Source organism: Vitis riparia, chromosome 9 (assembly GCF_004353265.1).
Source record: "Vitis riparia cultivar Riparia Gloire de Montpellier isolate 1030 chromosome 9, EGFV_Vit.rip_1.0, whole genome shotgun sequence".
NCBI classification, from domain to species: Eukaryota; Viridiplantae; Streptophyta; class Magnoliopsida; order Vitales; family Vitaceae; genus Vitis; species Vitis riparia.
The window spans coordinates 5,492,217-5,619,428 of NC_048439.1; the positions used below are offsets into that span (position 1 = coordinate 5,492,217).

Genomic DNA, 127,212 nt, shown 5'->3' on the forward strand with positions numbered 1-127,212 from the left:
TTATTTTTTACTTTAGTTGAAAGATGAAACTAAAATCCCTTTTTTTTTCTAAGGGTACTATCAATAGTAAAAGTTTTACTAAATCCATAATACGCTTTTTTTTTTTTCATAAATCATAAGTACTTTTAAATAAAATAAGTCAAAAACAAGGTGTAAAAATTAATATAAAAAAAAAAAACTTTTAGAGCCCATTTGAAACTATTTTTGAAAATAGTTTTTTATTCTCTAAAATAAAAAACACACAAAACACGTTAGACAATCAAAAGTTGGTTTATGTATTTTGTTCTTAATAACAAAAAATAAAATATTTTCAAATAATATCTTTTAATTGTTTTTTGTTGTTTTCATTTGTTTTATGAAGGTTGTTTTAATAAATAATTATGCAAATATGTAAAATGATTAAAAATGAAATATTAGATATAAAAATTATTTTTAAACATATTTAAAAATAAATTAAAAATATTTTAAATTTTCAACTATACTTTTATTATATGAAAATTAAAAAATAATTTTTAAAAATTGTTTTTAAAAATTATTTTTCGTAATTGTTTTCAAAAATAGTTACCCAACCGGTCCTTACTTTCTCATAATTATCCAAAGAAGACTTTAGAGTGTACAAAGTTTTGATTCTATAAACAATTTTCTCATCATAGTGTATAAATAAAAACAATTTATATAACAAGGAGCTTTTATCACATTTTAAAATATTCATTCTTTCTTCTTATATTTCTATAAAATTACAATTATTTTCAAAAACATAATTATTTTATATTTGAATGGTGGCCAACACCATTTTTGCCATCTTTTACTTGTAGGGGAAGATCCCTATTGGACCATTTGAAGAACACAAATGGGATAGAGGGAATATTTTCAAATACACTTCCTCTTTTTCTTCTTCTTCATTATTTATTATTTATTATTAATTATTAATTATTTTTTTAGGAAAGTGAGGTCTTTCCACTAATATATGGTCTTTTCAACCACATTATAATTATGCTTTATAAAATAAAAAAATAAAAATTGATCACTAAATGACAAATGGTCTCTTATTAAATAAGCCACTGAAAATTAAAAAGGACAAGTTGGTCAATGTTGAGAAAAACACCAAATAAAACAAAATACACGTATATTTTTCAAACTCTTGGTTTAGTTTATCAGCGTGTATGAGACTTATGGTACCTCATCTTGACCGCCTCACACCTCAAATACCTCCAATGTCAAACATAGACATATTCCATGTGATATTGGTCAGTTGGATTCTCTTTGGTCCTCCTAATTTTCTTATTTGCATGCCTAACTTACAAATTTCGCCCCTTTAATATGGGGTTTTTATGAAAAATGATATTTTTCTGCCATGGGTTCTTCAATATAATATTATATAAATAAAGAATAGGTGTGTATTTTAAAATTTATTTAAAGAACAAATTTGGAGATGTAACATTATATTTGTGTGTGTATATATTTTTGGGTTGTAATATTAATGTTGTTAAATTTACAAATGGATCATCAAAACGATATCATCATTGGATGCTAACAAATTTTTAGACGAGATAATTGAAACTCGATTCACATCGTTTTTAAGTTTGTAATAAATCACCTAAACGATAGTGATCAAATGACATAAAAGATTTAATCTATTTGTATCGGATACTGAAATGGATATGATAAATGATATTTATTTTAAGAGCATAAATGTTTATGTGGAGTATTCACACAAACCACCCGTATTGAAGGCAGCTCATGGTGGTTGTGTTAGCATTAACATGACTCATCCAAATCTTGAAGAATAATTTCAATTGTGCACAATTGCAAACTAAGCTAATAAATGAGTGACATGTGGAAACATAATGAATCTCAATGTACTTGTAGATACTAATAGGTTTTTGTATGAGATGGTTAAAATTTCATTCATACCATTCTTTAATCTGTGATGGGTCACCCGAATGATAAGAAAGTTGAATCCATAAAAGACATAAATCTGTTTTTATCAGGCACTAATAAGTTTTCAGATGAAATGGTCAAAGCCTTATTCAAAATTTGACGGATATTATTTAATTACACTTGCTAATTAATTTTAACAATAATCAGCAACAAAATTTAGTCCCAAATTTCAATATTTTTTGTTAAAGATATTCAAAGGTAATCTCAAATTTCTAGTAACATTTGAAAATAAACTAAAAACAAGTGAACAAATAAAAAGAAAAAAGAGATTGATGTAATCTCAAAAGCATGTGAAAGTTTCAAAAATGGGAATTCCAATAGACTAAAAAATGAATTATTAAATTAAGTACAAGCCAAATACAAAAACATTAAAATACTCAAAATTAAATTTTATATATATATATATATATATATATATATATATATATTTATTTATTTATTTATTTATTTATTTATTTATTGTATGGAATCAAAGGTTAGTAGATAGGGATTACTTTAATTGTGATAAGGTGACCCAAAAACTTGCATGCGAGCTTCACCACTTTTTCCTTTTTGCCCACAAATTTAATACAACATTGGGATGAGATACATATAAGACAAGCCCAAATATTTGAATATCAAAAAGTAACCCCAACATTATATTAACGTTATCCAATAAAATTCAAATTAAGGATATGTTTATGCTTATAATTTACTTTATATGTTTGTATATAATTTATTTTTAGTTAAAAATAAAAAATAAAAAGGCTTTATTTAAAGCTGCATCGGTTGGTATATTTAGACCGAAATATCGGGAGGCGAAGCCGAAATTAGGGAAACGAAAAGCTGCAGGAATCGAACAGAATCTTTTAAAAAGAAAAATCTGACCGTTACAGCCAGCACCACCACGACACAGAAACACCAGTATCTTATTATTATTTTATTATTTATTATCTATTATTAATTAAGTTTATGATTTCTTTTTCAGGGCAGGGGACAGGCTGTACTGTTCAGCCACGTGGCAACCACTGCGATAAAGGTGGGACCGCACGCCTGGTACCTCGGGTGCTGCGGCGGTGGTGGTCACTGGCCAGACGTGACCGGTCGGTGGTTTTAGATTTCTGGTCCCGACCGCGATCTCCTTCCCCTATAACGGTCACGTTCTCGGGCGCCGTTTCCTCTGTTGTCATTCATTTCCTCGCCGCCCTTTATTTTCCTTTAATTACACTTGGAGTTAGTTTTTTTGTTCCTTGATCCTCTTTTTTATTTATTCATTTAAATATAAGAATTAAAATTTAAAAATCTTTCATTAAAGCTATAAAAAAAATTATGGGTTTAGTTTTCTCCTTTACCCTATCCGGAAGAAGTATGTTTCCAAAATCATAAAATAAACAAATTTATAAAATACAAATTTTAAACACTTACTTAAAAATAATAATTAATATTTTGATTAAAAATACGATTTTTGTCATATACTACATTTTAATGATATAATTACAATTTTTGACCATTTTAAGTACTATTTTTAACAGATGAAGATATAAAACTTAAATTATTTTAAAAGGTCTTCTCCTATAATTATTTTTATATGACTGTATATAAATACAAATACATTTTTTTCTTCGTTTTTTTGCAAACTCTCGTACTTATATGATCTTGTTTTTAGTTAAAACTCCTCAAAATTAAAATTTTTATTTTTAAAATATGAAAAATTTTCTTATGTAAAATAAAATCGATCTTTTAAAAGAGGTAATATTTTCTATTTTTTTTAAAAATAACTGTTCAAATAAAATTAATCAAAAGCTCTTATTAAGCTTAAAAAAAAAAAAAAAAAGGTTTTTAACTTTTTAAAAGTTGGGACCGAAAAAATAATTATTAAATTTTAAATTTTAAATTTAAAAAAAGAAACTTCGCAATTAAGTATCCAAATTTAAAAATGATGTACAAATGGCTTTAAATGATTTAAAATAGTGGGTAAGATGTCACATCTTTTAAAGACAATATTCTAATGTAATGAAGCTATTTTTACCTCATTTGATCATTACTTACAATCAGCAAAAGGGCAAAAAAATTATTTATTTATTTTTTTAATTTTCATCAAATTATTACTATTTTTATTTGCAAATGATTAATTACCTTGACCCAAAAATTCAAGTATTGAATGGTAGGTGAAGGAAAGTACTTAATTTTCAAATTTTGGTACTCATCCCAATCGGAAATCATGGGTATTCAACTTAAACGACGTCGTTTCAAACAACGTATCGAAATTCAAATTAGGCAAATTCAAAAACCTGAGGGAATGATGAAAACCCAACGTTATGACAATTTGGTCCAACCAAAGCCCCACAAATTCGTAGGGATACCCAAATAATTCTAAACTATTGGTAGGGTCAATTTCGTCATTATGAAAAGCTGCCAGGTATGCACCAGGTAGGAATAGAGTGTGGTGCGACCATGTCAGATTAATTGTTCTAATTAATCAGGATTTTTCTCAGCAATTAACGATCAAGTAAATAAATAATATTTATTTTATTTTATTTTATTTATATATAAAAAAAAATAGGGGAGAGAGAGAGGGAGAGAAAAAGGGAAGGGAGAAAAACTCTAGAGCCTCTGCTTTCAAAAACAACTTGAATTGCAGCTCAAGAGAATCTCCGATTGGAGCTCTGGGACCTCCGAAACCCTAGCCATGGCGTGTTCTCAGAATGCCCCCATTCAGGTATGGTAATTACGCTTTCGCCATTGGCACGCCGGGGAATGGCCAGGGAGAGGAAGAGGGAGAGAAACGAAGCTGTTTCGTCCACCGGGCCAATAAGGGGTAGGGTTTCGCCAATCCGGTCTCGATCTCGATCTCACCGGAGTCCGACATAGATTGCGCAAAAAAGCGGCGACGAGCTTAAACGTCTGATCAATTTGGGCGAGATTTGAAGGCGTTTTGGCCATGGCGGCTTACAAAGGAAGCCTCGAGAAGCTTCGGAGGTGCGTTCGGATGGTGTTTGTGATGGTGGTGATGGTGACTTCGCTTCTGGTGATGTCTCTGCCGCTCCTGGTGGCTCTGGGAGACGTGGTGGTGCCATGCTTATTGATTTCTAGCTTCACGTGCGTCAGGTGCTATGGCTTCAAAGAACACCTGAATCGATACGCTTTCAAGAGCTCCTTGATTGATATTCCTCTCGTTTCCATCACCAGATCTCTCATAATTACATGTACGTTCCGTGATTTTCATTTCCTCTGATGCCTCTGTTTTTTTTCCTTTTTCGTATGTTTATTTTATTTTATTTTTTACTTTTAATTTTTTTAAAGCCAGAGTTGGTAATTTTTCTAATTTTAATTTTTGGTTGTTTTCGAGGAATTCAAACTAAAATTGTGCCTTCTAATTTTATTTTTGATTTGGCTTTCCTTTGCTCTTTTCTTCTCCCAGTCTTTTTCCAACAATTTTTGGTTGCCTTTTGAAACTGTTCTTTTAAGTTTTTTTTTTCCCCGAATAATCAAATCTACATTTATACAATCTTTCCTTTCGGTCTGTTTGGTTTCTGAAAAAATGTAGGAAAATGAAGAAAATTGACATTTGAATCCTACATTTAAATTTTATTTTTTCTTTAAAGTTTGTAATTATTGTTCTAGCTTCCGAAAACGGAAACAATGCCAAATGGATGGATTCGGCTCAGCCAGGCGGAGGCCTTTGTTTTGTTTTGTTTTACATTTTTTTTTTCAGGTTATAGGTAATAAAAAAAATTTATGATTCAAAATTTTAATTGTTTATCTTCTTAAAGTTTTTTCGGACAAACACAGATTTATATGTTGTTTTACTTTTTAATGAAGAACTAAGTGCTGATAAGATTGCTTTTCATTTTAGTTTTCTTAAACAGAAAACATTTGTGCTCTGCTTGGTTGCTGTGAAAATTCGGGATAAAAAAACCAGAGAATAATATAATTATTTGGCTTTTGCTGTGGGTTTTTTTTATTCCTCTATTTTTTAGCCTACGAAACATGAGGATAATTTTCTATAATGTCTAGTTTTATTAATTTATTTATTTTAAAAAAAAAAAATTGCCCAAAACCACATGTGGCATCAGATTCAAATGTCGTTAGTTTTAGTTTCTCAGCTACCAAAGGAGGGTTTTCCTAATTTTCGTCTATCATATCTGGGCAGTACTATATTTTGCATAAGATCAATCATTAATGAACTTTTTCTAAAAGGTTTTACCTGACAACTCTTTTTTTATAACTATCCAGCTTTACCCTTTGTTTGACATACTGATAACTGCTTCATTTGTTTCCTGAGGAAAAAATAAATGCATATTAGTGTGCTTATAATATCCAATTTGGTGCTCAACAAGAAATTTTTTTTGACTGAATTAAGTCTTTATTTAAGTTGAGATTTCATAGTCTTATGAATTAAACCAGAGAAAAGGTACAAGTTCGAAATCGCTTTCTTCAATTCCTTGAGCAATTCAACTTCTAACAGTGAAGAATTGATGGATCTTCACTTAATAGGTCCATAAAAAGAAAGAGTAAGCATTTCAATTTTCTGCTCATTGATTCGTTTCATGATCACAGGTGTTTATTCAATGTGCGACGGCCCTGCACTCTCTCACGGACCATATCTTGGAACTGTGACATTGTGTTCTATTTCTTCAATTCTACTTCTTTCAGTCAAGGCTTGTGTTTTCACCATGAATTCTGAGATGGAGGCTGAAGCTTCATCTTCCCTTGCCAAACAGAAGCTTCATTTGAAGAAGTCATGGGGAATGCCTGTTTTGTTTCTATCCTCAGTGGTCTTTGCTCTTGGCCATATTGTGGTTGCCTATAGAACAAGCTGCAGAGCACGGAGGAAGCTCCTGTTTCACCGAGTTGACCCTGAAGCAGTAAGTTTGCAACACTTTTGTTATTAATTTTTCTGATTTCACTGGCATTTGCATCATGCAAGAGTGGAATCTACCTGTTTTCACAGGCATTTAATGAAAGGAAACAGAAATTGTTGATGGATATGTAAAAGTTTGTTTTTTCTACACGTAACATGCTCTTGCCCATTGCATGAGTATGTCTCTTTCTTCGATTTTAGCTGTCAAAAGAAGGAAAGACCTTTAAATTGGTGAATGGGTCTGCTTCCATGGCATTAATTTTTCAAATTCAATTTCTTAATTATTTTTAGATTTTTCAATAGCTTTTGCAACATATAGAACCGCAAATATGTAAGTCTGTAATTTCTTCTCACTACTCTTTATCACATAACCAGGTACTTTCATGCAAAAATGTTTTCTCTGCCTACCAGAAGGTCCCACGATCTCCAACTCCTTCTGCAGGGAAAACCCCCAAAAGTGACAGTGAAATGAGGCGGAAGCCTCTAGGGACAGCTCGTGATGATGGGGAACTTCCAGTCAGATTGCTTGCTGACATTGACAGCTTATTCATTGCCTGCCAGGGGCTTACACTCCATTATAAGCTCGGCATGTCTGGTTCACCTCCTCGGTCCTTATCCTCTGCCACCTTTCTTGAACCCAACTCTGGCTGCAGTTCAAGTCAAATGACCCTTGGAAAGCTAAAACTTGAAAGGCTGCCATCAAGTGTTTTATCTAAAACCCAGTATCATCTTCATAGAAGTTACAGTAATCAGTTTCCAAGCTCTTCCCTATATACTCCACTGCTGGATGGTTCTGCATCTCCACATGTTCTTTTATCTGAAGAAATTCCTGTTCTGAGACTAGATGATGCTGTTGATGAGAATGAACCGAGTGACATAAACTCTGTAACTTTAGATCGAGGTCTGGAAGGAACTGGGAAGTTTGGTATTGTTTTGGTCCATGGTTTTGGAGGAGGAGTTTTCTCATGGAGGCATGTGATGGGGGTGCTGGCTCGGCAGGTTGGTTGCACTGTTGTTGCTTTTGATCGGCCTGGTTGGGGGTTAACTTCTAGGCCACGCCGAAAGGATTGGGAGGAAAAACAATTGCCTAATCCTTACAAGCTTGAGACTCAGGTAATTTTTTACTCTCGGATGAGTGTTATTTGGTTGTTGTATTTAGTTGTAGGCGGAATATAAAACAAAGTTAAATCTCTGGTGGAGTTTCTACTTGGAGAATCCAGTTGAAGTGTTGCCTTTACTTCTGGATAAACCCAAAGAAAGAAAAGGGAAATCATAAAGATAAAAGAACACACACATAGATATATAGCTGAAGTGTATAGCCTCTTTTTCTTGTCAGATGTGCCTGTCACCCTATCCTACATAACTGCCATTATATTTTCAGTGCTTCCTGAAAAGTAATATAGGTTACTAAAATCCTCTAGGGAACCCAACAAAGTTGTCTGTATGCATTAAATATTGGGAGAGGCATCTCATCAGAAGAAAAATTGCATGTGGTCATGGTTAATGGTGAAGTTAATCATAATGAGACTGTTGGTATTGGACTTACAACTTCCTTCATGCAATCCTGTTCCAAGATCATTAACCTGGGAAGGATTGTCAATTATTTCTCTCAATCAACATTTGTGAATCAAAACAGTTGAAAGGTCTTAAAGTTTCAGTGAGTTTAAAAGTGGAACCTGAATTCACTGAGGTTAAAGACTGTGAAGCATCTGTTTTTTAATACAATAATTTATATGGTCTCCACTTTATTATCCTTCTGTGATATTCTTTCATATCCTTTATGCTCCAATGTTTTGATTTTTGTTCCTTTCAATATTTTCAGGTAGACCTGCTTCTTTCTTTCTGTTCGGAGATGGGATTTTCTTCTGTCATACTCATTGGTCATGATGATGGAGGCCTGCTTGCCTTGAAAGCTGCACAAAGAGTCCAAGAGTCTATGAATTCAGTCAACGTGAGTAACCACTTCATTTTATACTCCAAGAAGACCCCTTTTAGTAGATAAAAAATGTTCGCAGCTAAGCATTTTGGCTTTCTTTTTTCAAATGTACACTTCAAGTCCAAATTATTTGCCTAAATAGCCATATTGTGTCAAATATGATGTGGGAAATGCATTAGTTTCAGTTTTACACTAGCATTGTGGGTTCCTGGTAGTTTGACTGTCTTCTAATGATGCTTGATTTAATTCTCTGTTTGGTAATAAACTCACTCCCATTACTTGATTAGATCTTATGGTATCTTGAACTCTGGTTAACATAGGAGAAAACGAATTGATGTCTTTTTTTATTTTTATTTTTCTTTTTGGTTCAAAGTAGGATTGAAGAGCTTGTAACAAATCAAAGGTCCTTGAACGTCTCTAACAAAATCATGACTTCATGGAATTTCATTGTTGAAGTAAATTTTTTGAATTTGTACAAAACCATTCAGGTTATTTATTTATTTTTAGAATTTTTAGAATTTGTAATAAATGGAGTTTTGGTTCAAAATGCAGCTACAAAGCTGTAATTATTTTTCCTTTTTTATTTATTTATTTTTAACTTCTAACATTCTATACAAATGGAGGTCTCCAAGGTTCTCCTCACTTCTCATTTGTACATCTTTGATAAATCATTCAGGTTACAATTAAGGGGGTGGTATTGCTAAGTGTAAGCTTGACAAGAGAATTAGTTCCTGCTTTTGCAAGGATACTGATGCGCACTTCTCTTGGAAAGAAGCACTTGGTTCGTCCTCTACTGCGGACAGAAATTACTCAGGTGGTGAATCGACGTGCATGGTATGATGCTACCAAGCTAACAACAGATGTTTTAAGCCTCTATAAGGTATGTTTTCTCTTCCTAAAAATCAAAGCAAAGTTCTAGCATATTACTGGTTGCAACTTTGCAAAAGTATAGCATTTATTATTTTTCCAATTTATACCACATAAATTCTTTGTGGAGTTGAGTTGCTAATTATCATGCCATCAAATTATGTCATTCATGCATATTAATTATTTGAAGAGCCAACTAGTCATATGACAGTGCAAAAAAATGTCATTCTTCAGAATCCTGGCTCCTTCTAGATTAAAATTCCAAAACAATAAGACATCACTATCAGCATCAGTTTTCATGGTGCCTTAACCCACTCATATATCTAGTCATCGCTCGCTCTGAAAAGTGATGCTGATAGTTATGTCTTCTTTCGCCAAATCTCAAATTTCATAAGGTTTTTGGTCTTTTGAGTTTTTTCAGGGAGCGTGGAGGAAAGTTGCGTTGGTGTCAACTTTTCCTTCCATTTGCCTGCTTACCTTTCCCTTGTATTAGGGAAAGTTGGCCCAATATTCCCTTTAATTTGCAATGTCCACCCAGCTCATGCTTCCCCAAAAGGCAATGAATTGCAGGAATGTGATCTCTCTATCAAATCCTGCTGCTTCCCTAACAAGTCAATATAAATTTTCTATAAATGTTGAATAAACATGGTCAACTTTTTTTGTTGAACTATAGTGAAGTCCTCCTTGGCATCACTCAACCTATTCTTGGTCATCTGCACATTAGTTTCAGCATATTTCCCAAGCTTATGAGTTTAATGCAGTGCACAGCTGTGATACTTAGCTTTTTAAAATTTTTAAAATGTAAATTCCATTTTTTTACCATTCATTTGCTTAACTGCTCTGTGGTATGCGATCAGGCCCCACTATGTGTGGAAGGTTGGGATGAAGCACTACATGAGATAGGTAAATTATCATATGAGACAGTTCTTTCACCACAAAATGCAACATCATTGCTGCAAGCAGTTGAAGACCTGCCAGTTTTGGTTATTGTGGGCGCTGAAGATGCTCTTGTCTCTATAAAATCTGCTCAAGCTATGGCTTCAAAACTTGTAAATTCTGTAAGTATTTCTCTGCTGAGCTTGGTGATGTTACTTGTAATATGTTTGGAGTCTTGGAACCAAATCAAACTCAATGATCCACTGGGTCTGACCTTGCTGTAAGAGTAAAGTTAGGTCTTTGAACTGAGTTCTCCAACTCAAATCTTTCTAAGCAACCTGGCAAAACAGTGTCCATTTTGCTTCAAGATAACGTCCCCACCATTCCGTTTGTTCATACAGTAATAACCAACTGCCACTGCCATGTCAGTTGGATGGTTTTATAAGACATCAATCCAAGGATATATTAATCTCCTTGAGATCATTTAGTTAACTGAAGATGGGGTGTGCGTTTTTAGCCCTTTTAATACTTGAAAAATTTTATTTTTCAAGTGTTAGAAATGCTAAAAACACTTCTCGAAATCACTGTCAAAGGCACTCTTAGCGGTGAAAATTTGTTTAGCAAAATAGTGAGGGTGAAGAAACTGGTGTTTCCAGGTGTTTCCTTCTTGAGAACGAAAATCGAATATAATAAAATTAGTCAGAAATGAAGTATTTTCAAATTATTAATCTTTATATTTACTCTCCATTTTCTTTTTCTTACATTTTCTCTCTGTTTTTTCAAGAACCAAAGATAGGGTAAACATACAAACAACTTCTTGATTAATTTTTCTAATCCTTGTATGATTTATTGTCCTTGCAGAGACTGGTTGCGATATCTGGATGCGGCCACCTTCCACATGAGGAATGCCCCAAGGCGTTACTTGCTGCTATATCACCCTTCATAAGCAGACTCTTACTCAAACCCGACTTGTCAGACCAACAGCATACTTCCTTTTTAGCTTATGAATAGAGTTTTAATCTCTTGTGGAAGGGGTCTTTTCCCTCTGGTTTTTTCTTTTTCTCCCTTTCATTTTCCCTCTTTATTTTCTTCTCAATTGCTCCTAGAGAGAGAGATTAATGCCATCTCTTCTTTAGGGTATTTTTGATGTGTTAGTCCGGAGCCTCACCCTGACCCTAATTCTCCAGGGTTTCAGAGCTTCTCTCTCACCTGTAATTTTTTCTTTTTTTTGGTTAAGGTTTAATTTTTATCAGGGCTTGTTTGGACAGTAGATGTTATTTACCACTTAAGGAGTGGAAATAACATATATTTGTACATTTTTCTGATTGTCAATGCATTTATATTTGAGCATGGTTTGCTTCATAGAAGTCCCTTCAATTATCCATCCTTCCCAAGTTCAATATAAATAAAAGGCTGTGAACAACTTCAATCCTTTGATGTTCCGTAAAACTTGGGCTGAGGCCCACTTTAAGTGCGCAGCAAGTTTGGGCCTGACTCTAAAAGGCTTGAATCGTTCAAAATAAGCAAAAAATGCGCAGGCCCAAACGCTTGTTCTTTGTAATCCCTTAAAATTCTCTTCTTCATTGAAAAGAAGAAATAAAAGGAAAATGAGAGAGACATCCAAGGATCACCGATCACACCCAAAAACAGTTTTCTATTTTCAAAAACAGAAAACTGTTTTTAAATTGTTTGGTAGTTATTCTCCGAAAATAATATTTTAAAAATAAATTAATTTTTTATTCCTCAACTTATTTTTTAGCTCCGCCATTCGCGTTGGACACCCTTTAATGTCAAACCAAAGGCATTTTAGATATTCAGTGAAAGGATATTTTTGTATTAAAAAAATTCTTGGTTCAAGACGGATGTGTAGGCTTTTTTGCTACATACACTTGAAAAAGAAAATATTTTTCTCGGGAATCGTACGAGAAAATCTTCTGCAATGAGTGAGAAAATGAGAACGGTCCAAAAAGTAAAAGATCATATCTTGACCCATTTCCGTTTATAGCGGCACGAGAAATTCCCATTTCTTGGAATTGGCATCCTGCAATGATGTCAGTTATCGTATATAAGAAGATAGCCAACACAAGAGTCATGGGATTAGGACTAGTAGGAAAGGGTTGAAGGGAGACGGAGTACAGGGCAGGCGCCTCTGTAAAGAGGGGGTTTTTTCTGCCAGGGGTTTAGAGCTTAGTTTGGACAGTTAGGGGCTGTAGGGATTTTCAAAGAAGGTTTTGAAGCCTTCTCGGAAAAGGAAAGAAAAGATTCGTGAAAGGTATATTTGGCAAACTTTGGACATTAAGGGATTTTTTTTTATAATTGTACGGTGAATTTAAAATTAATTTTAAAAAATATAGTACATTGAAAAATATTTTCAAATTTATGACACTTTTTACCACTTTGAAAATATATTTTTCATCATTTTTATATCAAAGAAACACGTTTAAATGTCGACATTTTTTACAATTCTATAAAATTGAATTTATATTAAAAGTGTCTTTTAAAAAGATATTTTTCATAATTTTTATATCAGTTGCATAATAAAAAAAATTGAATTTATACTAAAAATGTCTTCTTAAGAGACATTTTCTATCATTTTATAAAATTAAATTTATATTAAAATGTTTTATTTCGAGATACACTTTTAGTATAAATTTAATTTTTTTGATATATAACTAATATAAAAATTGTAGAAAGTATTTATTTAAAAGACACATTTAGTATAAATTCAATTTTGTGGAATTATAGAGACGTGTTCAATGTAAATTATTATTATTATTTTTTCACTGTGTGACAATATGAAAATCATTGAAGATGTCTATTTAATAAACATCTTTAGTATAAATTTGATTTTATGGTATTATGGAAATGATATTTCTTTAATATAAATTTAATTTTTTTAAATGTGTATGACTAATAAAAAAATTATAAAAAAAATGTCTTTTAAAAATATACTTTTAGTATAAATTTAATTTTATGAAATTATGGAAGATGTCTCTTAAAAATACATATTTAATGTAAATTCAATTTTTTTTTAACATATATAGTTGATATAAAAAAAATATTTAAGGTGTCTTTTCAATAAACACATTTCAAAGTGTCAAAAGGTGTTGTAAATTTCTCAATAGTTTTATAAAGGTCGTATTTTAAGATTTTTTTAAAGTATCACTTTTTAATAATTATTTTTTATAATATTCATACAAATTAAAAAAGCCCATCAAATAAGGGCTTTTGGGTGTTACTAAACAACTCATATAAAGATAAAAATAAGTCGATAATAATTTTATGCATGCACAATGACTACAAAAATTAAATGAAATTTATTATTCGATGCTCATAAAATTGAATGAATTTATATGTAATATGAGTTTTTTGAACTTGTTTACAACCAATATATTTACCCTACCTCTTATTAGAATGGGAGGGTTGAATAAGAAGGGTAATCGACGATTATCGAGTAAGATATTTACCCCACCTTTCTGCTATCTGTCGAAAAGTGATGGGCTCGCTTTTGATAAACGAGTTAAAGAGAGTGAAAGACTTGTCGTCTATGAAAATGATCATCATACCAACCCATCATAGCACACAAAAATGGGAGAAAAAGGCCAAGTCACCATTTCAAGTCGTACCATATTCAATTTTATGCCCAAGCTTTGTACATATTTGGTGTGTTGATAAAGTTTTGCGGGCCATGCATTAAGTTAAGAATATAAATTACATGACCAAAATGGATCATTTTGAACATTCATTTCAAAAAATTTCAAGAACCTGTTTCATTTGGAAGGAAAAATTTAAATTTTGCATGCACAATTCGCAAGTCAAGTTCTAGAGTAGCAAGCTTTCAGAGCTACCCTATAATGGATCATTAATAGCGATTGGACATAGAGCCTTAAGCCTATGGTCTCGGGCCTTTCCCATTTATGGAACATGAAATTGATTGGATGGGCTGTTGAAGAAAGGATGATATTGCAGTAAATGGAAATGGTTTCATAAACCAAAGAGGAGAAAATTGGGGGTCACCCGGGAAAGCAGCTTTGGAATGACATTGACACACACACACGGATTGGAATCAAAATTATGACCAATACTAATACGATACATATAATAACGGGATTGAAATTGGTATGAAGTAATAAGATTTAAATGTACATATAATACGACTTGTGTCGAGATAGAAGAAACGTCGGCACAAAGCAAAAGCCGTTCGGCCATTTATGTTCATCTTGGAGCCTCCTCCCTCCATAATGGCCAAGGTGGCAGAAAACTGCTACCTAGTCAATGTCTACACTTCGGCGCATTGGGTTTCGCCGGCGAATCACGCATTGGAAAGCGCGTGGAATCGTCCCTGTCATACACCCTCTGCCACCCTCACTTCCTTTTCAAACCATCTTCGCGAGTGCCCATCACCTCTTAACTTTACCTCATGAATACGTGCCTACTTTCCGCTGCATTCCTCCTATTCATGAAAACAAAAATAAAATCACACTTTGAAATATAAATTTATGATATCATTTCCGAAATTCATTAACTTTCTAAAAATAAATCAAAATTTTATTTTAATTTATAAAAAGCAATTTTTGTTGATTACGAGCCAACTAGAGTAGGTCCGTATAGCTTGATGGAAGTTAGACAACATTCTCCCTTTTTTTGTGTCTCTTGGAAAGTCTGCGTAGCAATAATGAAACTGGGTGGACTCATTTCCTACACAAAATGATGTCCGGATAGGTGGTCCGGACATGTCCCTCCAAAGTTTAAGTCAAGCAATAATAACTCAAATTGCTTAGTGGGAGAGAGTCATACTAGACACTTTGATTTTTCTCCTGTAATAATGATTGTCCTCATCAGCTAACCTGTTATATCTTTGATTATGTAGTCGCATGTTCTCTTAGCCTATTGACGGTATGGGTTTATGTGCAACAATTAATTGACATGGACTTATGGGTTAAATGGAGTTCCATCGGCCATTCACATGTTAGGCGTGAATACGCATGCCAGTAGGTCTTGAAGACTTGACAGGACAGTTCTTCCTGTTTGAGGGGTTTGGACTCCTCTCGCCATTTTGGCTCTATAAGGGAAAGGACCTTTCTCACGCTTGGTGCTAGATGAAACTAGTCTTGGTCCGAACAAAACAACGTAGATGAGTTGCATACTTGTGCTAGATAGTCAAGGTGTCCGAATTGAAAAAAGAACACATGGAGGGAAACTCCCCTATAATTCCTATTTATTTTCTCTAACAAAAGTATTTAAGAAAAATAATATCATTGTAATTATTTTTTTATAATTATTAATTAGTATTGACTCATAGCTCTAACTGCCTATTATATCTTCAATTTTATCATTTATTAAAAAAAAGATCTTAAATGATATTTATTTATTCATATTATTGGAAATATATTATGTTAAAATGCAAAAATAATTTTCACTTAAAAAAATAAAATCCACATATTTAAAATTATAAATATAAATTCAAATGAATCAAACTATTTTTTCGTATTATTACATAAATTTCCAACACTTTATAAGTATAAGTACCTTTTAATCATGTAAACATGTTTTAAAGTCGTGAAAGTCCCTTTGAATCGATAGCGGATTATATCTACGTGATTAGATACGAATCGTTAAAGCGTGATAAAGGAATAAGTATGAGACCCATTTTAAAGCCATTAGGGTTTGTTTGGTTCAAAATGCATGATATATCTAAAATTAGACGTGGGTTCTTACTATGCAATAAAAGAATAATATGATATTTATATTTTAAAAACAATTTTTATTTATTAAAAATTATAAATATACGTGGCTTTTTGGTCAAAAGTGGTTTGAATTTAAATAAGTATAAAAATTTGATGTTGGTTATTTTTATAAAAAAATATTTTAGGAAAATAAGATATTTTTGTAAAATAGGTTGATTTTTGGAACCTGTCACGCAGATATCCTTTATTATAAAGCCTGGCAACAAAGAAACGAACTCGCAACGCGCGTGAGTTGGGAATAGGCATTCGGAATAGATGTCTCTTAGTCCTCCCTTCTAACAGCTTGAACTGCAGCCTGAACACAGAGGTGGTCACAATCACTCTACGGACATAATTCAGGTATCACCACCGGCGCATGTTAGCCCATTTCTTCCGCTGCCTTTCCCACTGACACAGGCTTTGTTCTTCTTCATCTCGTTCCATTTTTTTATCTTTGTCTCACCCAAAAGCAGCACCCTCAACCCTCCAAAGGCCTTTCTCTCTGTGAGCCTGTTTTCCCTCTATAAAACCCTTTCTCAGTTTCTCTCTCTGAGTCTCATGATTTTGTGGGTGATATGTTGTTTCTATGGTTCTCCTTTCTTTAGAAGTGAACACCCATTTGTTATTGTAACCACCCAGACCCCATTGAACTTCTCTCGCTACAGCTCTCTCTAGAACAGTCTCTCCGTAACAGTGGCATTGTCATTTTTCATGAGTTTCAACTGTTGTACAACTTTAAAATGTTGTTCAATCTTGACGAACATCAAGGTATTTTTCTTCTCTCTCGTTTTTTCTTTCTCTTTAAATTTTTATGTAACGCTCACGCTCTGGTTTTGTTCAAATGGGTTTCGTTTTGTCTGTGAATGGAAAAAAAAATTGGTCCATTGCTTTGGTTGTTTTCTTCCTTGTACAAGGGGTATAGAAAATGACTGATCCTTTGTTTGGCTGTGGAGAAAACCGAGGGAAAGAATAGGACGGCGAAGGTCAATGGACGGGGGTCTATGATTTTGGATTTTCGTTTGTTTTCTTTTCCTCCAGTTTCTCAACGATCAAACAGAGCACGAATGTAGAAGACTGCCCCACCACTGATGGAGATGGTATGCTTAAAGAAGGATTTTGTACTGTTTTTGTGTGTCAAATGAAGTGCAAAGGCAGACGCGCACTTTAGGTGGTTTGGGAAAATTTGCTGCGTGGAAAACAAAAACCATGTTAGGGATAAAGGATACAACAAAACCCTCTTAAAATTGGACTCTGAAATAAAAAAAAACAAAAACTAGAAAGAAATCACTCCAGGAAGCTCGAGTGTAAAAATATGATCCAAAAATGTTTTGCATGGAATTGCTATCCTACCCCGTTTTTGGTATGTTGTCATAGGACTCACTTGCAGGTTCTGGAAGTCGAGTAGCAGAAATGCATGGTACTTCCAAGCTTGCTGCAGTAGATGATGTGTAACACTAACATCATCTGCATGACAAAGAATAATAACACTTATATCGGAGATGTTCATACTTTTGCATAATCCAGTTGGCCATGTGAACCAATCCGGTAGGTGTTAGGAAAATTAGTATGTCTCTGCTAATTGTTTCAGTTAGGCTGCGTAAATATCATTGAACCAATCCTATGCCATGCTAGGTGTTAGGTTGTTCCCGTGGCAACATGAGAAGTTGGCTCTAATTTTGACAAACCACTTGCATTGAGTTAGACGCAATTTCTTCACTTGATTTCTTTTTTTAATAGGCAAAGATCACTTATATTAACAAAGCCTAACAAAAGGGTGCACAAAAGCATACACAATGTATGCAAGGATGCCAAGAGGCCAAACAAGGCAATGGAGTACACGAAAAAACACCAACCATGTCTTACTCTTTACTTGATGTTACTTATGGCAATAAGCATTTACTCATTTTCATCTTTTGGATACTTATGGCTACAAACAATTTTGGCAATAAGCGATCATAGATAAGTTTCATTATCGGTAATTGGAGTTTTGCATTGGGCTTAGGATAGTAAATTCCTTTATGGTGAAGTTTTGATGGAAAGTATCTTAAATTCCTATTTGGAACATGGTTTTTTTTTTTTTTTTTATATATTATTATTGCATAAAATTTTTGTCTATTTATATTTTTGAATATTGGTATTTCCTAGTAAAAAAAAAAAGTTTTTCTTATAGAGTTAGTAAAGATTTTAGTTATGAGGGGAGAAAGATATGTGATTGAAATAAACTTGTAAGACTACACTAGGAAAAAGTGAGGCGCACTTAATATAGAAGGGCTCGAGTTTTACAGTGTAGATATTAGGAATGGGGAAATATGAGAAGGTTCAGGACTCTAGACATATGTTTGATTTCTCTCATCTTTGGATGTGCACATGGTTGATTGAACTACATTAAAATCTTATGAACTTTTATGGTGAATTTCCTTTATCATTATGTTGGTGTATTAACTTCTGGCATTGAAGCTTCCACTAGCACAACGAAGCTCATCAGTTGTTTTCACCCACACTTGTGGTCATATATATATATAAACTATGTTAATTTTTTATTTGTTTCTCCATCATTTTTATTCTTATTTTCTAACTTTATGTGAAAACAAGTAGCAATAAACAAGAGAACAAAAATAAACGAGAAAACAATCACATGAGAACACAAAATTTAATATGGTTCAACAATGTGCCTACTACATCCATGGGAAGAGAGGTAATCAATTCATTGTACTCAAAGGAGTAAATGCAATCTTAGAACTCCCAATTCCCAAAAGTTTTAAATATCTTCCTATATTTTTTCTTAATTTGGAAGGGGAGAAATGGGAAAGTGTTTGACAATATTGAAAAATAGGTCAAACAATTAAACAAACCTTTGTGTATAATTTTTTGAAGCAGGTTAGAGTGCTTAATGAACTTTGTAGAGTGGTTGAGCTCTAAGTGTGGTGTGGGTGGTGTTTATTATCTCCTTATTTTGTTTTTGTCTTTTGGCGTGCTTGTATACCTTGTGTGTGCTTTTGTGCATCCTTTTGTTAGATGCTATTACTACAATTGATCTTTGCCTATAAATTTTTTTTATTGATTTCATTGGTATATTCTATATAGGGATAAACCTATTTCTATAACAAAATCTCACCATAAGACATTCTGTTTTATAATAATAAGAAAGTTTCTTACAAAATATTATCCAAATAGAACATATCAAAGACTTAGAAATAGACTCAAAAGGCAATTTGAAACACTTTTCAACAATCTCCATCTTTACTTAAATTCCCAAACTTGTAAACATCCTAACATGTGCCTTCTTTGAGGTACTAATTGAAACACTTGACCTTCTATCTTTAACAACATGATAAATGAGTAATCTCCAAGACACATGTGCTATAACTTTGTATCATTTGAATTTGACTATGATGTTGTGGAGAGTGCAACTCCGCTTGTAATAGTGTTGCCTATTAAATTATATAAATTTCAAATCTTCTCACCTTCATGATTAATGATGCTCCTTTAGCTATTTTCAACTTTCCATATCCTACTATATTACTATATCCCGAGGCATCTAATGCTCCATGGGAAGTCAAACTCTTCTTCAATTTAAGAATGTGTCTTAACACCTATGAGAGTTCTAACTACTCCATTAAACATTCTGAATTCAATTGTTCCTATCCTTGTAGTCTTACATACTGCGTCATTGCCCACTGAAACGTTCTCACAATCACATGATTCATGTATGTCAAACTAGTCTTAAGGGAACTTATGGTAAGAGTAGACAAAATCTATAATGCAGACATTTTGAAGAAGACTTTCACTAGTTGAAAATACTAAGAAAACTTATTTTGATTCATTACTTTCATCTTTAATTTCAATGAAACTAGTTGCATCTATGGGCTTAATTTGATTCTTTCTTTTTTTTAGGTCTTTTTTCAAAATCTATAATATTTTATGATGTTTTATTCCCTGGTGGTAATATCGATATTCTATGTCTTGATGTGATTGTAGTTCTATCATGAAATTGTTTGTATTCAATGATGTTGAACAATCAATTTTCTTAAAAGCTTAAACTTGTAGGATTTGGGGTCACAATGTATATTATGCACTCTAACATCTTCCTTCACATGTAGCTTCTTTTAGACCTAATATATTGAGGAAATAAAGTAGCCTCTCTTTAGGCTTAATAAATTGAGGAAATAAACATGCGATATGGTTCGAACACATGACCTCCTAGCAAACAAGACTTTGATACCACGTTAGGCAATCAATTTTCCTAAAAGCTTAAGCTTGTAAGATTTGGGTTCACAATGCATGTCATGCACTCTAATAGATGACCTTTCTCTTTGATGATTGAGGGAAAAATATGATTTTCTATCTTTTGAATAATTTGTATGGGGAATATATGTACAAAGCAACTATAGCTTATTTAAGAAGAGTTTGGAAATCCTATCAATACCCACAAATCAGTGGACAACCTAACCAATTACATAAAAATCAGGGAATCATTACAACTAGGAAACTATTCTAATTTTTTCCAAAATTTCTACAATCATACATTGATTTTTGAAAGTTTCAACATTCTCTCTCAAGTTGGTGAATAGATATTATCCATTCACAACTTGTTTGTAATCTTTTGGAATGAAGAGTTGCCCAATCCGCTGGTTAAAATATTTGCCAATTGTCCATGTGTTGGGACATACGGTGTACATATCAACTTGCTCTTAAGCTTCTCTTTGATGAACTACTTATCTATTTCAACATGTTTGGTTCTATCATGGTGAACTAGATTACAATCAATGTTGATGGTTGACTTGTTGTAGTACAACTTCTTTGGTCTTTGCCACTTAATTTTAAGATCATCATGAATGATTTTTAACCTTTGAAATTCATAGATACCATAAGCCATGGCTCTAAAATCTACCTTAACACTTGACCTTGTTGCCATAATCTACTTCTTACTTCTCCAAGTTACTAAATTTCCTTCAAGTTGTGTGCAACACCTTGAGGTTAGCTTTTTGTCTACAACAGACCTAGCCTATGAGCATTTGTGTATGCTTTAAGGCTTAGCTCTGCACCTTTCTTAAACAAAATTCCTTTCCCTGTGTTACTCTTGAGATATTGTAGAACTCTTTAGGTTGCTTGAAAAAGAACATCCTTTTGTGCATGAATTGGTTTATTACTCTTACGACATATGCTATATTCGACTTTGGGTGTGTAAGGTAGACTAATTTGCCAACCTACCTATAATACCTTCCTCGGTCCATTAGCGTACCATCATTGACCTAATTTAGTTTGTGATTTGGTTCAATTAGTGTGTCAATTGGGTTGCATCTCAACATTCCAACTTATTTGAGGAGATCAAGTACTTTTGTTTTGACAAAGATATTCCTTCTTTCGATCAAGCTACTTCAATTCCTAGGAAATACTTTGAGCTTTCCAAGTTCTTTTATTTCAAATTCCTTGGCTAATTGGTTTCTAAGTTGTTGCATTTCTCCATTGGATCATTACCCATCTCATTTATATCATCAACGTGCACAATTAATGTTGTAACTCCCCCTAAAGTTAAGTGCTTAATCAACAATGTGTGATCTCCTTCACTTTGTTTATATTTCATCTTTAAGATTATCTTAGTAAATTTTCCAAACCATGCTCTCAGAGACTACTTCAGCTCATACAAAAGCTTTCTTTAGTTTGCAAGCTTTATTCTTGTTAAAAGCCTTGTAAAAACCTTGTGGTGCCTAAACATACACTTCTACTTCCAACCCTTGAGGCTTGGCTCAAGTGGTAAAGATATGAGGAGGGTTTATGGGAGGTTATAGGTTCAAGTCCTAATGGGGACAAAAATTTACCTATATTAAAAAAAGCATATTCTTTTACTTCCAAATTACCTTTTAGAAATGTTACATCAAATTACTATAATCACTAGTCAAGGTTAGCTGCCAAAAAGTGGCAGCTAGTGGGCCTCCTGCTTTAGTGACCCATGAGGCTACTAGGTTTAAAGTGGGGGTGGAGGGTGGCTTTGGTGGGGATGAGTTAGGGATTCAAAATGTGGGCAGTCAATGGTTGAGTGGAGCCCATAAACCAAAAGGCTTGTGTCCTCTTAGAATCAACGCCTTGTTGGGCTTTTTTCAGCCACCCATAAGGCCACATGTTTGGCAAGGGTGGGGGCCTTGAGGGTGGGTTGTGTTTTTTTGGACTTGGATAAGGGAATGAAGGGCTTACTGAGGATGTTCAAAGATGGGTGGTTCTTCTATAAAGACTTAAGAGAATGAGCAAAGGAGTTGCAGCGGAGATGTGGTCGAAAGGAAAGATCCATTGCCAACGCCGAGACCGACGTGTTCCCATGTGGCGATCATCGATGAGCCCTAGTGGTAGAGGTGAATAGGTATCCTAGCCCTTATCCTCTCTCTACCTTGGGGATTATGGACTTTGGGAGCCAATCGCTTAAGATGTTGCTTCAGGATGGTAGTCTATTGTAGATTTTGGGAAGTGCTGCGAAGGATTCTTTGGGTAAGGAGTTGGTGGTTAGGGTTGAAGAGCTGGAACCCACTTAAGATGTTCCCATGTGGCGATCATCGATGAGCCTTAGTGGTAGAAGTGAACATGTATCCTAGCCCTTATTCTCTCTCTACCTTGGGGATTATGGACTCTGGGAGCCAACCACTTAAGATGTTGCTTCAGGATGGTAGTTTGTTGTAGATTTTGGGAAGTGCTGTGAAGGATTCTTTGGGTAAGGAGTTGGTGGTTAGGGTTGAAGAGCTGGAACCCACTAAGGCTATGGAACTTACTTGCTTTTTGGAGGAAGAGGATCTTGTTAGCCCTCCCACCAAGTTTGTAAATTTTAGTAGCTATATGAGGATGCCGGTTGTAGGGTTTGAGAAGGAGATCCGTTCCCTTTTAAAGAAATTGGAGGCTCGAAAACGGTGTGGGGTTAAGGTCTAGGTGGAAAGAAGAATCATTCCTCGACTACCCACTTTGAGAGGAAATTACGTAAATTAGAGTGCTTGGTAAAAGGGAGAAGCACCAAGGATTCAACATCCGTCTTCTGAGGTTGTTGTTTTGTTTTTATGCTGGTAGTTGGTTTTGGGATAGGGTTGGGTTCAGGGGGTTGGTAGTTTTGTTAAGAGTGGTGGGTTTTTGCCTCTCTTTTTTCTCCTCTTGCATGCTTTGTGGCCTTTTCTGTATACTTCGTGTACTCTGTGAACATCCTAAAAAGTTATCCTCGTAATTTTTGAACTGACAAGAAACTAAAAAAGCTCCTACTTACATCTTAGTAAGCTCAAGCACTTGGTTATCCCAAAAAAACTAAAATTCTCCTTTCTTAGCCCTAGCTTCCATTGCCTACCCATTTTAGGGATCTATCCACGCCAAAACTCCTCACAAGAAGGGTTGACATTTGTTGAACCTTCGTAACTTGAAGACAAATAAGGTGGGCCAAATGTGAATGAATCGGAGACTTGATGACTCTACACTTATGCCTCTCATTAATCCTTCTAACATTCATTGACACACTTTGGTTAATTCCCAAATATTTTTCTCCATCTCTTCCCAATAATTGAGTCAAACTTATAATTAATAGAGCATTTCAACTCATGGAGTTCCCTCTCAAACTTGGATCTAGCAGAATTACTCTTTTTTAACCCTTGCCTCAAAATCTTCCATTTCTTTCGAAGCTCTAATATTCAAAGTTCCAAAATATCCTCTTCAAAACCATCTATTGGAAGTCCCACAAAATTACTAAAAGAGGTTAGCTTGTTGAAGCAACCCTCAAACAAGGTGAAATCCCTCAATGGACACTTTGAAGCACACCCCTTGACCAGAATAAACCTTTCTTCCTTCTCCCCTATCTTAGCTTCATTTTCAAAATTCACATAGTTTGCCTAAAGATCCACCAATGAGTTGTCTTTCAAAATCATTCTAAGGGGAGCACCCTTTACAACCAAGGATGAAAATATCGATAATTACAGATATATCGGTACTTTGATTTTATGGATATATTAGAGATATATCAACGGATATTTTGGAAAAAAATTCGGAAAGCCTAAAATTCATCAAAACTCATGGAAATGTAAGAAAAACCTCATATAAATGTAATTAGAAGTACACTAAACATTTTAAAGTTTTTTTGTTAAATAATTTGATATATGTATGATATAATTTATCATATTTGATAATAATATTGTATGCATCGATAAAAAATATTAATTTTATAAGTGTATATTCATTATTAAATTACATCAAATATTATTTGATAATAATATTATGATATTTGATTATAATATGTTTAATTTTAAAATATCTTTAATATTAAAATTATGATAGATTTAATTCAAATGTATTAAATGATATAAAATAAATAATTTTATGTGTATAATTTTTTAATATTTACTTAATGTATTAATAATATTAAAAACACTATGAAGAAAATTATCATGATAATTTTTATATTTTTGGTAATTAATTAAATGAAAAATTTTCATTTAATTATAAAATAATTATAATTAATTTTTTCTTTAAAATATTATTTTAATATTTTGCTTATATGATAACTTTTAATATATATACATGTCATGGTGCAATATATTTATCAATGGGCGAGCTTGCCCTAATGGTGGGTAAGGTTTATTTCAAACCTTTTGTTTGGGGTTCAAGTCTCCTCATATGCAGGCACAAAATTAAGATATGTTGAGCTTTGATCGTGCCTGACTTGCGTTACAGCTTGTTTGATCATGTCCCTCGACCTGGGTTGTAGTCCACAACAGGCAGCCTTTTTTTGCCGAAAAGATGCTAGCAACTGGAGATATTTTTCCTGTTTCGCTGATTAATTGGCAAATTTTGAAATTTTGGCGAAACTTGTCAATTTTTAACAAAAAATCACCTCATCAATTTTTCGCCTACTTATTTGTTTCATTGGTTGCTAATACACAAAATTTCACCAAAATTATCTAAAATTTTCATCCTTGCTTACAACCCCTTCCTCTAACAAAAGCACATTGACACTCTTCTCCATGTCCCCCAACAAGTTAACCCCTCGTTTCGTCTTTTGCTATATTCCGAACCCATTGGTGGAGAAGAAAGAGAAGGGGACTCACATCCCAAGAAAGAAGAAGGGTTGGGGGGGGGGGTTTGGTTTGTCATACCTTGGAGACAATATTTTGCCAATAAAGCTTTGTCAATTGGAGAGAAGATGATCTTGTTACTCTGTAGCATTGAGGACACTAAGCACCCAATAGACCTATTGCTAGAGTCAACCCCCTCTTAGGGTAGAAGTCTCCCCTATAAGAAGAGAAAGGGCCTAATTAGGCCTTATGACCTTCCAACTCCTTCAAGCCCAGGGAAGCAAGGTTCACACATTCCTCATGTGCCACTAAAGGGATTAAACTTTGGGCCTTTTAACCATCCATGGTCTAAACACCATTTAATACGCCTGAGGCCCCTTATTTGACAACCTTCACTCTATAATTGAGGCCCAACTCCCTTGATAGTCTAAAACCATCCACCTTGCCCTCCTTTAAAGTTGCCCCTGCAGTAAAGAAAAAGGTTGCTCTCTTCCATCACCACCCCATTTGGCTCCCGCTCTTATAGCTGTAACTTTTCCATAAAAAAGCTTGATGTAGCCTTACCTCTAATAGCTTTTAACTCACCGAAGCTCGACACTTCACCAACTTTTGCCCTATCTTGCAAGCCCTAAGACCCCATGCTCCCAAGTGCTTGTGAAGCCTTCATCACCTCCTCCTTTGCCCCCAACCTTTCCTCACAGGGAGTCACCTAAGAAACCGAAGGTGGGAGCTCCCACCATAAATAAACAAAGAAAAATAATTGCCTTACAACTACCTATAGCCTTCGTGACACCTTTCTCCCGTTTGTCTTGGTCAAAACCCTTGCCCACTACATATTCTTTCCCTTGTAGTCTCCTTACCCACCCCCTAAAAGCCCTCACAAGCATCACCCACCTATTTGAAGAAACCTTTGTACCAAAGGAAAAGCAGGAGACTCACTAACCTCACCTAAACATTTTTAGCTTGAACACTTTCCTTGAAATAGCTAGCCTTTGGGCCCCATTTATCAAGCATCGGATTTTTTTGCTTGAATACACACACCTTTTCTTGCAGAACCCTTTCCATTTCCTATGCAAGCTCAAATTCAAACAAAATCAAACAGACTCCCATCAAAGATAGGTTTAGGTTCCCCTTTAATCTCCAAGGGTACCTAGCCCATTCCTTTAAGGGATGTAAAAACAAGGCCTTATATGAGAAGTCTCCCTCACACCCTACTAGATATTGATTGAGGTAATATAATTTGTTGAAAGAGTTAACCCCTCAACCCCAATGGCGCATCCACCACCTTAACATTGAGGCTCTAAAGACTCATTCCTCTAAAAAGGAGGAACCATAGCATTATGCACTTTAGCATCTCTGAATGGAAGCACCACTCCACAACTTCTTAGTTTTTGAGCTAGTACTGACATCCCTTGACAACTCTTTACCTTCAGGGAAGATGAAAATAAATCTTTTTGCTTTTGTTGAAAAAATTTAGCACAAGAGAAACCTTCCCTCATTGCTACAAAGTTGAAGCTTATAGCTTCTCCATTCCTCAAGCCAAGATTTGTTGAAAAACTTTAAGTTTTCCTTCTAATAGCAAGCCTCCACCCTTTCTAGTAGAAAAGGAAGACCTCTTTCTCCAAATCTAAGCCACGTCAAGAAGCCTCAACCCCTTTAATGATTACACCAGAAATCTTTCCTTTGAAAGACTTAACCAAAATTTGACCTACTGCTTGAGGTTTCCCATGGATTTTCCAACATATCTCTTTGGTGTGACGAGGCTTTTTATAGTAGGTGCACCCTACTCCATAGCAGTTGAATGACCTCATTGATTCATTTATAACGGTTTTAGTTGTGCTTCCTTCTCCCTCAACATTCCTCCTGATTCCTCTCACCTTTCTTTTTTTTTTTGGTGGATGCCATGGCTAACCCTTTTGTGGATTGCGAGTGAAGCATGAAGCCTCTTTGGCTTTCTTCATCTCAAATTATTGAGGAGACCCCTTACAATGATGGTAGAGTTTCCTTCGTTAAACCTTGCACTTAGACTTAGTCAAACTCAACTTTGTTTGGTTACTGTTATTTTCGTCTTAATTTCATAAATCAAGGTTGTATCTTGCATCTTGGAGTAGGTTTGGCAGACTATTTCCTAGATCTCCCTCATTGTTGTTAGAAACATATTAATCCCACTTGCTTTATGCAACATTGAATTCCATAACCAAGACATTATCATTGAAGCCTCTTTGTCCCATTTGACAAATGCAAGATCATTTTGAGTAGGTCTGATTCCCATCAAATGGCTTAATTTCCCTTTACAAAGTCTTTTACCATTTGTGACCATTGCAGGTAGTTTCTAGCATTCAATTGATATGATAGTTGAAAATTTTGTAGCTCCTCTTTTGCCTAGTTTTGTTGCACCTCTTTAGATTGGCTTTTAGTTATCATAATAGTGGGATTGACTTTGGATGTTTTGAACATGACTAAGTGTAATATAGAACAAAGGGGTAGGGTTGTATTGTGCATAGGCATAAGAGATTTTTCAAAGTGTTAGAAAATTTTTTTTGGCAGGACAGGCTATTGGGCTTTTATAGAAATTTTTCCCAAAGAGCGACTGCTCCGATATTGTGGGGGGAAATATGATTTTTTTTTTGTCTTTTGGATATATATATATATATATTTGATGCATAAAATGGGGAATATGAAGTATAAATAGAATGCTTAAAAGTGTCACTAAAAAAATAAAGTGAAAAAAAATAGCACCTTCTCAACTAGAGTTTGACTAGTTCACAAAATCTTTAGTGTAAGAAGGACTTGAAGCTATAAAGAACTTAGATCATGCCCCAACATTATAAAGGAAAGAAAATTTTAGCCATTGAACAAAATGCCTCTCATTTTCAAACGACCTATTGATTCTTTCCTTCCAAATTGTCTAGAAAAGGCATAAGGGAACAAATTTTCATACCTTTCTTTTATTTTTACCCATGAAAGAACCGTGTCATCCTAAAAGTGTCTATCTTACTAATGTGGGGAGCACCCATGACACACTAGACAGAGAAAGCAATAAATGCCATAAGATCCTTGCCTTATCATAGTGGTAGAGGATGTGATGAATGGATTTTTTCTTTGTAAGACAATTGAAGCATCTATTCACCTAAAGACCACCCTTTCCTTTAAATGTGATCCAAGGTTAAAACCTTATTCCAAGTAGTGTCCCATGCAAAGAAGCCCACCTTTGGTGACACTTAAGAGACAAAGGGAATAACTATACAAAATAACAACCCATTTAAGTAGAGTTTGACAATCATATCAATCCCAACAAATTTGAGGAGAACCTAACTGTTACATAAAAATTACAATTAGGAAACTACTCTAATATCTTCATAATTTCTACATCTGTACACTGAAGTCGAATCACATGTATTCGCCAACAATGACCTATTCACTTATTCTCTTTTAACTTTGCCACCAAGCATTTGCTTACTATTTTGTTTCAAAAGTTCTATTCTTTTTTTTTATATGATAGTAAATGGTCTAGTAATGTGATCAAACTCCAAAGTCTCTTTACTGTATGTAGGATTATTACTAGATTGTCATATGATAGAGGAAGCAATGCTAACAACAACAAAGTCTCTGTCCTTTTTTCAAACATTGCCCTGAATTGCAACAATTGTGAAGTCAATCAGTTGAAATTATTCAAGTGTTCTAGTATATCTGTTTTTTTTTTTTGTCATTTTAGGCCATACATCTCCCTTTACACATATAACTTGTTTCTTCATATGTTAAATTCACATTATGTATTACCTCATTAGAGAGATTTAGATGGATAGCACTATTGGCTTTCTCATATATCTTTCAAACAACTCATTTGTCATATTTAGACTTGTTCAACTTGCCTTGTAGTGCCTTGTGAATTCCTTGTTGAATGAGTAGATCCTTCATTCATCATTGCCATAGGGAAAGTTATTCCTAGAAAACTATTCTGTACCTAGACTTAGACACTATGTTAGCTTTGAAATTATCTATTATGCAGAAGCAAGCGAGCAACAGTCAAATGAGAACACATGATTTAACATGGTTTGATAATGTACCTACATCCACAAGAAGAGAGAAAACCAATTTACTATACTCAAAAGAATAATTACAATCCTAAAGCTCTCAAATCCTAAAATTCCAAGTTGCACGCAGAAGAACTTATCATTTTATCAAAGTCTCTTTCTATATTCTTTTTCCATTAATAGGAGTTTTTATATAGTGATAAACTTGTTTCTATACAAAATCTCATCATGATACACTTCTTTTATGCTAATAGTATAATTCCTTACAAGTACAATAGGTTCAAAAGGAAGTTTGAGACACTTTTCAATACTAACTTTGATTATTTGTTTCTTTACGTTCCTTAGGACCAATAATCATTAAAGTTTCGCACACTGCAATGTTATGTAGTTTAGGTCAAGATTGTTTTGTAATGGTGTTGAAGAGTTTGAACATGAGGTTCAGTATGAAGAAGTATGACCTTAATAGCTTATATAAGTTCATGCTCTAGGATCTGATCAGGCAATGTCTATACAAAGAATTAAAATTAAGAACACTTTTTAATACCAAATCTGAGTTAAAACAATGATTTCAAAGTGATGCCTGCTGTACTATTGTGTAGAAGGAGGGACTGGTTACTAGGAACTTGAGATTTTTTCAAGTTTTAATGTTTGGAAGCTAGATTTTAGAAGAAAGAAAAATGAACTAAATTAGGAACTATTAACAATAACAAATAATTAAGACTTTCACCTTGTTCTCTACCTTGAGGCTTATGTCTCACCTCATTTGGGCAAAATGCCTCAAGACTGCATTTGGCCATTTAAAACATTGATTGAATCTAGGTAGGCTAAAGAAGCTGTCTCTCCCAATCCATTATCTCTTTTAAGGAGGAATGGCAGAATTTGTGATTATCTCTTGGATTTCTCAGTGCCCCTATGGCAAAAATTGTTCTCTGCTGCTGGTTTAGTTTTTGTTCCCTGAGGAAGATTTCTGTGATAACAGAGATTAGGATCTCTAATGCTACTATGTTGTTTTGTATGACTGAGGTTGTGTGAGATTGGTTGGATAAGTCTCATGCATCTTCTGATTACTTATATGTAAACTTCACCTTGATGTCTTAATTTGCAGTATTCTGTATTTTTCTTGCATTAGTCCTTTATGGCTTTTCTCAAACATTGCCTAGCTTAACTGTTACCAATTTTTGTGTCTGACTAGAATTTTCAATGTACTATTTCTTCTGATGTTTTTATCCTGTATCATAAATTAATTTGTTATTGTTTTTCAGTTCTAGGTTTTTGACAATTACCAGGCTGAGAGTCTCAATTTGGTGACATATACACTATGTCGCATCCCAGCAGAGCTAATGAACATAGTTATGACTTTAAGTGGGGCATTAAGAGTGGAATGGGTGGAAAGAATAGAGATCTGCAGTTTTACGAGTCATTTACTTACGATGGTGTGGAGTACTTTCTTTATGATTGTGTATATTTGTATCAAACTGGTCAACTTGAAACCTATATTGGTAAGCTTGTAAGAATATGGGAGACACCGACCCGAGAAAAGAAAGTGAACATTGTGTGGTTCTTTCGTCCTGTTGATATACGCAGACACTTGGGAGATGATGTACCACACTGGAATGAGATATTTTTAGCTTCTGGGGAGGGTAAAGGCATTTCCAATATCAATGCTCTGGTAAATTTGACTCAGTATTCACGTCCTTTTTAAAATTATGTTTTCCATTGATTCAAACCTGTTACCTATTTTGATGCTGATGTATTTGTATTTTGCCAATATTGCTGAAAATTTGTCATCTTGAAAGAATTCAATTGGAACCTGGTGGATTTTTTTTTTTTTTCAAAAGATAAATATAATATGAAGATTTCCTTCAAGGATTTATTAGGTGAGATAGAAAGTGGTAGGGTTATATACAATATTTATTGAGAAGCTTTCTTCAGATGATATTTATCATTGAGTATTTGATCTTACAACACCACTAACCCCCACCTAAAAAAATAAAAAATAAATGCATCAAGGTGCTAAAGAATATGAAGTTGCAAGTCTACTCTTCTAAATTTGTTAAATGAGTTTACAAAATTTGAATATGATAATATTGTTATTAACAAAAAAGTAACTGACTCAGACTTGTTCTTCATAAGATTATTTCTTTTTTGCTCTCTTAATTTGAGAACCAAGTCCCTTTCTTTCTAGTTGACTTCATTTGGAAATCTAAAGCTGTATGGAAGGTAAAGACCTTTGTATGATTTGTGGTTGATAAGAAGGTCAATGCTAATAATTTGTTGCAGATGAGATCTTATAAAGCTCTCAGCTCAAATCATTGTGTTATATGTTGATCACCTCTTCCTTCATTACCTAGTATCTTTGGGGTTTTGGTATGGACTGTTCCCCTAAATGAGTGACATTTATGAAGTCATCTTCTTAGGCAGCTTTGGGAGGCTTACTAGAGACAAGGTTATGTGGCATTTAACTACTCTCACTTTAATTTGAGTTATTTGGGAGGAGAGGAATGCTAGAATTTTTAGGATGGATGAATTAATGTGGAGGGCATCCCTGACTTGGTTAATGTCCTTTCTTCTCTTTTGACTTCTATAACTGAAGCCTCTTTTGGAACTCCTTTGTGCTTGATGCTGCTAAACTAGAACCTGTTTTGTAGGTCTAAGAGGACTATCGAGGAGTTCCTTTTAGAGTAAAAGCTACTTCTATTAGATTTATTAAAGTTAACTTTAATGGATGTTTTGTAGGTGACCCAAGATGGTTAGGGATGGGAAGTGTGCTTAGAGAACATTATGGTACATTTTTCCAGGATATGCATGAAAAGGTTTGTCCATTGAAATAGAGATTTTAGCATTTTTAGATGGTTTGCAGCAGGTGAGGATGATGATGCTCTCCAATCTCTAGATGAAGGTGATTTTGCACTTATTATTTTGTGAGTATAAGAAGAAAATAATCCATGTGAGTTTGATAGGTGTTTTCACTAACTTGTAGATATTGTTGGTGACTCAAGATCTCTTTAGCTTGGGCAGCATTTAGGGAATCAAGTTATAGATTTGTTAATTGACATCTTTTGTAGGGGACTTTTTAACCCCCTCGAGTTGTATAGTGTGACATCCTTCTTTCTACCTTTGAGTTTATGTCAATAAATTTATTATTTTTGATGCAAAGCTAAATAATTCCCTCTTAAATACATATATTAAGGAAAATTTGGAAGAGATTGGAGGATAAATTTATAGACAACTTCTTATTTTTATTTTCTTCCTTTTCTCTTTCCTTTCCTTTCATCTTTACCTTTTCCCTGTCTTCTTCCAAGAACTGAATAAAACCTTGGATTTGTTCTAAGATGATCCAATCCTCAATAATAGGTTGGAAATTCATTTTAATTTATCATTGGTGGGGTTGTAGGAGGTTTCAAGTTGGAATCCTAGCAAAGACCTCCTACCTTAACAAATAAAAAATAAAAAATAAAAATCTTACGTATAAAAAAAAATTTATCGCTAGGTATAAGGTTGACAATATGGAAAGTTGAATGTGTACAATTAATAGGGGAAGTCTACATGTGTGCCAATTGAATGTTAGATGACTATGCGTAGATCTTGTTCTAACAGAATATTCGTTAGAGAATTTGATGGAGAAACAATAATCGTACTATTAGTCGGGATTTGATTTTGCATATATCTATCTAAGTTTTCTTTGCTAGTAATTGGGACCTAGGTAGGGTTTTTTTCCTTTCATGTAGGTTGCAACTCCTTTATACTTGTAGAATACTTGACAAAAGTCTCTTCAGGGTTATGTCAAAATGTATTTTCTTTTATGTTTTATTCATTTCAGGAAGCTCTGGGTGGAAAATGCAAAGTTGTCTGCACATCTAATGACAAGAGAAATCCTCGAGTGTCTCAAGTAGAACTAAGAGAGGCCGATTACATGTTTTATCGTACCTTTGACATTGGGAGCCTCAAAATTTCAGATAATTTTGCAGATCTAATAGATGGAATTAAAGGTCTGTTTTAAGTTTTATTTTATTTTCTCATTTACCAGGTACCATCATGAATGTGTTTTTTTTTTCCTCGAAAAATAAAGGATTACTGCTTAGATTCACATTTTGACTGTACTGCCCCTTAAGGCATCTACACCTTTTCTCATAAATATTTCAGATCAATTGTTGGTCCCTTGCAATGGTGTCCTGCTTACTGTTGAATATATCTATATATATTTATGTGTGATAGCGTGTGTAAAAGAATAAATAGAATTACATTAACATCTCACAAATATTCTGCTACAGTTAGCGCAGTCAAACAAACTCTAATGGACTAACCTTTCAACTATTTATATGGAAGTTCTATCTTTTTTGTGCTTTTCAACCATTTATATGCATTGCAGTGGAATACTTTTTCAACAGGAAAAAGGACCAAAAGCTACTTAATCCTCGCAATATCAAAGCAAATTTGGAGGTCAGGACTCAAACAATTGATTCAACTTCCAAATCAGATATGAGTACATTAGACATGTGGCCTCTTAAGAAGAGAAAGCTTCTACTCAGTACTGAAAAAGAGTTGCCAGGACTTGGGCCCAATACCTCTCCTCCATCAGAACTAGGGGAGAGAAGTAACATGAGAACTTTGCTGCCATTGCGAATTGCTTCTAAAAGGGACCCTGAGAAGTTAACTGTGTCTCTTCCAGGATTACCTAAACATGAAGAAAAAAATCTGAATCCCAAAGATTCAACTAGCCAGAATAGGGCACGCCCTAAAAAGGTGAAATTTGATGAGAAAGCTATCACAATTCCTGATAAGGCAGCTCCACAACCTGCACAGAATGAGGGCATCAAAGCTCGCACTGGATCCATGGATGATACTAGGAGGCTGGATGCTGTAAGTTTTGATGATTTAAGATCATTTCTCTTCTTCCACAATCAGTTTGTCACAAGTTCGATTCCTGACTACTTGAAAGTATTAAACAGTCAAATGTTGTATGTCTTCAAGTGGCAAAGTTTTTATATTTGCTTTTATAATTTAAGAAAATCTAATATCACATACACAGATGTGTTATTAGGGAATGGGATTCCCCTGTCTTTACCTTGAAACATTATATATCTCCTTTTCTCCTGAAACAAATTATTAGACCAAGAGGACTATTGCACAAGCAGATTTGTGGTTGTGCACAAATTGTTACTTCAAATTGCTAGTTGCATTTTTATGACTGACCTTTATTTTGAAATCTTGTCTTTTAATTCTTGCAGGACAGGAGGAGTTGGTTCAAAGAACTAGTGAGTAGCCATTCTTTAATCTTACAGTGGAATTCCCCTTCATCGCCTGATTGTGCTCAAAACCAACAATGAGACTACCTTTCCCCAGGAGGCTTGCAAAATAAATCAAAAGGCTTCTGGTGCTGGAGAAAAAATAAAGTCGGAGAAAGAAGAATAATAAGGCAAAGTTTGAAGTAACAAAATGCAAGATAAAATGGAATATTTTTTAATGCATAAAATTTTTTCTAGTCTTTTATATAAGAGTTTGCAGTCAGCAAGGAGCATCTGCATGTGTTGCAAAACTGAAAAGAAAAATTCCTTTGGATATAAAAATGATTAAGGAAAGGTTTTAACTGTTAAGGAAATGAATTTTGAAGTTTCCTTTTTAATGAGATAATTGACCATTTTATTTATTCTTACTGTCAACTAGATCTCAGTGAGATATGTGGTACAATGAGGTACTGGATAGTTTCCTCAAGTAAGGACAATACTATTCGAAGTGAAAAATTTTCACAAGTATCTGCAGAAATTTATTCTAGAATTTCTCCACTCTTTTATTAAGTCAACTAAGGATTTGATTGCATGATTTCTGTCTGGAATATTCTTTGACATGCTTTGCTTTATCCATTAGTATTAACTCCTAACTATCTCTTTTCCTTTTTGATTAAAGCCCTGGGATAAAAGAATACAAAGGGCTCATGAACAAGGCACCCTGGTTTTACTAGAAAATCTAGATCGATTCTATACTTCATCAGAGGTCGAGGTATGTAAGATACCCCTTAAATTTGATACACCTGTTTTGCTATGGAATTTTCATTCTCAGTTTGGAAATCTTCATTCTGTACCTTTGCTTTATGTGGCCATTATTTTTCAAACATTTTTTTTTTGTCAATTTGAGATGAGTAAGCATCATAGAAAACAAAGTTTCCAAATATGTCGACAATGCAATCTCAGTTCCGAATAGAACTAAAATAGACTATTTATTTCTCTATTACCAATTAGGTTGGAAAAATCTCTTGCACATTATCTTAATACACTTACTGATTTTTGCTGTTTAACTCCATGGTCACTGTGTTGAACTTGATTATGCACCTATATTTTAGATTTGTTGAAGTTCTTGCTACACCTCATAATGCAAGTTGAAGCTTCAAACATGCCTTCTTGTTGAATTCTTGCAAACTTGATTTATTTTTTGTGAATTGATTAATATTTATGACACTGAAATTTGTAAGTTCTCCTGCTTTAAGCTACCAATTAACCTTTGTGGGCAAGTCATAGTAGGCAGATTAGAAGTTATGGATAAATAGATAGATAGATGGAGAATAAGCAGGTTGAAAGACTTGAACTCAAGGCATCTTAACTGTAGCTCTAGTACGGCATTAAACTACCTATTGACTAAAAACTTAAACTGGTAGGTTGTAGACCAACAATGTATACCAGACTAATACCCTGTACATTCTAAGCAATGCTGCATATGGTCTTGTTATTGTTGCTTTATGTGGGAAAATCATATATATTTTGATTTTTTCTATTCAGTCAAAAAACAAACACTATCTAAGAAAACAAGAAACCAACATATTTTTTATCACTCAAATAGATAGATAAACGCAGAATAAGCAGATTGAAAGACTTGAACTCAAGGCATCTTAACTGGAGCTCTAGTACTGCATTAAACTGCCTATTGACTAAAAACTTAAACCGGTAGGTTGTAGACCAATAATGTATACCAGACTAACACACTGTACATTCTAAGCAATACTGCATATGGTCTTGTTATTGCTGCTTTATGTGGGAAAATCATAGTAGGCATATAAGAAATTGTGGACGAATATATAAATAGAGGGGAAAATAAACAAATTAAAAGACTTGAACTCGAGGCCTCTAATTGGCCAGAGCTCCAATACCATGTTAAGCTATTAATTGACCTAAAAGCTTAACTTCCTAGGTTATAGACCAACAAGGCATGCTTGACTAGCACCTGTACATTTTAAGTAATACCATATATGTTCTTGTTATTATTGCGTTATGTTGATGGCATGTGTTAGAAAAGATTCCAACTTCAAAAGTTTTACAACAGAAATTTATTTTGGAGCCTTGATCCATTAGAGCATTAGATTCTGTGTAGCCTCATCAGATTGGAACTTCCAGCTACCATATTTTGATATTGTGCTTTTTAGGTTTAATCTTTCATTCCTTTCTTACAATTTCCCTTTTCTCAACCACACACACACACACACACACAAATTCCCATCTATAGCATGAAAAGTATGTCGTCATGGATTTGTCCAAAGCTTGAAACTTAAATTTAGTTTGGAAGCTATCTGGTGCAATGTGGGATTTTCTTTTTCTATATATATAACAATCATACCTTTACCTCATATTGACCACTATTGCTAGTTGTGGCCTAGATCGAGCAGCATATATTAGACTAGGGAACATTGTCATATGGTGTAGTCCCAATGATCTCATTGCTTCTGTTCATTTTTCTCCTTAGGATCTGGTATGGCATGCTTTTAAAGTAAGGGCCACTGCGAAGATGATACAGTGCGGTACTTTTTCTAGCCCACACAATGGTATGGTATTTTGTTGTGGCTCTGTTGTTCTCTGTATGCTAATCAAACAATTATATTCCTTAATTGGTAATCGATCTTTGTCTTTTGATTCATTTGCTTTAGAAGGTCAAAGCAGGCATCCAAATTGATTCTCTTATGTGCTAACAGGCAAAGCTTTTGTTATATTCAAGTTGAAAGCTACAGCTGATATGGTAATATCTCAGTTAAATGCAAGATGTTTAATGCTGGCAGATGGAAGGTATTTGGTTGCATTTTTTGTTGTTTAATTAAAGCTTTCTCTTTTTTCCTCCATTAATGCATATTCAGTATGAATGAAATTTAGTTTCTCCTATTGGAGGGATCAGTGTTTATAATACCTAGCATTTAAATAAGAAGATGAAGTTTATGAGAAAACCAGCATTAACCTTCACTGCCCTCTAGGGACATCCATAGCAATGCCCTTTGTTGTTAGTTGCCACCTAAGCACTGCCATGGTCATAAAAATCCAGAACCTCCAAGGTCAGATGTAATGACTCATTACAGCCCTGTATTAAAGGGAACATGGTTACTGTTCATGGCATCCTGTTGCTCTCCTAAATGATGCTATGAGATGAGTAGGTCTGGGATTGAGTGCCCTATGCCTTGTTTGGTTGTTTCATTAGGTGTGTTTTGGGTGTAGTTTCTTCCAACCCTATTTCCTCAAAAGTGTCACCCTTCTCTCATCAATCTTTCAGGCTTCAATTATAACTTGGCAATTAGTAGTGATGTGGGCTTTCTCCATATATTCATCATTCTCTTCATTAGACATCCCTGATGTTGGAGTATCCCTACCATTCAATGCTTTAGATAAACCTCTATTGAACCATTACTTCCATATATTGAAACTGTTACTTCCATCAAATTTCTTGCCTCTATTTTATTGTTATTTTAAGTCGAACAATCTTACCTTTGATAGCAGTTTCTTGCAAGAAACCACACAAAAATAAATAAATAAATAATAGCAATAAGAAAATGAAAATGGAAAACACAATCATACAATTATGTGGTTCAACTTGAAGCTGAAAAATAGAAAAAAGAAAAAAAAAACCATCTTCCAATCAAAATCTCTCCCTATAATTTTTGTGTTTAGTTATAAAAATAAAACATATTTCTATAAGAATTGTCATAATGGGATCATTCCTCTATAAAAATAGGAAATCATCTTTACAAAAATTTTTATTAAGAAAATATCAAGGACATTGAAATTGACTCTAAGGGGAATTTGAAACAATTGGCAACAATTTATCCAAAAAGGAATATCTCATTTGGTATTTCTTTATGCAAAATTTAAATTTTTAGTAGATATTGATAAGATACTTTTTCCCTTAGAATTAGGAATTGCTACAAATATCCCTATAAATATTCTAGGTCATGGATAGAGAAATTCATAAGATTGAAATGGATATGTTAAATCTACAGTGGGTAGGTAGAGATGTGAAGAAGAGTGAGATACACCTAGTGAAGCAAGGCTTGGGTTCATGGTATAGATACTAGGAGCTGGGAATCATAATATGTTTTAGAGCTTGGGGTTTGTTTCTGTTTTTTTTTCTTTTATCTGTAATATTATTTATGGTACTGTGAAATGATTTAGAATTAATTGAACCATGTGAAAACCTCGTGTACTTGTGTGGATGACTTCAACCATATTGTTATTGCACTATACATGACATAAAAGCTTTCACTGTCACAGTAGCAATATCTAAGATTGAAGCAATCAACTACAGTGATGACTGGTACTTGATTTTGGATGTTCCAATCACATGACAAGTGATAAGGAAAAGTTTAGTGTCTTTGAGTATAACTGCTTCTAATTGTTCACGTTAACAAGTTAGTGAGTATTCCTGAGTTTAGAGTTTATCAACTGCCTTTTTAGATTGTTTACCATGTGTTTAAGATAGAGAAAGAATTTTTATTAGTATTACAACTGATTGCCTCAAGCAGTTATGTGTGTTTATGGCATATGGAAGCCAATTAAAGTTCATTGATGTCAGCAAAATTGGCATACATAGACAAGACATGAAAAACACAGTACAAATTTGTGATATGCATAAATTTTGAAGGATTTTTCCTCAACTGTATCCATGAAATATTGTTTCGGTGTCAGTATCTTAAATTGCGTCAACTTCCATATGAAGAATTAAGTTTCAAAGCTAAAGGACCCTAGAATCTATCTATATTGATGTATTTAGTTTAGTAAAACATCTCTTAATCAGATGCACTTGTTGACCTTCATTGTTGATTTGCTTGAGGTATGTATTTTGTGTAGGTTTTAAAACAAAAGTAAAAAAAAAAAAGGAAGATTAGATGCTCACTTATAGATAAAGGGGTATAATATACGTCAGATGAATACTCGAGATATTTGGGAGACTATAAAATGATATGACTATAGATTGGCTGAAGCACCCCAGAGTGGGATGGCATGACTAAGGAAGAATGAACATCCTTGTAAAAATATGTCAGAGTACGCTACCAACCATGAGTGTGTCAAGTAGCTTTTGGTTTGAATATACGAGGAATACAACTCATGTAATTAGTAAGCTACCACAAACAAAGTCAAGGTTTGTTTCATTTGTTAAAAAGTTGTAGAGTGTCAAGCCTACACAAAGTCGCTTTAAATTTTTTGGATATATTGGCTACTTCTTGGTGCTTAATTTCTTAATTGAGCAAGTTTGATTAGGAGGGAATATGTTACATAGTTTTAGGTTATCATAATGAAAAAAGGGGTAGAGATGTGATCCCCAACAATTGTTGAGTTTGATAAGAAGGGAATTTATGATTTTGTATATTGTGATGGTAAAAGGAAGGTGGAGATGTTTTGACTCTTATAGCCTGCAGCTTGTCTCTTTCATATATCAAAAAATGTCATATTGATGAAGTCTTGTCTTATGGACATCACAAAAGGGGTACACTACTAGACACAAAAGACTCGGAGAATAAAGATTAGGGAGGAAAGTGACAAAAGTGAATGATCCTAAAGATGAATGAGAATAGGTATGCATATGCAAAGCTTGTGGAATGAAGGCAGGAGCTTGATGTCATGGGCTTAGCCCTTTCCTAAGCTAACGTTGCTAAGTTAGCCTTTCCCCGATCCTTAGTTATTATGCTAAGCAAGCAATGCTACTCGACTTGAAAGATAGGATGCGCAACAAAGGCAATACTTGAAGAAATGAATTTTTTATTGCACTGGAACACCTTACAATGCTTGACTGCTCTCAAGTGCTTGGTGCCTTAGCCAAATGAGGTCATCCCTTATTTATTTATTTATTTTGATAAGTAAAAAAGATTTCATATATAAAAGAGATGCTAAAAAAGCGACTCAAAGTGTACAATACCTATATGGGTCCTTCAACAAGGTCAAAAAAACAAAGATAGCCCAACACCACAAACCTACTTAGAACCCAATCAATCAATAAAATTAGCTATAGTTAGAGGACAATCATTTATGAACAACTTAGTCTCAGACCAAAAAGTAAGGATAAAAGACTGTTTCAGTCTCTGAATTGACAACGAATCATCCTTGAAAGCCAATCTATTCCTTGCCTTCCAAACCGTCCAGAAAATGTGAAGAGGAGCAGCTCTCCACGTCTTCTTGCGTTTTTTGCCCAAGAAAAAACCATTCCAACTTAGAAGGGTCTCTCTAACTGAAGAAGGCAAGACCCAAGACACCCCAAATAAAGTAAAAAGTAGATCCCATAACACCCTTGTTCTTGAACAATGAAGGAGAAGATGGTTTATGTTCTCCTCTTTCTCAAGACACATAAAGCATCTATTTGTCAATGTCCACCCTCTTTTTTGGACCATATCCAAGGTTAAGGCTTTGCCCCATGTAGCCTCCCATGCAAAGAAACTAATCTTAGACTGCACATTCACATTCCAAATATAGCTTGAAGGAAACAAAGATGAACCACCCGCTTCAAGGGCTACATAGAGAGACTTGACCGAGAATTTACCACTCTTAGTTTCAGTCCAGGACACCATATCCTCACATCCTCAATAACTCTCTTACCCTGTAGCCTCTCCAAAAATCTTTCCGCCTCCTCTACCTCCTAATCATTGAACGCTCTTAAAAAACAGGGGTTCCAACCCCCTCAACCCCCCTCAGCCAAAGGGTCCCAAATATCTGTCACCCACGCTTCCTTCTCAACAGTCAAAGCAAAAAGAGAAGGAAAGGACATACACAGAGGAGAATCCCCACACCATCTATCCCTCCAAAATCTCACCCTTCTCCCATTACCAACTGTGAAAACCATCCTATCGCTCACCAACTTCCAATCCATCCTTATTCCTTCCACAACCCCATACCATGAGCCTCTCTCACTTCCCGAGGGCACCAACCCCCTCTATCTTCTCCATACTTCCTTCTAATCACTTGATTCCACAAAGCCTCTCTCTCATTTGCGAAACGCCAATTCCATTTAGCAAGAAGTGCCTTGTTGAGAAGGGAAAAGCATTTGACCCCCAAACCTCATTTCGACTTACTTAAACACACCAACTCCCATCTTACTAAATGAGGCTTTCGCTCCAAATTGCCCCCATCCCAAAGGAAGTCCCTTTGGATTTTCTTTAATCTTCGTCTAACTGAGCTTGGTAAGCACAACAATGACATTAGATAGATGGGTAAATTCGATAACGTGCTTCGAATAAAAGTCGCCCTTCCTCCTTTGGATAAATATTGTCTCTTCCACATGGCTAACCTTCGTCTGAAGCGCTCTTCCACACCATCCCAAACTGTAACTGACTTAAAAGGAGCACCCAAGGGCATCCCCAAATAGGTGGTTGGAAGACTTCCCAGACTACAACCAAATTCCCAAGCAAGATCATCCATATTCTCTACCCTCCCTACTAGAATGAGTTCACTTTCTTCCAAATTTATTCTCAAACTTGAAACGGCCTCAAACCACATAAGTAGCCAACTGAGATAAGTCAACTGATCTTGTGAAGGTTTACAGAACACCAGAGTATCATCAGCTAACAACAAGTGGGAAATTAGGACCCCTTCTTCACTCCTACCCTTCACCCTACAACCTAATAAGAAATCTCCCTCTACGACCCTTTTGAGGAAAGCACTAAAGACCTCCATAGCTATCACAAAGAGGTAGGGGGAAAGGGGATCGCCTTGTCTCAAACCCCTGGAACTTTGGAAGAAGCCCATGGGGGTTCCATTGATCAACATAGAGAAACTTGCAATGGATATACACCACTTAATCCACCTGATCCATTTTTCCCCAAAACCCATTTTCTGCATAACTGTGAGAATAAAAGTTCAGTCCACTTTATCATACGCCTTCTCTATATCCAGTTTGCACAAAATACCACTCTCATTGTTCTTGAGGACCGAATCAATGGCTTCATTAGCTATCAACACTGCATCTAGGATTTGTCTACCTTCCACAAACGCCCTTGAGACTTGGAGACCACCTTTCCAACCACCTTTTTTAGCCTATTGGCTAAGACCTTGGCCAGCCACTTGTACAAGCTTCCCACCAAGCTTATAGGCTTAAAATCCCCTAAAGCTTCAGCCCCTGCTTTTTTTGGAATTAGGACCATAAAAGTTGCGTTTAGGCTTTTAACAAATTTACCAATTTCGTAGAATTCCTTGAAGAAACACATCACATCAGCCTTCACGAAATCCCAAGCAAATTGCCAAAAGGCCATAGAGAATCCATCTGGCCCCAGGGCTTTATCCCCATTACAACCTAATAGACCGTCGAAGACCTCCTCTTCAGTAAAAGGAGTCTCCAATGCACTAGTGTCCAAAGGCTCCAACGTCTCAAACTGCAGCCCGAAAATAGAAGGGCGCCATTCCCCCGGATTAGACGACAACAACCTAAAAGCAATGGCAATCCCTTCCCTAATTCCATTCTCCTCCTTAAGCCATGCTCCATTAATCTTAATTCTGTCCACATTATTCCTCCTCTTGTGAGCATTGGCCATCTTGTGGAAAAAACAGGTATTTCTATCCCCCTCTTTTAGCCACACTTCCCTAGATTTTTGTCTCCACGTGATTTCTTCAAGTAAGACCCATTTTTTATAGTCTTCCCTCGCTTAATTTCTAGCTTCCAGCTCTTCCAACGACAGTCTGCTGATTTTCTCCTTTGCATCCCAAAACTCCATCTGCTCCATCTATGTTTCTGTTCCACTCCTTTAGCTTAGCCTTCAGAAATTTTAGGTTTTCGGTCAAGATAAAACTTGGGGATCCACTGAAGCTACCTTCCTCCCACCAATACTTCAATAGGTCCTTAACACCTTCCACTTTCAGCCACATTCTCAAATCTAAACGGGCAAGGGCCTCTTCTCAGGTCCCCTCCGTCCATAAGAAGCGGAAAGTGATTGGACACGGGTCTTGGTAGAACAAATTGCCTCGCATCTCCAAAATGACTGTCCCACCCCTCATTAACCAAAAAATGATCCAGCCTTGAAAAAGACTGGTTATTCACCTCTCCAGTCCAAGTAAAAGGCCTCCAACCATAAGCAGATCCTTTAACTCTAGATCTTCTATAACTTCTGAGAACCTTCTCATGTTTGAATTCAAGCTCCCTCCTCTGCTGCGCTCTTCCGGACTTAGAATGGCATTAAAATCCCTTGCAACACACCACGACCCATTCCAAAGCCCCTTAATGGCCCCCAACTCCTCCCAAAAATTCTCCCTCTTCCTCCTCAGTGTTGGGCCATAAACCCCTATAAACGTCCATGTAAAACCATCCTCGCAGCTCTTAAAAGTGCACGAAATAGAGAACAAACCTTTTTGAAGATCAACCAACTCCAACACCCTGTTATCCCAAAACACCACTATACCTCCAGCTGCGCCCCTTGAATCTACAACTCCCCATTCAAGGAATCTACCCACTCCTAAACTACGAACAATGCCCATTGACATTTCCTGAATCTTGGTTTCCTGTAGGCAAACTAGATCCACCCTATTTTTCTTTATCAAAGCTTTGATCACCTTCCTCTTGTCGCAATTATTGACCCCTCTTACATTCCAAGTAAGCAAATGGTGCTTCATTTAGTCCTGCTTGTACTCCCCCCCTTCTCCTCCTCCTCTGAGATAGTTCACTGTCCATTCCAACTTTCTCAATTCTCTTTCGAATTTTGACGACTCCAATTTCCTCATTTTTCTACCATTCAACTTTCCTTTTTGAAGTTTCATCTCTTTCATTCTTTTAAGCAAAAACAAGATTTCCCCTTCAAAGCCCTCCGTCGACATTGCTAGATAGCAGCTAAACTTAGCCAAGCTATTAGAATGTCAACACAGTTCCCCCTCCTCGACCCTCTCCTCCTCATCCTCTTGGGAGACCCTTTCCGAAACCCCCTCTGACGCCTCCTGGACAGTCCCAGACTCCTTACCCGCCAAATCCGAGACCTTGGCCTCCCTCCCATCCCCTAATATCATCCTTAACGGGCCCATAACAACTCCCTCTATAGCTTTTGAACCTTTTCCTTGATTGGAAACCCTGGCAATGGCAACACCTTCCCCGTCCCACCCAGAAGGAGTAGAAGAAAGAGAGAGATTTCCCGCTTCCCCAAAGAAAACAAAGAATGAGGTATTTGATCAGAGTACCTGGAAGCCTCCTCCAACAACGCTTCGTCAGTGATTTCTAAGAGATTAACGGTCGGAGGGAGCGACCTTGATGAGGATGAATCTTCAAGATATATATCAAGAAAGGGAATTAGTATTAACTGTAATTAAAGTAGGATTATTATTACTTGAAATTAAATTAGGATTGGTATTTGTTGGAGTCTAATTAGGATTAGCTAGTTGAGTTATAATATAATTAGAATTTGAGTCATGATAGGTTATTAGAGTCCTAGTAGACTTTGGATTTCTTAGAGAAGCCTATAAATAGGCTAATCAATGTAAATCAAAGGAATGAATTTTGATGAATAATATTATACTTTCTTTCATTGCAAGGTTGCAATCCTCAATGGTGAGACTCCATTGATTTTCTTCTAGGTGAGACTCCTAGAAGGCCTTAGTGAGACTCTAAGGTTTTCCATCTTTTCTTCATTGTTTCTTCTTTCTCTCTATTTCTTATCTTATAATTTTCTCTACCATAAAGTTTATTCCTTGTTCCTCTCCTTACACCCTAAAAATAAAACCCTAGCCCACCTACCCTTGAGTGTAGGCAACCATCCTAGGGTTGTCCTACATCAGACCTCAGCTGGGAACCAAACAAATCCCCCTCTTGCTCTCCATCGACGCAGAGACTCCCATCGGAAGCCCTAACCCCTTTTAAGTTCTCCAAATTGGGTCATCCCACCACCATCGGGCCTTTAGAAGGCTCCATCATGGGTCGGCCCATCTCCTCTAGATCTTTAAAGACTTTAAGCACTTGGCCCTCTCGCCCACCCCGATTCTCTTTACCGACCCAACAAAAGATTTTTCCCAGGCCTGAAGCAAGAGCTTCTCCCCCAAACTGAATGCTGGCCTCCTTCTGTCCCATCAGCCTCTATTACTGTTTCCGACACAGTACCAGAGGACTGAGCTTTCTTTCTGTAACCTCCTTCACCAACTTTGTACGGCTCAGCCACTTTTGCAGGTTTCCCATGCGTTTGTTCCTTCACCATTTTGAATCCAGCGTGTGAATCTCCTTCTCCGTCATCCCTAACCTCTCGCTCCTTACCCTTCTCATTCTTGATCACCAGAACCACTTCCAGTAGCCCTGGTTTCACCTCCCACCATAGCTGGAAAGTATAACAAACAGACCCTACTGCTACTTGTAAGGAGCTCGACCACTCTAAACCTTCAGATCTCACTAATAATTTAGCCCATTGTAGTTCCTTAAAGTTAGTAGTGTCTTCATCCACTGTGACAAACCCCCCGCAACAGTCCCTGATTTTTCTAAAAGCTTCCTGACTCCTAAAATGCAATGACAAGCCCACAACTCTCACCCAAACACTCTTGGCTCTCTCGCCATTTTGAGAACATCCCACCTATCTAAGTGTAGGATCAATTCCTTGAACCATCTATGTCCTCTTAAAAGCACCTTATCTGCCTCTTCTTTATTCTCCAGTTCAATCAGCAAGAGAGGGCCCCCTAGCCTCGCAAACTTCACCCCTCTTTTAATATTCCACAGGGATCTCCCCCAACTTTCAAGAGCGGACATATCTGGATCCCACATTGGAGACTGTCCCCATCTTCCAACCAAGCACCGGTCCATTAACTTCCTTTTGCTTGGGATATCTTTCTCCCCCAACTATAACCACATTGCTTCCCTTAACTTTTTCACTCTTGTTTTCGCCACATCAACATAGGATTTTTTTGGCTTTCTCCTCGGTTTCCCCATCTGTACTCCCTGTCCCATAGAAAGCAGTAGTTCCCCTAAGCTCATCCTGAGACAAAACTCCCAAGGAAGCAAAGCTTTTCAGCCAACAAGACCCATCCTCCCAAAACACTTTTTCCTTCTGGAAACACTAAACAATATCTCTTTGATTCCGGGTCAACCACAGAGCACAATAAGAACCTACCTGCCTCATTTGCACGACTTTCCAACTTAAACCTTCTTCCTCCATCCTCCCACCTTTTAACAAGACCCTGCACAATATCACCCCTGGCAGCATGCCTCCACCCCTTCCAACAAGCAGCACAAACTGAGATTTCCAAACCTGACCCACGAAGTAAAGCCTCTGCTCCTTTCCACAATGATTCCCTTGCGTCTCTCCCCATACACCTCCACAGAAATTTCGAAGGACTTGAGTCCACTGCAAACCAGCATCTGCCTCCTCTTTTAGCAGGTATCTCCATTTTTGATCTTCATCAATACAGTATTCTTAGCATAGACATTTGAAGAATCAAAGCATCCTCAGAAGTTTCCTTACAACATCCTCATATTATCCGTGGGTCAAAAATACATCAAAAACTGGTTTGGAACAAGGAGTTAAGCAAGGTTGGTCATAGATCACTAGATGAACCTTATAGGCACCCAAGGAACTCTCTAGGACCCACAAAGGTTCCCCACTATAGAATTCTCTAGAAATGTCTATACAAATGCTATGTACAAGATATGTATAAGATGTCTCTTGAATTTTCTAGATTTCTCTACACACTTTCCTTATCTTCCATACTAGTGTAGAGATGTGTGGATGTCTTTGGGCCTTTCTAGTATTCTATCACCTCTTCACTAGTGTAGGTGACTTTAAATGGTTCCAAAAGCTTCTTGCTCCTCTATATAAGCTCAAGGGAGGGTCATTTTGAGCAAGTTGTGACATTGAGCTGACCAGCAGGACTAAATTAAAAGGAAGGTTCTATGTTAAAGATGAGAACTGAGAAAAACAACATTGACCTCCCATTCCACTGTGGAAACTTCCATAGCTACCACCCTGCACTCTCAGTTGCCACCTTAACATAATGTAGAAACTAACCTTAGTTTCCATTTGTGGCATCCACTTTCTCTTGGATGAAGTGATGAGCTGTGTGAGAAGAGCAAGTTCAGTTTGTAGTGCCCCGATATCCGTTTGGTTGTTTTATTGGATATGCTTTTAGTGTATGTACTTGGTTTGTGTTTGGTTATAGGTCTTTTAAGTTATGGAGCATATGGTTATGCTTGTTAGGTTGTGAATCCAAGTGCATTCTAGTGGAGAAATGTTTTGTTTGGTTGCACCTATAACTCTATACCAGTGAAAATATTTCATTTTGTGCATAACTTTTAGCTTTAATTTACAATTTGGTATTAGGGTGCTGCTTCTTTTCTGCAATCTAGTATGGTATTACTGTTTTTGACACATGAATGATAATTTTTAGCGGCTGTGCTTAATATGCAGACCAGTTGTTGGTCACAGAAAAGCGCCAACTGACCCAAGTAAACCAGCCAGCTTTGTTGGGCATCTGTTCATAGACAAAATCAGATTTCAAAGGCAGCCTGAATATATGGTGACTCACCTCCCTATAATTTGTTCTTTCTTCCTCTAAATTATGGTTCATTCAAGTAATCTGTCTTGAAAATGTAGCCTGTATTTATATCTTTTTTAAATATGTTGTTTGAAGAGAAATGCAGTTTCGACGTCGCATTATTCTCAGCCCAATACAATTGAATTTGATTTGGCTACAGAATGGCGTATGCTGCAAGAAAAATCTGTTCTATGGTGGAAGGCATTGTATGAGGTATTTCCCAAATCTATTGTTTTTCATTGCCTCCGCTTCCTTTTCTTTCTATGCAAGAAGTCCTTTCTCCTATGTATTGAAGGTTTAGTTTTTTTGTTGGCTCCATCTTTCTAGCGACATTCGAAGGAGATACAAGACCTCAAGTGCCAGCTGAAGCACATCTTCTGAGCATTTACAGTTTTCTGGGTTTTCTGGTAAGATTGCAACTAAACTATCAAAAAGCCTTTCTTGGTTTTCTTTAGAGCCCATTTCTGAGTGTGATTCAGGACAGGGGCTAGAAGTGCTTTTCTTATAAAAATTAGGTATTTTTCCAAATTTTAAAATCACTTTTAAAAGTGTAGAGCAGAATTTGAGGTGATTCTTGGACTCACACATGGATTAATTTCCAAAAATCACTTATTTTTTCATGTAGAACTTTACAAAAATCAATATCAAACGTACTTTTCTTTTAATTTATATCCAAAATACAGATTCTTCATAAAATTGCTCCTGATTAAAACGTTATCAAAGTTAAAAACCCCTTCACCCATTATTACTCCCAGTGGTGTCCTTATTATGATATTGATTCTCCATTGCTTTGCTTGTACCCAAAATCTGCCCCATAAAGATGACATATCCTTCATATGTTGCAGGAAAATTGTGTTTTTGTTGATATATAGGAAGGGTATATGAAGTGTACCCATTTTGGATGCTATACAGGGTTCAATCTATGCTGAGACTAGTGTGTATAGATGGTATAAACTCAGAGAAGGAAATTCAATTTTGGTGTAAATTCTTGCCTTTTGGGGCTTAGGCAGATAGAATTATTAGTACGAGGAGCTGGTTTGTATGAATCGTACAAATTGTCAGAGTGAAATCCAATGACATCAGATGGCAATAGTGGCTGAAGGGGAGTAAGATTGAAGTACATGTTAGAAGTTAGTGGTGTCCTACAATTTGCTCTATTTGATCCCTCAGAAGTGCTTTTGTGTATGGAAAATGGATAGTGTGTTCTTTTTAATATGATGCTATTCATCTAATGACATCTTTCTGCTCTAACGGAGCTTTTAAAAGAGGACGAAAAAAGGACGAGTCTTATACAAATTGCATCTAAGAAGTCCTATGGTTTGTGACGGTGATACTTTTAATCTTCTTTACAACATTTGAATGCAATAAATTCAATAAATGATTCTTAATATTTTATAAGTCTAGGCAGAACGAACGTGAAAGTGTTATTCATTAGCTTACCTGTGCTTTTGCTTCACTCGTTGGGGATTCTTAGGGCATGTTTGGGAATTGTTTTTGAAATCGTAATTGTAGAACAATTTGTCTTCTATCTTCAAAGCTTTTTTGAAATAATCTTCCTGCTTCAAAATGTCTTGGAATCATCACAATCTTCAAAGTTTTAAGATTCAAATCAACAAAAAATGCAATCAAAGGTCTGATCACTGAGGCCTCTAATCAATGTTAATTAGGCCAAATATCAAGTCCAAGTTAAGCAACTCCCAAAAAAAAATCCCCTGCAAATCATTCTCATTCCTACAAATTATAAAATTGCGAAATTGCCCATGTTTTTCCACAAAAATGAAGTTTGTGTAGACAGTATAGGGGTAATAACCATGCAATAAACCTGTATATAACTCATAAGATCATGATTTTATGTTCATCCATCTAGCCGGAGTTAGGGTTAGATCAACATCTTCATGGGCCTTTTCGCAATAGTTTCCGCATAATTCAATAATGTATTAATATTGATGAGCAGATGTTTTGCTTACCTACATCACACTAGTCAAATTTGCTGTGCAATAACATTAAAAGAAGGTAAGATAACCGTAAACAGCAGAAGAGGGAGAAAGCAGCCTTAGATGGGACTTTGGTCATTGTTTCTCACACAATCTTCAAGGGTTTCAGAGTACAGAAATGAGAAGCTTGAAAGGAACTTGTTACAAACTAGACCTACTCCTTGGAGGATTTATTGATGAGCGACTTGTGGATGTGTGGGATCACTCCTCCACCAGCTATGGTTCCTTTGATGAGGGTATCAAGTTCCTCATCTCCCCGAATAGCAAGCTGCAAATGCCTGGGTGTTATACGTTTTACCTTCAGATCCTTGCTAGCATTCCCAGCCAGTTCCAATACTTCTGCTGTCAGGTACTCCAATATGGCTGCTGTATAAACAGCAGCTGTTGCTCCAACCCTTCCATTTGCAGAAACCCTTGTCTTCAGTAGACGGTGGACCCGACCAACTGGGAACTGTATAGAATTCTTATTATCAGAAAGATACAAGATGCAGTTCATTGGAAAGAAAAACCAAGGTTCTTTTGTTAAAGTGCACAATAGAATCAGAAGAACAGATGTCCGCCGATGTTATTTGGATGAGGTATTGCTCTAACAATCCTCTACCTATTATTGGAGAAACGATTATTTCTTTAGGAAGCAACTCCCACAGGGAAAAGAAGGAAAAATAATCCAAAATAGAATAAATTTCCCCTCTTGCTTCATACATTATTAATACCAGAGCAGACAAACTATACCCTGTTTATGTAGCTTGCTGCCAGAATAAAGATCTATTAATTGCCTCCACTGAAAAATACAGAACCTACATGGGTTATGGCTAGTGCCCATAAGGAATTCCTTAATCACATCAAGTTTTCAAATATGATCTGCTTGGAAGTCCATTACCCAGTTCTGGAGTAGAATTCGATTCCACTACTTTTCAATCATATATTAGTGGGAACTACTGTTCTATTCCAATAACAAGGCTTTAATTTTAGTCTTAATAAGCTTGCAATGGAGGTGGTGAAAACAATACGAGGAAAAGGTGAAAAAAGAAGGTTAAGAAAATCTGGGTGGTTTCAGGAAAAAACATATCCAAAATGGATTTCCTTTTAGAATTTACATCCTCCTGTTAACAACCCCTACCCCAAGTTTCATACATAAGAACTGCTAGAGAAACACATTTCTAATTCTTGTTGTTACATACCCTAATGTTTATAGCATAATCCTATAGAACCCCACCTTAAGGTGCTTCATGTTTCCTAATTATGTTATTCTTATAACTGGGTCTAGCAGCTGGTTTTTATTATTTGAAACTTTTCTTATCAAATCCAGACTCAAAAACCAAGTCACTAGTGTAACTATTTTCCCCAAATGAGGCAATGGACTTGTTTTAGGACAACAACCAACCACACCAACATTTGCCCCTCTCCCCCATCCCATATGCCAACTTAAAAAATAATAAATAAATAAATCTCCATTCTTAAAGCAAAATATTGGTGAAGCCCTTTTATTTCAACATCACAGACCATTAATCACAAATTTTGCATGTGGTCTGCCCAAGGCCGTTCTGTTAAAAACAAGCATTTATTTACCAAGGAAAGATCAATATATGCTTCGACAAATCAAGTAATACATCCCCCTTTTCTAATAAGAAAAATAGAATTCATTAAATAAAAAGGAAAAACAAAAGCCAATAAGGGGCCAAAACCCTCATTGGCTTTTAGTCTAATAACCAAGCGTTCCTCCCTAAACAACAAAACTAGAAATTGAAGGCACTAGTCTTTTAGTCTGACAACCAAAGGCTCCATTTCAAAGGTCTGACTAGTTTGTTCCTTCCAGAAATACCAAACAGCTTCAACAGCATTATTTTGAAGTCCTTCTATCCTCTTCTGACAAACTACCATGTCAACCAGAGCATCCCTCAAAGGAAAAGGCACCACCTATGAAACTCCCAAAAAAAAGAGAGAGGAGATATTCAACCACCTCTCCATGGAGAAGTGTACTCACCTTGCATGCTTCAACACTAGTTCACCAGGCACCTACCCATCTAAATCAGCTCATCAATGATGAGAACCTTTCCCCTGACAAGTACACAAGCAAAATACCACCTTGACAACCACCACAAAAAAAAGATTAAAAAAAAAAAAAGAAGGAAAAAAGTACCATTTGAAAGCATTTAACTGGAGAAGCATTTTCTAGACACTTCTCAGCTAAGAGTTTCCCTCTTGTGCTCCCTCACACTGCAACTGTTGAAGCAAGCAAGCAATGAAACACACTTACCATCTCAATCTCTCCCATGGAAACTCCTAAAAACACAAGAATTCCAATGATCCCAAGCACCCCCAAGCTCCAGTATTCTACCACAGAAAACTCACTAATGCAAAAGGACCCAAATACCAATCCTTGAGAACCCCACACATCATGCCAAAATTTGATGCCCCACCCACTCCCCATCAATCTACCAGTGAAATCATGAAAATAAATATAAAAATAAAAATTCACCCTCTCTAGATGGCTTGCCAAAGCTTGCCACCCATTGGTCACCTATTGAGTAAACATGTCTTCAATCTCACACCTTTACATCCATTTTTTTAACAGTGAATCTTTAAAAGTTGTTAGCTAGCAAATTTCTATATCAAGAATAACCAAATTTCTAATGCTCAAACCATGATTGCCCAAACCAAAACAAAGAGTTACACGGTGAGCTGGTTCCATCACCCCTACGGTCCTGAAAGAAATGAGTGGAAATGCAATTTGCCTGTATACCATGCCCCCCACATTATTCCCTTAAACTCTGGCACTCCAAGCCTTCTTTACAGTGGGAGAAATGAAAACAATGAGGCATAAAGCAAGCTGGTTACATCACTTCTAGAGCGTCAAAAGAAACGCGTAGAGATGCAATTTGCTCATATATTCAAACTTTAGACACCATGCTATCTACAGTATTTGCTCAAACTCTAGCACATTAAGCCTTCTTTTTCATGAAATTGTTCAACTAATTCATAATATTATATAATTTTTGAACTTTTAACCTTATGTTGCTAATCGTTCAATATCAAGCCAAGACATTGAGACCAATAAGCAAAATCCAAAGATGCTTACGCGAAGGATGGCCAAGTTGGTATCACAAGGCAACATGACACACCCAAGGGCATCACCAAGGCATGCAAAGGTAGCACAAGAACACAATGCCTTTGTGTAAATGGACTAGTATGCCATGGGTGAAATGCCACAACAAACCATGATTAGACATGGGGTTGCATCAATGTGGGAGCATAGTCAAAAGGTATGATGCATGACACAAGGTTGTAAAACACAAGGCAAGGCATGGGCAAGCCTTGAAATGAGTTGACACCATGGGCACAATGCCATGGACCATGATAGTTTTGCTTCCATCCCTTCTTACCTTAAACACCATGGGCACAATGCCATGATGAAGGCAAGATTATTATGGTGTGAAGCATAAGTTTGGGGGGCACAAGGCAATGACTAAGGGATACCTAGTGACACAAGGATACTCAATCACACTAGTCATAACAAGTGGGTTAAGAAAAGCATGGGGTTGGGCTAAAATGCTGTAGGCAAGGTTCACACAGGAGGTAGGCTTGGATTGTTACAGCCATGGGGTATTATAGCATGGTCCAAGACCATTGGTTGTTGGCACAATGTATGTGACACGTGGAGGCATGTTAGTGTGACACCTTGGCATTGGGAAAGCCGAGGCAAGGGGGCTGCTGGCACATCATGGCCTTGACGCCTAGCTGAAATGGGGTTTGTTGCAAGATGCGTGGCTGATTAGATGCATGCCTTGACGGATCAAAATGTGGGCTACGAGACAGGCTTGCAACAAGCAACACACGGGGGTCAGGACATGGGCAAATGCATGGGACAAGTGCCAAACATTGTGGGGAAGTGTCTAACATTGTGAGAAGTTGGTTGAAATTTCCATGAGATGTTGGTTGACAATTGCACCTGACCTAAGGGAGTTGCATGGTCAAAAGGAACGTGGCCAATAAAAGCGGGTTATTAAGAGAAGCTTACAGAACATGTGGCATGAACCAAGCATCTCTTTGATACACCTTGGCAGGTTGCATGCAATGATACACGAGGCAACAAGTGGCATAATCCAAAGGAAGGCAGTACAAATAAGCCAAAAAGTGGCATGTGTAGATGGCTTGAAGACAATTACAAGAACTACTATAGGTGGCATGTAAAGGTACAAGAGGCAACAGGTGGCATGATTCAAAGGAAGGCTGTAGAAATGGGCCAAAAAGTAGCAAAGCAGAAGGCTTGAAGACACTGCTAGAACATCAGGCATCAACAAAGAGCTTGGAACCATCTGTTGGTGCTCATGGCAATATCAGAGGCATAACCACCTAAACATGGGTGAAGAAAATGAGGCTGATTCTCCTAAACGTGGGAGCAGCCCACTCAGCATACAATGCTTGTAAGTGAGTAGATGTATGAGCTGATTGTGGCTTAGTGGGCATGTAATGGTGTAACTTTCCTAGGATGCATTTGTATAAATGTGATGACAGGTTTGGATGCAGAGTGTTGCCCAAGCCTAGGCCTGCTTCTTGTAATCATTTGAGTGTGAAACACTACAAAAGTGAGGTTTTTCCATGTTTTCCCTTTAACATTGACTTTGTGTTGGCTTACATTACCTTTCCATCTTTTGGGTTGATTAAAGGGAATGGGATCTTGACTAAGCTGGCTTAGATGGGGACCAACCATCCGAAATCACACAAAAAATTGGAGGAAACTTTAGGAGTGTGACATTTCCCTCTTATGGTGCATTAGTATACATCTTTTAATCCTTATCAAAAAATGATTCAACAATTTATTACCAGAAGAAGCCTCCTTATTTTACCTTCACTACTCCACCTTAAATTAGAGAAGCTTCTGTACCTAAAAAGGTCCTTAGAGGGTAGGTTTGCCAATTGGAAAATAAGATTACACAAGAATTTTCATGATCAAACTGGTGGAGTATTTCTTAGCATGCATCGATCAGAAGCCCACCAGCAGAGGGAGTGAAGATGTGTTAGTCTAGAAGACTTCAAATAAGGGTATCATCTCAATGAAATCCTTCTAGAGCAACTATCCTCTAGGCTAAGAAAGAACAAACAGCGGTCCATAGTTTACAACTCTTACTCTTTGACCAAAGCTAGCATATGATGCAGCAAAAATTCCTAATCACAAAGCTCTGCTTTGCCTCTGAGAAACTGCAAGTGTCTATCTGTTGCAACATTCTAAATTTCTTCTCTGCTGATTTTGGGCAAACGAACAGGGAACATAACTATCACTCCACGCATTAAACACCCAACCAGAATTAAACAAGGTCCGTCACAGGATACTAATACATAGTTTAGCTTTAAACTTGGCACGTCTTTGAGAAAAGATACAGAAAAGAAACAAATTAAAATTTAAAACCTTGGATGCTTTCATAATATTCAAAATTCAAGTTATAATATTTTACTTAATTCCCAGCAACCAAACAGACAATTGAAAATAATAATAATAATAATAATAAAGGACATAGCCCTTAGACAAATTAATGCATTATCATTAGGTTCGGCACAGTTAGTTGATAAAATATACGAAAGAAAATAAACCTGTGAGTGAAAACTTGAATCAAGATTTTTCATCATCTAAGACCCAACAAAGCCAAAACCATCGGTACCGAACCTAATCTAGCCATTTCACTCGTTTGAGGAACAACTCTCACTTTTTCGGAAACCAAATCCACACTTACAACCAAGTTACTAAGCAAGAAAGCAGAAAATTTAGAGAAAAGAAGAAAGAGAGAACCTGAAGACCAGCACGAGAAGAGCGAGAGATGGGTTTCTTCTTGTCCTTGTCCTTGTTACCATTTAGGGTTGAGGATTTCCCCATTATCAAACCCTTCGCACCTTTTCCTGACATTTTCCCGAGAAAATTAGGGTTTCCTCAAGTCGAAGCAAAGGCGGAACGAAGTCGGCAGAGCGAGGACGAAGATGCCAAAGACCAGACGAAGAAATTTTGAGATATTCGAAGGGCTCGGGCCCGACCACGAGAAGGAGTTTATAGCGCCACCTGACAGATTTACCCCTCTTCTTTCTATAAATTACTCTGGTTGACTTTATTCTTCAATTCTTTTATTATTATTATTTTTTCCTATAAATTATTTTTTATATAATTAATATTTTTTTTTTCTTTTTTTCAGTTTTTAAATGAAACTTAAAATAAGTAAAATAAATTTAAAATAACACCTAATAAATTAGAGTGGATATAAAGCCAAAGAAGGAGAGATGATCAAAACTGAGAGTTTACTTTATGAAAGTGAGACAAAAAGTACACTTAGAAAAATGCTTTGATCAATGCATTGATCAGAAGCCTATTTTATAAAGATATTTTTGAAAGAATCATCGATCAAACACTTTTAAAAAAATTAATATAAATAATTTAAAATTTTTTTAAGTCTTATTTCTTTTAAATTAAAAACATTTTTTAAAATCACTACCAAATTTTCGAACAAGCCAGAATTTCCTTTCCAAAAAAAAAAAGATTATATGACATCCACACCACACAAGGTATATTAAAATAAGCAAATTCAAAATTCTCATTACCCTCTAAAATCAGTCAAGGAAATGGGAGATCTCCGCAGTCTGCAGTCTTTTATTACCAAACCCATATTAGATAAAAGAGCCCAAATGCACATAGAGGCCTGAATAACATCTTGGAGATTGTATAATGCCTGTACAGAGAGGCATCCCAAAGGATAGCTGCCCAAAATCAATGAAAACCAACAAAATCCAACATTCATAATACCCAGCATTTCCAACCAGCCAAACAAACTCTTCTACACATTAACATTGTCCTCTCAAGTTCTACACTTTTCTACCCTAAGAAGGGGGTATAAGGAAAAAACAGTCTAATAAAGAAAGTCTCCTAAGGAAAAAAACCAGTTCACTTTTATTTCCACAAGACAATGTCCAGAAGTCGCATAAAACCTGCCTACAACCCAGCTAATGAAGGAGAGAGTAAGCAAGCTCAATGCTCCATGGTGTCTCAAACCAAGTTAGCCATCTAAGGCCTTCTCCTTGTTTCCAGTTTTCCCGTCTTTGCCAACATGAAATCCCTCAACCTTGCGGGTAACCTCATCGACCACAACCTTGACCTTCCCAGACACAAAGCTGTCTGGTTCTTCAAGATTCTGAGGGCCTGTCTGCCAAATTCTAATGGTTCCATCTTCGGATCCTGACGCATAAGATTCACCCCCGGGTGAGAAACGCACACAGTGTACAGGGCCATGGTGACCCTTGTTGCATCCTGCATCAACATATAAATGAATGATAACAGTTAGATGGAACCTTACAGATTTGAAGTAGATCAAGACATTCTAATTGTAAGTAAGCTCTATTATTTTTTGACTAATTCCTTATGTCATAAAATTGCAAAGTAAAAATACTTTTTCTTTGAATCAACCCTGCTTGATGTCAGGAATATCAGCGACAAGCATCATACTGAGCTCCCAAATTAATTGGGAAAGGATCAAATGCTTCTCACTGATCAAGATTCGAGAAACAGATAAACAAAAGGCATTTTTTAGAAAATTGTGTTCTACTAGGACTTTAAGACCAAAAAGCATTTTTACACTTTATTTATTGTATTAAAAATGGTTCAGATGTGGAACATTAGATCTATGTTCCTGAATTGGAATGAAAATATAGAAGTATTGCTAATCTTTTTAGTAAAAGCACTAAGAATGATGATGATTTCAAAAATATGAACAGCCTTTTCAGAGATAAGTTGGTTTTGGCATAAGGCAAATACAATACTGAATAATAATAGACCTTCAGTTAATTTTCTCTAATTCCTACCAGTTCACAGAAACCTACCAATCTCTTCCCCGGTATTGAAATCAAACATATGAATCCACATATCTTCTCCTCCAGCAATGAACTTATTGCCAAACTTTGGTTCCAATGAAGCCGATTCCATGTTGCAGGGCATGTTGTAGCTTTTCACTAATCCATAACTAACATTATGAATAACAAAAAACTGTTATCTTCCATGCCTGGAAAAATTAACGAGTGGCAAAACAATCTAATTTGAAACATACTGATTTGCATCCCAAAACTTAACAGTAGTCCCATCTGCAGTTGTTATGTAGCGGCCATCCTGACTCACTTCAGCGCTGGTTACAGGTGACTTGGTCTCAAGTGTGTGAACAATTTTGCCAGTTCTCACATCCCATAACCTGTGCAGTCACCAGTGACACAATGAAACTGAAATGGTGCCATAGAAGATGGAATTTATACAAGGAAAAAGCTTCATGCATTTGCAATTAACAGCAAATATAATATTGTTACCTTAAATCCAAAATACAGTAACAATATATATTACAACCAATATCAAACTAATGACATTAATTTTGCAACCATAGCATGTTGCATCAAAAGGGAAACAAGTGAAACAACATGATTTACTATTCAATGACTACAAATCCAACTAGCAATTGCATAAGTACTGTATTGAAGATCAATAATCAAGTATGATAATAGGCAAGTTTAGAGGAAAACCCACAGGTACCAACATTATTGGGGCAATTTTATTACATATATAAAAAGGGTAAGATTGAGAGATGTACAGCTAAGGTTTCTAAACCTGCTAAAGTTATAATTTACAATCTGTTATTTCTTTGCAACATGCATTCATTTCACCAACTCCATCAGGACAGGTTTGGTGAAAATAAATGATCCAAAGAATTGATTTGACAAAAGATTGCATCCTTCAGTTGCAGGGCATGTAAAACTGCAGCTTCAAAAGAACAATGCTTGGGATATTTTCTCAGGCATATGTTTGTCATGCATTTTAGCAAAAAGGCATTGAATAAAAGTAATAAAAGAGTATCTTGTTTCTTGATAGAACTAGCGTCTTCAATATTTCATCCTACAGCCAACCAAAGGTAGTCTGGAGATTGAAAAATGAGTCACAATAAGAAGAATTGAAAAAGAGCAACAGAAGGGCCATAAGAAAAGGCAAACACATATCAGGTGGTATGAGAACTGCCCAACGATACAGTCCAAAGAAGGACTCCAGGAGAAACACAATGCCAAGCAATAAGGAAATTTCCTAAACAATGCTCGACTTTGATGCTTTTTAAGCCACCCCCTGCTTTCCACGCTTTACCATTTATGTTCTAGGAAAAAAAATGACAACTCATTAACATACTCCATCAGTTTTTTTTGGATAGACGACAAACTCCATTGGTTTTATCGAATTTTAAAGTGCATTTTTTTTTAAGCATCCTATGTTATTTGAATCCAAGGGTTCAATTTCAACATGCACCAAACCATTTATCACATGAGCAATATTTCGCCTCATAAAAAATAAAAACAAGTCAACTTAATGATAGATTGATATATCTTTCAGTAGTTATGAATACCTCACACCCCCGTTATCAGTACAGGAACTCAAAATTGTCTGGTCGCTATGAAGCCAGGCAACTGTTCTGATTGAACCAGGTGAATTTTCAACCTCTCTAGGAGGTGCATCAGGGCGATTCAGATCAAATATGCGAAGTACCTTTTCAACTCCACCGGTGAGTAGGAAGTGTGTATCCTCTGAGAAGGCACAAGGAAGAACTAATTAAGCACAAAAGGCCTACAACAAATACTGAAAATGAAAGAAGAAATAAGCACCTACACATACAGTATTTACTATGTCCTAATCATGTTTCTGTTTTATATTTTGATTTTTGTAAAAAACTCAGCATTAGATAATCAACCATTCATTACACAGCATTGATAATAATTAAAAAAAAAAAAAGAAGAGAATTATTTACAAAAATCCATAACAGTGAAAGATACTGTGATATAAGAAGGAAAAGGACATAGAAATCAACCAACTGATCTTTTTCCTGTAAGAAAAAAATTTAATTAATAGTGAGGAAAATTTTTTTAATGGGAAAAATAAGCCTCCTAAGAAAGATTAAAGAAAACAAAAAGACAATTTTCTAAAGCCAATAACATGAGGAGAGAAAGGATGAAATAAAGGAGGCAGAAAGGGTCCTCAGAAAAGAAAAGAAAACTTAAATCTGAGGAGAGGCCAAGGATATGCCTTGTGAGGGCAACTAAGATGACTGCATCTCCAGGAGGCTACATTTGCGGAGGATCAGGATTACCATCTAAAGGCGCTAAATTGTACTTACCAAATCAAACGTGCAAAATAAAGGTCATGCAGTCATGCTGATTTCTCTTCTAGTGGCCCTCTTAATAAGATCCATATTTGGGTCCCCTTCCTTTGAAATAACATGCCATGCATATAAAAGGCACACATTTTGAGGATGCAAAACATTCCCCTCTTGATCAATACTCATTTATATCACAAAAGAGTATGAAATAAAAACCACCCCAATAAATTAAATATTATACCAGATAGAGAAATACAAGAGGAGAATAATTTAAATCTACCTCTGAGAAGGCACATGCCCGAACAATGTGCTTGTGTTCAAAAGAGTGCAATTCGTCCCCAGTCAATGCATCCCACAATTTCCTGCAAAACACATCACCAGCATGATACAACTCATATTGATACAAATGAGATTTTATTTGCCAATCTATAATGTTGAAAATTGCTATCATGCAATCCCAAAAAAGGACATAATTTATATATAATTAAAAAAAAGAAAAAGAAAAAAGACATCTTATGAATTATATAATTTAGAGAGTTAAGCCTGCTGTATCAATGAAATAATGATGTGTAAACGTGAAACCTGAACCTATTACACAGAAAAAAAGAATAAAAAAGGCAAAAGCTAAGAACCCAACAAAAACTACAGGCTGCACCTTACCTTTTAACAGTGAACTCACCACATAAACCAAAACAAGAAAAAGGAAAAGGGAGGGATGTTTATTTTGGTAAAAATGCTGTATATTAATGCAATAAGCATATTTGTCAGCAATTGTAGGAGAGAAACAGTATGTGATACATATCTACAGTCAATCATTTTGCATATCTATCATGATGTTGTACATATTATCATACAAACACTAACAACAATGTTGGGTGGCATAAATAAATCTTAGCAAAGAAAATTTGAGGTGACATAGAGAACAAAATACACAGTAATTTTTGAAGGAAATTAAATTGCATTAGTGCAATCATTTAAAATTTTGACATTAAACAGACTTCTAAAAGAAAAACAAAAAAATAAATAAATAATCTTGACAACATACGCAGTAAAATCTGCAGAGCCAGATGCAGCACGTAAAGCATTAGTATCTAGGCTGCAACTCCAAACAGCACCTTTATGTCCTTCAAAGGTTCCAATCCAATCTCCAGTCTCCCCATTCCTCAGCATTGGAGTAGAATCTGAGATATAAAGAAATTGCTGTAAATACTACATCAAATTTTGTCCGTGTTACAACAATTCTGAGATATTCGTGTGAAGAATAACTTAGAAAGTGATTTGAGAAAGTTAAATAGACAAGAAGGATGCTCTGATCCATTACTTTTTTGGACACGAATGTCCGTTATGTCATAGTTTTAAAAGGCACGCTTCCCCAAAATACAACCACTCCCTAGTTATAGTGTCTTGCCTGCCAAGACATGCGCCTTGTTGAAGAGGAAGGTCTCGTCTACTTTACTTTTCCTTTTTAAACACTTTCATTTTTGAAATTTCTAATTGCATATTAAAATTTATATATTTTCGTTACTTTTCTTGTTGAATACCTTTTTTAAATCTTTGGAATATTCAATTTTTTATTGATTGGATTAGATTTTTTATCATATTTTATAAAATTGATATGCATCCTAGGTGAGATTTCACTTCATTCAAGCACATGCCTTGTGTTATGTCTTGCACCTGAGCTGTAGGAGACTTTTGTGCCTTAGATGTGCCTTGCACATTTTAAAACTATGTTGTTATGTGTCCAACCCACACTCAAGACTGTTCATCTGCCTTAACACATTTTGAATTGTACATGCAACACAGAATCTAACGCACATTTTTTTTGATAAGTGAGCACAAATTGTATTAAAGGGCAAGAAGCCACAAAGCATACAGGGAGTATACAACGCAGCCACACCCAAAAACAAAAGAAACAAGCAGCCTCACCAGCCCTTAAGTAGCCACTAGCCACTCCAAAAAGACTAAAAACGAAGAGGACTCCTCTCCCATGTACACTCTAGCCCAACTCCACAAGTTACAAACAAAATAATTTTTGAGTTTCTGTATATCCAAAGAACCCTCCCAAAAGGTTAATCTATTTCTTTCCTTCCATACCATCCAAAAAATACACAACGGGATGGAATACCAGATTTTTTTCCTCTTTCTCCCCACAAAAGGGCCCCTCCAACTAAGTAGCACCTCTTTGACCGTCTCTGGGAACACCCAATGAACCCCAAACAAGGCAAGGACAATTTCCCAGAGGACCTTGACCACTATACAGTGTAAAAAAATGTGATTTACATTTTCCTCTTCACAACCACACAAAAAACAACAATTAGGAAACTGCCACCCTCGTTTTTCTAATGCACATTTAAAATTAGGAACCACTTAATACAAGAATTGAATTAAATCACTTTACCTAATTATGTGGTTGAAAGTGATCTACATACTTACCAAGTGAAAAGGCAGAAAAAAGCTTACATGGATGATGTGAATGATGCAAGCATCGGCAAAGTAATGTCTAAAGGCTACTTATGAATATTGAATACATTTTTACAAAAATGGCGTAGATCAATTTTCTTCGATCCAATTTGTCCTCTTACACACAAATAATCTCTTCTTGTTTTAAGAAGAAAATCAAGGATAGATGAGAAAACAAGATCTCCACATACGTGGCAAAGTTAAATGGTAAAGGGAAACAGGTGAAGCGTGGCAGTGTTACTCTTTTCTTTAAACATATGCAGGTAAAGAAACATGATTTATCACATTTATTCAACTTCTATACTATAATGGCAACTTGTTCATAATTTATAGCTAAATTTTCATCTTTCTTTTCCGCACAGAGGGGAGTTCTGCTATTTTTGTTGCTATCTAAATAATGGATGAACTTATTCAGTTAAGGAACATCTGATAAAAGTAGCAGCAACAGATATGAAAATGTGGCTCTGTCTCAACAAATTCTTCCCTTTCCTAATTATTGTTCTTATGTCCTTCACAATCATTAAAAATGTAAATTTCTTCACAAAATGTTATTACACTGTTGCACAAGATGTATTGTATTACAAATTACAATGGTAGTCACATTGCATCCATATAAGCAAGTTGAAAATCATTTGGAAAAAGCTCTATAACTGTGTGAAGTATAGCTTGCACCATGGGCACCACTCATTTTTAACTAACCTTACAACTGGTTCATATGAAAAAAGAAACTTAATGGGAATACAACTCAAAAGAATCATAAATGAAAGAGCGTGAGAGGCCACTAGATATGCCAAACAAATCTCAAAAGAGTGGTTAACACATGGAAGCCATTAAGGAAACTGTCGTTGGATAGTGCTATAGGTGATTGCAGGTGAAATTCACGCAAAGAGATTTTTACATCTGTTTGTCATTTGCTTTATACGAACATCTACACCAAACAACTAATTAATTCTGTTGAATACTTAATTTTAAACAAACACTTTGTTGTTTACCTTTTACATACATTTAAGTCAATAAACTAGTTAAATTCTGAGCATCTCATGCCTGAAAACTTTATTAGTGCCTATAGCATTCAGTACTACTAGACTAGTAGTCAGTTGAACTCACAGTATATCAGGAAGAAAATCATATACAATGGAAATTATTTATTCAAGTCGAAGAGAGAGAAAATAAGTGTAAGTAGCAAGTGTTATCCATCTAAAGAGATTAACATTGTATCTAACTTACTTTCCGAAATTGTTAATATTGATAGTAAATTTCATAAGCACCTGTCCTGAGCATTGTGATTTCTAGCAGTTATCCCCAAATAGTTATTCTCACTACCTAAATTGGCCCGAAATTTTGGTTTCTAATATTGTTAGGGCTTTCAACTACAAATTACTTTATTTGTGAAATTTTTATCTCTATTCCCTCCAACCTCTAGTTATCAATTTTAAGCAATAAAAAAGCAACAAGAAGAACAGTTCTAATCACATACATCTTTTATCACACATATCTTGAATTTCTTTAAAATGTGGTGATGGCCAGATACAACTATACAGTTACTGACACTTACCACTCTAGAAATCAGAAAATTACATATATTAAGTATGCATCTATTATAGAGAAATTTGACATTTATTTACCATTTTCTTCCTACAAATATTATACATAAGAAAACAGAAAAGGATAAGAAAGGATTTGAATTTAAAAGATCAGCACCAAAAATGAGCAATTCTGATTACATCAATGAAATTTAATAACTTCTTGTTTGTGTAAGCATGGTCATCACTTCCACTAACAAGATTATAAAACAAAGACAGCGGAAAATTTATTAGTTAACTGTACAACAGAAAGCTATCATAGCATGTGGCAGAAAAGAGGAGATGAACATATTAGCACACATAAATCTCCAAAGATACTGTCAGGTAAATTCCACAAAAGCAAGATATTTTTAACCAAGTATAATATTGTCCAGACATTTTATTTTACCACATACACATTCACAATCAACTCTAGTTTCTCCACCTCAAATATTAGTTTTAGTATTATTTTCTTTGGATCTTGTGGTCTGGGTCCCCATGGAGAGTCCAAAAGGTTGGGCCATGGAAGGTTCCCCAATTATCAAAACAAAAACATATTTCCCCATAAATTACATTATCAAACAATTCTTTATATCTACCTCTTTTTATTTGTGCTTCTCCAATATAATACAAATATACATCCACACTTAAACAACATAAGCACAAGTTCCTAAAAATGATAACCACCAAAAAATTATTTCACCATACTTCTTTTTTTTTTTTCAGTTCATTTATTATGATGTGATATATCATTTTCAACTTGTATCATGCTTAATGCCTTATCTTTCACACAGAATAATCCCAAACCCAGACAAGATACATTTACTTTCTCAAGTTTTATTCAAACATTTGTATTCCCACACAAGCATGGGTCTCACTAACTACCAAGATTTAATCATTTGTCGAACATTTCTATGTTCATTTCCAATTTAAATATTGGTCACTCCCGCGCAAAGCATCGACCTCTTGCTAACGTTCCAAATATAACTATTCCAATTAAAACATTGGTTACTCCCGTGCAAAGCATTGATCTCTCACTAAAGTTCAAGATATAATTATTCCAATTCAAATATTGATCACTCATGAACAGAGCATTGATCTCTCACTAAGTTTCCATATATTTTTTGATAGGTAACACTAAGTTTCCATATATAATTGTACGATCTTTAAATACTTCAAGAATAAATCAATCATCAAAAATCAAACACATCAATAGCAATATTACCATCACAAAATTATTATGATATGAAAACCAAATAAAAACTAATATGAACCCTTCCAAATTCACAATTATAGAAAAATGATAGCATTACCCTTGCTGGAACTGATCAGGAAGAATCCATCTGGAGTGACAGGACTATAAAACAAGTTGACAATGGGTCGTGAATGTCCATGCAATACAAGATGACTCCCCAGTTTTGAAGACCCTAATTTTGAACACCCCACTTTCTTACTATCCATTCGAAAACCGGTTCAAGAACCCAAAAGACCCTACAATAAACAAGATTTCTACAAATTTGGGTTTGATTCAAGAAATAGAATTAACCCTAGAAACAAGAGGTTGTGCAATTCAAAATCAAAATACAAAAGAAAATTCATTCGATTCAAGCAAGCAATGACTCTTCACATCAAAAGTTGTAATCGACAGAAAAAAAAAAAAAAAAAAAAAAAAAAAAAAAAAAAGAAAAGATTTTTGGTTAGAGAGAAATTGTGGTAATGGACATGGTTGCAAACCCTGACTGGTTTTGTAATAGATATCTGAAAGCATTGGAAAATAGAAAAGAAAAGAAGTTTTGGACTATGTAAGGGGTAGGTACAGAAGAAAGAATCTGCCATTATCTGGTTTTGCAGTGAATTCTGTGGGTTTCTTTTAAGGGTTTTGAGAGACAGCCTGTGGTTTCAGTGATTTGTAAATACAGCTGTTCTTTTGCCCCTCATGCGCTCTTGGAATAGCCTTGTTGGCAAGTGATCCAGAGAAAGTTTGCAGAAAAACCCTTGGTGGAAGATTTGTTTTGGACAAATAAATGAGTTAATACTGAACCTCCTAATAAAACGAGGCCTCTCTTTTAACATACTGTTTTTTTTTTCATTCTGTAACTAAAAATACAATAATTGCAGAAAATGTATCCAGTTGGCACCTTTGAAAATTTTCTTGAACATATTACTATTTTTTGTATTACCCAAACTTTACACAACTTAAAATAACATGGCACCACACATAGACACTGTTTCTATTTTTAAAGGACGGGTATTTTTCTCAAATTCATGTTTTGCTATCAAAATGAAGCTAGCAAATCTCCAAACTTTCAATTTTTTTTCCTACCACAACTCTTTACCTTTATATTTTTTCCTCATTATGGTGATTAATTATGATGCATGACTCACGATATGCATTCAAAGATGAAATCTGCCAGTGAAATACCAAATAAAATCTATATCTATAAATACCTAAGGCAAAGTGGGCCTCCTACTTTTCTTCTAGCAAGTTATGGAAAGTTATTAACTCCTCAACCCTTCATACCCTAACAACTCAAATAATTTGTGTAAAATTATTTATCCATGATAAACCTCACTCCGGGCTCAAATGACAATGTTAGCTATTCACTCACACAGCAGACATCATAGCACATCAGGGTTTGAACATTAAATAATATAGACAAAGAAAATATTATCAGAAAGAAGAAGTGACTCCCTCTGTGATGAACAATAAAAAATAAAATAGGATGGGTATTTATTAAAAAAGAAGCAATTAATAGTATAATGACATCACATTCCCAGCAATTCTGATCAGAATTGAATATTAAAATATTAAATAGTGTGGAAAGAAAATAGAAAATGGAATTTTCTCACCTAGGCCAGCAATATGACCCAAATAATGACAACCTTAGCCATTCAATGCAATAATTTCAAATGGATTCAGAGAACAATTAATATATTTAAAATTATCCACTCAATGAAATAATTTCAATTGGATTCAGAAAGCAAAAAATATATTTAAAATTAGTCTATTTGGCTCTTCTATTTGAGAACAGTTTTCTGTCCATGGAAAATAGAAAATCAGAAAATAATTCAAAACTTCTTCATGTATTCTTAAATCATAACAGAAACAGGGAAAGCTACAAAACATTATTTAAGTAGAGCATTTGTTTAAAAATAATAATAATAATAAAGTGCTTTCAAAGAACACTAAAATAGTGCTCTTTTCACCAATGTAATAAGAGGCCAACTCCAAACAATAGATATCAAATATAATCAAAAAGTGCTTTCAAAGAGCACTTAATAGTGTCCTCTTGACCAATGTAATAAGAGGCCAACTCCTAGCAATATATATCTCACATTCAAAATGATTTTTTTTTTTTTTTCGGATAGGTATCCTACATTCAAAATGATTATATACATAATATTAATGAGGAAGATGAAATTCACAATCATCTCTTTGAAGAAAGCATAAATGCTAAAAGCATTTAGCAAAGATTAATTGCAACCAACTGTAATAGTAAATATACATATATCCAAGAATTACTTTTTCTTTGATTTTTAAGTTGGAACCAAGTCATGGAAATAAATTCTTCATCTGTGAAACAACTAGAGAGGCTATATCAGCAATCACAAAAGAGAGGTTGAGAGAGCCATGTAGCAAACTTGGTGCATGATCATCCTTTGGTTTGTGAAGATTGTTGGATATATGAAATTTCCTTTCCTTCTTATTTTTCTCCCATTTTTTTTCCCTTTCTCTTTCATTTTTAAGTAATTGACTGACAAGAATGTAATACAACTCACTCTTGGATCAATCCAAAAAACCAATAAATGGTAATGACAATTTTCCAAATAGCAAAATGACAATTTCAAAAAAATAAAATAAATTATTTACATATAAAATGATAAAACTAATTGATACGAGTAATTAACAATGATCATATTGAATCTCAAAATCAAAAGATTCATTTCAGGTTCAAAAAAACCAACTAAAACCATCTACTTGAGCAGGTTGGTATGTCAGATCGAATTATAATGACAAGGATGAAGAAGCTCATTAGTACAAGTGTAAAGAGAATTGAAAATGAAGAATGTAACAGAACAGAGCTCAGTTTGGTTCAAAATAAACAGGTGACAGCTACAGTACAAGGAAAGTAAGTGCCCTTGGAGGCCTGATTCAAGTGGTAAAGGGTTGGGGTGGATTGTGAGAGGTTCCAAGTTCAAATCACAATGAGGATAAAGAAAAAAGAAAAACAATTACCTACCAAAAAAATGTACAAGGAAGTCCATAACGCAGGAGATGCGCATGGAAAAGAGGAATGGTGAACCAACAAGGCAATGGACTCAGACAAAACTGCCTCAACCACATGCACAATGTCCAACTCCAAGTTCAGCAAAAAGCTGACAATCTCAACTACCATGAAGTCCAATGCAAGTCTCTCGGTTCTCAAAAAGGAAAAACAGAAAAAGAAAAAAAAAATAGAAGAAGAAGAAAAAAGGAATCACTCATTATGACTATTCAGATATTCGGTCTTCACATGTCGCATGTGTTGCATGGTCTCTCCCTATCTTTCCATATAAAATTATCCGACATATACATAACAAAAAATAACACAATTATCACAATTATCCATTAAAAAACCCACAACATCATAAAATATAATAGCTTCTGCGTTTCAATCATGTAATACAACCGTGTTAAATATTACTTTTAATCACTACCATGGGAAAAAGATTTATACAAATGAAACAAATCATACCCTAACTAAATTCATAAGCTCAATTTTCTATGCAAATATTTGTCACTCTTGCATGTTTAATCCCAACAAGAAAACTCAATCATCACAATGAAAAGATAAACTATAGTAACTGCCAACTCTAATTGTATACCCATGCAATATATTGCCTCAAATCATTGCCATTAGAAACAAAGACTTCATCAATAAAACTAAATCACACCTCATGAACACTCATATATTCAATTTTCAATGTGCATGCACCGCATGGCACTTCGCTAGCCTTGCATATGTAACTATCTTATATCTAAATGCATCAAAGGTAGCTCAATCATCACAATGCACATTAAAGAACCCACAGAGCCATTAGTTTTAATAATCTACAAATTTTCAATCATAAAACCAGGCATAGTATCAATCCCATTGAAATAGATTACAAGAATAAAACTGATTAGAACTATAAAATTCAATGCAATTTCATAAATACAGAAAATTGATAAGATTACCCTTGCTGGCACTGATGAGGAAGAACCCATCAGGAGTGACAGGACTGTAAAACAAGTCAACGACGGGCCGGGAATGCCCGTGGCATACGAGGGGCACCGCCACTTTCTTCTTATCCATTGGAGCACAAATTCAACAACCCAGAAAAAAACCCTAAAGATGAACAAGATTTCTACAAAACCCGGTTTGATTCATTAACTCAAAAAACAAACCCTAGAAACAGCACAGATAGAACAATTCACAATCAAAACGCACAGCAATTGTTCAATATATGCAAAATTATGATAAAGAAAAAGTTTTTTCTCCGGTTTTTTTTTTTTTTTTTTATACAGAGGAATGGAAGTAATGGAAATGGGTGTGAACCCCTAATAGGCAGTTTGGTCTGTAATGGAAAATAGAAAATATTGGAAAATAAAAAAGAAAAAAATAAAAAGGAAAAAAAATTGAACTATGCAAAGGGCTAGTCGCAGAGGAGATCGAGGGCATTCGCCTGGTTTTATAGTGTGAATTTACGGGGGATTTTCTGCCTTTTTCGCTTTTGGGGTTTTGCAAGAACCCCCTCTATTTTTACTGATTTGTAGATGGACCTGCATTTTTCTTGTTTCTTACATTCTGTTAAAAAAAGTTTGCACTGAAATCCTCGAGGATAGAAAGATACGAAGAAGATAATAGTTCTTCATTTTATAAAAAGTTACATGTCATGGTAATAGCCCGTTTGCCACTGCTTATACAGTGAAAGTGTTTTTATTTCTTTTACAACACTTTTGTGAAATATATTTTTATGAGATAATAGTGAATTATTAAAAATGATATTTATTTAAAAAAGAAAATATTATAATAAATTGAAAACTTTTATTACAAAAAATATAAACAAACATTTATATGGGTAAAAAAACTCAAAAAATTATTTTTATAAAAGGAAAATGAAAGAGCTATCGTGAGTGAAAAAGAAATGGAGAATAGCAAGAAATAGTATTTTAGGAATATATGAAAATTTTTGAAGTGTTTTTTTTAAATAAAAACATCTTTTAAGTGCTTCTCTAAAAAACACTTTAAGGGTTTTTCTAACTTTTCAAAAGTGTTTCAAACATTATCACCTAATTTTTACCTTAAAAACGTTTTTAAGTATTTTTAGAATTATAAACACTTTTGAAAAGTACTGACAAATGAACTCAAAGTGATTTTAGGGAGCATTTATGGCTTAAAGTGTTTTTGTGTTTGATAAAATTTAAGAAATATTTTTAAAAATCTGAAAAATCACTTATAGCGTTAAAAATTATTTTATAATATTTTCCTAAAAACCTTCACTAAAAGTGGTTTTACTGCTAAATGCACTTTAAGAGTGCATATGTCAATGATTCTAGAAAGTCCAACTTCCAAGTGTTAGAAAAACCATAACACTTCCTAAAATCACCTAAAACATTTTTTAGAATCACCACCAAATGGTACTCTAAATAGTTAATTATTTCATTAATAAATCATAAATTAGTTAATTATATATGAATATTTAAATGACATGTCATTTCAGGGGAAAAATTACTAAAATTAGATATTTAAATGGCAATTTTTTTTTTCTATATTTGAAAATAAAAAAATAATTAAAAAAAATTGTTTGAAGCTTATAAAATTTGTGATGCTACACCAACACACCATAAATTTTTTTTTCATTGAAAATTTACAAATGCCCCCGTTTGGATACGCTTCATTTTCTTAATTTTAAAATAAGAAACTCATACATAAAAATAAAAATACTGGTTTATCTTATATTTTTTTTAAATTAATTTTAGATATTTTAAAGTTTATTAAAAAAAATTAATAGCTTAATTTTTTTAAATAATTTTTAAAATTATTATTTTCTTGTTTTGTAAGTTTTTAAAATTTTGTATATTATATTAAAGTTATTATTATTTTAAAAACAAAAAGCAAAATCCAACCCTCAATTTCCATAAGTAGAAAACTTGTATCCAATTCTCACTAAGGTCTATGTATCAAACTTCAGTATGTATCATTGTTTAACACGTTTTCCCAACTACGTATGAGAACGACTAAGTCCTAAGACAGCCCATGACTTATACGATCATATAATCCTAATTGCATTTTATGGATCTATGATTTGTTATATATCATTTCTCCTCCCATGGGACCTATCCTTAGAAAATTTTATTGGTTGTTTGGTATGTAATTTGATGACATTTTATCGTTAAATTTTTTTAAGTGAGTAGCTAGGAAATGGAAATATCGTATGTGTATTATTTTTAGGAAAATATTAGAGTATCAAGTCGGTACCTATTAAACTTGTCATTTTTTATCGTAGAAAATATATAATAAAATTTAAATCATTAGATGGAGGTATAAATAGTAAGACCGAGGCAATAAAAGAACAACATTGGGTGTAGATAATCCACCACCCAATAGAAAGTGGCATGACCTAATTACATATATTATATTTGGTATTACTTTTCGGTGTAGGAAAATGTTAGAATACCAAGTTGGTACCTATCAAACTTGTCATTCTAATTGTAAAAAATGTATAGTACAGAGTTGATATCTATCAAATTTGTCATCTAATAGGAAGTGACACGACCAAATTACACATGTTATAATTGGTATTACTTTTCGGTATTGGAAAATGTTAGAATACTAAGTTGGTACCTATCAAACTTGTCATTCCAATTGTCAAAAATGTATAGTACAGAGTTGATATCTATCAAACTTGTCATTCTGATTGTAAAAAATGTATACTTATATTTAGGTGATCAAATGATGACATAAATAATGAGATCAAAATACAAAAGAATGATACTTATAAATAATGAACTCGCCAAAGTACAAAGCAATAGAACGAGTTTGTGTACAAAGTAATAAACCTGATTAGCTAACTTTTCGATATTGTAGGAAACCTTTTTTTTACATTGAATTTAGGGATTGGCTAGATTGGAACGAGTTGGATATTATCAATGGGTTAGATTGGATTGGCTTTTATTGATGTGCTAGATTCAATTGGATTGAGACTAGTCCAAAATTCTTATCAATAAAGGGCTAGACGGGTCTAACTTGTTGCATGCATATGCCTGAACCCATGACCAGAGTAAGTCATGACCTACTAAGCTCTCATGCCAAATCAGAAGAACCTCTCATTTTTAGGCTAGCAAGCCACGCAGGAACACCATATTAAATTTGAAATATGCAAATCATAAAAATAAGGTATAATAAAATGAAAAATGAAATCTAAATTTGAATAAATCAATCTATTAATAAAATAATAAGATAATTTGTAAAGTATGATGTACAAAGTATTTTTTGTATAAAAAAATATCTCTAATTAATATACCAAATATAAGTAATACCCTTCATGAATATATGAAAGTATTTTATACTTCTTCCAACAATGTATTAAATAGACTTTTGGGCCAAAATGGGCTTCTACTGAAACATAATATTAAAAGTGGGCTCCTTCCCAAAGTAATGTTCAAAATAGCCCCCTTGAATCCATATCAGCATAAAACCCAATTTTTTATACTATTTATTTTTACTTTACCAACTTCCATCCCGTGTTGTTCTCTCTTTCCATCCCATGTTGTTCTCTGTGTGATTTTTTCCTTCAAAAACCTAGCTCCACCAGTGGGTCACTGAGAGAGACGTTGGAGCTACAAAGTATTAGGTTAGTCCTAATATTCTTTTTGGCTTATTTTATGTAAATTTTTTGGCACTTTCCCATTTTTTTTCCCATATCAGAATCTCGGTTTTCAGAAAATTATTGTTTTTTCCATTGCTTTTGGTTTTTTCTTTTGTTTACATTCTTCACGGCTATTTTAGCATAAATGGTTTCTTATCATCCTAGAAAAAGAACAATAAATAGAAGAAGAAAGGAATGAGCAAGAATATCAAGAATAATAGGCCACTGAGCCCATTAATCAACCAATCAAACCCCACATTTGCCTTAACTTATGTTCAAGCTTGACCCTCTAGTGATCCCCAGTGGAGTCACCATTTTGTGGACCCCACCTACATTTTTCATGATGCGTTCCCACTTATTTTTTAAAATTTGATTTTAAAGGGGTGTTATGGCTCACCACTGTACCTTCCCAATAGGTAACCTGACCCTCGGACCCAAACTCGGTTTTTCACAGACCTGTTTTTCCTTCAAGAATCACACTTAAGGTTTTTCTTCCTTATTTTATTTTTCTCTTTAAAAATAAAACAAAAATAAGTGGCGAATCTAAGTTTTTTTAAAAAAAAAATCAAATTTTCACCAAATAAATAAAAAGTGAGTTTCGCCATCTAGTGAGAACGCATCATGCAAAATGCGGACGGGGTCCATAAAATGGTGACTCCACTAGGGATCACTAGAGGGTCAAGCTTGAACATAAGTTGAGGCAAATGTGGGGTTTGATTGGTTGATCAATGGGCTTAGTGGCCTATTATTCTTGATATTCTTGTCATTTCCCTTCTTCTATTTATTGTTCTTTTTCTGTGGGCGTTTGGATTTTTGTATTAAACCCACCTTCTAATGACCATTTCTCCAATGACCATTTCCAGGCGGAGGGGTTGGAAAAGAGTAGAAACTTGAGATTCTCATTAAAAAAAAAACCATCAGTTTCTCTTCATTTTTTAGCAATGATGGCTACCCAAGAAAAAAACACATCTCATATTCATATACATCTACTTTTGTTGTCTTTTTCTCACTGATTTCTGTAAAGTACCAGCGAAGTTTGTGAGCTTCTTTAGAGGTTTCCTGGGCTGCATAAAAGGGTTTACACAACTTCTCTTTCTTCTCTCTACAACGGCTTTATTTTTGGGTTATGCTAGAGTATTTCCCATTTGAGATAATTTTGAAACTCTCGTTTCTTTTTGGAGGGTATTGAAACAAAGGGAAGAGAGATTCTTGTTATTATTCTTCTACACCATTTTCCTTTTTTATTCCTAATACTGCTCCCCACACTCCACTCATAACTGACTTCCACACACGGGCCCCAATTTTTTTTACTCCATTTTTTTTCTCATCTTTTACTCCCACACGATCACCCCCCCCCCCCCCCCCCCCCACACTCCACTCATAACTGACTTCCACACACGGGCCTCAATTTTTTTTACTCCATTTTTTTCTCATCTTTTACTCCCACACGATCACCCACCCCCCCCCCCCCCCCCCCCCCCATTTTTACTTCTCTTTCCATTCTTTCTCTTGCTCCTCCATTTCTCTTCTTCTTCCCATGGCCGATCCCCTATTTTTTTTTTCTCCATATTTTTTCTTTCCTCACAGCACACTCCTATATATATATATATATATATATATATATTTTTTTTTTTCTTCTTCCATTTTTCTTCATCTTCTTCCTCCACACACTACCACACACCCTCTCATTTCATTCTTTCCATTTTTTCTTCTTCATTTTTCATTTTTCATTTTTCATTTTATTTATTTATTTCACAAAAAAACCATTAATCCCTCTTCGCCCAGACAAGACCATTGACAGTCGCCACCGCGCGAGCCACTACCGGCCGACGACTCGTTCCTCTTTTCTCTCATTTTCTCCTTCATTTACTTTCCAATCACACCCATTTATTATTATTATTATTTATTTATTTATGCAGTAATGGTTTGTGATTTTAGGTTTAATTTATTTAGTTATTTATTTATTCAATTGAGTTTGGTTTTAATTGTGAATTGAATTAGCATAGATTGAGCTTAATTTTGGTTGTGAATTTGAGTTTGTTTATTAAATTAGGTTTGAATTATGAGTTATTAAATTTAGGCCTAATTGAATTTATTTTGATTTATTGTATTTGGGTTTGACTACTTGTGCTTGTATTTTGGTAATTAATTGGGAAATTTTGTAATATGGCTATTGATGTGTGAGATATTTTTGTTTGGTTACATTTGCTAATTTGGACTCATTTTTAATTGCTAAAATTTGTTGGACTAATTTGAAATTTGAATTTGGGCTTGAATACCTATTGCGAATTTTATACATTTCTAGATATTTACATTTGGACTATTTTTGTTTTTGCATGGGCCAATTCTGCAATTGTGTTGGCTGAGTATGGATTTATGACACGTGGAGTACAAAATTTCATAAAAAAAAGTGAGACTAGAAAAGCCGTAGGAAGACATTGAACTTGTTGTAAGCTTGTATGTGTACATATTTGATTTCCCACTTATATTTAGTTTTATTTTTATTAATTTCTGTAAATATTTATCTGTGTATATTTACTTGTTATATACAGAATTGAACATCGAGCAAATTAGAAATTTTGTTTAAATAAGAGGAATAATTCGGTAAATATGTTTTAAGAGGAATAATTTCTCTTTTGATTGTCAACTATTATACTTAATGAATGTTGTTTGATCTTAGTCTTGCTATTTGATATACATGTGATAATTTTATACTTGAGCTAACTTTGTTTCTATGATAGCGCTTTATTACATGCTTCCAAGGTACGCTCCCACTCCTACTTCATTTATTTATTCGTTCTCATGCTCGATTTGTTTTATTATTTGATCATTTCATTGGTATCCATTGATTTCCTTGTCAATTGTCACACTTGCTTCACCTTATTTAGTAGATACCTTATTATAGGGCTTAGAGGGGTGCTACGGCTCATCACCATACCTTCCCAATAGGTAACTTAACCCCCGGACCCGGATTCGATTTTTCACAGACCTGTTTTTCCTTCAAGAGTCACACTTAAGGTTTTTTTTTTTTCTTATTTTGTTTTTCCCTTTAAAACTAAAACAAAAATAAGTGACAACTCCAAGTCTTTTTAAAAAAAAAAATCAAATTTTCATCAAATAAATAAAAAATGAGTTTTTCCATCGAGTGGGAACGCATCATGCAAAATACGGGGTCTACACCATACAATAAAAATATAATTTTTTATCATTTAAAAAAATATGACGAATAAATGTTAATAAAATAGTTTATAAATAAATTAATAATAAATTTATATTTGAGTATGTGATTACTCAATGTGTGTGACTAATATCCCCCAATCTTGGCCAACGGAAATAAGCAAGTGAGTTTTTACAATTACTTGAAATTCTTTCACAAATGATAGTCTTATACACCTTTTGTACAATTAATATATTTATCTTGTACAATTAGTGTAACACTTGTACGATGGTGCAAATTCTATACACATGCATAAATTGTGTATCTATATAAAATATGTAAACTATGTTTTCAATGGTTTGATTAAAAAAAAAACGTGAAAGACGTTTAAATAAAATTTATAAGATGGGTCTGTGATAAATGAATGTGTGACATGAAGTTGTGTAGTCATTGGATGACAAAAAAAAAAAGTTGTCCAAAATTGATCAAAATCGTTCACAAAGAATAGCTTCATACACATTTTATACGGTTGGTACATTCATATCATACAATTAGTATAATACCCTTATATAACAGTGCAAATTTCATTCACTTGTATATTTTATGTGCCCATATAAGATTTGTGAACCATGTTTTTAATGGTTTGATTAAGAAATGAGTGAAAAACGTAAAAACAAAAAATTTCTTAGACATTGTTAGTAAGATAAGTATTCAAATTGCCATATATGAGGTAATAAAGTATATGAGAGGAGTATGTGATAGGGGAATGTGTGATATGAGAGTATATATTTCAAGACTAGTGAAAATTCTTTACAAATGGCAACCTTATAAGCCCCTTGTCCTTGTATATTTATTATATTTGTTTTTTGTTTTGTATAGTTAGTATAAACAATAGTGCAAATTTCATGCATATGCATAAATTATGTTTACATAGGTGCATTATTCATGTTTGCAATAGTTTGACATTTTAAATAATTAAAACAAATAAAAATTTATTTCATTTCATTTTCCTTAAAAAATACAATTAAAAATAAAACAAATAAATTATCTAAAAACCATTATTTCATCCTAGTCTTTGCATTTTGTTCCTAAAGTTCAAGATTTTACAATTTATCACAAAATATTAAATATTGTTACTTAATGTTCAAACCTTTTGAATGATTATTATATCATCACATGAGTTTTTATATTAGTAAATTTTTTTTCTTAAAGTAAAGTTATACTATTAAATAATTTTAAGAGGTAAATTGTTCAATTCTAATTATGCAAAAACTAGTTTTAAAATTCTCACAAACTACTCTTATTTCTCCCATTTATTGGGTTGGGTTGGGTCAGTCCACTTGGGCACTCAAACCCAAACCCAATTCCAACTCCAACGAAGTGTAAATGTCAAATTCCATAAATATTGACTAAGACAAACATTATTGGGTTAATTTTTTTTTTGGGAGGAAACATTTTCTTTTTAGTGAATTACATGATCAATCCAACCCGCTTGTCATCGTGGTCGGGTTCCATTTGACCCAATAGAGTGTCGGGTTAAGAAATCCAACCCGAACCCGTAATTCGGAAAAGTTGGTGAATCGGATTGATGCCAAAGAAGGAGAAGCATTGAAGAAAGAAATCGAAGAGACTTGCACAGAAAGAAATCACACTGGACAGGTAGCCTCCGTTTGGTTGAGGAGAAAATGGCGACAGCTTCAACGGAGAGGTCACTGGCGGAGCCCATGGCGGAGGAGAGGTGTACGGCGAAGACGAAGCAACAAGGCGAGGGACTCAAGCAGTACTATCTGCAACACAATCACGATCTCCAGCTCCAGGTCCGCCAGAAGGCTCACAATCTCAACCGCCTTGAAGCCCAACGCAATGATCTCAATTCTCGAGGTCACTACTTCTAACGCTTTCTGTGTTTGTGTTATTACTGCAATTCGTTTGGCTGTTGGAAATTTGTTGGGAAAAAGGGAGATTGAGATCGATAGTTTTGAGTGTTGTGGTTTTTTATTATTTGAGACGCAAATGTTACGTAAGCGGACGTATGTTTATGAAGTTTGTTTAGTCGTTTAGGTTTTGATACAGTTCCTTTGTATTTTGTTTTGAATCTTGATCTGAGGTTCGTGACTTTTCCAGACTTGGGTTGGTATGAGAACAAAATGGACTCTGGAAGTGATTCAATTGTTTGCATTGCAAAGGGTGAATTTTGGGATGTAAAATTGGAATTGGAGGGATCAATTTCAAAACAAAACCTTTGTGGAAGAGAAAGAAGCATCTCTATGCAGTCTCATCATAATACGAGAAACTCAAGGCAACTAAGCCCAATGGCTGTATTGGCCTTAACATTGGAGGCCTTTTTCTTTTTGGTTGATTCCTCCCGTTAGCTTAGTTCAACTTTTAGTTTCTTTCTCCTTGCTCTTTGGTTGCCGAGATAGTGGAGGAAAAGAAATGAAAGATCTTTTTTTATTTTATTTTTATTTTTATGCTTGCATGTTCTATTATTTCATTTTCAATAAAACGTAGAACTAAATTGACATGTCTAACGCTTAATGAAGTGGCCTTTTTTGTTTTATCACTTTCTGAATGATGACAAGTTTAGATTCAAAATTTCTTTCTCTTTATCTTCCTATATTCTCAGAGGAATTAATTAGAAGTTCTCATAATTTGATTTGGAATTACACTTGTTTATAAATTATATATTTCCTTGTTCTGTTACTTATTCACTTTTGCAGTTTTTGGTATCTCTTTCTAGTCTCATGACGCTTTCTTATGTTTTTCTTTAGTACACACGCACTCACAACATTTCTCCTTTCATTATTCAGCTCAATGTAAAGCCTTACCCTTTAGTTGACTGTTGGAAATCCTGTATTTTGCCTCAGGTCTATTTTTATTTTGGCCTCCCTCATTCTTGCAATGCCTTAAACTTGAATTGCTTTACTCTCTGTTTATTGGTCTTCCTTGCTCTTGAAAAAACACTTGTACCATCAAAACTTGATTCAATATCAGACCAGATTACTGTTCTAAGAATTCAGCCAGTAATAAAATCTTGAGTTTCTTCAACTTGGGTGGTTTATGATGTTCACATGCATATATTTTTAATGACAGTGAGGATGCTTAGAGAAGAGTTGCAACTTCTTCAGGAGCCTGGATCATATGTTGGTGAAGTTGTCAAAGTTATGGGGAAGTCAAAGGTCTTAGTTAAGGTTAGTGGGATTTTTTTTGGCTTTTTCCTTATTGGCAAATTGCTTTACCTTGCTTGGAGATATTCGTTCATCATTTTTGTATTTTTTTCCTCTTTAATTATTATTTTTTTTCTAACTGCTGTTATAATTCCTCTGTTTATTACATTTTTGCCATATTATTTCCCTTTGCTTTTGCTTGGTAACCTTTTGTTTTTGGGTACATGGAAGGGGCCTTTACATTGCAACCCAACTCCTTTGCCACCTGAGTTAGGTCTTAAGGGATTATGGTTTTCAACAATATAATGCACAATTCTGAAAAATGGGCATATGTTGTCTGGGAACTTGAGATCTAGTCTTGTTCATTCAATCACAGTGGATGGGTCTTTCTAAGTAGTAAAATTTATACACCACCGTGAAGTTTTTCATCGCTTCCCTTAACCCCTTCAGTAAAGTAAAAATCTTGGCTTGGGTTTGCTTCCTGCCACCCACCTACTTGGAGAAGTTGAAAATGCTCAACTCCAGATAATCCATAAAAATAGCTCCAATACCATTTTAGCTCTGATTACAAGATTAAGTTTGATCCTTTAGTGGAAGATTTTAACTGCTGATATGATTAGGGCTATGTGGCCTGGTATTGTAAATCTTGATATCATCCCTTAAAACTAAAGAAAAGGGAACTCATTCTATGTTTATGGCAGTGAAAGCTCGAAGCAAAGAGTAGACTTGGATTCTCTCCCTAATAGTTTCAAAATAAATAAATAAATAAAAATTAGGCTTTTATTTCCAAACAAGCAAACAAGTTGACCCAAGGTGGCACACCTCCAATGCACTTTGTTGCACTACTCCAAGTCCTTTATTGGATATTCCTAATATAGATAAGATTGGTGGTAAACAACAAATCCAACATCCACAAAACCAAGGAAAAACTGTCATAAAGAATAAGAAATTTACTAATTAGTAAAAGGGGTGGTTGGTTATTAGAGGAACATGAAGCTACTCAGATCAAGTCCAACATCCCACATAGGGCCAGTTCAATCCTTCTGCTTGTTGGGGATGCAAAGATGCCTCTGAGCTAAAAAAAGCATCTAAAGTCTATAAACAACATGAATGAAAATAGAAGAAATAATGGATTTGAGTTGGATCATTATGTTGCAATGGCTGATATGCATCCATAGGTCAATGATGTAAGTGCCATTTTGCAGGTTAGGAATGTACATATTAATGATTTTGATGTCTTAGTTTGAATTGTTCAATTCTTTTAGATGATTAACTACTCAAAACAGATGCCAGTTTTCTGATAAAAAAAAAAAAGAAAAAAAAATAGATGTCAGTTTTACAAGGAACTCTCAAGAAGAGAGCAGATCTCAGTTGAGATTACGAGAACTGTGATTTAAATGAGCTGTTCTTACACACATTGAAAATTGATTCTGAGGATGTTCCTGAGGCTGCCTAGGCCCTAAAATGAATTTGCTTGCTTTGTTCCATGTAAAAACAAGTTTTTTCATGTTTAGTTCATACTTTACCATGTTTCCCTACTTGCCAGTGGCATGATTTTTGACCGAGTACCTAATTTACATTGACATTTTTAATGTTGAGTGCAACCATATTACATTTTTCTGGAAACCAATTTTTTTTTTTTTTTGAATTTTTTTTGTTTAGTGGCTACCTTTGGAGGATTAACTCACATTGGAAAATCGTAGGCAATTAGATACATTAGCACAGAATTTAAGTTTTCCTTTTTTCATGAATTAATGCAAATCACAAATCCTCCTCTCATACAGTGAAATAGTCCCTTCTGTTGATACTGTGATAAAAATTTCTGTTGTCTGTGTGGGTACATTTTGTAGAACCCGATAGCAAACAGTGTATGGTTTTCTTGTCTCATTTCTATGGTTATTCACCTTCTTTTCCTTGTGTTCAGGTACATCCAGAAGGGAAGTATGTTGTAGATATTGACAAGAACATAGATATCACAAAGATCACACCATCAACTAGAGTTGCTTTACGGAATGATAGCTATGTGCTCCATTTGATCTTGCCAAGTAAAGTAGATCCCCTCGTAAACCTTATGAAAGTTGAAAAAGTTCCAGACTCCACATATGACATGATCGGTGGTCTTGACCAGCAAATTAAAGAAATAAAAGAGGTTTGTCCTTTGACCAATTCTTACATGTTATTTCATTATTATTATTACCATTAGCAGCACTTTTACCTTGATTTAAGTTAGGATTTAAATTCTTAATCTATAGATAAGAAAGGTATCTCAGATTTTTATTTTCTCATTTTGGTTTACCTTGTTTTTGTTGTCTTGATCTTTCAGGTCATTGAGCTTCCAATTAAACACCCTGAACTGTTTGAGAGTCTTGGAATAGCTCAACCAAAGGTAGTTTTAGTTGAAGTATTTTGCTGGAGCTTAAGTATCATAAGCTTTTATTAATTTGATTTTGATTTCTTTATAACAGGGAGTCCTGCTGTATGGGCCACCTGGTACAGGGAAAACTTTGCTTGCAAGGGCAGTAGCTCATCATACTGACTGTACTTTCATCAGGGTTTCTGGTTCTGAATTGGTTCAGAAGTACATTGGTGAAGGCTCCAGAATGGTTAGAGAACTTTTCGTGATGGCGAGGTTTGTATAATCTCTTTGAAATGCGATGCACTGTTTGTGTTTGAATGCGCTAAGTCTAAACCAGGTTTATAAATGCTTCTCTTTAGGTTCGATGCTGTGATTTATTGCGTGTTTCTGGATTGATAAATCATGTTGTTTTTTGTAGAGCCCATCAACAACAATAACAAAAAGGAAAAAAAAAAATGTTGCTTTCTTTGTTGCTGTTTGTTTAAACTTTACTTTTTGAACTATCTTTCTTACAGGGAGCATGCACCATCAATAATCTTTATGGATGAGATTGACAGTATTGGATCTGCTCGTATGGAATCAGGAAGTGGCAATGGTGATAGTGAAGTCCAGCGGACTATGCTGGAGCTTCTCAATCAACTGGATGGATTTGAAGCATCCAACAAGATAAAAGTACTATTAATAATTGCTACCCTTTTTGCTTCTGCTGTAGTTGTGTGTGCCCACTTGTATTATATTTGTGTATTTATATGTATTATGTGTGTGGTATTTGTTATCTAGTAGAATCAGCAAAATGGTTGGAAATTGGTGGAATCTGTATGTCATATCTGTGACAACATGATCAATATTTTCAGGTTTTAATGGCTACAAATCGAATTGATATTCTTGACCAAGCCCTCCTCAGGCCAGGACGGATTGACAGGAAGATCGAGTTTCCAAATCCCAATGAGGAGGTAGTATACTACTTTTACTGTGAAATCTTCTGCAACCTTACAATACATAAAAAACGGTTCTTTGGTCTGCTTTCCTCTTTCCCTTGCATGTTCTTGTGCAATGTAACCACAATGATGGTTAAACATAGGTGAAAATAATTTCATCAGTATAGGACATCATTGCATATTCATTTGGTCATGTTATGGTTTTTAGGATATGTGATTTGACTTTCTGGTAGCTATGTTGCTATCTGACTGGCATTGCATATATTAAAGATTTTTATTTTTTGAATTACTCAGTCTCGCTGGGATATTTTAAAAATACACTCGAGGAAAATGAATTTGATGCGTGGGATCGATCTGAAGAAGATTGCAGAGAAGATGAATGGTGCATCTGGTGCAGAGCTCAAGGTCTGTTTCCACTTCATTTATTTTTTATTTCAGATAAAAAGGCATTTCTCCTCTTATGAACAAGTTGTAGGTAGGCTGTTCTTTTCAATTGGTCCTCATTTTCAGTGATTTTCCTTCTCAAGCTCATCCAATTGTATGATTCCTTGGTATGATGACGATGGCTAGAGGGGTTTTCGTGACCACTTTCTTCCTCGCCACTGCACTCTGCTGTGGAGGGAAGAGAGAGTAAATATCCTTGCCAGTTTCTTTGATAATGCAGGGAACATCTGCATTTCACTTTGTTGTCTTTGTATTGTTTGGCTGGTATATTTATAGCTAATAGGAATATCTATGTCCATTTGTTGGTTTTCTTTCCCTCGTCCGTAACAGTTTACATGGGCCCAACAATATTCCCTAAGTACAGATTAGCCTCTTTTGCAATCTTCTATGGTGTCTTTCAGTTCTTTCCTGCTAAACTTTTTACTTGGTTAATTTTGTCATTTTGCATACAAGAAAATTTGGTAGCCATCCTGACTTTCCTGCCTTCATAGGTTTTTGAATATAATGGAAACCATTTACTTGCATAGATCTGATACCTCTCGGATTGAGCATTTGAACTTTTGTCTGCAGGCGGTATGCACAGAAGCAGGGATGTTTGCTTTGAGGGAGAGGAGGGTTCACGTAACACAGGAAGATTTCGAGATGGCTGTAGCCAAAGTGATGAAGAAGGAGACGGAGAAAAACATGTCCTTGAGGAAACTTTGGAAGTAGACACTATTCATTTGTTTTATTTGTTGCCCTTTTCCCTCTCATGAAGCAAATACCCACTAACCTATATGAAGTTATAACCCATCATGTCTAGGGGCTTCACTTTTCTTATTGGTCTCCTGCTCTCTCTCTTTCTCTCTCTATCTATCTATTTGAATGTGCTTTGGAAAGGAATGAAGACACACATGATTCCTCTTTGAATTTCAATAGTTCATCATAACAATTGCATGCCTGAATGCTATGACAACTGACACAAAGTGATTTCATTTTCAGAAGATTCTATAGTAGTAGCAGAAGCTGTGGAAATATCATGAAAACCATGTACTAATTTCTTTTGAAATTCAAATTGCCTTCATTGGGTTGTGCTATTTTAATGGGATTGGGTTGGGAACTTGGCTCACCTGAATTGGAAGAATTGGCACCCCAAACACGGACATATGTGTTCAAACTCTCACCTCTTCTCAATTTTTGTGAATATTCATTGCCACGTGGACATGTTTCCAGGATGTTACCCTTGATATTTTCCAATCAAAGGAAAGCCGCATTCATTAGGCCATTTGGATTTTGTCTTCAAATCCAACTCTACAACTGTCCACAGAAAAAGGTGAACTTCAACTTATCATTTTCAATCACACCATTCAACCCCACCAGCCTTTTACAATCCGTAACGCAATTGAATTTCATTACGAGAGGGAGTAAGAATTAATTGTGGACAGGTACATTCATAGTCTCGTTTGTTTTAACACGTTGGAAATAAGAAGACGCCAGCAATCAACTAGTGTTTATTTTGTCAGATTCTCCTTCTCTATCAATGGGCAATTTCTATCAACATGAGATGCTGAGAAGTCCACCAATAAAAAGATTGAGAAAGAAAGAGGAGGAGAAGAAGAGGAAGATGATAAAATCTCCAAATCCTTGGGAGTAACAGGTACGTAGCTAAACATGAAAGAAACAAATCATTTCCACTTGATTGCCATTCCAACGATTCCCATTCCATGGCCACATATTTCTCTTGGTCCAAATCTTTGTTCTCTTTCCGTTTCAGTCTTTGTCTTGAAGCAAGAGGAGAACAGAACACACATTTTCCAAGCCACTTCCCATCACATAGAAACCATCATCCTCCTAATCACCAACAATTTTCCGAGAGAGTTTGCGTCTTTGAATTTTTTTTTGTAGAAGGATGCACCCCACATCTGATTGGGCATCACTTCCCGAGTTCCAAGCTCATCAATTTTGAATGCACATGTGCTTGGAAAGAAGTATTTAGGCCGCCCGCCAATTAAGCTAGCTGGCTGGCTCACTGGGTCCACAAATTCCACTCTAAATCCCAATTCTAATTGGTGACCTTTGACCCACAAGGTCTTTTGGCCCTGCCCAGGGATTAGGGACTTTTTAAAAAAAATATTATTTTTAAAACTATCATAAAAATATAAAAACAAAAATATAATTATTTTTACCACATATTTTATTTTTATATTAAAAAATTCTTACTCGTCTTTTTTAAAGAATTCATTTTCCACATCAAAAGTTTTTATATTGAATTCATCCTTTTAGAACACGAGTTCATTTTTATTGAATCAAAGTGGCTTTTTAACAAAATATCTTTTCAAAAGACGGGTTTGATATTAAATACAAAAGTCCAACAATTTTAGATTTTTTTTTTTTTTTTTTTTTTTTTTTTTTTTTTTGTAAGTCACCTGCCATTTCTTCTAGAAAGCCCCCTGTCCAGTTGCAAGCAATGTGGACTTACTAACAAAGTCATTTCCCCAGGACTAAAAAATGAGTGCTGCCAGCAGATCAATTGAAGGAAAGAACAGGAAGAATATTCAATTAAGTGACAACTTTAATCTGATGACTTTGATTTAAATACAATGCTTTATTCCCATATTGGTTGGTGCATCCATGGATGCCCAAGAATATTCTTGTTTCACATTCATGAGTCCGGTAAAGGTCCAACCTCAGGTGTGAACACAAAGGATGAACAATGAAAATATTTTTTTATTTTTTTATAAAAAAATATAAAAGAAAATTAAATATAATTAAACACGGGTTTAAAGTAGAATATAAAAATAATTTATTGATTTTAATTTTTTTTTTTTTTAAATTTATATAGATTGTGTGACATGTAATTTCAAAGGTAATGAATATCCGCCAAAAAAGGTCCTGCCATAAGTATGGTTTTATTACCATATACTATAAACCAGGAAATAATTAGAAGTTAGGGCGTGTTTGGGTGCGCGCTCAAGAAATCGGTTTTCCCCTTGTTGAAATTGGCAAAACAGCAAACGTCACCTGCAGAACTTTCTTGAGAATTGCTTCCCGCGTTAACCACTTACAGAAAAAATTTCCCAAATGGATATACAATAAATGACCCAGAGCGCAGCATCTGCGTTTTCTGAGAGTGAATCCAAACATACCCTAAATTGCCCGCTTATTCTGAAACGCTGCTGACCGCATTGCTTAGTTGTCCCACTTTGATTCGGTTTTGCTTCCCAAGTATAGCGAAGTGTAGTCCATACCTACTCGCATGGGCCTTTATATATAGACGTGGAGCTTTGCTTTGTCTCTCCGAGAAACCACCAGGGTTCTACAAGCTTTCCCGGCCACTTCTTCGGCGATTTTTGCCGGGAGGGTGACCGGAAAGTCAGGTGAGTTTCTGGGGTTCAACTTTCTAGCCATCCAAACACCACTCATTAGTCTGAAGAAACTGGTTTTCAGTTTTCTTGTTGTGGTCTTTGCCAAGCAAGTTCAATTCATGACCGGTTTTTACTTGATAATATTAAGCATCTGGCATTGTTTCTTTCCTACTTTCTTCAGTTTTCTTTTTCTATTGTCTTGAAGAGAAAACATTGATTTGTTTGTTTGCTCCCAGAAGCGAGAAAAATGTTAATCAACCAAAAAAAGTTCTTTAATGAATGTTGTCACCTGTCAATATGTTCTTTCTCTAAAACCTTCTTCTGTTCTTTTTTTTTTTAATTTCCCGTTTCTGTCTTTTTTCCAGATTCAAACAGAGGGACTAACTCTATTTTCTCTGCCATTTTTTTTTTCCATTTTGTTTTTTCTTTTGTAGTTTCCATTTTTGCACTTCTCAATTGTTGACTCTCCTGCCATTGTCTGATTGTAAGTTTTTCCTGCTTTTCAAAAGCAAAAATTCCAGTGATTCTAACACATGGAATAAAAGCAAGAAAAGTACTTCCCAAAAGTTAACCAAATGATACCATTGGAATCCATGAAGATTTTCACTGGTTATTATGTAGAGTTTTCCCTGTTTGATGGCTCTATTTTCTTGTAGCAGCAATGGAGCAAATCAAGACTCCATTCAGAGGAATAGCAGAAGATATCCGAGGAAGAGCATTATGTTATAGGCAAGACTGGACCGATGGTATTCGATCCCGCATTCGGTATTTTCCCATTTTGAAACTAAAAAAAAGAAAAAAAAAAGAAGAATATTGTACATCATGACCAATCAAAGTTCTTTTTTTTTTTTCTCCAATTTTGACTTGTTTTTGTTCCAATCTATGCCAGGATATTGGCTCCAACTACTTACATATTCTTTGCTTCAGCCCTTCCTGTTATAGCCTTTGGTGAGCAATTGAGTAGAGATACAGGTTGGTCGGTTTTCCTTTATTTTTCCTCAACACAATTTTGATAGTATCAAAATGAAGTCAAGGAGGTCTGAATCACAAAGAGAAATCAAACCCTTCATTTGGTAGACAATAATGGAGGAAAAGAAAAAATCAATTCTAATTTCTGAATATATTTTTCCTTGTGTTTATCAATGAATATGAATTCTTTTGGAATGTAGATGGAAGTTTAAGCACAGTGGAAACTTTAGCTTCTACTGCTATTTGTGGTATCATCCACTCAATTCTTGGTGGGCAACCTCTTTTGATATTAGGAGTTGCAGAACCTACTGTCATAATGTACACGTATCTGTACAACTTCGCCAAAGGAAGGGCCGAGTTGGGACAAGAACTCTTTTTGGCATGGGCTGGATGGTATAGGAACTGACATTCTTCTATTTTCAATCTTGGGCACTTGAAATTTTGTTTGATTTTGATCTTATTCAAAACTCCTACAGGGTTTGTGTGTGGACAGCTCTCATGCTGTTCCTTCTTGCAATATTCAATGCTTGTGATATCATCAATAGGTTTACAAGGATTGCAGGGGAACTTTTTGGCATGTTGATTGCTGTTCTCTTCATTCAAGAGGCCATCAAGGTATCACCAATCTAGAAAGTAAAATAAATTATTTAGATAGATGATGGGACAGATGATTATGGAAGTATGTTTGAATTACAGGGAGTGGTGAATGAGTTTAGGGTTCCTAAAGGGGAAGACCCAAAGGCAGAGAAGTACCAATTCCAGTGGCTCTATGTCAATGGGCTGCTCAGTATTATATTTGTTTTTGGTCTGCTCTACACTGCCTTAAAGAGCCGAAAGGCACGGTCATGGCTGTATGGCACAGGTCTGTGTAGGAAATTTTGTGATAATCATTTTTTTAAAAAAATTTTTTTATCAGCAAAGTAGCTGTTATTATGCAGAATCTGATATGTTTCAATGTCATACAGGGTTGTTCAGAAGTTTCATTGCAGACTATGGGGTTCCATTGATGGTTGTAGTGTGGACAGCCCTGTCTTTCAGTGTGCCAAGCAAAGTTCCATCTGGGGTTCCCAGGAGGCTCAATAGCCCTCTCCCTTGGGACTCTGAATCTGTATACCATTGGACTGTGATCAAGGTAATGGTAGTTTGTAAATTTGTTCAATCTGTTCATCTAGCCTTAACTTTCGGTTTTCATTGTATACTCAAAACAAATGCTTCAAATACACAAATTACAGGATATGGGCAATGTCCCTCCAGCATACATCTTTGCTGCCATTATTCCTGCTTTGATGATAGCCGGGCTTTATTTCTTCGATCACAGTGTTGCTTCACAGATGGCACAACAGAAGGAGTTCAATCTCAAGAAACCTTCTGCTTATCACCATGACATCTTGCTGTTAGGATTTATGGTATGTACAAAAGAACTTCAAGAATGGATGGCTCTTTTCCTGTTTTTATTTCTTGAAACTCAACTTTCCTATGAAATAAACATCTCAGACTCTGCTTTGTGGATTGCTTGGATTACCTCCTTCAAATGGGGTCCTGCCACAGTCCCCCATGCACACTAAGAGCCTTGCTACACTCAAAAGACAGGTGCGTGGACGGATTCCGAAGGAAAATTTCATTCTATTGTTGCTAACTTGTTTAGATGTTTAACTAGTTTAATCTATGACTTGCAGCTGATTAGGAAGAAAATGGTGAAAAGTGCCAAGGAAAGCATAAAACAGAAAGCCGCCAATCCTGAAATCTATAGCAATATGCAAGCTGTGTTCATTAAAATGGACAATACCCAACCTGTAAGTTGTCTGGTCATTCCGTTATACTAAGAAATCAAAAATTTTTTCAAGTTTCTTATCAAGTGCATTTTAAGTATGATTCTTTGTTGAATATCAATTGTACTCAAATCATTCCTTCGAACTTCAATCTATTACTATCCCCTCTTACACTGGCGTTATCGGTTGTTCTAGACAAAAGCAGTAGTTGAAGAGTTGGAAGACCTGAAAGAGGCAGTCATGAAGGGAGAAAATAAACAAGCAAACAAAGAGGAAAATGCCACAGGCACATTTGATCCAGAGCAGCATATTGACCTCTACTTGCCCGTTCGGGTTAATGAGCAGAGAGTGAGCAATCTGCTGCAGTCCCTCCTTGTGGCCGCAGCAGTATTCGCTATGCCCTTAATAAAGAAGATACCAACATCCGTTCTTGCAGGATACTTTGCCTACATGGCCATTGACAGCCTCCCAGGGAACCAATTCTGGGAGAGGTTCCTACTTGTCTTCATCACTCCTCAGCGACTCTACAAGTAAGCTGCTCTGCCTCTATTTATCATTTGAGGGTACTTTTTTGATCTTCCACTAATCGACTTTTCCATGGCCATTGTTGACAGGGTGAAGGAAGGGGTCCATGCTTCATTTGTAGACATGGTACCATTCAAGTCTATAACCATGTTCACCCTCTTCCAGTTGGTATACTTCATGTTGTGTTTTGGGGTGACATGGATACCTATAGCTGGAATTCTTTTCCCCTTACCATTCTTCATTCTCATAGGCATTAGACAGTATATCCTCCCTAAATTCTTTGACTCTCATCATCTCCGGGAGCTGGATGCAGCTGAATATGAAGAAGTTGCTGTGGCCCTCACCGCACATCCTCTTGGCCTGTCTTCTAAGGTATGTGACTTGTGCCAATGTGCCATCTCTATGGTTCTCTTCACCTTTATCATGTGTTCCTTATATTAGTCTGCAACATATGTCCAGGAAGTGGAATCAACTCATTCCGGAAAGGCAGAAGATGGAATGGATTTGAGTGATGGGGAGATATTAGATGAACTAACGACTAGTAGAGGGGAGGTGAAGCGGAGGACTCTAAGCTTTGGGGAAGAAAAACATGCCCAAGAAAGATACTGATTACTCCATCTCTGTGATGTTCAAAGTAGAATAAATTGAAGAAGTTGTGTTAAAAAGGAAGCTCAAAAGATTTGTGGGTGGTATAGATTTTGATTTGCAGATTCATCCATGAAAAGAGCATCAAAATGGGAAGAGATGGTGATGACAGTTGTATGTAGTTTTACTTAGTTGATAACAGAGGAAAGCTGATATGATGTACTGGGAGTTTTAGTTTTAGTTGATAGCAGAGGATTCTATTTAGAGCTCAATCCCATTATTTTTTTGTTCATTTTAATAAAAGTATACATATAATATTACAGCAATTTCCCCCTTTTTTTCCCCTTTCTAGTCAGACCTTAACATGATCCATTTTCTGTGTGGATGTTATCCCTAATCCATCACCTTCTTCCCCCTTGCTCTCTCCCTCACTTTCTCTCTTTCCACTTCATTCATTTCCTTTTCCTTCTAGTCATCCCTTCTTCTCTCTCACACACATACTGAAATAGGGAAGGAGAAGAGGTGAGGGAGAGGAAGTAGAAAAAGATGGATTAGTTTTAAGATTTGGGTGGGAGGAAGAACATGAACACAATCTCGTATGCTTATTTTCATTAAAAAATATTTTAGTTTGAACCCAAAAACTTGACTCCTACTTGACAACAGTTTTCAGAATAAATTTCTATTATTCAAAACAAAAATTTAAGAAAATATGTTTGATAATTGAAAATTTCTTGTTTTTTATTTTTAAGAATAGATTTTTTTTTTTCTTTTTTACATAAAATTATTTTTTACTATTTTCACTTGTTTTCTATTATTTTCATTTGTTTTCTAAAAAAATATTTTAAAAAATAATTATACAAACATGTAAATGATTAAAAACAAAACATTAGATATTAAATTTATTTTTAAAACATATTTAAAATTATTAAAAATATATTAAAAATATTTTAAATTTTCAAATAGACTTTTGTTTTATAAAACATTAAAGAACAGTTTTCAAAACTGTTTTTAAGAACTATTTTTCAGAATTAGTTTTGAAAATAACTACCAAACAGGTTCCTAGTTTTTTTTGTTTACACAAATATTTTTTCTTCTTGTTTGTGATTACTATTTTACAAAATAATTTTATAAATATAAAAAATAATTAAAAATAAAACACTATAAATAAAAATTATTTTAAAAATATTTAAAATATAAAAAATAGTTCTTAAAAATTAAAAATTATTCTTGAAAATAAAAAAATAGAAAAACATGTTTAATAACTAGAACGCAAAAACAAGGGGTATGCTTGGAAGCTGTTTTTAAATGCAATTTTTTAAAAACAGTTTTATGTTTTTAAGAACAAAAAAAATAAAAAAACATCTTGTAAACCTCAAAATTTGTCTCAACTTTATTTTTACATTAATGTTTACGCTCAATTTTTATCAATAAATTTCAAACCCGATTACATTTGATTTTATTGACCCACTTATACATTTTAAGTCTCAGTTATTATTATTTCGTTTTATTTTTTATTTTATTTTTATTAATTTAATTTATTTTATTTTATTTTATTTTTCCTTTCTTTGTTATTATTTTATTTTTTTTCTTTCCCTATTTTCCCTCATTCTCTTCCCACTTTCCACTTTCTCTCTTCCCACTTTCCACTTTCCACTTTCTCTCTCCTATACCTACCCCATACCCTTGCCCATACCCCCCACGTTCAAGGCTCATACCCCTAAGCTCTTGATTTTTTTTTTTTTTTTTAATTTTTTTTCTTTCCCAAGTCTCTCTCCTCTCATAAGACTTTTCCCCCATTTTCTCCCTGGGCTTCCCGAACTGGGCGGCCCCACCGCACCCCCTTCTCTTCTGGCTCCCCAATTCTCTCTCCTCTGATTTTTGTTTTTTTCTTTTCATTTTGGGTTTCTTTTGATTTTGGTTTGGGGGGTTCCCATTTTTGAGGGTGGCCGGCTCCCCCATCATGCTCTTCATCTTCTTTCTGCCATCACTCCACTCAGAGCCTTCCAACACAACCGCCGCCCCCACTCACCTTTTCTCTTCTTCTTCTTCCATTTTTCTTGTTTTGATTGATTTCGTTTTCTTTTCCCACACTCGTACCCATGGGCATCGCCACTATCATTTTTCTTTCACGGATCATCACCCATGGATGCTTATTTCACCCCACGAATACCATATCCTCCCATAATCATCACTATTCAAGGGTTCAAGTTTGGGAAAGTTTGTTGATTTCCATAGTTTGTATTTTATTTGTTTATTTTATTATTATTATAATTATTATTATTTGTTTGGCTTGTTTATTAATTGAGATTCGATTTTGATCTTGAGCTTTGGATGATGACACGGGAATGAGTTGGATTTGTGTTTTTTAATCGACTTGGCCTATTTGCTCCGTGCGATCTTTATTTGGGACTTTGAAGGTTGTTATGTTGTTGGGCTTGGATTTTGATTAAATTTTATGATTTGGGCTTCTGGTCTTTGTGTTTTGGGCTTGTTTATCTATTGGATATCAAATTAGGCTTAATTTTGGTTGTGAATTTAGGTTTATTTATTAAATTAGGTTTGAATTATAAGATATTAAATTTAGACTTAATTGGATTTATTTTGATTTATCACATTTGGACTATTTTTGTTTTTGTATGGGCTCCTTCTGCGATCTTGTTGGCTGAGCATAAATTTATGACACGTGGAGCATGAAATTTCATGGAACAAAGTGAGACTCGAAAAGCTGTAAATGGAGCATTGAACTTGTTGTAAGCCTATATATTTGATTTCCTATTTATATTTAGTTTTATTTTTATTGATTTCTGTAAATATTTATCTGTATATATTTACTTGTTATGTACAAAATTGAACATAGAACAAATTAAAAATTTTGTTTAAATAAGAGAAAGAATTCAATAAATATGTTTTAATAAAATAATAATTTTAAAATATTTGTTTTAATAAAATAAAGTTTTTATATTTTATATTTTTAAAAATTCAAAAAAATGTGTTTAGAAAAAAAAATCCAAAAGAATTGCTTTTAGAAAAATTGTATTTAATAAGATTGTATAAAATTTTTTTTGTTCAATAAAAATTGTCAAAAAATTGTTTTTTTAAATAAAGTTGTCCCAAAATTTAATTTTTAATAAAATTGTCCAAAAAAAATGTTTTTCTTAAATGAATTCTTTTTCCTTAATTAAAATGGGATTAAAAGTATTTTTTAGAAATTGAGGATTTAATTTTTTTTCTTTTTAATTAAAAATTCTTTTATAAATAAAGTTATTCTTTTTAATAATTTGTATAAGTCACTTTTTTTTTTTAAATGAAAATAAATTGAAATGATTTTGTAAATAAAATTGTAAAATTTCATTCTTTTGATACAATAAGAATTGAAATTTTATAATAAACTCTTTTGATACAATAAGTGTAAATAATTTTTTTTTTTTGAAAATTGAATATGAATGAAATTGAAAAAATAAATTGTTTTTTTTTTTAAATAGATAAATTGAAATCATTAATTCAAAATTGTTTTTAATAAAAATCCTTTGAAATTTTCGGAAAACTAATTATTTTGAAATATCTTTCCCCTTTTATTTAGTTCAATAAATCATTTTGTATAATTCTTGTCACATATTTTGTGTATTCTTGTAATTCGATTTCATCATTACTTTTGTGTATATTGATTTATGTTATTAATTTCGGTATCCATGATTAATTAATTAATTTTCACAATTCCCTTAATTCGATTAGTAGAAACCGGATGTATATGGGTTTAGAGGGGTGTTACTGCTCACCACTGTACCTTCCCAATAGGCTCACCACTGTACCTTCCCAATAGGTAACCTGACTTCTAGACCCAATTTGAAGACATGTCTTTTCCAAATAAGGAGTCACATAGAGTTTTCTTTCTTATTTTGTTTTCTCTTAAAAAAAAAATTAAAATAAGTGGTGACTTCAAGTCATCTTTTTAATAAATAAAATCATTTAAAAAAAAAACGAGTTTCATTATCATGGGAACACATTGAGTCAAAATGCAAGGTCCACACATACAAGGTTTTATTCTTAAAAATATAAAATAGGATGTTTTATGAGAATATAATTTAGGTGCTTTTAAGTTATTTTTTAAGCATTATTTTAAAAAATAATTATACAAATATGAAAAATAATTAAAAGTAAAATACTATAGATATAAATTATTTTTAAAAATATAAAAATAAATTTAAAACATATTTATGTTTTACAAAACATTAGAGAATTATTTAAAAATATATTTCTCAAAAAGTACTCTTGATGCTTGAAGTAATTTAAAAACTATTAAACAATGAAACAAGTGAAACCACCCATTTGGTATGTTTAAAGTTTTCTTAAAAATGTGAAAACATAAAAATGAATAAAATCACGTAAAAGATCTTATAATAGTTAGAATATAAAACGAATATAAATATTATAAATACACAAAAACTATTAATAATTAATTATTATTTCATATATATTTGAAATCAAATATTAAATTAAAAAATGTATAAATATGAATATCTTATTTATTTATTAGTGAATATATTTTTATATTAGAATAAAGAATTTGATTAATTATAAGAATATTAGAATATTTTATTGAATTATTTTAACATAAAATAATGAAAAATAAAAAAATAATGAGCATGAAATAATAATTATATAAAATTTTAATTATATATATTTTTGTATTGGTGAAAACTTAGAACCAAACAAAATTATGTAATTTTATTTTCTAAAAGTAGTGTTTACTATATTTAATTGAACTTATTTGTTAAAGGAAGTAGAAAATAAAAATAATTTTTTAAAAGATAACTAAAAAAATAAAACCAAAGTACATTTTTCAACTTAAACACAAAGACTCTTTTACAAATCAAATAGTCTCAAAGGCTCTTTGATTTTTGTTGGTATACAATGTATAATGTTTTTTTTTTGTTAACTTTCTCTAAACGAAATGAGTGTTTTTACAACAAGGTGTGTCCGAATGGTTTTTCTGAACACACTCCTTCGAAACTTAAGTTAATTCTTTTTTAAAAAAACGAACTCCAACTTTTCTTTTTAGAAAACTTTTGTTATACTTGAATTTTGATATTTGGTGGCTTTTTATTCTAATAAAATTATAATATTTTATGTGTTTCTTTAATACTTTAAATGCTAATAATTGACTCTACGAACAACTGTCTTTGGATCGGGTGTTAATAATTATGATTATTTTTCACCTAATGGTTCAGAATATTTATTACATGTACAATTGAGTATAGACACTGTCCGAACATCTTTTGTGAGAACTTGACGAATGCAAGTCCCACGATTTCTACACGATCTATGCTACTTTGACAACTTCTTTTTTTTAAATTAAAGGAAAATTTTATTTCATGGAAGTGTAAATGAATTAATTTAGTTGGTTTAATTTTTTAAAAATAGCTATAATAATGATCAATTATATTACTTAAGCCAATTACATAACCGAGAGCTGGCTGACTAGTAGAGCACGTGCTCCAGGATCCCCACGTGCATACCTCTTCTTTTTAGTGTATATTTTTTTTATTGCATTATCACCCATACAGGGCACACAGCATATAGTCCAGGCATGGCAATGGGAGCATGGGAGTTGGGACAGAGAGCAGAGCTGAATTTGGAAGTTATTTTATTTTATTTTATTTTAATTTTTTTAAATTTTTATTTTTTGAAAATCGTGTTTGGTTTGTGGCGAGCCCATTCTTTATTTATTTATTTTAAAACTATTACATTAAATTATTAATTCTTTTTTCCAAAAAAGGACAATATAACAATTTTGGCATTTAAAAGATAATTTTTCTACAATTTTGAATTTATCCTTAAAAATAATAATTTATTTTATATTTATTGGATTTTTTAAAATTTTAAAAACAAAATTTAACACTTGTTTTTTTTTTCTTATTTCTATTTACTGAAAATGAAAATAAAAATATTATTTCTTTAAACAAATTAAAATCAATAGTTTATATATGTATTATTTATTAATTTTTTTTTTTGAAGAATTGTTTTAAAAATCGTTGCTTTATTTTTTGGTACCTGGATTGGTGTTGGAGTGGGCTCAAGTTGCAGGCCTTGTTATATATCTTAAACTCGGCCAAACCCAAACCAAAGGAGCCCGATAGCCGGCCCAATACAAAATATCCCCTTCCTTGTACGCTCCGCCAAGTCAATTGTCGCTATCCGCTCCGCACATTGGTTTAAAGAAAAGATATGACGTCGCTCTAACTTCAAAAAAGTAAAAAGCAATTTTCAAGTAAAGCGCAAAAAGTGCAGAATCCGACGCCTGCCACCTCTGCAATCTTATCCATTCCTCTTGACCCCATTCCTCTTTACTCTTTCCGTCCTCCATCCTGTCCCTCCTTGTGTGTCTCTCTCACCTCTCTCATTTCTCTCAATGGCTTCCACTCTCTCCGTCTTCAATCCTACCGGAATCCGTGCCTCCGCCGTCTCCGGCCCTCGTAAGCTCGATCAGAACCGCCGGAGAGCATCTCAGCCTACCTGGTGGTCTCCGATCTTCGGGTGGTCTTCAGATCCGGACTACATTGTCGGCGAATCGGCCGAGAAATCCGCCGGAGCACAAGAAGGAAAAGATAGCGAAACGGCGAGATCCAGGTCGCGGTTCACTCTCGGATGCTTCACCGAGGAGAAGGCGAAGCAACTGCGGAGGAAGACTATGGAGTCGGCGTCGTTTCATGACATTATGTACCATTCGTCGATCGCGTCTCGGCTCGCCTCCGATGTGCCGGAGCTGTAGAATTTCCGCCGGTGATTGTTTCTCCGGGGAGGTAGGTTTAGGGCTTAAGTAAAGCTTGGTTGATGTGATCTCTTTTACTTGCAATCTGTCGACTTGGTATTAGAACTTGGACTGTACTTCGTGGATGTGGTTTTGTTTGATTTTTATGAACTGGACCATGTTTATGTGTTTATTTTTATATATATCAAAATTTTTCTCTTTTGTTTTCATATCTGCATCGACAGATCGATCTGTTTAAAGATATTATGATGGAAATCACCGGATGTATGATGTGAGCTTCAAACATTAATAATATATTGAGTATAAAAGTTAACATTCAAAGCTTTTTTTTTTTTTTTTTTTTCAATTTAAAGTAGCAAAATCTAATTAAGATACCATGATTTATTTTTAAAAATTATTAATAATAATAATTAATACGAATAATAAAAAAAATAAATTTGAAAAAATCACTTGATTCTCTTCAAGTCTTGTCTGATAAGAGGATGCATAAATTCAACTATTTTCCATCTTTTATCCTCTCCATCTTCCCAAGCCGACAAATTTTGATACCACATGAGTCATGACAGAGATAAGGATTAAGAGCTCATGAATCATGACAAAGATAAGGATTAGGATGACAAAGATAAGGATTAGGATGAAAAAGATCGCAATGGCAAAAAAGTTGTTTAGTCAGTTGGAAATTAAGGGATGAGGATTAGGCATGAAAAGGATGGGGAGGACAAAGATCGATGGAAATCGAATAAAGAAAAATAGGTTATGGAAGAGACATGGTGGCTTTAATTCTCATGCTCACCGGATCGGAAGAAGGTGATCCAGATGATCCAAGATCCGGTGAAAGGGATCGAAAGAAAAAAATTGCTTTGTGGAAATTAAGAAAAAATTATTAGTATAATAAAAATAAAATATTATATATTATTATATCATTAACTAATTAAACTTATTATATCACAAAGCAATATTTAAAAATCAATCATTTTTCAATCTCTAAATCAAAGTTAATTTTCTTTCTAAAAAAACTTCTCCAAAAATGCTAAATAACCATCACAAAGTCTATACTCTATAATATAAAATACAAACCTTTTGATGCATGGGAGAAATTTATATTTGTTTTTATTGAAAATGATATATATTCTAAATTTAAAAATATAAAAATAATATATTTTGGGCATGATCTTTAAAAATAAAATAAAATTAAATAGCCTCCTTATATGAAACAAAATTCATTTAAGATCTATAGTTGAAAAATGTTTTCATTCTATATCTTATCCCAAATCACTACTATCACTCAAATTTTGAACATTAAGTGACCTGTTACTTGCATAGACGTTTTAATTTATTTGGGGTTTGAACATTCAAAAGACATATGTTCTAGCCTAGCATAGTTATAACATTCAATTATTTTTCTCTTACAAGGATCCTTTCGTTTTCCTTTTATTTTATTTGGGACTAAACTTTCTCCTTATAGGATGATTTTTTCTTGAAATTAGTTATTTCAAAATTCAAGGACTCTTTATTTGTATGATACTCATAATTTTCTTTTTCCAAAAAGGCAACTTTATTGGAAAGTGACAAATTTTCTTTTTTCAAACTACCAATTACTTTTTATTGCTTTTTTTATTTTTATTTAAGGAACAAAATTTCGCATACAGATTCTTGTTTCTTGAGTTTTTTATTCAATAATTTATTTTCTTTATGTAATGTTTTCCAATTATGAAAAACTTGTTTTACAACCTAAAAGTAATTTTTTTTTTCATCTTTTCTTTAAATTCCATGAAACCAAGATCAAAGACAAGCATCAAAGAAAATTTTGATTTGTAAATTTTTCCCTACTTTGATTCCGATTGGAAGTTATTTGATCTAATATGAGAAATACCTAGAGAGCGCTAAACAGGTATTTCAATCCTTTTTAGCTTAAAATTATATATTTTAAATTATTCCTTGTAAGTTATAAAAACATTAGCACATTCAGCACAAGAACGTAGACACACAACATATAGATGTTAAAACTATGGGGTCAGAGACCTCAAATCACTAATCCACAGTATAAAAGTACAATACACAGATTTAATTGGCGAAAGCTATCCCTAAGTCTTACTCCCCAACACCTATATTGTACTTTATGTTTGTAGCACAACACCATATGTACTCCTAATGGATCTATCCTTAACGTTTAAGGGGATGCAGATCTAATGTGAAGATAAACATCTTGAGAATTTGTGATTCGAAAAAAGGCTAATTAAGTTTTTCCAACATTTGCATCAAATCAAAAGCTTTTTTAGGCAAGTCATTTATAAGATACAAGTACCAAGTGGACTAAAATTAGGATTTTAAAAATAAATCAAAGGACAATTATAAAATAAATCAATTATAATTGTAAAATTAATTCAATTACAATTCTAAAATTAGTCCAATAACAATTGTAAAATTAATCCAATTTTTTGAAATTGGAGTTCGTCCACAAGTGCTTAAGTGCAATTAATTTAATTTTTTTTTTTTTGCTTAGTAAAAATAAAATAAAAGGAAAACTTCGATCCACTACAAGCCTATTCTATTAGCCTTTCTTGAACCATTTTATACTTATTTGTGTTGTTTTGGTTAGGCAGACGTATAAATTATAGAAGAGAAGAAATTTATGATAACCCTTTTAGCTACATCTCTTAATTAGATAGACATGTTTTAAATATTTGAGAACATATGAGATAAGGAAGAGACTATTACAAATGTTAATGACAAGTGTGGTAATTTATAGTACATTTATTTTTTATTCAAATTATATAAAATTAAAGTAGTTTTAAGATGAGACTTATCCAAAAATTTAAAAAATAAATTTGATTTTACTTTAGAAAAATTGATTTTAGCATTATAACAAAGTCAACAATGAAAAAAGAAGGTGCCATAAAAGTTAAAATTTTTAATTTTTAAAAGTGTATGTTTGGATATTTTATTTATGTTTGTAAATTTAGAAAATTCAATATATTAGGATTGAGCTTGGCTATGGACTGATTTGAACATAGCCAAGATTGATTTAAGCCCCTTCACTTGTAAGTGCACAACTTGGATTTATGGTTCGTAAAATTTTCCTGTAAAATATCTATGAAAAAAATATAAATTTATTTTATATCTTAAAAATTTATTTTTAAAAATTTTAAAATTTGAGGTGGTAATTTTTTTTTTATATCTCAAAATTTTAAATTATTTTTAAACCAATATTTTTTCAATATAAGACTTTAAAATTTTTTGTATCTTATAATTTTTTTTTTAAAGAAGATAAATTTTTAAAAATAAAAAACATGAAATATATCCAAATAAAGTATCTATAAATGCCTCTAAAATGCAAGTTGCTTTGAAATTTAAGTTTGAAAAAATTAAAAATAAAAATCCCAACCACGAAGTCCACGACAGAAACAAGGAAACAAAACAACCCCATCGATTTTTGGTGCATCGAGTCTTCCCCCGTCTTTGTCGTTGTGTTGTTCATCTCTTTCCTTGTGCTCCTAGGAGCCATCACCTCTTCTCCATTCAACGCTCTTTCTAATTTCTTGAATTTCAGGTCCTTATTTTTCGGATTTCCTGAGAGCATGGATTGTGTGAGCCCGATCTTCATTGTTGCCACTTTCCTGTGGAATTGCACCGCAGGAAAGTGACAATAAAGGCAAAAATCTTGATCAGGACAAACAGACGCAATAAAGGCAAGGTAGTCTTGTTAATCATACTTATTGTCATTCATGGAAGTGAATCACTTATATTTGAATCGATGTTGCTTGCATAAACTTTTTAATTTATTTGGAGCTAGAACATTCAAAAGACATAATTTCTAGCCTAACACAGTTATAACATTCAATTATTTTTCTCTTAGAAGGACCCTTCCTTTTTACTTTTTTGTTTTGCTTTTTTTTTTTGGAACAATATTTCAAGATTCAAGTGCTCTTTATTTGTATGATACTCATAATTTTCTTTTTCCAAAAAGACAACTTTATTGGAAAGTGACAAATTTTCTTTTTTCAAACTAGCAATTACTTTTTATTGCTTTTTTGATTTAAGGAACAAAATTTGGCACACAATTCTTGTTTCTTGAGTTTTTTATTCAATAATTTATTTTCTTTATGTAATGTTTTCCCATTATGAAAAAAATTTTCACAACCTAAAAGTAAATTTTTTCCTCTTTTCTTTAAATTCCACGAAACCAAGATCAGTGCAATGTTCTAGTGGAAGCAATGCAAAGATAGTTCAAGCTGGTGCCCATGAGGTTGAGGGAAGTGTGGTGGTTTTCCTAGCTTTGTGTGTGGATGTTACTCACTGGATATGATGTAGCGACTCATGCATGGCTGGTGTTTGGTTATCAAGTCAATTTGTAAAAGATCTTGGAGAACATAGTAACATCTTTATTGATTAAGTTTTCTACGAATCAAACATAACCTAAAGGTTACATATCAGGGTTCAACATTGATTAGGTAGGTCAAGATAGACCTTAAACTCATAAGGTTATGTACTAGAATTCAACATTGATTAGTTAGGTCAAGATAGACGGTGAAATTATCTTAGAGAGGGATCTACCCGTTAAGGTTGAATGCTTTGCCACTCTTTTAGCAACCAAGGAAGTGGTATAGATTGGGGAATTCCTAGTATAGATCTACTAGGATTGATGTATTTTTATCCATGTAATTTGTACATTTAACTCAAAATGTGTCTTCAATGTGCAGTAGATATATAGATAAAGATATGAAAAATAATTCACCAAAATAAAAAAATACATTAAATTAAAAACAAAAATCGTAAAGGTGCCAGGCCCACATTTAGCTAAAATAAAATAAAAAAATAAATAATGGTTGGACTAGAACAATTATTCATCCCTCTGTAATTGCAAGCAGCCCATCGATCGCCTATTTTTGCTTTTGATTTTGTGATGATTCACTCTTAACAACATGGATTTTGTGAGCCCAATCTTGGATGTGGTGTCTCGCTTGTATGCCTGCACCGCTAAGCATGCTGGCTACATCTTTCATGTCAAACCAGATCTTGAATCCTTGAGAAGCAGAATGGTAGAACTGAAGGATCTAAGTGAAGATGTTAAGGCCAGAGTTGAACTTGCAGTGCAACAAAATATGAAGGTCAGAAGGGAAGTGAAAAGGTGGTTCGAGGACATCGATTTCATAGAGGTTGATGCGGCCCGAATTCTGCAACAAGGGGATCTGCAAGTAGAGAAGAAATGCCTTGGAAGCTGTTGTCCCAAGAATTTTTGGTCAACCTACAAGGTTGGGAAGAGAGTATCCAAACAACTCATAACTATTGTGATTCTCCTGGGCGAGGGAAGAAGTTTTGATTCTGTGGCTTACAGGTTGCCATGTGTTCCTGTAGATGAAATGCCTCTTGGGCATACCGTGGGCGTAGATTGGTTGTATGAGAAAGTTTGCAGCTGTCTCATTGAAGATAAAGTGGGAGTTATTGGATTATATGGAACAGGGGGTGTTGGGAAAACAACGCTAATGAAGAAAATCAACAATGAGTTCCTCAAAACAAAGCACCAATTTGGTGTTGTGATTTGGGTCTCCGTGTCCAAGCAAGCAAGTGTGAGAACTACTCAAGAGGTGATTCGAAATAAATTACAGATTCCGGATGGCATGTGGCAAGGTAGAACAGAGGATGAAAGGGCTAGAGAAATATTCAACATCCTGAAAACAAAAAGGTTTGTGCTACTTTTAGACGATGTATGGCAACGACTTGATCTCTCAGAAATAGGAGTTCCCCCTCTTCCAGATGATCAACGTAAGTCCAAAGTAATTATCACGACTCGATTCATGAGGATATGCAGTGACATGGAAGTTCAAGCGTCATTTAAAGTGAACTGTTTGACAAGGGAAGAAGCCTTGACTCTGTTCCTGAAGAAGGTCGGAGAGGACACTCTAAGCTCTCATCCTGATATTCCAAATCTTGCTAAGATGATGGCAGAGCGGTGCAAAGGCTTGCCACTTGCCCTCGTTACTGTTGGACGAGCAATGGCTAACAGGATTACTCCCCAGGAATGGGAACAGGCAATACAAGAGCTGGAGAAATTTCCATCGGAAATTTCAGGTATGGAGGATCAATTGTTTAATGTTTTGAAGCTAAGTTATGATAGCTTAAGGGATGATATCACCAAATCTTGTTTCGTATATTTCTCTGTATTTCCCAAGGAATATGAAATTAGGAATGATGAGCTTATAGAACATTGGATTGGGGAGCGGTTTTTTGATGATTTGGACATATGTGAAGCACGCAGACGAGGACATAAAATTATCGAAGAACTGAAGAATGCAAGCCTGCTAGAAGAGAGAGATGGATTTAAAGAGTCTATCAAGATTCATGACGTGATCCACGACATGGCTCTATGGATAGGTCATGAATGTGGGACGAGGATGAATAAAATTTTGGTATGTGAATCTGTGGGGTTTGTTGAAGCTAGGAGAGCAGCCAACTGGAATGAGGCAGAAAGGATATCATTGTGGGGTAGGAATATTGAACAACTCCCTGAAACACCACATTGCTCCAAGCTTCTGACTCTCTTTGTGAGAGAATGTACTGAGTTGAAGACATTTCCAAGTGGATTCTTCCAATTCATGCCCCTCATAAGAGTGCTAAACTTGTCAGCTACCCATAGATTAACTGAGTTTCCTGTTGGTGTTGAGAGCTTAATCAACTTGGAATATCTTAATCTTTCAATGACATGCATAAAACAGTTACCAACTGAGATTAGGAATTTGGCAAAACTGAGGTGTTTGCTACTTGATAGCATGCACTCACTTATAATTCCACCAAATGTGATATCAACTCTTCTCTCGTTACAGTTATTTAGTATGTATGATGGAAATGCTTTATCTGCATATCGTCAAGCCTTGTTGGAGGAGTTGGAGTCCATAGAACGTTTGGATGAGTTATCTCTCTCGTTCCGTAGTATTGTAGCTCTCAATAGATTACTGAGCTCCTACAAGTTACAAAGGTGCATGAAACGTTTAAGCCTCAATGACTGCAGGAATTTGCCGTCGCTTGAGCTATCATCAGTGTCTTTGAGCTATTTGGAGACTCTTGTTATATTCAACTGTCTTCAATTGGAAGATGTGAAAATTAATGTGGAAAAAGAGGGAAGGAAAGGATTTGATGAGAGAACTTATGATATTCCCAATCCTGACTTGATAGTGAGAAACAAACAATACTTCGGCAAGCTTCGGGATGTAAAGATTTGGAGTTGTCCAAAACTGTTGAACTTGACATGGCTTATTTATGCTGCAGGCCTTGAGTCACTTAGCATTCAGTCCTGTGAATCGATGAAAGAAGTGATAAGTTACGAGTACGGAGCTTCGACTACACAACACGTGAGATTGTTCACGAGGCTCACAACTCTAGTATTGGGTGGCATGCCACTGCTAGAGAGCATCTATCAGGGGACCCTCCTCTTCCCCGCATTGGAAGTAATCTCTGTGATTAACTGTCCCAAGCTAGGGAGGCTCCCGTTTGACGCCAATAGTGCTGCCAAGAGCTTAAAGAAAATTGAAGGAGATATAACCTGGTGGTATGGGTTGCAATGGGAGCATGAGACCATTGAGCTAACTTTCACCAAATATTTTTCCCCTCAGTACTTGGCCGATTTAATCGATCTCTCAGGTATCTTCTTTGCCATCTCTCTCTTCTTGAAAAGTTCTCCATGCATTAAGCTTAGTGCTTTATTTCTAAGTGTTGTTATGTGATAGAAAAAATTTGCTTTTTAATTTTAGGCATCAACACAGAGGTAATGGGAAAGAAGGAACTGTTGAATCTTACTGAAAGGTTCGACCTCATGGCAAAGAAAAAAAAGGTGCAAAAAGGGTCAACCTCGACGTCAGGGACCTAAGCACAGCTCGGGGAGTGCAGAAGTTATAACTGAAGAGGCTAAAATTGGGGATCCTCTGCCAAACAGATTCACAAGTTCATAACAGGTACTGCTCACATTTTGTCTTGTGACACAACAGCATAGATCATGTACCTCCAACAAGTCTCCAAACTTAAGTTTACTTTTAAAATATGAACTCCAAAGCTCAACTTGCTTCAAGACTTTCAAAATCTAATTCGCAAAGCTCATCTAAACTTTAATCATCGTTGTTAACTTCATATATATATATATATATATATATATATATATAATGGAAAAAAAAGAAAAGTAGGAAAAAAAAGACTTACATTGAATGAAAATTTTACTTTTATTTTGTTATTATCAAAATTAAAAAGAAAATTAAATACAACAAAATCATTTTAAAATTTATATATTTTAAATCTCTTTATTCTTTCTGTAGGAACCTAGGACAAAAAGTTAAATAACTTTGGAAAATTTATAGGAAATATTTATTAATTTTAATTTTTTCTCTCTATTTTATTTTCTTTTTATTTTCCTTGGAACTTTCTAAGATCTAAACAGAGTCTTAGCCTCCATTTGAATCATAGAAAACACTAACTAGAAGAAAAAAAAAATCAAATTCTTTGGTTTGTTTTATTAAATTAAAGAAAAAATCATTAAATTTAAACTCATCTTTGCTTTTCTTTACTTTTTCTCCTCTTATTGTTTTCCCTCTATTTTAAATCTTTTATCATGCAACCTAATGCTTTGGATTTTTAATTTTCTCCCTTTATTTCAAACCTTTTACAATACAACCTAGTGCTTAGTTTTTTGCTTAATCTTTTCATTTTTCAATATATAGTTAGGTTCCAAAAACAAGTCAATAACTTCAAACTATTTGAAGCAATCTCTATGTGGTCTTATGAGTAGGAGTTTTTTTCCTCATCTAATACTTATTATTGACATGTAATAATATCGTTTTTATGTTGAGGGATAAGTTACTCAAATGATGACTCTTAAAATAAGTTCATAGAACGTGATGTCAAATATTATAAAAGGTTCAATCCACTCTCACTAGATATCGCTCTTAAACCTAAGGTGAGTCGTCTAAATGATGACTCTTTAGAATAGGCACACGGAATGTGATAAAAGATTTTACCCAATCTCACTAGACACCAATTGATTTTCAAATGAAATGTTTATATCTAATACTAATTATTCTCAATCTATTTGTGTTTCTATTTTTTGTCAACAAATACAAGAGCTAAAGCAAAATTACTAGGAGAAACATAAAACTACCTTCATTTTTTGAAGTTCATCTCTCCTTGTTTTGCTTTGATGCTTGCCATGCACTTTTGCACATCCATTCTTTAGTTGAAGAAGGACAATTCCATCATTCATGCAAGTCAAGTATTCTCAAATGGGTTAACAATTTCGAAGTCTTGTTGTAATTAGTTTAAATTTATCATTTGAATGTATTTTATGATTGGGTCCAACATACATAGTTATATGATGTTTTCTAGAATAAAATCAGTTTAGGAATCTGAAATGTCCACAACCTACTATTTGTGTTTTCAAATATTTCTTAAAAATAATTTTTGTATGCATTTTTTATTTCCAATCATTATTTTTTTAAAACAACCCAAAAAACAATTAAAACATATTCTAAAAAACACATTTTTTTTTCATAATAAACTCAAAACCTTTTTTTTGAGTCTGAAAAAATAGTTTTCCATTTTGATGAACCACAACCTTTTTTAAAAGGGGTTCCGAACAGGCTCAGTATTCTATCCACCACCAATTGATTGTTGATTTTTACGATGAGAACTCAACAAATTGATTTGTTTTTTTGCGGCATGATTGTCTGAAGTTTGATGGAACAAAGCTAATTGCACATCTTTTGGTATTTATTCAGGCTGAGTGGGGGATAAGATCAAATGTTTTATTATTTATTGTACGTTTGTGTGTGATTGTGTGATAAATTGATGTAAACTTATAACACATTGCTCAGAGCTTGGGTAATTTCGTAATTTAATTTAAAATTAAAATATTGGACTATTTGAATATATTAGGTTTTTAACTTTGGGTTGAGCTTTTTCTATTGAAATATTTGTTAAATATTGAAAATGAGAAACCATGTGATTATGACAAGCAATAATAATATTTCTTCAAGCTTTTACTAACTTTAAAAATGCAACCTCACCTAGCTTCGATACTAAATCAACCACTTGTTTTCTAGTCTTCAAACCTATTAAAGTAATCCATTTTGACTTTTGGTTATGTTTGGTCCTAGAAAATAGGAAGGAAAGAAAAATACTTTTTTCATATTTGATTGTACAATGAAAAATATAAAAGAAAATCAAATACAATTAAAACTAGTTAAAAATTTATGTATTTTTAAATTATTTAATTTTTATATGAGTGAGTTTGTTGGAATATCCAAAATCTGATAGATGAATTAGAGTTAAAATCACAAATAGAAAAAACAGAATTCATCTAACTAATGTCAGTTAAATTAGTTATGCTAGTTGTCAATACTTAATAGCTTTATTGATCCATTTCAAGTGTATAAATAGACATCACCTGTACATTTTTATTTCATCTGAATGTAAGGAGAATTTCAGTTTCAATACACGTTTGAGTGCTCCTCTGTTTTCTCCTCTGTTTTCCTTACAATTCTGCATATCTTCACATGGTATCAGAGCTTCATATTTTCCGCTGTTCTTGATCTTTCTTGATCTTTCTTGATTCTTCTTCATCTTTCCTGGTTGATTGTTACTTCACAATGACTGAGGAAGAACATGCTTCTATGGCTAACTCTCATTCATCAAATGGACTTGTACAGAATCTTTCAGATGATTCATCCAGCTGCTATTACTTACATCCATCTGATAATCCTGGTGCACTTTTGGTTTTCAAGATATTCACTGGTGAGAATTATACTGCATGGAGTCGATCTATGTCAATTGCTCTAATAGTGAAAAATAAAATTGCATTTGTTGATGGTTCTCTGGTTCAACCAATCACTAATGATCCTCATCTTCGTGTTGCTTGGCTAAGAGCCAATAATCTTGTCTTGTCTTGGCTAATGAATTCAATTGCCAAAGAAATCCGTGGTAGTCTTCTCTATTTCACAAATGCTTTTGATATCAGGGAGGAGCTGAAAATCAGATATCTCAGAAGTGATGGACCAAGGGTTTCCTCCCTGGAAAAATCCTTAAGTTCCATTTCTCAAAATTCGAAATCTATCACTGAATATTTTAGTGAATTCAAGGCTTTATGGGATGAATACATTAGCTATCGTCCTATTCCCAGTTGCAGATGTGGGAACCTTAATCGTTGTTCTTGTAATATTTTGAAGGACTTAACTGATAGACAGTAATCAGACTATGTAATGAAATTTCTTGTGGGGCTTCACGATTCTTATTCAGCAATTAGAAGTCAATTGCTACTACAATCTCCTTTACCATCTATGAGCAGAGTTTTCTCCCTACTTTTACAAGAAGAGAGTCAAAGATCATTAACTAATGCAGTTGGCATTTCCATATATTTCTTAAAAATAATTTTTATATATGGCTTTTTATTTTCAATCATTTTTCATGTGTATGTAATTATTTTTTAAACTCAGAAAACAAATAAAATATATTATCAAAAAACATATTTTTTTTCATAATAAATTCTTAACTATTTTTTGTCAAAAATAATCAAACATGTTTTTGAGTTTGACAAAATAGATTTCTATTTTTGAGAATAAAAAATGGTTCTTGAAAATAATTCAGAAGAGTTGCTAATATTCTTTCCACCACCAACTGATTGTTGAGTTTTACGAAGAGACTCAACAGATTGACTTCTTGTTTTTGCAGAATGATTGTTTGAAGTTTGATGCACCGAAGCTAGCCGCATATGTTTTGGTACCTATTTATGTTGAGTGGGAGATAAGGTCAAATGTTTTATTATTTGTTGTGTGTTTGTGTGTGGTTAATTGATGTAAAATTATAACACCTTGTTCCAAGCTTAGGTAATTTTATAATTTAATTTAAAAATAAAATATTAGACTATTTGAATATATTAGGTTTTTAACTTTGGGTTGAGCTTTAATTTGTCTATAAAGTTATAATTAGGCCAAATAAATTAATTCTGGACCTTTGAATTTAACTCTTTGAATAATAGCTGAAGACTTCATTGAATTTTAAAAATAATAAGTAAATAGTGAAGGGATTTTTTTTTTTTACTAATTAAAAACCCAACATATATTCTAATTTATCTTTCATATATATATATATATATATATATATATATATATATATATATATATATAGAGAGAGAGAGAGAGAGAGAGAGAGAGAGAGAGAGAGAGAGAGAGCATTAAATTGGATTTGCTTCCTCATTTTTTTTCAATAAAAATTTGCCTTGTTGTGTAAAAGTTTTTATATACCCTTCATAAGTACTACCATGAAACTCATTGATAGTGGTTGGTGCAAGTTTGGATTTAGGAGCAAGATAAATACGATCATTGAATAAAATAACCCCATCAACCACTTGTCAAGGTCCAAACGCCTCTTCGTATTGAATTCTAGAGTATAATGGTTGAAAAGTTGGTTCTGTTGCCACTTCATCTTTAGTGGCTTCAAGCCAATGTGGTAACAATTGTGTCAAAGCAAGCAAGGATCCTTCCATTGGTTTGGTCTCATAATGATGGGAAAGAGTATAGACTCTCACATTTTCCTAACCTTTCTTATATTCAATTTGGAAGTCATAAACCATTAACTTCTATAGCCACCTTTGCTAAGCCATAATGGTGATTTTTTGAGTCCACAAGTGCCTTAAACTTTGGTGGTTGGTTCTTATTATAAATTGCCTCCTTAACAAGTATTGCCTCTAGTTTTGAATGATGAGAACGGAGGCTAAGATTTCTTTCTCATATGTCGAGAGGAGAAGATTATTCCTATGGAGAGCTTGACTAAAAAAATACTTTAGGTCTCTCCTGAAGGAAGTGTTAAAAAGTTCTTCATTTTTATTCAATCGTTCTTCTTCTTCTGTTACTACAACCCTATGAGTACATATCAGAATATATTTTCTATTCTAAGCTATACAAATTTTGCTCCTATAATTAAGCTAACATGTGAAGGACAAATTTTACTCCTATAATTAAGCTAACATGTGAAGGAAAGAAATCCCACTTTCTATAATTACTCTAATTTCCTTTTAATATACAACTCACGCCAACACTTCCCCTCAAGTTGATGCATACAGATCCTTCATGTGCAACTTGATCAGTGAGTTGTGGAAGTTTTTGCTTGACACAACTTTGGTAAGTATATTTGCAAGCTGGTTCTCAGATTTGACAAATGGAAACCGGATTGTATTAGTCTTTAGGTTATATTTGATGAAGTGTCGATCAACCTCTACATGCTTTGTTCAATCATGTTGAACCGAATTGTGTGAAATGTCTATAATTGCTTATTGTCACAAAGAAGTTCATTTCAGATTTGGGAGCAAAACCGATCTCGGCTAGTAGTCTTTTCAGCCAAAGAAGCTCACACAAACCCTTAGCCATCCCACGAAATTCTGCCTCTGCACTGGAGAGTGCCACCACCTTTTGTTTCTCACTTCTCCATGTCACAAGGTTTCCACCTACAAATGTGAAATACCTTGACGTCGACTTCCTATCAGAGATGTTCCCAGCCCAATCTGCGTCTGTCTAGCCATCAACTCTCACATGATTATTCTTAGAAAACATGAGCCCTTTTCCTGGAGAAGACTTCAAGTACCTTAGTATCCGAATTACAGCCTCCATGTGTTCTTCACTTGGACAATGCATAAATTGACTTACTACACTCATAGCATACGCAATATTTGGACGAGTATGAGAGAGATAAATGAGCTTGCCAACTAACCGTTGATATCTTCCTTTGTCAGTTGGTTTCTGATTTGGATATGACCCAAGTTTATGATTTTGGACAATTGAGGTATCCACTGGTTTGCACTCCAACAATCCAACTTCAGATAATAAATCTAGAACATATTTTCTTTGGGATAAAAATTTGCCTTGGGTTGATCTGGCAACCTCTATCCCAAGGAAATACTTGAGCCCACCTAGATTCTTCATTTCGAATTCACTAGCTAACTGCCCTTGGAGCCATGAGATTTCTTCAATATCATCTCTTGTAATGACCATATCATCGACATAGACAATAAGAGTCGTGACTTTTCCTTGTTGTTTTTTTAGAAACAAAGTGTGGTCTGCATGGCTCTGTTGGAAACCATACTTCTTCATTGCCAGGCTAAATCGCCCGAACCATGCCCGTGGCGATTGTTTTAACCCATACAAAGCTCGTTGCAACTTACACACCTCATTAGTTCCCATGGTCACTGAGTAGCCTAGAGGGATGTCCATATAAACTTCTTTTTCAAGCCCGCCATGAAGGAAGGCATTTTTCACGTCAAACTGATGTAGTGGCCAATTTAAATTTGTTGCAAGAGATATCAACACTCTAACAATATTTAATTTAACTACTGGTGATAAAGTATCTTGATAGTCTATACCATATGTTTGAGTATACCCTTTTGCCACAAGTCTTGCCTTGTATATTTCTATAGATCCTTCAGTTTTGTGTTTAATGGAAAACACCCACTTACACCCCACTGTTTTTTTTTCTTTCTAGTAATGGCACTAGATTCCATGTCTTGTTCTTCATTAGTGCCTCCATTTCATATTTGATTGCCTGAGTCCACTTTGGTTCTCCCAAGGCTTCCTCCACCCTTGTTGGAACATGACACACGAAAATTTTATGCACAAATGTCTTGAGAGGTTCATTAAGCTCCTTTGTGGACACATAATTGGCGATAGGATATCTTGATCTTCTTCCCTCAATGTCTGGTGAGTAGCGGCTTGGAGGCTTGCCATGATTATGCCTGTTAGGTAACACATAACCAATAGGAGGTGCCAAGATATTTGTGTTAAAGGAGCTTACCTCAGGATCATTTTCAGGAGTTAGGTTTTCAGGTACTATAGATGGGGAAGTAACATGTGCTTCGTGATCATCTTCATGATGTTCAGTAGATAGAGAAACGTGTTCTGGTTGCCCGTGTTCATAAGCATCTTCATGGTGTTCAGTAGTCGGAAAAACATGTTTTGGTTGCCTTGGTTCCACAAGTATTTCAGATATGCTCGACCAATTTAATTCTGTCCAATTCTACTCTTCTTGTCTAGTCTCCTCATGAAGAGGAGAATTGGGTGGAAAAAATGTTTCGGTTTCCACTAAGATGACATCCATAGTAATATACATGCGACCAGAAGTGAGATCATAACATCTATATCCTTTTTGGTGAAAAGCATAGCCCACAAATAAGTAGCGACGTGCACAAGCGTCTAGCTCAGTCTGCTGGTTTTTATGGAGATGGACATATGCTACGCACCCAAATACATGTGGGAGAAGCATCAAGATTGCAGGCACAGGTGTATAGCCCGAGAGGACTTGTAAGGGGGTTTGGAAGTCCAACACCTTAGAGGGCATTCGGTTGAGCAAATGAACTGCAGTGGTAACGACGTTGACCAAAAACCAAGTAGGAGCATGGACACCAACTAAGAGAGCACGAGCGGTTTCAAGAACATGTCTGTTTTTTCTCTCAACAATGCCATTTTGTTGAGGCGTTTGGGGGCATGAAGTCTCATGAATAATACCATGTTGTTGAAAGTATTCACAAAATTGGTGATTGACATATTCACCACCATTATCCGATCGAAGGACCTGAACCTTAACAGAAAATTGTGTTTGCACCATAGCATGAAATGATTTAAAAATGCCTAGTACTTCATCTTTATGTTTGAGCAAATAAAGCCAAGTCATGCTGGTACAATCATCAACAAACAACACAAACCAGTTGAAGCCGTTGATAGTAGTACTTGGGGAAGGTCCCCACACATCAGAGTGGATTAAAGCAAATGGAGTATCTTTTTTATTCAAATGTAATGGAAAAAAAGCCCTATGACTTTTGGCCAATATGCAAGTTTCACATTGAAAATAAAAAATTTTCAATTGAGAAAATAATTCCGAAAACAAATGTTTCATATAGGTGAATGACGGATGTCCTAATCGACGGTGCTAAAGCCAGAGTTCCTTTTCTTTGACACCAAGAGTATGTTGCGTGTGATATGCTCGACCCACACTCAAGTCTTCCATATAGTAGAGTCCTCCCCTCTTAGTGCCACGCCCAATGATCTCCTTCGTTAGAATGTCCTGGGGAAGATAGAAAGTAGGGTACATTAGCACAATGCAATTCAGATCAGAGGTCACTTGGCTCACAGAGAGAAGCTTATGAGATAAGGATCGAACAAGCAAAGTATTATGCAGCTGCAACGTAGGGGATAAGGTCACAGTGCCCACGCCAGTGACAGGGGAGGTAACACCATTAGCATTGGCGATATTGGTACGTTGTGGTAGGGAAGTCGTGGTGAAATCCGTAGCAATAAACGTCATATGGTCAGTTGCGCCGGAATCCAGTAGCCATGTACCACGGTAACCATCATTAGTTGAAGTATAACAAGCACAACCACAATTACCTGAGTTAAACATTGTCATATGTGGTGTAAATGAGAGTTGAGGTTCGGTAGTAGCCACAGTTGCTGTAGTGGAGCCTTCATCCTTAGTGCCCACGTCACAACTCTTCTTAGCCCGGAGATCATTCCACCAATCTGAATACAGGTGCAGTTTAAAACATGTGTCACGAGTGTGCTTCGAATTGCCACAATGAGAGCACTTCAAGCCCTCTGAAGATGTACGAGACTTATGCCTACCATTGTGCATGGTAGGAGATTGGACAGAGAGCCAAGTTTGAGTCCTTTGGTTGCGAGAATAGCACCAAAAACTGTATTTGCACTGCCAGTGATCATAACAGATTGACGGAGAGCTTCGTGGAGGACGTGGGCATACGCTTGCTCCATAGTAGGGAATGGATGAAGCTGCAACACGTCACCTCGAATCTTATCTAGTCGATCATCCAAGCCATCCAAGAAAACATACACTTTGTCTTCTTGAAGAAGAAGATTATAGCTGTGAATATCAACTGCAGACTCCATAGGATTAGGGCAGCGGAAGTCAATCTCATGCCACAACCCTTGGAGGTCATTGTAGTGTTTCTCAAGGGATCCTCCAGCCTATTGAAGTTGCGTCACACGACGTTGAAGATCATAGACCTGAGATGTGTCACTACCATCAAAGTAAGTGGTAGCAATGGAATCCCACACCAACTTAGCTGTAGGAAACCGAATGAAATTCCCTATCAGGGATCCATGGAGTTGATCAACCAACCTTTGACGATGGCATTGTTAGTGTGCCATTTTCGAAATGTTGGATCCGTCGAAGGTGGTTGTGGTATATCACCATTGATATATCCTAACTTGTCTTTGCCGGAGATATACATCTCAACAACTTGGGACCAGAGAGCATAGTTGGTTCCATCTAGCTTGATGCCGATCGGTGCAGCAGAGGGTTTGGTGGTCAAAGTCAGTGGTTGGACTTTGGTAAGAGCTTCGGTCATCTTATCCATGAATTCGGAGAAGAGAGAATCAGACTGAGACGCAGCAGGCTGGGGTTCTGCATCAGAGTCCGATGACATGGTGGGCGAGGTGAGAGACGCAATGTTTAGGGTAGGTGGGTACCAGGGTTAGGCTCTAATACCATGTTAAAAAGTTCTTCGTTTTTATTCAATCGTTCTTCTTCTGTTACTACAACCCCATGAGTACATATCAGAATATATTTTCTATTCTAAACTATACAGATTTTGCTCTTATAATTAAGCTAACATGTGAAGGAAAGAAATCCCACTTTCTATAATTACTCTAATTTCCTTTTAATATACAACTCATGCCAACAGTAAGACAACACTTACACCCACTCTTGAAGCATCACTTTCAACAATAAAAGTCTTGGAAAAATCAGGCAAGGACAATATTGGTGCATGAGGTATTGCTAATTTCAAATTTTGAAAAGCCTTTGACATTAAGCTCCATTCAAATGAATTGTTTTTCAACATCTGGGTGAGAGTTGCTACTATCTTGCCATAATTCTGAAACTTCTAGTAGCAACTTGTAAGTCTGAAAAACACACAAAGCCTTGACACTCTTCAGTTTAGGCCATGACACAATAGCCTCCACTTTGGATGGATCCATGATGACACCTTGATTTAAAATCAAGTGCCCTAAAAAAACGTACTTGTTGTCTTCCAAACTGATACGTTTCAGTGTTCACCTTTAACTCATGAGCTCATAATATATCGAAGACTATTCTTAAGTATTTCAAGTGGGCATCCCAACTTCTACTATATATAAGTATATCAAAAAAAGACTAAGACAAATTTTCACAGATAATCTTAGAATATCTCATTTGTAAGCACTTGAAAGGTTGAGAGAGCATTAGCAAGCCCTAATGGCATGACCAAGAACTTGTAATGGTCTTGATGAGTCTTGAAAGTTGTCTATTCAATGTCACCAATATGTATACACACTTGATGGTAGTGTGACTGTAAATCCGATTTAGTAAAGAATTGAGCACTTGCTAACTCATCCAAAAGCTCATCAATTACTGGTATAAAGAACTTATCCTTCAAGGTGATTTTGTTTAAGGGCCTATAATCAACACACATCCCCTAAGTACCATCATGTTTTTTAACCAACAATATTGAAGAAGAGTAAGAGTTGGTGCTTGCATTTTTGTTTCCTGCTATTAGAATTTCTTTGACCAGCTTCTCAATCTTAATTTTTTGAAAATGGAGATAGCAATATGGCCGCACTGCAATTGGTTCATGACCTGGAAGAAGTGGAATGTAGTGGTCATGACTTCTTTGAGGGGGAAGCCCTACAGGTTTGATTAAAACTTGTTGATACTATTGTAAAAGTTGCTCAATTTCAGTCGGGATGGAGCATTTGTTGCTCATTACCTCCTATGATCTGCACTATGACTTCCTTTTGAGATGTTGAAACTTTCGTTAATGATATGCCAAAAATCCCCTTGTTCTTTGAATTAGTGATGCCTCTTACAATTAATTCCTTGCTGCTTGTAGAAAACTTCATTAACAGTTTTTCAAAATCCCATTGTCTTGGCCCCAATGTCCTTAGCCACTATGTACCATACACCATATCATAGCCTTCAAGTGGTAACATAAATAAAGCAACCTCAAATGGTACCTTTTGAAAGCTTGATAGCTACTTATGGGCAAACCAATAAAATTATGAGTGCTACCCAAGTCGACAAGAGCCCTTATTGAATGCCCCTTCAACTCACCCTAAAGTTACATGGTTTGTGGTGCTTGCATTTTTGTCATAGTATGTAAAAATATTTCTGGTGCTAAGTCCTCTTCGCCATTTTCTATATCCATTTCCACATCATCTTTGCTCTCTTCCCAACAAGCTTCTATCTTGAAAAGCCTTGGACAACTGTGTCCAGGGTTGTACTTATCATTGCAATGAAAGTAAAGGCCCTCCTTCCTTTTTTTTTTGTTAATTCCTCCCGCGTCATCTTTTTAATGGTCTTTGACAATGAATTACGAGCTGAAAAATTAGTAGCAGTGTGAGGAGGAACTTCAGGTCTTGCAACCTGGACAGTGGGGTGTCTTTGAGCATGATCGCAACCTTCAACAATTTGGCTTACCTAATTCCATTGTCAATGGGGTGGCTCAGTTTGCTTGTATGTTGATGTGTATATCCTTTAAACCAAACATGAAGTTACTGACCTTCCTATCCTATGAAAAGTGCATAACTTTAGCAAACAATTTTTCAAATTTACCTTAATATTCCATGACTAAAGATGTTTGTTACATCTTGATTAAGTCATAAAAATGATCCTCAAACTAATTGGGTCCAAATCTAGAGATGAGATCATCCCTAAAGTCTTCCTAAGTCACATAGATAAGCTCTTGCTCTATCATTTAAGCACAAAGTTGCGCTTCTCCCTCTAGATAGAAAGAAACTAAAGTCACTCTATCTGATTGTATAATTTCATAGAACCTAAAATATTTGTCAGCCTTACATAACCACAAGGTAGGATCATCCCTTCCCTCATACCTGGGTAAATCAAGCTTCACTATTTGTGGAATGAAGTTATTCAAGGAATGAGTTCCATAAAGAGGAGATTGTGATCCTACTTTTGATCTGGGCCTGTTTGCTGAATTTTTACCCGAGTTTGGAGCTATTCCCTTGCCACTAATTTGCTGTTGCAGTTTCTCTAAACTTTTTGTTACATGATGCAAGAGGTTTTTTTTGTCCATTAGCAATCGATGCCACATCCTCTTCAATTTTCTTCACATGATGTGGATACTTCATGTGAGCCTAAATTGGAACCCATGGCCCGGCCCATTCAGAAATGGGCTCAGGTCGGGCCACGGGCTTTTTGGAGAACCTTAAATTTATCATGGGTAGTATTATTACTTGGGTGTATGTGGTTCACAAGGTTCAAGGATCGGCCCGCCACAAGCGTGCTTATTTGAGACCACGGATAGGAGAGATATAATTGGCGGCATCTCTCAGGGAATCTGAAAAAGCAGGATTTGAAATTCAAGACGGTAGAAAGAGCAATGAAGGGGACAGGAGGTGATGGCTGCTAGCTGTAAAGAGGGAGGCCATGAATAGTTAGTCCTTTGCACAGCTGGAAGGGCCCCATGCACTGCAAGTCTACAACAACTGCAACACAGAATTTAAAATTAAGATAAAATTAATATAAAATCTAAAATACAATTTTTTTTATTAAAAAATGATTTTCTTTTTGTTTTATATAAATAAAAATTAAAAATTTTAACCAATCAAATTAGATACATGGTAAAATTAGGGAAAAAAAATTAAAAATTAAAATTTTTTTATTTTATTTACATAAAATAAGATTTCTAAAATAAATAAATATTTTATTTAATATTAATATAAAAAATCTTATATCCTAATAACCCTAAATTGTCAAATGTATTATAATTAGCATTTAAAATTGTCAAGTGTATTATTTGTGGATAATATTTTTATTTTTGTCTATTATATGTTTATGATTAAATTTAATTAATTCTCATTAATTATTTATTATATATTAGCATTTTATATTTAATGAGTCTGAAAAAATTTATTAAAATCATAAATATGAAAAAAATGAAAAAGAAATTAAAGAGTGTTCATGAGAGAAAATATAAGTTTCCAAGGCATGGAAAAGGGAATGTAGAGGTGGAAAAAAAGGTTATAAACATGATGGAAGGGTACACATTTTCTCTTTTCTATTTTTAGAATAAAAAATAATATTTTTTTATATAAGATGTAAGAATTTTTATAAACTTAAGAGTACGTTGGGTAGTGATTTTAGGAATCGTTTATAACTATTATAATATTTAAAAGATAAAAAATTTTAAGTGTTAAAAAGGTTTAAATTACCTTTTAGAATTACTATCAAACGAACTTAAATTAAAATGATAATGATTTTACAAGCAAATTAAAAAAGAGATGTTTTACATCAAATGATTTTAAAAGAGATGTTTCTGATTTCAGAAACAAAAAGCAAAAAGTGCATGCATCCAAATGCACAGTAAGCAAAAATATTTTACATCCATTTCTTTAGAGAAATACATTAAATTGGAAACACAACCTATGGAACCATCAATCTTAGGACAGGCATGATCTACACCAAATCAGCAACACCTGCAAAGTGATGCCTTTTGAGCAGCATATACAACTCCACTACACCACTTAGAGTTTACAAAAAATAGTCTCACACAAGCAAACAACAAATAATACAACATTTGATGTTATCTCCTACCCACCACTCAGTACCAAAGCATATGCAAATAGCTTTATTCCATCACACTTCAAACACTCATCCTGCATAAATAACAATACGCAGACATTGTTATGAACAGTACATGGGAATTATGTCAGGCACCGAGAAAACATCAAGCTGCATAGAAGTATATATATAAAACATCGAATTTGCAAATACTATTTCTGAATCAATGTTCAAATTAAACCTTAAGCTGCAAAAGTTGCAGACAATTCTTTTTTTCGGAATATAGAATCTGTTCTTACGGATATTTAAATTTTCCAACAAAACCAATTATAAAATAAGAGAGGAAAAAATATAATAGCATTTTTCCATGTTTATTAGTCGTAGTGCCAAAGTGCCACTAAGATTTTGCAGGTATGTCCACTCATCCACCAGTGAAGCACCTTCTGTTAATAAGCTTAGACTTGAGCAACACTTGTGTTTATACCATATGATTCTACCAAATAGTTTTAATTCAATAATTTAGGGTTTAGTGTAGATTTTGAAATAAGAAATTTTGTGAATTTTAGAAGTTTTTGCATTAAATTCAACTCTTAAAGAAAGCAGACCTGTTTTGTGCATTTTAACCAGTGAATGATATCGGATGAAATGACCAACTTAAGTTTTGGAGATTTGGCTGTTGGTGGTTAATAGTTATGGAGAGTGAGTCAATGGTACCTGGTCCCTCATGAGTTTTAACTTCTGCGCTTGACAAGCTGTGTTTAGGTGGCTGCACTTGAGGTTGAACCTTCTACCACCATTTTCTTCTTTCCCTCACAGAGATATTTAATAATTAAAGTGTAAAATTTTCGATCTCCTACAGCATTTAAAAACAAAGCATCAAAGCTTGATACCTGAGTCAGCCAAGTATCGTGGGGAAAAATAGTTGGTGAAATTCTCCGCCACAGATTCATCCTCCCATTCCAACCTTCCCCACCAGGTTAGATCTCCTTCAATTTTCTTTAAGCTCTTGGTGGCACTGTTTGAATCGATTGGGAGCCTTCTTAGCCTCGGGCAATTGATCACTGAGATTATTTCCAATGAGGGGAAGAGCAGTGCCCCCTGATAGATGCTCTCTAGCATTGGCATACCACCTAATACTAGAGATGTGAGCCTTGTGAATATGCTGGCGTGCTGTGTACTTGAAGTTACATAGTCAATACTTATCACTTCTTTCATGGATTCACAGGATTGAACACTAAGTGACTGAAGGCATGCAGCATAAATAAGCCAGGTCAAGTTCAACAGTTTTGGACAACTCCAAATCTTGACATCACGAAGACTGCGGAAGTGTTGGTTGCTTCTCGCTATCAACTGAGGGTTGGGGGTATCATATGATTGTTCCAATCCTTTGCCTCCCTGTTTTTCCATACTAATTTTCATTTCTTCCAATTGAAGACAATTGAATATAGCAAGAGTCTCCAAATAGTTCAGAGATATTGAAGATAGCTCAAGCAACAAGAAATCTCTGCAGTCATGTATACTTAATCTTCTTATGCACCTTTGTAACTTGTAGGAGTTCAGTAATTTATTGAGAGCAGCAACATTACGGAAGGAGAGAGATAACTCATCCATAGCTTCTATGGACTCCAATTCCTCCAATAAGGTGGTGCGAAATGCAGATAAAGCATTTCCATCATACATACTGAACAATTGTAATGACGAAAGACTAGATATCAAATGTGGGGGAATTAGAAGTGGAAGCATACCATCAAGTAACAAGCACCTCAGTTTTGTCAACTTCATGATCTCAATCGGCAACTCTTTAACTTGTGTCATTGAAAGATTAATGTATTCCAAGTTCATTAATCTGTCAATCCCATCAGGTAACTCAGTTAAACAATGAGTGGCTGACAAATCTAGAACTCTTATGAGAGGCATGAATTGGAAGAATCCTCTTGGAAACGTCTTCAATTGAATGCACTCCCTCACAAAGAGAGTCTGGAGATTAGAGCAATCTGGTGTTTCTGGGAGTTTCTCAATATTCCATCCCCACAATGATATCCTTTCTGCCTCCTTCCAGCTGGTGACCCTCTCAGCCTCAACATGCCCAAGAGATTCACACACCAAAATCTTGTTCATCTTTTTTCCACATTCTTGACCTATCCATAGAGCCATGTCGTGTATCACATCGTGCATCTTGATACATTCTTTAAATCCATCACCCTCCTCTAACAAGCTTGCATTCTTTAGGTCTTCAATGATTTTGTGTCCTCGTCTTCGTGCTTCATATGTGTCCTTACCATCAAAAAACCCTTCCCCAATCCAATGTTCTATAAGCTCGTCTTTTCTAATTTCATATTCCTTAGGAAAAAAAGAACAGTATATGAAACAAGATTTGGTAATATCATCTCTTAAGCTATCATAAGTTAATTTCAAAACATGATATAACTCATCCTCCATACCTGAAATTTCCACTGGGAATTTCTCCAGTTCTTGGATTGCTTGATCCCATTCATGGGGAGAATTCTTATGAGCCATTGCTCTTCCAACAGTAATAAGGGCAAGTGGCAAGCCTTTGCACTGCTCTGCCATCTTTTTAGAAAGCCGTGATATATCAGGGTGAGAATTTAGAGTGTTCTCTCCGACTTCTCCAGGAACAAAGCCAAGGCTTCTTCCTGTGGCAAACACTCTACCCTAAACTTCCTTTGAACCTCCATTTCATTGCATATTTTCTGAATTCGAGTTGTGATTATTACTTTGGATCGGTTTTGAATTTCTGGAAGAGGAACTCCTATTTTTGAGAGATCGAGTCGTTGCCATACATCATCTAAAAGTAGCACAAACCTTTTTGTTTTCATGATGTTGAATATTTCTGTAGCCCTTTCATCCTCTGTTCTACCCTGCCACATGCTATCTGGGATTTGTAATTTATTTCGAATCAGCTCTTGAGCAGCTCTCACACTTGCTTGCTTGGAGACAGTAACCCAAATCACTGTATTAAATTGGTGACTTGTTTTGAGGAACTCGTTGTTGATTTTCCTCATTAGTGTTGTTTTTCCAACCCCGCCTGTTCCATATAATGCAATAATTCCTACTTGATATCCAGTGAGGCAGCTGCAAACTGTCTCATACAACCAATCTAAGCCCACGGTATGCCCAAGAGGCATTTCATCTACAACAGCATGAGGCAACCTGTCTTCCCCTGCATAGAAATGTTCTATAAGATTATCATTCCTAATTACATATTTCTTGGGAAACATAAAGCAATATATGAAACAAAGTTTGGTGATTCATCGAGTAAGCTATCATAACTTAGCTTCAAAACATAAAACAATTGATCCTCCATACCTGAAATTTCTTCTTTTATGAGGTCCTCCAGCTCTTGTGTTAACTGTTCCCATTCCCTGACAATCTTGCAGCCAGCCAATGTTCGTCCAGCCATTACGATGGCGGATCGCAAACCTTGGCATCTCTCCAAAGTGCTGTGGGCAAGCTGTTGTATCCCGGGACTAGAATTTACAGTGTCCTCTCCGACGAGCTCGCTGAACAAAGTCCAGGCTTCTTCACATGCCAAATGCTTTACTGGAAACCACCTTTCAGCGTTCATCTCACTGCATATTCTCATTGATCGAGTTGCGATTATTACTTTGGACTTGTTTCGAGCATCAGGAAGAGGAACTCCTATATCTGAGAGATCAAGTGGTTTCTGTACATTGTCTAACAACAGCAAAAACCTTTTTGTTTTCATGATTTTGAATATTTCTATAGCCTTTTCATCCTGACTTCTATTTTGCCACATGCTATCCATGATCTGTAATTTGTTTCCAATCACGTCTTGAGCAGCTCTCACGCTTGCTTGCTTGGACACTGAAACCCAAATCACCGTATCAAAGTCATGTCTTGTTTTGAGGAGACCATTGTTGATTTTCTTCATTAGTGTTGTTTTTCCAATTCCGCGTTTTCCATATAATCCAACAATTCCTACTTCATTTTGAGCAAGAAAGCTGCACACCATCTCATACAAGGAATCTAAGCCCACGGTACGCACAAGAGGTAATTCATCCACAACATCACGAGGCAACCTGTATGCCACAGCTTCAAAATCTCCTCTGCTTGTTAGTTCCCTCACCCGCATGATTTTTCGACTCACTCTCTTTCCGAGGTTGTAGCTCGACCGAATATTACAATATCTTCCAAGGCATTCCTTCTCTAGTGCTCCATCCCCTTCTTGGAGAATTGCAGCAACTTCAATTTTCTCCTCACCAACGCCATGAAGCCAGCCTTCCACTTCCTTTCTGGGTGTCATCTGTTGTTGCTTTCCAACTTCCACTCTGGTCTTTACATCTTCACTTCGAAGGTTCAGTAGCTCCATTTCCTCTCTCAAGCATTCAAGATTTTCTCGGAGACCACGGATATGGGAGGCACGCTTGGCGGTGCAACCGAAAAGATCAGTGGCAATAGTATAGATTGGGCTCACACAATCCATACTCTCAGGAAACCTGAAATTCAAGAAATTAGAAGGACAATGATGGGACAAGAGGCTGCCAGGGGGCACTACAGAAGGAGATGAATAATGTTTCGTTCTTTGCACATCGTTTCATAGTTTTCCTAGCAATTTTTTTTTTTTTTTTTCTCTTTTCCTAGCAATTTTTCTCTTTTATGTATTGGTTTAATCTACCCTCTACAGCTATTATGGTTGTCTGCCACGAAGAAGGTGGATGACAGGATATTTCTTGTTAAAGGTGTATTTGCCATACCCAAAAAAGCTGCTCGTCGAAACTTTGTTGCTTTGAATATTTAACCAATTGTTTTTAATTATAAAATTAAAATTTGTAGCAAAATATAAAAAGTAATTCATTGGATAATGTTACTTGTAAACACCAAAAAAAAAAAAAAAATTTACTAAAATTAAAATTGTAATTTGGACAAGTTGATTGGGTTGATGATTAACCCATTATCAATCAAAACTAAAAAATAATAAACTTCCTTAACCCAACTTCATTTCTTAAGCTTGAGTTGAGTTCAGGTTAGTTGAATTAGATTTAGATTGGTTGGATTAATCGAGTTGTATAATTCAAAATCTATTTATAATGTTTTTTAAAAATCTTTTTTCTATATATTTATATCAAAATTTGAATAGTAAATAAGACAGATTTCAAATTAATAAAAAAAAAGTAAAAAAAAAATTATATATTTTTCTAAAATAATAAAAATTATATGATATAATGTAATTTGATTTTTTTTCTTAAAATTTTTTAAAAAATAAATATTATTATATAAAATAATATGTATTATAAATATTATAAAAATATTAAATTGAACTCAAATTAAACTCAAGTTCCTTGAACCTTAGTTCGAACTTAACCTAAATTGAGTTCAAGATGAAAAAAATATAACCTAAGATCAACCTAAGTATCGAAAATAATTGTTCAATCCCGTCCAAATGTCGAGCTAGATTCGGATTAGATTAGCTCAATCTCTTCAAGTTGCACCACTAAGTAAAATCATTATTTATTTAATAATTTATTACTTTTCGTCCTTCCCTCTATAAAATAGTTTATATTTAGAATTCAATGTGGACTACCTTTTTAAAAAGTAGGGCAACAAATAGTTGATTTAATATTGGGTTAGGTGAGGTTGCCTCTTTTAAGTTATTAAAAAAACTAAAGAAATATTATTATAGTTTATCATCATCACATAATTTAACAATTTCAATATTTTAACAAATATTTAATTGAATATTGAAGATGGTGTGAATGATTCTATTCTCCCAATGAAAGTTTCATTAGCGAAGATTCATCAAATAACATCTATTTGCGGCTTCTCGAAGGATAATAATATTTTTAGAACATTATTTCAAAACGAAATGTTTAGAGATGTTGAGGTATCATAAGGAACTTTCACAAATCAATTTCATTCGTATAATCTATTTTATTGAAATTTTAACTTAAATCCCATCGAAAAATAGTTTATTTAGAAGTTTATATATCTCATTAATTTAGGTAAAATTTCTAACAATAGAAATTATTTACATATTTTAATTCAAAAAATAAAAATAAATTGACCATGGGCTTTACTATTATAAAATCCATCATCGATCCTTTCTCATGTTTAGTACAAAATTAAAACAATTAATCATGAATAGAACAACTTATATTTCATAGGAATGGGGAAGATGAAAATGAAAAACTACTCAGACTCTATTTGAAAATGTTTTTAAAAATGGTTCTTCAAAAATATTTTTTAAAAACAATTTATAATTTTTTTGGAATGAATATTTATTTTCTAAAACAATGTCCAACCTGACATGTTTTGGACATGTTGATTGGGTTAATGATCAACCCATTATCAACACAAATTAAAAAACAATAAACTTTCCGAACCCAATCCAACCTGACATCTAATTTGAGATACTCAACTCAACCTCATTTCTTAAGCTCGAGTTGAGTTCGGGTTAGTTGGATTAGACTCACATTGGTTGGATTAATCAAGTTGCATAATTCAAAATTTATTGATAATGTTTTTTTAAAAACTTTTTTTTCTATATATTTATATCAAATTTTAAATAGTAAATAAGACAAATTTCAAGTTAACAAAAAAAAAAAAGTAAAAATAAATTTATATATCTTTCTAAAATAATAATAATTATATGATATAATGTAATTTGATTTTTTTCATAAAAAATTAAAAAGAAAATAAATATTGTTATATAGAATAATATGCATTATAAATATTATAAAAATTTTAAATCGGGTCGAGTTAAACTCGGATTCCCTTAACCTTAGCTTGAACTTAACCTAAATTGAGTTTGAGTTGAAAAAAATATAACATATGATTAACCTAAATATCTAAAATGAGTGTTCAATCCCCCCAAATGTTGAGTTGGATTTGGGTTAGATGAGCTCAATCTCTTCAAGTTGTATCACTAAGTAAAATCATTATTTGTTTAATAGTTTATTCCTTGTCGTCTTGCCCCTCTATAAAATAGTTTATGTTTAGAATTCAATGTGGACTGCCTTTTTAAAAAGTAGGACAACAAATGGTTGATTTAATATTGGGTTAGGTAAGGTTGCCTCTTTTAAGTTATTTAAAAACTAAGAAATATTATTATAGTTTATCATTGTCACATAATTTGACATTTTCAATATTTTAACAAATATTTAATTGAATATTGAAAATGGTGTGAATGATTCTATTCTTCCTATAAAAGTTTTGTAAGTGAAGATTCATCAAATAACATCTATTTGTGGCTTCTCGAAGGATAACAATATTTTTAGAATATTATTTCAAAATGAAATGTTTAGAGATATTGAGGTATCACAAGGAACTTTCACAAATCAATTTCATTCGTCTAATCTATTTTATTAAAATTTTAACACAAATCCCAATACCATCGAAAAAACAATTTATTTTGAAGTTTATATATCTCATTAATTTAGGTAAAACTCCTAAAAATAGAAATCATTTACATATTTTAATTCAAAAAATAAAAATAAAAATAAAAATAAATTGACCATGGGCTTTACTATAATAAACTCTATCATTGATCCTTTCTCATGTTTAGTACAAAATTACAACAATTAATCATGAATTGAACAACTTATGTTTCATAGGAATGGGGAAGATGAAAATGAAAATAATATTCAGACTCTATTTGAAAATGTTTTCAAAAATGGTTCTTCAAAAAATAATTTTTAAAAACAATTTTACTTTTTTTTTTTTAGAATGAATGTTTATTTTCTAAAACAATGTCCAGTTATGCTATAAAGAAAAAAGTCTCACTAAATAGTTAAATGAAAAGAGATCTTAGTTCTAACCATTGAATTTCGTTAATTTTTTAGAGAAAATAGTATTTACCTCTATTCAGACTTAATTTAGTGGCTTTACAACAAAGAACAATATATAACCATTTGTTAACTTCAAACTAAGTTGGCATACGAGGGTTTATGCTCTCTACTCAGATTCAAGTTTGGGCTAGAAATTTGGGTCTTTGGTGCAACCTTTGTTGGGTTGGATGACTACTGTTTAGCTCATCTAATTTTGGGTCTTTTGTGCCGTAGTTAATACATGACTTGCCCACAATTATTTCCTTTGTGGCCTTTTTCTCATTTTGCAATTTCTCTTGAAGCAATCCATAATAAACAGTACTAAGGGTCATTAAGTCATTACAAGTTGATCATATATTAAAGACAACCCCATCATTAATAATAAAATATCTTTTACAACAAAATATCTTCTATTAAATGTAGTAAATTTTGCTTTTGTTAGAAATTTCATGACATTAACAACGAAAATTTAAAACTTGAATGAAGAATTGCATACCTTGATTTATAATTCTAAAATTTGATTGTAAAGGATATAAAAATTGTAATAGTGAAATCTTAAAACTATGTTTGGTTTCTGAAAAAATTTGAGGGAAAATACAAGAGAAATAAAGTAAAGAGGAAAAGTAACAAAATGAAAAAAGTGAAAGAAAAAAAATACATATTTAAAGTTAATAAATTATTATTATATATTATTTCAAATTCATTTAACTAATTTTAACTATTCGATATAAAGATTAACTAATTTGAAAATTTATGAGTTTCTAACAAA

The 127,212-nt window shown here is 34.4% G+C and overlaps 11 protein-coding genes across 20 annotated transcripts; 7 read left to right on the top strand and 4 right to left on the bottom strand.

Moving 5' to 3' along the window:
* The first annotated feature begins 4,505 nt into the window (after positions 1-4,505).
* On the top strand, positions 4,506-11,825 carry LOC117922265. The gene is made up of 7 exons (XM_034840333.1): positions 4,506-5,126; positions 6,481-6,788; positions 7,160-7,897; positions 8,607-8,735; positions 9,397-9,600; positions 10,445-10,645; positions 11,325-11,825. The coding sequence occupies exons 1-7, from the start codon at positions 4,862-4,864 to the stop codon at positions 11,472-11,474; spliced, it is 1,995 nt and encodes a 664-aa protein (XP_034696224.1). The 5' UTR covers positions 4,506-4,861; the 3' UTR covers positions 11,475-11,825.
* A 4,666-nt stretch (positions 11,826-16,491) lies between these two features.
* Positions 16,492-49,230, top strand: LOC117922073 (protein ANTI-SILENCING 1-like). Of its 5 annotated transcripts, none has more exons than XM_034840079.1 (12): positions 16,492-16,957; positions 30,515-30,921; positions 33,073-33,241; positions 33,622-34,112; positions 34,481-34,507; positions 35,157-35,249; positions 36,981-37,059; positions 37,207-37,297; positions 47,839-47,947; positions 48,062-48,178; positions 48,285-48,372; positions 48,811-49,230. In XM_034840079.1, the coding sequence occupies exons 2-11, from the start codon at positions 30,571-30,573 to the stop codon at positions 48,330-48,332; spliced, it is 1,575 nt and encodes a 524-aa protein (XP_034695970.1). In that variant the 5' UTR covers positions 16,492-16,957; positions 30,515-30,570; the 3' UTR covers positions 48,333-48,372; positions 48,811-49,230. The 5 variants fall into 5 exon arrangements, with proteins under 5 accessions (XP_034695970.1, XP_034695968.1, XP_034695969.1 ...); XM_034840077.1 differs by having other exon boundaries at positions 48,293-48,372; XM_034840078.1 differs by having other exon boundaries at positions 48,126-48,178.
* A 649-nt stretch (positions 49,231-49,879) lies between these two features.
* Positions 49,880-55,964, bottom strand: LOC117922074 (probable histone H2A variant 3). Its single transcript, XM_034840082.1, has 2 exons — positions 55,745-55,964; positions 49,880-50,410 (listed from the first exon to the last, which is right to left on the bottom strand). Exons 1-2 carry the CDS (start codon positions 55,856-55,858, stop codon positions 50,114-50,116), a joined length of 411 nt encoding a protein of 136 aa, XP_034695973.1. The 5' UTR covers positions 55,859-55,964; the 3' UTR covers positions 49,880-50,113.
* Positions 55,965-56,553: 589 nt separating this feature from the next.
* Positions 56,554-69,815, bottom strand: LOC117922209 (serine-threonine kinase receptor-associated protein-like). 2 transcript variants are annotated; one of them, XM_034840256.1, is made up of 7 exons: positions 69,351-69,815; positions 61,156-61,291; positions 60,391-60,472; positions 59,364-59,539; positions 58,038-58,175; positions 57,814-57,953; positions 56,554-57,244 (listed from the first exon to the last, which is right to left on the bottom strand). In XM_034840256.1, the coding sequence occupies exons 1-7, from the start codon at positions 69,466-69,468 to the stop codon at positions 56,994-56,996; spliced, it is 1,041 nt and encodes a 346-aa protein (XP_034696147.1). In that variant the 5' UTR covers positions 69,469-69,815; the 3' UTR covers positions 56,554-56,993. The 2 variants fall into 2 exon arrangements, with proteins under 2 accessions (XP_034696147.1, XP_034696146.1); XM_034840255.1 differs by lacking the exon at positions 69,351-69,815 and adding an exon at positions 65,446-65,706.
* A 7,979-nt stretch (positions 69,816-77,794) lies between these two features.
* LOC117922683 (26S proteasome regulatory subunit 8 homolog A) lies at positions 77,795-84,066 on the top strand. The gene is made up of 9 exons (XM_034840862.1): positions 77,795-78,062; positions 79,275-79,372; positions 81,273-81,497; positions 81,672-81,734; positions 81,814-81,977; positions 82,220-82,376; positions 82,559-82,657; positions 82,937-83,047; positions 83,657-84,066. Exons 1-9 carry the CDS (start codon positions 77,867-77,869, stop codon positions 83,795-83,797), a joined length of 1,254 nt encoding a protein of 417 aa, XP_034696753.1. The 5' UTR covers positions 77,795-77,866; the 3' UTR covers positions 83,798-84,066.
* A 2,162-nt stretch (positions 84,067-86,228) lies between these two features.
* Positions 86,229-90,616, top strand: LOC117922581 (boron transporter 4-like). Of its 4 annotated transcripts, none has more exons than XM_034840737.1 (14): positions 86,229-86,442; positions 86,865-86,914; positions 87,087-87,195; positions 87,320-87,402; positions 87,600-87,792; positions 87,876-88,014; positions 88,096-88,261; positions 88,365-88,531; positions 88,632-88,805; positions 88,894-88,989; positions 89,076-89,192; positions 89,364-89,698; positions 89,783-90,065; positions 90,153-90,616. In XM_034840737.1, the coding sequence occupies exons 3-14, from the start codon at positions 87,092-87,094 to the stop codon at positions 90,300-90,302; spliced, it is 2,007 nt and encodes a 668-aa protein (XP_034696628.1). In that variant the 5' UTR covers positions 86,229-86,442; positions 86,865-86,914; positions 87,087-87,091; the 3' UTR covers positions 90,303-90,616. The 4 variants fall into 4 exon arrangements, with proteins under 4 accessions (XP_034696628.1, XP_034696626.1, XP_034696629.1 ...); XM_034840735.1 differs by having other exon boundaries at positions 87,090-87,195; XM_034840738.1 differs by lacking the exon at positions 86,865-86,914.
* A 5,937-nt stretch (positions 90,617-96,553) lies between these two features.
* Positions 96,554-97,229, top strand: LOC117922582. Its single transcript, XM_034840739.1, has one exon. It carries the CDS (start codon positions 96,688-96,690, stop codon positions 97,045-97,047), a length of 360 nt encoding a protein of 119 aa, XP_034696630.1. The 5' UTR covers positions 96,554-96,687; the 3' UTR covers positions 97,048-97,229.
* Positions 97,230-101,890: 4,661 nt separating this feature from the next.
* On the top strand, positions 101,891-108,886 carry LOC117921658 (disease resistance protein SUMM2-like). 2 transcript variants are annotated; one of them, XM_034839609.1, is made up of 3 exons: positions 101,891-104,682; positions 104,793-104,993; positions 108,751-108,886. In XM_034839609.1, exons 1-2 carry the CDS (start codon positions 101,970-101,972, stop codon positions 104,906-104,908), a joined length of 2,829 nt encoding a protein of 942 aa, XP_034695500.1. In that variant the 5' UTR covers positions 101,891-101,969; the 3' UTR covers positions 104,909-104,993; positions 108,751-108,886. The 2 variants fall into 2 exon arrangements, with proteins under 2 accessions (XP_034695500.1, XP_034695499.1); XM_034839608.1 differs by lacking the exon at positions 108,751-108,886 and adding an exon at positions 107,733-108,344.
* Positions 107,673-108,269, top strand: LOC117922489. Its single transcript, XM_034840619.1, has one exon. It carries the CDS (start codon positions 107,673-107,675, stop codon positions 108,267-108,269), a length of 597 nt encoding a protein of 198 aa, XP_034696510.1.
* A 9,578-nt stretch (positions 108,887-118,464) lies between the features above and the next one.
* Positions 118,465-121,027, bottom strand: LOC117922187 (disease resistance protein SUMM2-like). The gene is made up of 2 exons (XM_034840231.1): positions 119,353-121,027; positions 118,465-118,733 (listed from the first exon to the last, which is right to left on the bottom strand). The coding sequence occupies exon 1, from the start codon at positions 120,811-120,813 to the stop codon at positions 119,515-119,517; it is 1,299 nt and encodes a 432-aa protein (XP_034696122.1). The 5' UTR covers positions 120,814-121,027; the 3' UTR covers positions 118,465-118,733; positions 119,353-119,514.
* Positions 121,027-123,112, bottom strand: LOC117922186 (disease resistance protein UNI-like). Its single transcript, XM_034840230.1, has 2 exons — positions 121,966-123,112; positions 121,027-121,819 (listed from the first exon to the last, which is right to left on the bottom strand). The coding sequence occupies exons 1-2, from the start codon at positions 123,101-123,103 to the stop codon at positions 121,245-121,247; spliced, it is 1,713 nt and encodes a 570-aa protein (XP_034696121.1). The 5' UTR covers positions 123,104-123,112; the 3' UTR covers positions 121,027-121,244.
* Between the last annotated feature and the right edge of the window lie 4,100 nt (positions 123,113-127,212).

Excerpts from the sequence above, each read along its gene's own strand:
- LOC117922489 (XM_034840619.1), top strand. The coding sequence starts at position 107,673 with ATGACTGAGGAAGAACATGCTTCTATGGCTAACTCTCATTCATCAAAT.
- LOC117921658 (XM_034839609.1), top strand. The coding sequence starts at position 101,970 with ATGGATTTTGTGAGCCCAATCTTGGATGTGGTGTCTCGCTTGTATGCC. Across the intron at positions 104,683-104,792 it reads CGATTTAATCGATCTCTCAG|GCATCAACACAGAGGTAATG; the intron begins GTATCTTCTTTG and ends TTTTAATTTTAG.
- LOC117922265 (XM_034840333.1), top strand. The coding sequence starts at position 4,862 with ATGGCGGCTTACAAAGGAAGCCTCGAGAAGCTTCGGAGGTGCGTTCGG. Across the intron at positions 6,789-7,159 it reads ACCGAGTTGACCCTGAAGCA|GTACTTTCATGCAAAAATGT; the intron begins GTAAGTTTGCAA and ends TCACATAACCAG. Across the intron at positions 8,736-9,396 it reads AGTCTATGAATTCAGTCAAC|GTTACAATTAAGGGGGTGGT; the intron begins GTGAGTAACCAC and ends TAAATCATTCAG.
- LOC117922074 (XM_034840082.1), bottom strand. The coding sequence starts at position 55,858 with ATGTCAGGAAAAGGTGCGAAGGGTTTGATAATGGGGAAATCCTCAACC. Across the intron at positions 50,411-55,744 it reads CTTCTCGTGCTGGTCTTCAG|TTCCCAGTTGGTCGGGTCCA; the intron begins GTTCTCTCTTTC and ends AATTCTATACAG.
- LOC117922187 (XM_034840231.1), bottom strand. The coding sequence starts at position 120,813 with ATGCACGATGTGATACACGACATGGCTCTATGGATAGGTCAAGAATGT.
- LOC117922683 (XM_034840862.1), top strand. The coding sequence starts at position 77,867 with ATGGCGACAGCTTCAACGGAGAGGTCACTGGCGGAGCCCATGGCGGAG. Across the intron at positions 81,978-82,219 it reads GAACTTTTCGTGATGGCGAG|GGAGCATGCACCATCAATAA; the intron begins GTTTGTATAATC and ends TCTTTCTTACAG. Across the intron at positions 82,377-82,558 it reads AAGCATCCAACAAGATAAAA|GTTTTAATGGCTACAAATCG; the intron begins GTACTATTAATA and ends CAATATTTTCAG.
- LOC117922582 (XM_034840739.1), top strand. The coding sequence starts at position 96,688 with ATGGCTTCCACTCTCTCCGTCTTCAATCCTACCGGAATCCGTGCCTCC.
- LOC117922186 (XM_034840230.1), bottom strand. The coding sequence starts at position 123,103 with ATGGATTGTGTGAGCCCAATCTATACTATTGCCACTGATCTTTTCGGT. Across the intron at positions 121,820-121,965 it reads CATAAAAGAAGAAATTTCAG|GGGAAGACAGGTTGCCTCAT; the intron begins GTATGGAGGATC and ends ATTTCTATGCAG.
- LOC117922209 (XM_034840255.1), bottom strand. The coding sequence starts at position 65,593 with ATGGATAGTAAGAAAGTGGGGTGTTCAAAATTAGGGTCTTCAAAACTG. Across the intron at positions 61,292-65,445 it reads CCTGATCAGTTCCAGCAAGG|ATTCTACTCCAATGCTGAGG; the intron begins GTAATGCTATCA and ends TTTATATCTCAG. Across the intron at positions 59,540-60,390 it reads GGGCATGTGCCTTCTCAGAG|GATACACACTTCCTACTCAC; the intron begins GTAGATTTAAAT and ends GCCTTCTCAGAG.
- LOC117922073 (XM_034840077.1), top strand. The coding sequence starts at position 30,571 with ATGTCGCATCCCAGCAGAGCTAATGAACATAGTTATGACTTTAAGTGG. Across the intron at positions 35,250-36,980 it reads ATACTTCATCAGAGGTCGAG|GATCTGGTATGGCATGCTTT; the intron begins GTATGTAAGATA and ends TTTTCTCCTTAG. Across the intron at positions 48,179-48,292 it reads GGTGGAAGGCATTGTATGAG|CGACATTCGAAGGAGATACA; the intron begins GTATTTCCCAAA and ends CCATCTTTCTAG.
- LOC117922581 (XM_034840737.1), top strand. The coding sequence starts at position 87,092 with ATGGAGCAAATCAAGACTCCATTCAGAGGAATAGCAGAAGATATCCGA. Across the intron at positions 87,196-87,319 it reads GGTATTCGATCCCGCATTCG|GATATTGGCTCCAACTACTT; the intron begins GTATTTTCCCAT and ends AATCTATGCCAG. Across the intron at positions 88,262-88,364 it reads GTCATGGCTGTATGGCACAG|GGTTGTTCAGAAGTTTCATT; the intron begins GTCTGTGTAGGA and ends AATGTCATACAG.